General features: G+C 38.0%; 2 protein-coding genes across 2 annotated transcripts in view; one reads left to right on the forward strand and one right to left on the reverse strand.

The window, feature by feature from the left end:
• Window positions 1–47,806: 47,806 nt before the first annotated feature.
• LOC129721557 (tubulin beta-3 chain) lies at window positions 47,807–117,767 on the reverse strand. Its single transcript, XM_055674262.1, has 4 exons — window positions 117,207–117,767; window positions 50,747–50,855; window positions 49,782–50,026; window positions 47,807–49,721 (listed from the first exon to the last, which is right to left on the reverse strand). The coding sequence occupies exons 1-4, from the start codon at window positions 117,261–117,263 to the stop codon at window positions 48,768–48,770; spliced, it is 1,365 nt and encodes a 454-aa protein (XP_055530237.1). The 5' UTR covers window positions 117,264–117,767; the 3' UTR covers window positions 47,807–48,767.
• A 25,538-nt stretch (window positions 117,768–143,305) lies between these two features.
• Window positions 143,306–144,179, forward strand: part of LOC129720441 (uncharacterized) — a 5,073-nt gene continuing 4,199 nt past the window's right edge. Inside the window, exons 1-3 of the mRNA XM_055671926.1 lie at window positions 143,306–143,592; window positions 143,653–143,720; window positions 143,782–144,179. The exon at window positions 143,782–144,179 is cut by the window's right edge and continues 1,865 nt beyond it. Of these exons, the coding sequence (XP_055527901.1) occupies window positions 143,991–144,179 (189 nt within the window). The 5' untranslated portion in view covers window positions 143,306–143,592; window positions 143,653–143,720; window positions 143,782–143,990. The remainder of the gene's footprint in view (window positions 143,593–143,652; window positions 143,721–143,781) is intronic.

Genomic DNA, 144,179 nt, shown 5'->3' on the forward strand with positions numbered 1-144,179 from the left:
CCAGCTGTGCAGGCGATGTGGAGGTGCAGGCCATAAAGCAAAGGGAAACGGGACGCCAAACACTTTATGGGAGGCCCCAGGTGCCCAGCCGGTAAGCCGGCTGCGAAACCACGGGCGTAAGGGTGACGCAACTGAACCTGAACCATTGCTTCGCGGCTCAGCAGCTGCTACAACAAGCAGCCACTGAGTCGTTGTCGGACATCGCCGTCATATCGGATCCCTACCGCATCCCTCCCGGAAACGGTAACTAGGTTGCGGATAAGTCCAGTTTGGCGGCCATATGTACGACGAGCAAGTTCCCGGTTCAGGAGGTTGTCTCAACCTCAGAAGAAGGGTACGTAGTTGCTAAGGTAAACGGAGTGTTCTACTGCAGTTGCTATGCTCCGCCACGTTGGTCTACCGAAAGGTTCACCCAGATGGTCGACCTCCTATCCATGGAGCTAACGGGCCTAACGCCGTTGGTGGTGGCGGGCGACTTCAATGCTTGGGCTGTTGAGTGGGGAAGTCGCTTCACGAACCAATGGGGCCAGATCCTGTTGGGGGCTTTTGCAAAGCTCAACCTAGATCTGGCCAACGTTGGGAACAAAAGTACATTTAGCAGAAATGGTGCGGAGTCGATCATCGACGTGACGTTCTCCAGCCCAGGACTGATCAAGAACTGGAGGGTAGACGATGGCTACACTAATAGCGACCACCAGGCGGTCTGTTATAGTGTAGACAACAACGAGAGGCGGCAAGCGACGGGTAGAGCCAACACTCCGACCGTTCGCGGGTGGAAGACATCGCACTTTGATGCCGAGGTATTCGAAGAGGCAATGAGAAGGGAGCGCGAGGGGGGCAGTTGGCTCCGCCCGACTGCTGACCAACTAGTTGCTATGCTATCGCGGGCGTGCGAAGCCACCATGCCTAGGACTCGCCAACCTAGGAATGGAAAGCCACCGGTTTACTGGTGGACGGACGCGATAGCCGACCTTCGCAGTGCGTGCCTCCTTACAAGACGGAGGATGCAGCGTGCGCGAAACGAAGAAGAGAGGACAGAGCGCCGCGCAGCATTCAGTTCGGCAAGATCGATGCTAAAGAGTGCGATAAAGGCCAGCAAGAGGGCCTGCTTCGATAGGCTATGTGCGAGTGCCAATACAAATCCGTGGGGTGACGCCTACAGGATCGTAATGGCCAAGACTAAAGGCGCGCTGGCGCCTGCAGAGCGATCACCAGCGATGCTGGAGCGTATCATCGAGGGACTCTTTCCACGCCACGTGCCAAGTCCTTGGCCTCCGGCAGTCGAGTCTCACGTCCGACGTTCCAGTATCTCAGACATAGACCAGAGATGGTCGGCCAACCTGCCGAGCATCCAATCCGTGAGCGACGACAGCCGTGTCGAGGCAGGGGAGGAGGCAAGGGTTACGAATGAGGAACTCATCGTGATCGCCAAATCCCTAAAGGTGAGCAAGGCACCGGGACCGGATGGTATCCCTAACCTGGCGATCAGGCTGGCGATAAAAACGGCCCCCGGGCTGTTCAGGGCAGTCATGCAGAGGTGCCTGGATGACTGTCTCTTTCCGGACAGGTGGAAGCGGCAGAGACTGGTCTTATTGCCGAAGGCTGGGAAACCGCCAGGGGACCCATCGGCATATAGGCCTATCTGCCTGCTGGACACCGCGGGCAAGGTGCTTGAGAGGATCATCCTAAACAGACTGGTGAGGTACACGGAGGGTGTACACGGTCTGGCAAGTAACCAGTTCGGCTTCCGGAAGGGCAGGTCCATGCTGGACGCAATCTCTTCCGTCATCAAGACGGCGGAGGTAGCAATCCAGCGCAAGAGAAGGGGAATACGCTACTGCGCAATCGTCACGCTCGACGTGAAGAATGCGTTCAATAGTGCCAGTTGGGACTCCATAGCGCTCGCGCTCAGGAGCATCCATGTACCGGTGTCGCTGTACAAGATTCTGGAAAATTATTTCCAGAATCGAGTACTTGTTTACGACACGGAGGAGGGTCAGAAGTGCGTCCCAATTACCGCAGGAGTTCCGCAAGGTTCTATCCTGGGCCCGGTGTTGTGGAATGTCATGTATGACGGAGTGTTGAAACTCAAGTTCCCTGTAGGGGTTGTGATCGTCGGCTTTGCAGACGACATAACGCTGGAGGTTTACGGCGAGTCTATCGAGGAGGTCGAGTTGACGGCCGCGCACTGTATACGCAAGGTCGAGGACTGGATGCGCTCCAGGAAACTGGAGCTCGCGCATCATAAGACGGAGGTCACGGTTGTGAACAACCGTAAATCGGAGCAACAGGCGGTGGTCAGAGTCGGAGACTGCACCATCACCTCGAAGCGATCCCTGAAGCTCTCGGGGGTTATGGTGGACGACAAGCTCACGTTCGGGAGTCACGTCGACTATGCCTGTAAGAGGGCCTCATCGGCTATTGCAGCACTATCTCGTATGATGTCCAATAGCTCAGCGGTTTATGGCAGCAAGCGAAGACTTCTTGCCAGCGTGGTTTCGTCCATACTTAGGTATGGTGGGCCAGTATGATCCAGAGCGCTAGGTACTAACAGTTACCGTGGTAAACTGGAAAGTACCTACAGGCTCATGTGCCTGAGAGTTGCGAGTGCGTATCGTACGGTGTCATACGATGCAATCTGTGTCTTGTCCGGCATGATGCCTATCAGCATCGCCATCAAGGAGGACAGAGAGTTTTTCGACCAACGTGACACAAGGGGCATACGAGGTACCAGAAGGTCATTCTCGATGCTCCGCTGGCAGCGGGAATGGTCCAACTCCACAAAGGGCAGATGGACGCACCGACTCATACCGGAGATATCCAGCTGGGTCGGGAGACGACATGGTGAAGTGAACTTCCACCTGACACAAATCCTGTCAGGCCATGGTTGTTTCAGGCAATATCTGCACAGGTTCGGACACGCGGTGTCCCCCATGTGTCCCGAGTGCGTGGAGGAGGAGGAGACTGCTGAGCATGTCTTCTTCGTATGCCCCCGTTTCGCAAGAGCGAGGAGCAACATGATGGCTGTGAGCGGGCCTGGCACTACTCCGGACAATCTAGTCCGGAGGATGTGCGACGACCCGGACATCTGGAACGCGGTCTGTGCGGCCGCCTCTCAGATTGTTCTGGAGCTGCAACGTGTGTGGCGGGTCAACCACCAACACGCCAGTGGTAGCTAATTACCAGTCTCCAGGTAGTTAGCTAGGAGGTTATAAGAGTAAAGAGGGTGCATCACGCACAAAAGCCACTCCCCGACGTAATACTTAACCGTCGTTCCGGGAAGACCAGGGCTGGAGACTGGAGGGGTTTTAGTGGGTCGGGACAGGGATCAGTAGGTGTCTGGGCGAGTGTAACTACCCCAGCATCTCTCCCCTAGTCTCATCCCCACACCCTGAGTTCTCTTCTCAGGTGTCTGTTTGCAGATTTCCCCGCCACCTTTAAAAAAAAAATATATATTGACATCGTTGGAAGTAAAATATTTATTTTATTTTTATTTTATTTATAATACATGGCATAAGACAAAGTCTTTTCAATAACCATTGACGTTAACGATTATGCTTAAAAACAAAAAACAAAACTGGCGGCACAAATGCCTCTATAAACATTCCACTAAATCTCACTGAACATTTATTGATTAAAAAATGTCAAGCAGCCTTTCTTGAACATCGCAAATGAGTTAATCAGCTTCAATGCAGGAGGTAACATGTTCCAGTATACCACACTCCTCACGAAGAAAGTTTGTCCATATTTTGATGTAGAATGCACGGGAACCACCAAATTGTTTGTTCTACGACTATGCGATGACATTAGCTTAGCGAAGACGTAGTTTAGAGCTCGTTGTTTTAAAACCTTGTATAAGAACAAACATGATCTCATGGCATAAAAACATCGGAAAGGGCATCCCAAAAGCTCCTTCTGCAAATGACGCACTGAAGTTCTCCGATTTAGATTGAAAATGTATCTAGCGCAGTCATTCAAAGCTACCTCCAGTTTCCGAGTCATGGCAGCACTCATGTTGAGGTGTACAACATCGCAAAAAATAAAATGTGGAAATATCAAGGACTAAAATAGCTGCATCTTGGTCCATTCAGGTAGGCAAACAGATGTTAACCTCAGAGTCCGGAGACAGGCGAAAATTTTACCACATTGTACAGAGACTGCTTCATCCCATTCAAGGTTGTCTTGAAAGATAAGCCCAAGATTATTAGACTCACTGCTGAGTTCGATATGGTAACTTTCCACGGTAACTGCTGGAAGTGACGATATAGGCACACACCTTGGACCGAACAGCATTACTCTGGATTTTGCAGGATTTAATTTCAAAATGTTTTTCCTTGCCCAATGACCTACGCGTAGAAGGTCCCGATTGGTAAGTCTGATCAACTCTTCTACTGTGACGTTGGGATTGATGCAAATTAGTTGGACATCATCCGCGAGCATCTGAATACTGCAGTGCCTTAGAACGTTGGGTAAATCATTGATGTACATTGAAAAGAGCAAAGGACCAAGAACAGAACCCTGTAGAACTCCTGATGTTACAGCTAATTTACTCGAGTGAGCATTGCCGCAAAACACAGATTGAGTCCTTCCTGTGAGATAGGATCGAATGAGTTCTACGGCTGAACGTTGGAATTGAAAATAGGATGTCAGTTTCCTACACAAACACCTGTGCGAAATCGTGTCGAACGCTTTGGAAAAGTCCAGTAACAGTAAAATCGCATTCTGCTTTTTATCGACTACGACAGCAATATCATCATACACTCTCAATAGTGCGGTGCTAACTCCTTGCCCTTCTCTGAAGCCAGCTTGTCGGTCAGATAGTAAGTTGCTTTGTTTCAAGTAGGCACACATTTGTCCCTTTAAGAGTTTCTCGAATGCTTTCGATAATCCGCTCAACAGACTAATCGGTCTAAGGTTGTCTAAAGAGTTCACACTTTTTTTCTTTTGCAGTGGTATAATCTTGGCATCTTTCCAAGGAGTTGGAAAGACCGACGACGAAATAGCATTGTTGAACAGGAAGGAAATGTGATCGAGAACGAGTGAAGTTTTAATCTTTATAAATTTCATTGATATTCGATCGGAACCGGCAGCGTTTGATTTAACATCAAAAATAGCGTTGATAACTTCAAATGGCTGTACGTCATGAAATGCAAAATGGCCTTCTGATTCTTGTGCGTCCAAACGAACTTCCTCTTCTGAAGTGAAATTTTTTGCAGAGGCGGCGTTGATGTCATTAGGATCAAACCGGCAATTATCAGGTAGTTTCTGTTTCCCGATCCCCAGATTTTTCAGTTTTTTTCCAGAGTACGCTTGATGAATTACAAGTAGCAGTTAGTCTGTCCATGCTATGCTGCTTGCTACGTCGGACGAGGAGAGTAACTTTATTACGTAGCCTACAGAAAATAAATTTCTTGGCAATTTTCAATTCAACTGATGAAATTTTCCAATCTTTATATGCCAATTCCCTCTCGACAATCGCTTTACGTATTTCGTCGTTGAACCATGTGTTGTGTACTCTATGCCTTACCTGGCGCATCGGAATACATGAATCGTGGGCCGAAGAAATATGGCAATATTTTAAAATATTCAAGAAGGTACTCACCCCTGTTGTTGGTATCCGATTCGATGACTATATCCTGCTTCCCGTTCGACGTGGGGATTATGGCAACAACGTCACGTTGAATAAATTCTGTAATTATAGTGAATTTGATTACTATGCATAAAAGAATTGCAGTCCTAGAGTTGGACTTTGTGTTAGAGTTGATCAGCGGTTTTCAACCTGGGGTATGCGTACCCCTAGGGAAACTCGAAAACCTCCAAGAGGTACTCAACAAAAATCGGTAATGGCGGACGAAGCAATTTTTCTTTATAATACTTCATTTGTTTCACAATATTGCTCTCAAAACATGACTGTAGCAGTCAAACAAACCATAGTTTAATTTAAAACCTAAAGCAGACCTCCACAACATGATCTACAACTACTCTCTCCAACGCTGTGAAGTTGAACCAAGTCAGGGGGTACATTTGATTTGAAAAATATCGTCAAGGGGTACGCGGACTAAAAAAGTTTGGGAACCGCTGGAGTAGTTTAACCTACCTTTTGAATCCGTAAGACCAAGAACCCTTGTGTTGTTGACCCATGGTTCCTGAACCAAAGAAACGGTTAGTTGCTCTTGGGTGGATTTTCTGCAAAGTACGCTGGAGCCCCCCTTAGTGTAATGAAGATTCACTTGTATGCCGCTAAAGCTGCTCATTGCGTGTTGGATCCGCCTATGGTTGGATTGGAGAATCCAGTACCAGTCAGACGGTTGCCATCAGCAGAACTACTGCGTTGGGTTGCCTTTACTACGATACCGGCTAGCATTGTCAGCTGTAAGCCCTTAACTTCCATTGCTGAGTTGCATTAAGCAATAATGACGAAACTGGACGTTCCGTCTGTACCTTCCTGTTCTTTGCAAGATTGTGTTGAGTAGGTGGTGATGACTGAACTGATCGTTTTGCATGTACCTTCCTTCTCGTCGCAACAGAATTTTCCTTAAGTGTATTGTACGTCGATCTGCCTACCTGCGCAAGTGAGTCTTACGAAACACGAGTGGTTTAGTTAGAAAGAAGCGCTGCTCGGTGATTCGGTTGGCGGATTGCACAATGGTCCAGAAACCAAATTTAGGAGGAAATTTGGGTCTAGAGCTCTATATCAATGTTTTAGAGAAAAACTTTCTTCTACAAAGTTGTTACATATAATAATGCGCTTATTGAAAAATTATCAAAAATTAGGGTGACCAAAATTTTCGAAGCAATCAACTATCTAACTTTTTTATCTTTGAAGATAGAAGAAAAATTTGTTCTACAATGTTATAGCTTCAATAATTTTAAGTAACTTTGTAAAATAAAGTTTTTTTCCATCTTTGAAAACAACCGATTTATATTGAAAAAAACACATTTTGCGCTCTAACTTCATTATTTAAAGTTTCACCTTTAAACTGCCTTTGAACGACTTTTAAAGCTTTTTAAGAGAAGCAATTTGCAATTCTGATATCGCCAATATCTCTATTCTACTCAAAGTTATTGATGTTTTTCATCAAATAACATGCGTTTTTCATTTGTATGTCATTCATTTTGGGGCAAACAAAAAAAATATCTCTTGGTCTCATTTTGAAGGGCATACTTGACTCTATTAATGGAGGAACTTTTAGAGATATGTTATTTTTTAAATTTGAGTAAATTCAATTTAAAAACAAGACGAAAATTTCAATAATTTTATACATTATGCATATAAAAGCACCCAGATTTATGTTTTGGTATTTTTTCTTATAACTAGACGTAATTATCTTTAATTTGACCCAAAAAGATCGAAAATCGATCAACTGGTTCAAAAGTTATGAATTTTTTTAAAATTAAATACATCGAACACAGTCATTTTTTATGGTCACCCTATTTCGCAGTTGGTCACGCAAAGTGCTTCAATTGTGCTCAAAATCGCAGGGATGCATCTATGTTGAAAATAATCAAACCCGTATTGTTTCGTTGGGTTGTTAATGAGACCAGCTCCGAAATAGGGTGACCATAAAAAACGGCTATATTCGATGTATTTTATTTAAAAAAATTCATAACTTTTGAACCAGTTGATCGATTTTCGATCTTTTTGGGTCAAATTAAAGGTAGTTAGGTCTAGTTATAAGAAAAAATACAAAAACATAAATCTGGGTGCTTTTATATGCATAATGTATAAAATTATTGAAATTTTCGTCTTGTTTTTAAATTGAATTTACTCAAATTTAAAAAATAACATATCTCTAAAAGTTCCTCCATTTATAGAGTCAAGTATGCCCTTCAAAATGAGACCAAGAGATATTTTTTATGTTTGCCCCAAAATGAATGACATACAAATGAAAAACGCATGTTATTTGATGAAAAACATCAATAACTTTGAGTAGAATAGAGATATTGGCGATATCAGAATTGCAAATTGCTTCTCTTAAAAAGCTTTAAAAGTCGTTCAAAGGCAGTTTAAAGGTGAAACTTGAAATAAAGAAGTTAGAGCGCAAAATGTGTTTTTTCAATATAAATCGGTTGTTTTCAAAGATAGAAAAAAACTTTACTTTACAAAGTTACTTAAAATTATTGGAGCTATAACATTGTAGAACAAATTTTTCTTCTATCTTTAAAGATAAAAAAGTTAGATAGTTGATTGTTCCGAAAATTTTGGTCACCGTAATTTTTGATAATTTTTCAATAGGCGCATTATCATATGTAACAACTTTGTAGAAGAAAGTTTTTCTCTAAAACATTGCTATAGAGCTCTAGACCCAAATTTCCCCCTAAATTTGGTTTCTGGACCATTGTGGATTGTTCATCTCCAGAAAAAGTGCGATGGTTTTCCCAGCTACCTAGGTTCTTTACGCACCAATCCAGTACAAGAGATACCGTCGTTCTGATTCTGGATGAATCGCAATATCTTCTCTTTTAAAGTGTCTACGCTGTTAGAAAAATAACATGCGAACAGGATCACTTTCGGCAGGTTATCCGTGTTGCAAACACGCAGTTGTGCTCCTTCCCAGTGAATTAGGTCTGGGATGATCTTCTTCAGCCACGCAACCGGTTCGCTGTCGGCGCAGGCCAAGTAAAGGTAGCCGTGTTTGAAATGGTCTCCTGAACTTAGGCCTAGTCTAGTAGCTAGCCGTCAAGACGATGTTAATAGCCTCAACCATTTTTTGTAGGTAACTCCCACCAAGTGTCTCGGGACCAAGGGACCAAATTTTTTGTTCGCCGACCGGTCTGCGTTGATGTTTGGTGACGGGCCGTCATCCGATCGTTGTCGCTTAACAGTAGCTTGACCTTGTAGTTTCGGCTGGCCGGAGGATCGGAGGGCGAGCATTCTGGCTTCTTCCCTTGAGTGGCACTCTTTTAGGTATGCCGCATATTTGCGCTTTTGTGCGTTTGATCTCCTGATCAGGAAGTGTTCGTTCGACCACTTACTCGGTTTCATTTTGACTGTTTTTGATGAAATTGTTTGAATTGTTTATGTTGTCCATGTGAATCCCACGAGAAGCTAGGGCAATATAGGTTCGCTGCGTTAGAGCCCCGCTTAACGCAGTAAGGGCAGAGATACAGTGGAGGGTGCCCTGGTACTCCACTGGCTTCGTTTGCGGCTTGGACGATTTGCTTAAACTATTATCACAACGATTCCTTTGATGTCAAAGCAAAGCCTTGATGCTACATTCCGATACAGAACTCGACCATAGGGGAAGGGGTGATAAAATGGACACCCTAAGCCATTTCCCAATTTCCTCCACAGTTTAACACTACAACTATGAGTCGATAGCGCACATTAACTGAGTCACTAATGGTTGATACAAAAAAAAGAAGAAGTTCTCAAATATTGTATTTTTCGTAGTTTTAATGAGCATTTTCGAAAGCAGTTTTTTGGGGGTAAAATGAACACATGTGGGGAAAATGAACATATAGAGGTGGTAATATGAACACCTTGGGCGTGAAAATTAATTATCCTTTTACAGTAAAATAGTAAAATGTTGTTCCATAGCACGTGACACACTTATGCGTTTACCAACAGTTCAATTTTCACCGTTTGTCGTAGAATCAATAACAATATATGACCTTGTCCGCAAGAAACTGAGAAATGGCGGAAGCTTTTTCTACGGACATTCCGCATTCAACGGTACGTTCAGCCGCGGTCATCTGTTTATCGGTCCGAGTTTACATTTGCGTTTCTAGATTTTTCAATAGAAATTAACACAATTTTATCACCATCACCATGGGCTGTCCATTTTACCCGCACGTAAATATTATTGAAAATACCTAAATATATCGAGAAAATCATTTAAACAATTATCAACCTCTGATGATTTCTGCTGGTTAGTGGTATGAGTACAGATATTTGCAGAAAAATCGTTATGAATTACTGTTTTACACTAGAAAAAAACCTCATTTTTTGTAGGCAATAGCATCACCACCACGAATGTACACGTGTTTTTTGTTTTTGTTTATTATTTTGACTGTTTGACTGTTCCATGTCGCATACTTTGTCTCAAATAGCTTCTAGTGCCTCTAAGATAAGGTGCCAAAGAAGTTTGTACTATTTTTCAACGTAATAGACGAGATGTAAACGGGTGTCCATTTTACCGCCCCTGTTCATTTTACCCACAATTCCCCTATGTTTATTATACACAGACTTCGTAGCCAACTGTTTTTTTTTTCCTCTGTGAGGACCCATCACTGCGACCTGAGACATTTGTTCTATTGTGATATAGCCCAGGTGTTTTCTGTGCTCCGCACTTCATATTATTGGCAGTATCATTATTGAAGTGAATGATACGCTTTCCATTTATATCCGTGCTTGTGTGTGAGAGTTTACCCTTTCATTTCAAGCTTACTGCTCTACTATACCGAGCCTCTTTCTATCCTACCAATATCGCCAATTACAATTCCCTGAACTAAGGCTACACTTAACGTTCCTCTCTGACCAGGTTAATTCTGAGAGGGACTTATTATGTTAAGAGGAAGGAGTCTTATCGAAACCTCGTTCCCCGTGCCAATATCGCCAATTACAATTCCCTGTAGAGGATATATATTCCTGAGATCAGTTTTATTATAAGAAGGACTTATTTTGTCAGGAGGAAGGAGTCTTATCGAAACCTCATTCCTCCAACCAAGACCGCGACACTAACAGTTGCTCCCGAGCTGAGACTCGAACCTACGACGACTCTCTTGTTAGACCAGCATCGTACCTCTAAATCAACTGGAAGTTCCGATGTCCTTCGATGTCAATTTGATCATAAATACTTATATTTATTTTTTTTAAATACGCTGTTTTTGAAAAATTAATTTTCATAATAAACTTATTATTTAATGGAAAATAAGACCGAACATATTTGCATATACATAAAATTGTTGATTGGAAATAATAAACAACTCGACTCAATTCGAATCAAACTTGCAATTTATTAAAAATCAAGCGCAAAATTACTTACCTGATCGTTTAATCTAGCGCCATTGTTCTACGCTTCAGAACACGACCGTAAATTCGAAAACCCTTAAAATGGCGACCAAATGTTGACGACAGGCAAATGGGTCACGATTCTCGAATTCCGACCGACAGCGTCCGGGCCGGGGCTTTCAAACTCCCACCGCAGATCACGAAAATCGGGCGCTTATCCCACTCTCGCTTTCTATTGTTATGTCGATTATGTATTAGGTTTCTGCTTTTCGCGCCTGCGGTCACAAGTCAGCCCAAGATTAGTGTGCAATAATAAAAAGCGAAAACTTCTGTATCATTCTGCCGCATTTAGTGCGATTGCGGCGAAGAAACGATCTGGGAACCGCCGGCACCGGCACGTTTTCTCGTTCGTTTATAGCGTAAGCCAGTATGATTCAACTTGACAGAATTCGGCCAGACCCGCGAGGAACTGCCACCGCAAAGGCGAGAAAAGTCAACCCCCGAAAAAAACCTGCGGCCAGCGAACCGGTCGACCAGCGTGGGATGGATACTGATATTTATGGTTTTATTAAGCCAAAATAGAAAGAAGCGAATTAAAATGGAAATGCTTAACCCGGCCATGGCGAAGCAAGACGGCAACGCGCGGCGTCGTCGTCGTCGGTTGATGCTAGTTTTCCTGAATAGATTTTTAGCATAGAATGGAACTGCGCGAAAAAAAAATTACGATGAATGCTCGGTGCTGTGCTTTGGCTTGTCCGTTCGCTCCACTCGCGGTGGTCGGCCTGATTGCCTGATCAGAGCCGGTCGGCTAGGGAAGTTGCACAATTCGAGCGGTGGTCTGGCCTGGTATGCCGTCGGTTTTCAGAGCGGTTCGGAACGGTTGCACAATCCGATAGATGGCTTTCTGCGTTGGCCGCAGGGAATCTTCTGGCCCATTTGATACCGCGGCGTTGGTATTTGGAGAACAATCGACGCCAGAATCTTGATCTGCTATCGTAGTGCACGATCGCTTTGGCTCCCGATTCGGTTGAACGTTTGGTATTAATCGCTTTTATGCAATACTTACGAGTGGTTTTGGCATAAAACTTAAATTACTTATGGTCTTAACCTGGATTGCAACATCAAAACCATCTCGTGGAATCTATAATATCTTTAAAAATATAGCACTGCATTGCGCGTAAGTGATCAATTACTGAAATAGAACTCATAATTACCAGCTTCAAACATCGCTATTAGGTTCGAGTTGAGTTGTTCAATTTTCTCAGGCAAAAACTAATCTATGAACCATTTTCTAGATTAACAGCTTCTATTATTCATCGACAGCGGGCAATGTTAATTAAATTTACCAGATCGGCTACTGCCGAGTACGAAACGACCAAATGAGATGCGGCAAGAGAAAAAAAAACACAAAATATACAAAAGCAGCCAGCCAGAATTAAGCATTATTATGCTGAGTATGATTGTTGTACGATATGTCGAAGCATAGCCGCCAGAGTGAGGCAGTAGTTAGAGATGTTACATAACACGCACATCTACAGCCAGTATCGCTTTTGCATACTACCAGCACGGCACAGCCCACTAGTGGGTATACACGTGAGACTAAAGAAAATTGAATGAAAACCGAAACAAAAGCGCACTTTGCTCGCTAAAACTCGTCAGGAAAAACGGCAGCGCAGGCGCGCGGTGTTCGATCTCGTCACTAATGTTCGATGCAAAGTGCACACGGGGGCCCCTATGGGTCTCGGGAAAGCCGCCCAGCCTAATTGCGGCTTGATGGACCGCTAGCGCCACGTTGCGGTGTGGTTGTGATGAAGATTATGAGCAAAACAAAAAATATTAATTGTTACTGCTCTGTACGGAATGTGCTTAGGTGCGAATGGGGCGCAAAGAAAAGCAACCGAAACTAATTAGCATTTTGACCTAATTTTACTCTTTTTTTCGCTCTGCTTCTTCGCCGTCGCGTCGTTCAACGCTTGTTGGGCTGCACGGAGTCGCGGCCAGCCCAGCCACTCGCCACTCGTCTGACTGTCGTCTGCTTCTTCAGCTTGCTGTTATTATTCAATTTTTTCTCATAATGTAACTAATTTTGCTACTGACTGATTTTTAATCACTTTTGGCTCGAGCTTGAGCTGTTACGTATTGCTTGTTAATGAACTGAATTCGAGCCGAGTTCAAACCGAGATGCTGCTCGAACGAGAAACCGATTGACACAGATTCGAAGATACGGGGCGATAATTCGGGCTAATGCTTCAAGTTTGAGTGCATTTATCTCTTCGGCTGGCCGCTACAGTCTGGCGCTCTAAACTAAACAGGGTACTGATTTGAGATCTTGATCAATCAGGACAGTACTTAGCTCCTGAATTTAATGGTAGTTTAAATTTTAAAATACCATTTTTCAATTTATTTGCTATTTTCTTCTGTACGATTTTTGTTTTGTTTTATTTTCGCTGATTTTTTCTACTTCCGATTTTTTTATTTCTGATTACTTATACTGTTTTCAGTTTTCACCTGACTCCAGAAGTTTTCAGTTTTCACATTTCTGATTCCTGAATTTTTTTTCTCATTTTTGGTAATTCTATAATAATGTTGATTTCAGGCAATTTGTCCTGTGTCTTGTTTCACACAAAGTGAAGTTGTTTAAAATGTAATTAAAACACGCTCGAAACTGTATTTCTGACACAAAAGATCTCAAGTAACATAGAAAATAAAAAGCGAGTGACCCAGCGCCACTTATTCATCCATTTTATTGAGAGCCTCAGTCGTCCTCGTTTGTTTCTCTTCTACGCTCGGTATCTAATTTTTCACGGCATGTTTTAAACTCTATAAAGCACATTAAAATGCAGGCGCAAATATTACATAATATTTGTTTATATCTCAACGCTTTCGCTTTTTGTCTTGTGGTTAGTTCGGTATCTCGCGGCTAGGGTCGACGCACTAAGATCGGATCAATGTCAGATGTTTTTTTCACGAGAAAGCTATTGCCAAAGATACCAAGCAGCACTACCTTACTTCGCGCTACTGCCGTGCCCTCGCTTCTCGGCAACTCGATTTTCCTACCACTCTAGTCGACGAGACGGCAGCACGAGGCGAAAGTAGCGCATTCTCAGCATCTGTCGTGATTTATGAATTAATAATAGTGTAATGTCGGTCGTTACTATGCGACTGAAACCCGATGACACCGAATAGCGGTGACCGATGGATTTGAAATGCAGACACGAGATGCATAGGTTGTGCGTTGGCAAGTCAACTTTTACGCGCGAAAACAACGGAAGCGGGGACCGATCGTTATTGGTGTAGTTAACTTATACTGCTTACTATTCCATAGGGTATAGACAGGCAATGCCAATGCATATGATGTAGTAATTTTACTCGGGAAGCAAAAAAACTTTAATTAGTTTTTTTCGACTGAATCAGAAAAGAAAAAATCAATATGCAAATCTAAATCAAATTAATATCGATATAGTTACTACGCTCATAGGAGATACTCACTTTCGCAAGAACAACCAGTATTCAAATCAACTCGATGTGTCATGAAGTAGGTTTTTTTCTTTGTAATCAAATACTTTATCACGATCGGAGTATCTATCTCATTATCACGCATTTTGATTCGCAGTGTGTACTTAATTCTTGCCTGTTTGCTGTGAACTGGCGGCTAGTTAAACATTGTTCATGTTTATGCAAGAGCAGTAAACCGTTCACAGGTGACTGGAGATACGTTGCTTCGGAGAGACAGATGAACATAAAACCCTTTTTTAAATGAAACCTCTTGTTTTCTTGCACACACTTCGAAGGCATTATAGCGGCGGTGGCGGAGCAAACGATGACGAAGGGTTTTAGAAAGGTGTGAGAAATGTATTTCGTCACCGTCGGAGCAAATGTGGCGTTCGTAGGGCTGGCGTTTATGATTGAATGTTTTCAGGCAATGTGATGTGGTGTAGAATGCGATTTTGAGCGGTAGATGCTTTAATTGCAGTTTTTGAACGATTTCAATTAGTCCTACCAAGCATGAATAAATTATTAAAAACCAGTAAAATCTATAAAATCTGCAGCATTTGTTATTTCTGATCGTTAGATTATTAGGGGGGTTGACTAATGTCCACGGTCCATACAATTTTTTTTGAATTTATATGGGCAGTTGTCCATGGAGGGGGAGGGGGGGGGGGTCAAAATCGTTAAAAATCTGTCCACGTGGTATGTAGATGGCCCCACAGAAGCTATTTATTGATCCCGTCAACCTGCCTGACTACCGTTCGCATTGCATGCTCATTAGCATGGAAACATTAACAGCTCGTCGTCTCAAACTGCAACGAATGTTCGTGTTCGACATCATAGAAGGAAATATCGACTGTCCTGAACTATTACAACAAATTAACTTCAACGTGCCCCAGCGTGCTCTTCGTAGTTTTCCTGTCATTAATGTACCGTTTCACAGAACAAATTGCGGACATAATAGCCCTTACGACTCCTGTCTTAGGGCATTCAATGACGTCAGTAGTGTCCATGAGTTTGGAATGTCCAAAACAACTAGTGTTAAACTAGAATAAGAGATAACTTAAGACCATAGTCTGTACGATTTTATAACGAAGACCATGAGACAAATATAATATATATGCAAAGACGTCATATCAATCAAACAAACCTTTCTGTTTTTGACGTTGGACTACGTCTCTGTTTTCTATACTAGATTACACTTTGTGAAATTGAAAATGAAACTGGCAAATGTTGTGTCAGATTTCAAACGATTATAGCAAGCGAACGACTTAATGCATCTTAGTCATTTATGTGTCGGTGGATAGATAAAATGTGTAACAATTGTTTTATATAATGTTCAACATTGTTGCTTTACTGCTTAATGGTGGAAAAAGGTGAAAAGTTCCAAGGTCAAACTTTCAAACTTTTTCCTCGTTATTGGCTTGCTTCCCGAGCACAGATAACAATAACATGAACGAAATAAATTCTACTCCCTACATATTTTGACTCAACAGTGTTTTGGTTTGTTTGTCTTTCTCTAAGCTGTGTGGCCACGCAAAAATCTACTCTGAATTTGATACAAAAGACTGCGTGAATTTTCAGCTTCAGTTTATTTTGTTACACAATAGCGAGTGCAGTGCAGCTGTTAAAGGTACGCGACATTGAGAAACGAGAGCTGCATACGAGTCAACCTCCAGGCACTGCGGAGCATGGTTCCTTTATTTTGCATACGGCAGCAACAGTTATCATCGTACGCTGCAGGATATTTTGCTGGCACAGCTACTGGAGGGCACAGCGGAGAGCAAATTTTATTATGCGCGGCCAAGAAAAATAATCAAAGCTACCGTTGATGCGATCATCAGCGTTCTGTAGCACGAATTTCTATATGAAGATTATGGAATCGGTTCTTTTCAGAACTATAGATGCTTGAAGATAAGAGTTATGAGAATTTTCGCAACTACTACTAGTGTAAAATTTTCATGTATTCATGTTTTCATGCATCGTTAGTTTTACAATAACGACCATCAAAAATAAACGGTAGTGTTGCCTATGAACAGTTTAGCGCAGCATATAATATATACATTTAGTCCTACGTCACCATTTCATACAACCCCCAAGGCTGTATACCTTGTAGTATTTTCCTTTTCTTTTAAAATGGAATTGAACTTATTTGTTGGTACAACTCGGTTTCAAATATGACAACTTTTATTCTTTTCTTTCAAGTAAACGACACATTTGTGCGTGGCCCCAACAGCCTTCTTTTTATATGTTGGTTGGTGATATACCACATACACCTATGCAGAGCCGGATTTACGATTGTGGGGGCCCGGGGCCCAGTTTTAAGTTTTTTTTATCGTACGAGTACGAGATTTGGATCAGAGGTTTTCAAAGATGTCTGCAACTGCTCGAAAACCGCAAAGTTTTTCTTGACATCTGAAAAAAAAAACCTACCGCATTGCAATCCACACGGTAAAATTTGCACACAATTTGATAAAAATTGCGCAAATATAAGGCGACCCTGACAATAATCTACAGAAATTAGAAAAAAACTACGCACATCTGCAGGTCAATAAAATCTAAAAAATAGAGCAAAATCATTTCAAATCGCCTGGATATACGCGAAAATTTAATCGACCATTTTTGATTTGAATGAAACTTTGCACACGTATTTGGCTAAGCAAGCCGAGCATTTTTCACAGGTGGAGAGAATTTTTACACCCATGAGTTACATCCTAAAAGGGCGTATGCCTTTTGGCATAGGTTTTATTCGAAGCATTGTAGCCCAGAAACCGTTGGTTGTATAGAAAAACTGTCTGAGAATGAGTTGTAGCGAATCAAAAATGCATCATAAAAAAATATACACTGTACAAAAAAAAATTTTTTTTACCGAAAAAAATTATAAATAAACATTAAATTTCAATTTAAAAAAAAAGAGTTAAATTTTTTTTTATTCTTTTTTTTTAAAGAAACTTGACGTTAATACGCAACTTTTAAAAAAAAGTCCAGGATGGAGAAATGAAAAATAATTTTTTTTTGGTAGATTATTTTTTTTATGAAAATTCTAATTCAAACATTTTTTAAAATATTTTTATTCTGATGATTTAAAAAAATGCAGAGAGTCATTTTGAATCAAAAAGCTCTTGGTAGTAAACATTCGAAAGGCATTTGTTTTCGAGTTATTTCTATTTTAAGCTCGAAAAATTATAATAATTTAGGAAAATATACTTTTTTTTTTAATTTGTCCATGGTTCTCCAGCAAAAACCATACGTTCATTGGAATGCTTGATCAAAAATATGCAGTGGTGGGCACCATTCCGCTAATTCGCTAACTCGCTAATTAGCGACGCTAAAATCCAGTTAGCGATTTAGCGATTTCGCTAATTTTTGAGCTGGTTAGCAAAACTGTTAGTGTCGCTAAAATTTTGGCCTTCGAAACGCTAATCGCTAATTCGCTAAATTTTGTAGAGAAGCGACAGTAGAAATATTTAGAAAAACTGTGAATTGCTGATGACGAACGTAAATTGTTTCGAAAGATGAACATACTTTACTGCGAAAGTTACTTTTGTCAGTTTTTTTACCATAGAATGGAGTTCCAGTTATCGTACAAGCCACAGGAGCATTTTGAAGAACAAGCACAAGGTCTAGATTGAATTTTCGGCACACCAAGAACTTTGGTGAATTGCAATGCGCTTGAAATTATGACAACTTTGGTTCTACTTTTTCGATTCAGATACATTCAGAAAACGTTCCTAAGAGTATCTATTTTCAATGCAAGCTAAATATCTTTTGTTATTATTGTTTTTACAAAATCAAATATGAATACCGTTTCGTGAACCTCTTATTGTAAATAGCTTTAAAAAGTTTAAAACACGAGCAATTAATATAGCGATATGACTATATACATATTAAAAAGTTAGCGATTAGCGATTAGCGAAAGTTCCGCTAATGTGGGCTTAGCGTTTAGCGTTTAGCGATTATCAAACTAAATTTTCCGGTTAGCGGCTTAGCGATTAGCGTCGCTAAATTTTCGATTAGCGGTGCCCACCACTGAAAATATTTAATTCATTCTTTGAGAACAAAACGATTGGGCGAACGGTTCTCAAGAAAAGAGTTAAAAGTGATATAAATATATATAAGAATCAAATATTTATTTTCGAGTTTTATTATCATAGGAACATATTTTTTGATGACATAGATACTTCACAGAACTAGTTTCACCTTATATTTTATATACATCATAAGTAAATGATTCGTCATCTTTTGAAAACAGCTTCGTTTGTATCTTATTTTCTGAAATCGTAACAAAAGAGTAATACTTTTGTGTGGCAGCTATTATTATAGATTTTTTGAAAATATTGCTCCATTCTGTTACTCCTTGTTCATATTCTTCATATGATACCCAACTAAATGACATTTTTGATGAATTTTTATTACAATCATACAATTCTTTTGCGCTTGTAATGGGATGTTCATGTTCTTTAGCTAAACTTGCATTTCCTGCCATTCGTTTTAATATGCCACCAATTGCATCGCATGGGCCTTTAACATGAGAAGTCGCAGAAAAATGCCACTCTGTATCAACGTTATATTTTGTTTTGAACTTGCAAAGACTTGCAAAGTTTTTCCTATTTTTATATTGTGAGGCAGCTCCATCAGACATTAATATCGCTTTTCAACTCTATTGTTGTTTTCAAAAAACTCAATAATTTGGCAATGAACACCTGAACCGCAACAGTATCATGATGGAGTACTTCCGATAATATGATGAAGCTGATATTCTTAAGTGTTCCAGATTCTGAATAGTAAACAACGAAGGGATGAATGGTGGCTTGACTATCATTCCAATAACTACACGAATCACTAATTGAGCCGTTGCGAACCAGAGTGGTCTATGTGCCATCGAGCAAATTGTGCAGGAGAAGCAATTTTCGAAAAATCTCTGAATAAAATTCTGTTCAACGGATTCTTTCAAACAAAATGTTCAAATATAAAAGTTATGAAGTGGTTTAACATTGGGATACATAAAATTAACAGTTTCTGCGCGCAATCGGTGATATTATCTCACCAATGTACATAGACCACTCTGGCTCCATATATATATTCACTGGAATCCTCGAATCGTTTCGGAACAGAGTGGTCTATGTACACAAACCTGGTAAAAGACAAAGAAAATGACGGTAACTCGTATAAAATGGCAAATGTCACAGGTTATATGGTACATATAGCATGGCACATGTAAGATGTCACGTGTAACATTACATGTAACACAAAATGTTACATATTACATAATATTTTACATGTTACATCTTTCGTGTTACATTACGTGTAACATGTTACATATTACGTGTGACATGTACAGAACAAGTGATATGTAACTTATCACATGTAATATGCTACATGTTACGTGTTACATGATAGTATTACACCGATTTATGTGCATAGACCACTCTGTTCCGAAACAGAATGGTCATTCTGTTTCGGACGCAATTTCAACAAGGTATAAATCACCTTTAAAGTTTAATTTTTTGAAATATTTTCGCAACGGCTCAATTTATAAAGACGTATTAAAATGAGCTTGATAGTTCAATATTTTTAATTTTACAATAACGTTTTCGTTTAATTTGCGTAAACTTGATGAGCACCGATGATCAGGGAAGGGTTTACAGCATTTGGGCTTGGTGTATTCCATTTTCACTTAATTCATTCTCACAAAATGCAAACTGTTACTAACACTTCTAGAGAAGTGCAATTGTATTTATATACGAAAACAGATATTATAGGTAACCCAATAGTTATTGGTTGCGTACTTTACAAACAGTTATTATAAGTAAACAAGTAGGCAGTGTTGCACGACAAACATATTTTTTTATAAAACATTCGGCAAGGGGGAACGTGTAGGAAGGCTAAGGTTAAGCGCTTGAGTTATTTATCCAATCGTTTTGTTGTCAAAAAATGAATTGTATATTTTTGATCAAGCATTCCAATGAACCTGTGGTTCTTGCTGGAGAACCATGGACAAATTAAGAAAAACGTGTATTTTCCAACTATTTATAATTTTTCGAGCTTAAATTAAAAATAACTCGAAAACCGATGCCTTCAGAATGTTTACTACCAAAAGCTTTTTGATTCAAAATGACTCTCTGCATCTTTTAAAATCATCAGAATGCAAATATTTTGAAAAATGTTTAAATTAGAATTTTCATAAAAAAATTAATCTACCTTAAAAATATTATTTTTCATTTCTCCATCCTGGACTTTTTTGAAAAAGTTGCGTAATAACGTCAAGCTTCTTTAAAAAAAATGAAAAAAATCAACTCTTTTTTTTTAAATTGAAATTTAATGTTTATTTATAATTTTTTTTGGTCAAAAAATATTTTTTTGTACAGTGTATATTTTTTATGGTGCATTTTTAATTCCCTACAACTCATTCTCAGACAGTTTTTCTATACAACCAACGGTTTCTGGGCTACAATGCTTCGAATAAAACCTATGCCAAAAGGCGTACGCCCTTTTAGAATGTAACTCATGGGTGTAAAAAATCTCTCCACCTGTGAAAAATGCTCAGTTTGCTAAGCCAAATACGTGTGCAAAGTTTCATTCAAATCAAAAATGGTCGATATTTGACCATTGGTCATTTGGCGCGATCTTGCTCAATATGCATTTTGCAAAGAACATCTGGTATCCTTAATTCGGACAAGTAAGCAACAGCACCTCCGATGCACGCTGGTGCATTCGCATTGACGGTGTTGCTGATATTTGTTTGGTTTTTGCATGCGAAAAAGAAGGAAGAAAATATTTTTGCTTTTGTCATCACGCACATTTTGACAATTACATAAGAGAGTTCACGCAAATACGAACAGCCTAAATCTCTTCCAACGCGAATAACCCGAATTCGAAGGGAATCCAAGGTGAACTCTTATGGATGTAGTTGTGATATTGGCGATCGCGAAAAAATAATATTGAAGAAAAGTTTCAGATTGAAATGGTCTGTTCGAATTTGCTGTGAATCTTGCTGTGAATCGAACTTTTGATGGAATCTCTTTTCCGATAGAAACTTTTTCTCGATTTGTGGGGGCCCCAAAAATGAGGGGGCCCGGTGCCCCCTGGGTCTTTCCTTAAATTCGGCTCTGCACCTATGCATGGCCCGAATGGAATACTGTAGTCTGCTGATTGAAATTGATGGAAAATCAGGAAATTAAACAATTTTGTGCTCTGTTGAAATACACCACACATACTGCATTTTGGTCCGAAGGAGCAAAAAATGGAATATTATTCCTTAGCGCATTTTACCTCCATGCTAGCTTAAAGGTGTCTTCGGGACAATTGTTTGTGCGAATGACCCACATAATTTCGAAAGGTCTGAAGATAATCAAAGCTTTTCATGATAAAACTAACAAAACTAAAATTTTTGTATTGACAGATAGCGGATTATATGTATATATGGAATATATGGAACATATATGGAAGCTATCTGAAATATCGTTTTTCGTACTTAAATTTTGTTAGTGCAATTTACAAAAAAAATGGGGCAAGTTGTGAGGTCTTTGGCAACAACAACCATTGTTGCCAAAGACCTCACAACTTCAAGATTTTTCCTCCTAAATTTATAGCATTTTTTAGCTTTTTGTCTTTCTCCTAGAAAAGTATAGCAATCACTGAAAAAACTAAAGGTATGAAAGTGCCCCAGAGGGGCGAATGTCGTATATCACTCGACTTAGTTCGACGAGCTGAGAATTTTCTGTATGTATGTATATATGTGTGTATGTGTGTGTGTATGTGTGTGCGTGTGTGTGCGTGTGTGTTTGTGCAACTTTTTTTTCTCACTCGCTTTTCTCAGAGATGGTTGAACCGATCTGAAGGTGTAGTTACCCCGTAGGTTGCTATTAAATTTCATTGTAATCGGATTTTTGGTTTAGAGGTTATGTATCAAAATGTAAAAATCACGAAACATCAATATCTCAAAAACTGCACAACCGACTTCAACAAAACTGATATCAAATGAACGGACTATCTTCAGAAATAAATTTCACAAAGATTAGACATATGGTTCAAAAGTTATGTGAAGAAATGTTTTCCAGAGGTTGTTTAAGCTCACTCACTTTTCTCAGAGATGGCTGGATCGATTTCCACAAAATTAGTCTCAAATGAAAGGCCTTGATGTCCCATAGGTTGCAATTGAATTTCATTGTAATCGGTTAGTAACTTTGTTCGTTATTTATAATAATGTCAAATCACGTTATAAAATCAAAGCATATACCAAAGACTGCTCAAACTCACTTACTTTTCTCAGAAATGGCCAGACCGGTTTTTACGAAATTAGTTGCAATGAAAGGTCTAGTGGCCTCATAACACCCTATTGAACTTCATTATAATCGGATTTTTAGTTTAGGCACCGTGTATCAAAATGTGAAAATCACGAAATTTCATTATCTCAGAAACTTAACAACCAATTTAAACGAAACTGGTGCCAAATGAACGGCCTGTCTTGAAAATCATTAACTAATCATTGAACATGTGGTTGTATAAATGATGTATAAAAGATATTTATAAAAGAAGGAAATCATGTTGTGAAAAGAAACATATTCCAAAGATTGCTTGAGCTCACTCAATTTTTTCAGAATGGTTGGATTTTCACTAAATTATTCTCAAATAAAAGATCTATGTAGTTGCGCAATTAAATTCTATTTAACTTTAACTTTGTCCGTTATGTATCAAATTGTAAAAATCACAAAACTTAATTAGGTACCACAGAAACTACACAACCGATCGAACATAGTTGGATTCAATAGACCAAATAAACTTGTCTTTAAAACCGTCATAATGTTTAGGCATGTGGTTTAAAAGTTATGGAAAGAAAAGTTACTCGGAGACTGTTTCAAACTATAGCAACGATCAAAATATGTGGTCTCAACATTTTTCAAATTATAACCAGAGGTTATGTACTATAACCAGATTAGGCAGAATTTGGCCATTTTAGGAAGTATTCCGGCAACCAGTGAAGCAGTCAGGGAGACTGCGGGTTCAAGTCCCGTCTGGATGCGGTATATTTATCAAATCTGTATCATATTTTCAGTTCGTTAATTTTTCGCTTCCCCGGCTGCACACACAGTCTACCTTTAATGAATTTGAATGTTAACGGGTAAAAGCCGTTGTTAAAGATAGAAATCAATTCGAAAATATTTAGCCCTACTGAGCACCTTCCGTTGTTGTGTTGTACTCGCAAGCATGACTCAGACTGGCTTTGGTCTCGATCACACAGGTCTATAAGAGTTACCAATAATAGTTAGAATAAGTCGGCAGTGGATTTTTCGCGTGATGTATTTGAATCATATTTATTTCATGGTATTTGCATGTGTAAGTGTTAATGTATGCTCATATGTGTGTGAATGTTAGGTTTTGAATGTTCGTTATAGTTGTGCTGTTGGCTACCAGAAATTCGTTATTTAAAGTGGAAAATAAATCCAGCAGAAATTTTCAAGGTGTATTTTTTTTAAACGGGAGTGTTGTGTAATTCTATTTGAACAAAGATTAAGTTCCTATGAGAAAGGCTGGGTCTCACCACTAGGTGGTATAATTTGGGTTTTTCGATATCTTCGAGAACGTTTAAAGTAAAGGGGAGAGGCTGGCATCACGGCTAACTAATAATACGTGCCCCGAAAGCTATCTGTTTAAGTTATTAATTTATAAGTGAATTAAGTGGCCAAACTTGTTGAAAAGTGTCAAGTTGTGATCTGTGATGCTTTGTCTAAGTGAGAAAAGTGAAGGTTTTGTGAAAAACACAGTGTTCTTTGCGTGAAAATAGTATTTTTTCCTCGAATTGCAATTGAAAATTGTAAGGCCAGCTAAGTTGCGTGAGTGTGAGTGCCTACTTTGTGCGTCGCGCTAACTAGCGGTTCGTTATTAACATGCGAAAATGGAATGCATGGCGGTGTGAGCGAAGAGAACAATAATATCTGGCGAGAGAGCGAAGAGATTAGTGTTGCGCTGTGTTTGTCGGCGTTTGTTTCGCTGGCACAGGCATAACCAAAATAAAACAGATGAGTATAAGTTTTTGTATCAAACATTTTAAGAATGCATAGGCTCTGTGTGTAGTGGTTTTTAGCGGGTTTAGGACTTTGCCAGAAGTGTAAATATGTCATCTGTTGGGTGCACAAAGTGTGGTAGCTTTTCGGTTGCGGGTGGAGTTTTTTTTTATATTTACAAACCAGATTGTACGGTGCACTCTCACAGGTCAAAATTGGCAGTTTTACAATATAGTTTCAAAATTTTTGCATCGTCTACAATTGTGAGTCCTGGCAGGGCGGTGACATTTTATTCAGTTCTATGTTCTTGTTTTATGATTTTCCTAGCTTTTGGACAAATGTTGATATACATAAGTAACTTTTATTTAATTATGTTGAAATCGTTTTGGGCGTGAAAATAGTTCACGACAACTGAACTTTGATTGCAATTATTTTGGCATTTTAATAATAAACTTGGAACTCTGTTTTGTTTAATATGCTTATTTGCATTTTTTTAAGTTTTTGGGCTATGAATGCATGTAACTTTGTCAGTTTTTATATTCAGTAGGTGTCTTTTGTGCGAAACGTCGTGTCGCGTATGCGTCGGTAGGAGAAAATGAAGCGGTCGTCCATAATGCCCCGGTGAAACGCATCATCGGCCCGGGTGAGTTTTGTTTATCTAGGGGTTTCCGGAGTGCAGTGGGCACGCTATTGTTCACTTCGGGGAAGTCAGCTCAGTTTCGCGCACGTTATTTTGACAGCGCTCAGTGTAACTATCTTAATACAGCGATTTCGGAGCTCAATGACCATTACATCGTTCAATGCTCTGGTGTGCCTTGTGGGTTTTTTTACTCGCTCTAACGGTTCTTTGAGCTGGTACCAGTAGTTTGCGTTCGGCGTGCGGTGCGTTTTACGAAATTCATTCGTTTCGAGGTAAATTTTAATAGTTCACGGGATGAAACGCGAAGTTTGGTGTGATACAGACTGTAAACGATTGGTTGCCGATGATACCTAGAAACTTCGATTCTCCTATATGCCGATACAGCGATCGTGATGCGGTTCTATTTATATCGTCTTCTGATGGCCGGTTGCGCAGAGACCGAGAAATATCCATATCGGGCGCGAATTTGTGTAGAAAAGATCGCACCATCAACCTCGATGGATCCAGATCAATTCCTTTCCACTAACACTAATTCCTTCCTTTGATACTTGTGGATGATGCAGAGGATTCCTCGGTCTCTAGTAGCAACAAGTATTAAACTAACACTCCCGATATCCCTTCCTCTATTGATCTGCATTGGGCGTGGCCAGCTACGTTATTGACCAGTGAAAAGAAAAATCACCAGGAATTGTACACTGAAAATGGCTTGCTACTCCTAGGCACCATTTTGACGGTTCTTTGTGCAATTTCAGCTGATTCTGGTCAATCGCGGGCAACACACGGGCGATCAAATATGCTATGCTATGCTATGCTATGCTATGCTATGCTATGCTATCTTCGAGAACGTTTAAAGTAAAATAGGGCCAGTAAAGGTATGATGTAAATATTTTTACATAAATCTTAGCTTAAATAATACAAACTGTTATGGCCCTTATTTGTCTCAATTCACTCATTTCAGAGTACGGCGAGCATAAATTACAGTAGTTTTTCATATATTCATTCACGATTTTCCGAAGATTTTCATGATTTAGTTGATTACTTTATAGCATGATATGCTCTAAAACCTTTGAGAATGGACAAGAACACGTGACTTTATACTTTTCCTTAATTTCTAAAATTCTTATGCTTTAAAAACAGAAACCAAAACAAAAATTTATGAAGATCTCTAAAAAAAACTGTAAATCCTTTTAACTACACGCAAAACTTTTCCTTATTACCTTAGAAGCAATAGCGCAAAATTGCCTTTAAGGCAACAAACCTATTACTAAAAAGGCAATAAAATTCTTCCCCAGTCAAGTAACAACACATACTGTCATATATTTAGCACGTGTTACGGGAGTACGACCATCTAATAATGGTCGTGCAACCACATGCAACATTTTTTCTGTCATAAACTGCCCCCTTTCCATCACAAGTTAAAAAAAAATCACACACCGTCGCATATGTTGCACATGTTACAAGTTTCTTCAATCTCCAATTCATCCGGTGAGCGTGTATTAGTTCGCTCGTTGTATGCATACGGAGTAGAGGAAGAATATGACAAGAGCTGCCAAGCAGCATGTTCCCCGTCATAGAGTATGCAAACGTTGATGATTTCAAAGACTTGAAATGCGTCTTTAAATGACATCACGATCTGTAAACTGCGTTAGAGAAAAACAAAAACATTCGCTTTCTTGCAAGCTATCCAAAACACATACTCATTGGTTCATGGAAACTCATTTGCACCTGTTTGAAAATACAAAACTCGTGCCCATCCAGAACAATATTCGCAACTTCGGCAACTCTGTTCAGACAGTATAACATATTTTCATTTCATGAAACACTGGGGGATGAAACGAAAGTGTTTCTAATTAGACATTTGAGGTTGACGGGTGAGATTCTCATTATGTGAGGATGAAGGGAAGCAAAAATGAATCTGATCGTTGCATCAATACAAATGCAGCGAGTTAAGTCTTGCTAACACATGCACTGCGGTGCTTGGCTGTATGTTCTCCTGCAGAAACACATACAAGCGTGTGCCCGTCATAATTTTTGTTACTTTTCGGTTATAACTATTTGTGTATAATGCGCAGTCATAAGACACAATAAGTAATAAAAAATTGCCCTAAAGTAATAAAATGTTCCCCGTTTGCGTTGGGTGTACATTTTTGTTCCTGAGCTTGTAATGCACACATTTAAGCAATGAACTCGATCTAAAGCACGTTAATACACACTTAAATGTTTAGTTAACAACTGCCACAAATATGGTTAAGTTACAATATACTATAATTTTGCTAAAAATACATGAGTATTGGCTCAATCTCGCCCCTTCTATGGGGTGACCTTGTGCCAAAAACAAAAAATTGAGTTTAATATCCTGAAAATAATAAGTAATGTATCTACGAATAACACACATGACCGAACCAATTTGAAGGGTAGGGAAACATTTAAAATAACCAGTAAAGAACATGATTTACTGGCAGCCTCTTCACACAGTGGCGTCTCCAGGTTTCTCAGAGAGGGAAACCCTTTGTACGTGAAGCCTCAGAAGACCTTTCGTTTCCAATTAATATTTGTCTTTCTCCATTGTATATTCCATTGAAGATACCCATAACCTTCCTTCCTTTCTTTGAAAGTCATCAGTTGAGATGGGATTGGGTACCATGTCACATTCCATAATTAATATGAGTCATTGGCAAGGGCGCCCACATTATAGAATTATTAGGGGGGCAAAAGAGTTTCGAAAAAATCTGATTTATCTCATCCTCGAAAGATATTGCTTAAAAGTTCAGTTACAGTTCAGCTACAGTTCTCAGGCTTTTAGTCAATCAATCAATCAATCTCACCACTGTGGCTTAATGTCACCCCTGCAGACGGTACTCTGATGTTTTTTTTTAATTTTTGTTAGCAGGACGAAAGTTTTGACCTTATTTAGTTGCCATTCAATTAAATTTTAGTTTTTTGGTTTAGAGAATTTAGGACTTTAGTTTTCAAGGAATGAATTTTTTTCGAATAATATTTGAAAAACTACACCCAACGCAAACGAGGAACATTTTATTACTTTAGGGCATTTTTTTATTACTTATTGTGTCTTATGACTGCGCATTATACACAAATAGTAATAACCGAAAAGTAACAAAAATTATGACGGGCACACGCTTGTATGTGTTTCTGCAGGAGAACATACAGCCAAGCACCGCAGTGCATGTGTTAGCAAGACTTAACTCGCTGCATTTGTATTGATGCAACGATCAGATTCATTTTTGCTTCCCTTCATCCTCACATAATGAGAATCTCACCCGTCAACCTCAAATGTCTAATTAGAAACACTTTCGTTTCATCCCCCAGTGTTTCATGAAATGAAAATATGTTATACTGTCTGAACAGAGTTGCCGAAGTTGCGAATATTGTTCTGGATGGGCACGAGTTTTGTATTTTCAAACAGGTGCAAATGAGTTTCCATGAACCAATGAGTATGTGTTTTGGATAGCTTGCAAGAAAGCGAATGTTTTTGTTTTTCTCTAACGCAGTTTACAGATCGTGATGTCATTTAAAGACGCATTTCAAGTCTTTGAAATCATCAACGTTTGCATACTCTATGACGGGGAACATGCTGCTTGGCAGCTCTTGTCATATTCTTCCTCTACTCCGTATGCATACAACGAGCGAACTAATACACGCTCACCGGATGAATTGGAGATTGAAGAAACTTGTAACATGTGCAACATATGCGACGGTGTGTGATTTTTTTTTAACTTGTGATGGAAAGGGGGCAGTTTATGACAGAAAAAATGTTGCATGTGGTTGCACGACCATTATTAGATGGTCGTACTCCCGTAACACGTGCTAAATATATGACAGTATGTGTTGTTACTTGACTGGGGAAGAATTTTATTGCCTTTTTAGTAATAGGTTTGTTGCCTTAAAGGCAATTTTGCGCTATTGCTTCTAAGGTAATAAGGAAAAGTTTTGCGTGTAGTTGACCCGTAGTAGCCACTTTTAAAATGCAAGTTGGACCATTACTTGGACTCACTACAAATACTGGTATTTATTCTAAAATGATGATGCTCCTTCAAAAAATCTAGTTTGGAATCAAGATTCAACTATGACAATTCGACAATTCGATGCAGATGATCAACGCTAATTTGAAACTCAAATGTTAACCTTAACTATGAGAAACATCTTTCTTTCAGAGTATCATGAAAATTCTTGGATTAATCGTTACGGAACCACTGCACAGAATATTTTTTCCATTATTTAACCATTTTCGAAAAAAAAGTCTAATGATTTATTAATTTTCGTTTAAGCTTCATAATTTAAATAAGAGTTCAATTTTCAAATTGTATGATGTTACATTTCAAGTAAAACTAACAAAACAAACAAAAACAAATATGATTGAGAAAAACATAACAATTTGCAAAATAGTTGTCTACGATACTGAACTACTCCAGAAGTTATTCACTCGTGCAAAAGTTTGCCTCCGTACTTTATAATAGTCATGGCAAAGCCTAGAATAACTGGGTACTGACGTCTCCTAATCATTATTGGGCAGTTCGAATCACTCTGTGATACTCCGGTACAACCTCACACATTATCAATTTCGCGCATGTAAAGCCTGTCCCCCGCGTTCCCTTGTTCCTGGTTTTAAACCTGAAATGTGTGGTGTAAGCCTTGAATGTGTATAAGGTTCTCAACGGAAAATACACTAAGTTCTTTTTACGCAGATTTCGAAATTAACGCGTTTTTTTATGCGCATTTCGGATTCTAGGCAGATTTTTCAGAATAGTCGTTTTTGTCGCGGCTTTTTTACATGGCATTTCATTTTAAAATCGCTTATTTAGAATGCCTGAGGATCGTTCGTTTTACATTTTTCCTTGATGTTCAGCTCAGTTCGTAGGTGAAAATAACACTGCTGTTTATTTTTTTTTTTTTTAGTATTTAGCAGAAATGGTTAAGAACCTTTAGCAAATTAAGTTTTCTACGCGAATTGCAGAATTTTAGCGGGTTTTTACGTCGATTTTGGAATTTGTCGTGATCTTTTTCTTTAAACAAATCAATTGCTTGGTTTTTGTAGGAGAGTACCTTAGCATCATGTTTCAAAGTAATGACAAATAGTGTAACCTTATACTGTATCTGTGTTTAAAAAGCAATGACATAATATCTTATTATTTAATAACGTATTGACTGGTGATTAGGGTGTCCCAAAAAAATCGATGTTGAAAAAGTCAAGGTGCTCAGCCCTAAATTGAAAGATAATGTTATATATAAAATTTTTGTAGAACATTTCGACTTTTTAAAAAATTGTTTTCAGGTTGCCCAAACGTGATTTATGATAAAATGACTTTTTTAAGCTACGAACCCACTTTTTTGCACTTTTTTCAATTCTGTTCGATTCCTACATTTTTTCGTACATTTTTTTATTTTGTGGGGTTATTTTTGAATATTTTGCCTGGTTTGGTTCAGCATTGTATTCAGTTTTTTGACCCCCAGAGCCTATTAAACATCACAAATAAAATAAATTTTTCTAATAATTTTTAGATAAAACCCTTCAAAACACAAATAAAACCAATTTTTGAGCATGAACTGAAATTTTAATTGCGAAGCGGGATTTACCACGAGAATTGACATGAGAAAAGATACTTGATATCTTATCGGGGAGCTGCGATATTGGCATTTTTCTATGTGATGGAAAACTATGCATTTTAACAAACATGTTAAATAACTGTTTTATTTTGGTAGATTAAAAATAACAATGTTCAGGAAACAAATGCATTTTTGGATGGCTGATAACTTAGTAGAAGGTTTCAAAATTTGGAAAAATCTGCGAAAAAAGTTAGAACGAAAATTGTGATTATTTGTACCTTCTAATAAAAAACTCAATGTTGCTCGTAATATGTAAGAGATAGAAACATGATGTATTCGGTAAAGTTTCTTGTTTTAAGATAACCTGAAACTTTGCGACCTTGCGTCTATCTTATCTGATTAAAAAAAAATTTTTTATCTCACTTATTGGTGGATTGATCACCCTTCATTCTACATTAAAAGATGCATTTTTGAATATCCTGAAACTTCTCCGAACATACCTCATGGCTATAATCAACATTTGAATCACTATTTAGAAAATTATATGCACAAACGGCAAAATAAAACACTGTGCAAAGGAGATATTGATCTTAAGTGGCATTTTTTACAAAATGCAAAGTTTTCTATCACATGTAAAAACTCCAATATCTCAGCCCCCCGATAAGATATCAAAAATCTTTTTTCATGTAAATTTTCGTTTCGAATTCCGCTTTGCATTAAAAATTTCAGTTTTTGATTAAAAAAAAAATTATATGTATTTTGAAGGGTTTTTTCTGTAAATTATTAAGAAAATTCACTTTTTTGTGATGTTCAGAGGGCTCTGTAAGTCAAATAATTGAATGCGATGCTGAACCAAACCATGCAAAATATTCAAAAATTGGTTTTCGAGTTATTTCTAATTTAAGCTCGAAAAATCATAATTATTTAGGAAAATACACGTTTCTCTTAATTTGTCCATGGTTCTCCAGCAAAAACCATAGTTCATTGGAATGCTTCATCAAAAATATACAATTCATTCTTTGACAATAAAACGATTGGGCGAACGGTTCTCAAGAAAAGAGTTAAATGTTCTAAGTGATATAAATATATATAAGAATCAAATATTTATTTTCGAGTTTCATTATCTTAGGAACATATTTTTTTATGACATAGATACTTTACAGAACTAGTTTCACCTTATATTTTATATACATCATAAGTAAATGATTCGTCATCTTTTGAAAACAGCTTCGTTTGTATCATATTTTCTGAAGTCGGAACAAAAGAGTAATACTTTTGTCTGGCAGCTATTATTATAGATTTTTTGAAAATATTGCTCCATTCTGTTACTCCTTGTTCATATTCTTCATATGATACCCAACTAAATGACATTTTTGATGAATTTTTATTGCAATCATACAATTCTTTTGCGCTTGTAATGGGATGTTCATGTTCTTTAGCTAAACTTGCATTTCCTGCCATTCGTTTTAATATGCCACCAATTGCATCGCATGGGCCTTTACCATGAGAAGTCGCAAAAAATGCCACTCTGCATCGACGTTATATTTTGTTGCAAAGTTTTTTCTATTTTTATATTGTGAGGCAGCTCCATCAGAAATTAATATCGCTTTTTTCAACTCTATTGTTGTTTTCAAAAAACTCATTAATTTGGCAATGAACACCTGAACCACAACAGTATCATGATGGAGTACTTCCGATAATATGATGAAGCTGATATTCTTAAGTGTTCCAGATTCTGAAAAGTAAACAATGAAGGGATGAATGGTGGCTTGACTATCATTCCAATAACTACACGAATCACAAATTGATAAAGACGTATTAAAATGAGCTTGACCATTCAATATTTTTAATTTTGCAATAACGTTTTCGTTTAATTTGCGTAAGCTTGATGAGCACCGATGATCAGGAAAGGGTTTACAGCATTTGGGCTTGGTGTATTCCATTTTCACTTTATTCATCTTCACAAAATGCAAACTGTTACTAACACATCTGGAGTAGTGCAATCGTATTTATATACGAGAACAGATATTATAGGTGACCCAGTAGTTATTGGTCGCGTACTTTACAAACAGTTATTATTAGTAAACAAGTAGGTATTGTTGCACGACAAACATATTATTTTATAAAACATTTTTATAAAACATTCGAGCAAACTTATGATGTATATAAAATATAAGGTGAAACTAGTTCTGTAAAGTATCTATGTCATAAAAAAATATGTTCCTAAGATAATAAAACTCGAAAATAAATATTTGATTCTTATATATATTTATATCACTTAGAACATTTAACTCTTTTCTTGAGAACCGTTCGCCCAATCGTTTTGTTGTCAAAGAATGAATTGTATATTTTTGATCAAGCATTCCAATGAACGTATGGTTTTTGCTGGAGAACCATGGACAAATTAAAAAATACGTGTATTTTCCGAAATAATAATAATTTATTGAGCTTAAATTTTAAATAACTCGAAAACCGATGCCTTTAGAATGTTTACTACCAAGAGCTTTTTGATTCAAAATGACTCTCTGCATCTTTTGAGATCATCAGAATACAAATATTTTGAAAAATGTTTAAATTAGAATTTTTATAAAAAAATTAATCTACCATAACAAAATTATTTTTCATTTCTCCATCCTGGACTTTTTTTTAGAAGTTGCGTATTAACGTCAAGTTTCTTAAAAATAAATAAAAAAATTCAACTTTTTTTCATTAAATTGAAATTTAATGTTTATTTTTAATTTTTTTTGGTAAAAAAAATTTTTTTGTACAGTGTATGTTTTTTTATGGTGCATTTTTAATTCCCTACAACTCATTCTCAGACAGTTTTTCTATACAACCAACGGTTTCTGGGCTACAACGCTTCGAATAAAACCTGTGCCAACAGGCATACGCCCTTTTAGAATGTAACTCATGGGTGTGAAAAATCGCTCCATCTGTGGAAAATGCTCAGTTTGCTAAGCCAAATACGTGTGCAAAGTTTCATTCAAATCAAAAATGGTCGACCATCGGTGATTTGGCGCGATCTTGCTCTATATCAAATATTTGTTCGAAACTCTGTTTGCTTTTTTTGCAAATATATTTGCTGTGCTGTTAGACGATGCAAATTATTTTCAGAAAACAAATTTCGTAGAAATGTTGTTGGGTAATGGAAACTAGATTTGTTTTATATCTAGTTTCCTCTACCCAACAAGATTTCATCTGCCACTAGAAAATATAATTTCTTTGTTTTGGTTCATAAAGGCTACCGTTGCAATGAAATATATTTTGCTCCGAGTGACAATTGCCCAACGCAAATAAGGGGAAGTGTTTTTAGTTTGCCTTTCTGGTCATGCTTGCCAATTTACCATGGGAAATGACGAGAATCAGAAGGCTGTTTAAATGCGTGCTGGTGCGAGATTGGGTCAAACTTTCATGGCGAAACAAAAATGCTACGGTTAACTGATAAAGTTCCACTATTGAATCAAAATTTCTTACACAAGAACATTTAATTTTCACACCGTTTCGGAGTTTGTATCTCCACTGATTGAAAAGTAGCATTTGGTATGGGGATTTTATTTAAAAAACACGAAGAACTATACAATTGCACGTGACATTATCCGTATTATTGCTGGGAAAGAAAGAAACCTTTGACTTTGAGTTTAGTTAAACCATTTATTTCAAGTAGCATTTTTGAAAGCTCAGATCAATTTTCGATTTATTAACATCGATTATAGGTAAAATTTACCGTATTATTTGACCCTGCTATTATATTATCAAGTTTGCTGAAGAAATTGAATTATAATTATATGAAGTATGACTTGTAAGTTTGGTTAATATTTTTTAACGATTCGAAAAATCTTTACTTAAGTGAAATTATATCAGTTTCACGTGTACTGATAACTACAAGGACTACTCTCATCATGTAGAATCAAAACATGTGAGGTGAAGTGACGCATTCGAATCCATTTTCTGCAGTTTGCTCATACCAAATTTCTGTATGAACAAAGAAAAAATGCAAGCAAATATTCGCTCGGTTGGCGCCTTAGTAGCAAAGAACGACATTAGACGAATCAAATATTTGCCTAATTTTTTGTTCAGCAAATGCGATGGCGAATATTTTTCAACAAATAGTTTAGGCAAATACTTTGAGATTACACGAGCAAACAAATATTGACCGTCATTTTATGCAAATATTTGCTTCGTGTAATGTCCGCTTTAGTGAATATAGGTTCTAAATTTGATTAATATTTCACTCAGCCGGGATGAGATTGTGCCAGTGGGGGTGAGATTGAGCCATCCAACCCGCGACTTGTCAGCCATCTCTTCTGGGTCAAAAGACTAGTCTTTTTTGGTTAAATATTCGAAGAAACTTATTCAAGAAAGATTTGTCTTGTGATCGCCATAGGATGGCTGGCAAACAATGGGTTTGTATGGCATAATCTCACTCCCACTGGCACAATCTCACCCCGGTTTACGGTATATAATTTTCAAATTTATCTTCCATGTATTTATTCAATTCCATTTGGTTTATTCTGTACTCTTTTATGTGGAACAAGAGATTGCATTATAATATTCTTGAAAGTTAACTAAAACACACTTTAATGTATTTAAACACGATCCAGTGTAGTTTTTAGTTAAGAATATTACTGTTCGTTCCTGCACTATGGGTTTCAATGATAGTCGCCCTAAGAATTTGCATTTCACCCCAAGAAGGTATGACTTCTTCGATGAAGTTCCCTACGTTCATAAGTTCAGCTGACCATATCTCGTTAGGGGCCATCCACATACCACGTGGACAGATTTTTAACGATTTTGACCCCCCCCCCATCTCCCTCCGTGGACAACTGCCCATATAAATTCTAAAAAAATTGTATGGTATTACCCTACCCCCCCAAGGCTGTCCACGTGGTATGTGGATGGCCCCTTAGGCACAAAGACACCTTGTCCGAGGATACGAAGTCTTAGCGCTACATTAACACAGTAGGTGCTGCGAAGTTTCAAGTGTAGTTACCTTTCTTTTCCAGGGAATTAGATAATTTTCTGGTAAGATTTGCTGTTCATGCAATTTGCATGTTACAAGCAACAATTTTATTGTTTCAAAATCATTTTCATTTTATCACTATTAGGAATTTCATTCCTATTAGGCTTTCACTTGAAGGAATCTCACCAGTATCCAAAATTTATGTACACAAGCCTGAGAAAATTAAACATGTAAACGTCTTTAAAACTAAGAAGAGGAAACCGACCGGAAAATTCAAGCTTCTAAAGTTATAAAGTAGGATTGGCTCATCCTTACATAACGCAGATTACGAAACTTGATATGGTCGCAAAATTTCGGTGAACAGCATTTTTTATAGAGTGTTGAAAATAAAATATTATTACATTTGCGAAGACATCCTAACACAATTCAATAACTTAGAAAAATTGAACAAAAATTCGAATATTTCGCAAACTTTTGAAGCTACCCGGCCAAGGATCCAGCTCAACAAAGAGGTATAACTGATTGACTCGTAAATTCTGCCGAATCAGCTGATTCAAGCTGCAACCTAACGGTATCACAAACTGCACCACGGAGCGCAGTGGCAGTGGTAAGATTTTTTTCTGCGCTGCACTACCCCGCTCTAGTCTCTCCCACTCCCTGCCGCGCATTTCACGGTGTTTTTCCATTCGCCTGTTGAAATCGAAAGCTGCCAACCGTGCTGCGGGTATATTTATAGTACAGTGAACCGAGAAACATCGGCGCCGGTGGCACGGCCACAGCTGCCGTATGGCACTAGTGACACAGTGATCTGGTGGCCGAATGGCCTTGCCAAAGCAGGAACAGAAAGCGAAGCAGCAGCAAGCATGCAACCGTGCGACGACGACGACGACGACGGCGATAGACGACCATACTCGGAATGGTGTCTTGGCGACGAGGGTTTAGCTTGATTGAATGATGAGTTTTGATGGTAAAATTGGATTTTTCGGATGCAATTTCTATCGAGGGGATTTTATTGCGCATTTTTCGATACTCTTTCGATTGTTGCAAGTTAGATTGAAAAAAGCAAACCAGAGTAGGGCTTGTAATTTCGTCAATAATAACATCACTCATTATGGTATTTAAAAATGTAAACCCGCAGAACTCGTGTTATTAGATAATGTCTCACCTCACGTGTGGAACATGGAATAAAACCTCACCGATAATTAATCACCGTTACTCAATACGGTCACAATTTTCTCGCCCTCAGTTTCACCTGTTTACCTATCAACTCGCACGAACCTCTATGCATGCATTCAAATGCAACAAAACTGGAAAGGAAAACCGCCCCAATGCAAACAACCCACGCCAAAGACCTGCGCTCCAGCTGCCAAACAATTAATAGGCAAAAAATTGCCGCCGCACAGCTTTGCTGGGAAAGTATGCACCTAAAAGGCCTGATAACTAATTACATGCACGATTTTGGGAGTGCAAAAAGTTCGCCACTGCAAAACACTATCTGCAAAGAATCAATAGATACTCAAACGTTGTAGCAGGAGGTTTCATGGTCTTAAACAAAAACACTGCGCAGCATGTTGAATCAATTATGAAAAATTCGACGCTGTTTGATTTATCCGCAGGGTAATCAGATGACCCCAGCAGTGCCCTTTCCTACAACAGGCTCTCCGCGGTTCGCGCACAAAAATACCTTCACTGTTGAAAAATGTTTCAACCCGTTTACCACCTACATTAGCGTCCATTTGTCTCCGCACTATACGAATTCGAATTCCATCGCCAGTGGCCCTAGTTTTCCGTAAGATTAATGGAGCCTGCATTGCACTCTGGAACTCAACTTGCTTCGAGGGCTCGCGACGGCCCCTTTATGATGGCATGCAGTGCTAGGCTATTATTGCTACACACTAAAGCCTTTCGCCAACGAAAGAAATGTACAACTGGAAGGTGGAAGCACGCACAGAACTTCGACCGCTATGATGGCATAGCGTGGCAGGCAAGGCTTCTCGTTTGTGCCGCCATCGAAATCGCTCACCCTTTTTTTCGCTATATTTTTGCAAACACTTTACTCGGTCTTCGGCAGGTGCCTGCCGAAAAAGTGTGATGCCAGTCTAGCGACGAGCCTAAATTTGTTTGGATAATGCGTTTGTTTATTGATTTAGGATTCAAGGATCGGCTCTTTAAAATGGTTATACCGCCATAAAAATAACATTTATATATATTGAATTGTTGTGCTCCATTGAAACAATTCTATAATCAAAACAATTTTTACTCGCCCTGCTTATCAATTATATTAATATTAATATTAATATGTGTGCAAATTTTTTGTTCAAGGCGAGTTGTTTTTTAACAAATGAACTATAAGAGTCTCAGAATATACTGATAATACTGATAAATTATGAAATTGAATAATTTCTAATTGACAGACTTTAGACAGATTTACTATTGTCTAACTGTTTACACCCTTTTTGAGGTATTCTTGTTTCATCTTGGTATTTCAATTTATATATTTATAAATTTCTGATTCTGAACTCCTGAAAAAAATTTATCACCGACAACCTGTGGCAGAAAGTTCCAGAATCAATTAACAACGATACAGCCAATTAAAATGTTTATCTAACCGAGCATTTTCTGATCTAACACGCAACCACGCACGATTGAGGCTATTCGTTTTACCACTTAGACACGAAAAACCATTGCAGAAATGAGTGCCCATAAAATAAAAGCGTAGCTGAAATTGCTATGAACCGCAACAAATGACAATTCCTGCAAGCCGAACGAATTAAGTTAATCTGATCAAACACCACGAGCCGATTTCTGTGAGCAAATGTGCTTCCCTCCAAATTAGCGCTTGTGCTGTAAGCTTTTCTGCCAGCAGCATGTTGATGGGGAGATTTAAGCTGACGCCCGCCAATTGGCGTGGACAAATTTTATCCAAACACAAACACGTAATTTCGTTCAGTGCTGACAGTTAATGGCAAATTTCCAACGAATTGCGAAGGATTCTTAAATTCTGTTTCTACAAACAAAAAGCATAGCAGAACTGGCTGTTTAGAGTTTACTTTCGATGGCAGCGAGCGGATTTTCAAGCGCAGACAATTTTCTTTTCGTGGATTTGTTTCCACCCACAGAGGAAACCAGCAAAGCACAACAAAAGCCAAGATACCCTTTTAATCCAACTTAACTGGCGAGAGACAGAAAACGTACAACAACAGCGAGAAGAAGAAGAAGCATAGAAAACAACTTTTCGCTTGCGTCAGCCCAAACCATAAGCTGTGATTTAGTGCACACGATGCGGCCCCACCGAACCGAACTGAACCGTCCGGCCGCCCCAGGGTAATGTCGCAATTCGCCCACTTTTCGCTCCAGTGGAAATGAAATGAAAACAAAAGTGTTTTCCCTCCCGCCCCGTCAGACCGCGGACGGGGACGACCGGGCCGGCCTTTAGCGGATGGACTGAAAGCTCGCTCGTTCTAGAAGGGTGTGGAAGTTTTTCCCTCAAGTTTACAGTAGCTGGTCTGTCTTGGTTTGGTTCTTACGTTAATTTTGAGTCAAAATATGTGTTTTGTGATCATTTTAAAACTTTAAATATCTAGTTTCGGACAAGCCTAAGGTTCACCACTTTATTCACTGTTTCATCACAGCGGTTTAATAGGATGAAGTGAGACGGATACTAAATTCGCTATTGCAGAAGTTTTTTTTCTCATTGACAGGTGTAAATTTGATATCCACATGTGTGTTACGAGCTCATCAAACTTTTCAGATATAAATTTAAATTTGCATCGAAAAGCATGGGAATACAAAGTTTGATTTGGTAGTCACTGTTAGCATAAATTGGCTTTGACTCATTTTTGTGTATGTAAAAAAGCCGCTGCCATTTTGGAAAAAAATATATGACACATAAATCACATCATAGTTATCTGGGACATTGCCAAAAAACATGAGAATTCGAGTTGTTTTAGACAGTGTTTGAAATATATTTATTAAATGGCCAGCCTAACGGCACTCTATTCAATTTGAATATATTCAAATGCAATAGAGTCGGCTGTAATATACCAATTTATTTAACATCCAAAAAGAATACAATTGTGAGTGAATTAAAAGCAACAGGTTGATAAGGATTCTTCTGTGGATTTGTATAAACAGAAATCTGAACATTAAATCGAGGAAAATGGTTAAATTAATACGAGCCGACTACCAATAATCACGTTATTAAGATTAATTAAATATTTAGGACTAATTTATGATAAGAATCTTACTGTCAAGGAGCACATTGAGAATATCCAATCAAAGTGCAAAAAGTATGTAAAATGTTTATACTCTCTTATCAACGAAATTCTAGACTTTGTCTCAAGAATAAACTATTAATTTACGAACACTTTGTACACTTACACTTTGTCTCAAGAATAAGAGAAAATAATTTACAAACAAATATTTAGACCAGCAATGTTATATGCAGTCCCCTTCTAAGCAAGTTGTTGAGCAACCAAGGAGGAAATGCTTCAAAGGACTCAGAATTAAACTTTTGAAAATGATTTTGAAGCGTCTTCCCTGATTAAAAACGACTGAACTACATAATCTTATTAATGTGGAAACACTAGAAAATTTGTCGATCCAAATTATCAACCAATTCCGACAAAAATCAATCAATCCAATCCAATCAATGCAATCCTCAATTACAGCAATAAGCTCACTTCATAGCATGTGGTTACTTCGAATTGGTCTGAGAGTATACCAGCAAAGTGCATCAAATATACAAGATCTTTATATCCTCTAATTACCAAGAATTCACAACTTTGTCCAAAGAACAATTTTCTGATAAACAAACAAATTTTAGACCAGCAATGTTTTAACGATCCGGTCAAGTAGTTGTTTAACAAGAAAGAAAACACTTCGAGGGATTCGAAATGAAATCCTGAAAATGATTTTGAAGCATCATCCCTGGTTTGGTACACTTGAATTACAAAAACTTACCAGTGTTGAAACATTAGAAGCTATGTCAAATAAAATTATTACCAATATCCGACAAATATCGTTGCAAGCCTCAATTGCTACGATGAGCTCTTTTTAGTAATATGTTAGCAGTAAAGTTAGTTCAACTAGCTTAGCTTCTAAGTTATTGCTGAAGAGAGCAAAAAAGGATATAAGCGTACAATGTATGATTATTTCCTTCTTCTGACAAGTAGAATTGAATTTCTACGAATGATAAATCCTAGTTGCGAAAGCGAGAAATTCTAACAATTTCTTGCAGTGTTAAAATGTCACGATTTGTGATTGGCCATACAAACTGTTTATTTACTAATATTTATTATAAATACTCAAGCTACAAACAAACCCGCCCTTGAAGCTCATATAATGACCAGTAAGAAAAGTTTTAGGTTCAAGTTTAGATTTATTTTATTCTATTTTTCATTTAATTTGCTTGACAAGTAGATTTAAAATATTCCTATTATTATTTTCACTGCGAAAGCAATTAATATGTATTATCATGACAAACTTTAAAATATATGTAAGTGTTAATATGACACCGTTTGTGCCAGAACACACAATATAAAATCTGAATAAATATTAGTGAATAATTAAACCATTAGAAACATCCCACCCCTATGATTAAAATATCAAGCCAAGAATCCGAAACAAATCCACGCAGTAATCGCCTGATAGGTATGCAACAAGCATACACCGTGGCATAAACCAGTTCCTATGCGCTTGCAGCGCCCCACTATGTGAAACAAGCAACTTTAAATAGCAACCTCCACATTTTTAACATATTTCTCGCGAAAAATTAAATTTCCCCGCACAAAATAACATCATTGTTTATCTCATCCCCTACGCTACATGCATCTCATGGAACATTGAAACTCTAATAAAATTTATAAAAATTCATATTTTCTAACTAAAAGGGCAAGAAAAAAATTTGTAGGGGGAAGGGAGGCAGTTTTTGACACTTTTTCTATCTTCATTTTTAAGAGTTGTTTGTTTTTTAAAAAATCTTAATTCATCCTGGCTGTTACTTGAATATCGGAGTATCATATATGCGTGTTAGTAGTGTGCGTTGATGCGATTTTCATTGATTCATTTGAATTTTTAAAAATTGCTTTTTGTCCGAATGTGCCCCGTGTGTGGGGTAGTTTCGGACAGTCCTGGGGCACATTCGGACAGTGTTGAAAAACTTTTCTAGATTAATGAAAACTTTGTGTTTTTCAACTCTTTCTTCCATATAAGCAGAGACTGAAATCGGATGCTTCACCAATCGCGAAACTCATTCTTTTATTTCAAATTTAATTCATAAAATAAAAACCGGGCAAACTGGCTATGAGGGGAAAAGGATACAAGAACTATGCCATTTTCTCTGGAATATTTGATTGATTCAAAGTGCATTGGCATTTGTGATTGACAAACAAGCGCAAATTGGTCCACTTACGCTGCTTTGGAACCTTATTCAAGTGTTCCAGAACAGTGTGGAACAATTTTTCAATCGCCTTGGTATACGGTACGTCATTCCATAATTCATATGGGAACTTTCGATCAAATATTTCTCTAGGAATGTTTCTTCCACGTTCGTAAATACTTGTTGATCTGAGTTTTTAGACGAGAAGTTCTCTGATTTTTCCGTTTTTTAGTTTCTTTGATTTTTCAGACGACAGACCAAGGTACTTTTTTTATATCCGCAGGTATCAGAAGCGTGTCTCAAAGACATTGTTCCATTAGGAACTATTCCCAGCTCATCTTCGTTGATGCTTGCTCAATCGGTTTTCCTTTTTTAGTTCTGAACCATTTCAGGACTGAGAATCAGTCTAAATCGATATTTTTTAATAAACAACAATCAAACACAAATTTGGTAAGTGTCCGAATGTGACCCGTGAACGATGTCTGGATGTGCCCCACCACCATCCGAAGACAAATCTTAGTTTTATCTAATAAATAAGATATTTGTTTCCCCGTTGTTGTCACGTCATTACATACTAGTTATGAACTAAGCTGGTGTACTTGAATTTCTAAATCTCTCACAAAGAAATTAGTGAAATCCTTACAACTTCAAGCTCAAACGGTTGAAAACAAGAATGAAAAATGGCACTGTGTTGTTTTCGTAAGTAATAAAAAACCAAGAGCTGTCAAAATATATGGTAGCTGTTGTAGGAAGGGCTGTCAACTCACTTATATTTTTTGTTAGGTTGAAAATTGCACCATTCGTTTTTTTAAGCCCTGTCCGAAACTGCTCCCCTTTCCCCTACGCAAACAAATCCGGAGCTTTCCCATTATACATTGAGAGAAATGCTTCACATTTGCAATCCGACCGTCTCAAGAGCAGTGCTGATAAAAGTCATTTTCCCCAGCAAAATTCTTAGAAAATTGCAGCCAATCATTTTCAATTTTCACTTCCAATGATCGCAGCACTCTTTCAGATACACTAGATTTTCGTCCTAGTAACGTGCTGTTATACTCAGATGAAATAGATCGCGCGCATCGTTCACGGTTACGGAATAAAATTTGACGACAAATCCAACCAAATGATTTTCACTTCAAAGCAAAAAAGAAAAACAAACAGTCCACTCAACCAAAATGAACCTCACCGTAACACTTTTCCACTGACACTGACCGATGCCTTGACAATCTTCGTTAACTGATAAACTGATTTTGTTGCCTTGCTTCCATCGCATGAAATATAATGAGGGGTTTTGACAGTTCACTTCCATACAAAAAGCGGGAAGGGAGAACTCTTAAAGGATTGTAAAAAAATAAAATTTATGGATGCTTTTTTTCACCTTCACTCAAGAGTGTCAACAAATATCAACCCTGAGTCAAGAGTTCTAAAAATGTTCTAGGACAATTTCAGGTTGGATCATAAAAGTAGATTACACACGTACAAGGTTCAAAAGTTGATGAATGCAATCAGACAACTGCCAAAACCCGCTCCAGAAAGCTCCACACAAACCTGTAGACCAAAAGTAGTTGCTGTGAGATTGACGATGAAACATAGGTCAAAGCTGACTTCGAACAACTACCAGGTCAAGAGTTTTTCACTAGAAAGGATAAGTTTAAAATGGATGATCGTTTCGAGAAGGAGAAAGTGTCCACATCCGCTGCCAAGTAACTGATTCGGGGGGCTATCTATACCTGCGGCAAGCGAAGTCATGTTTTCGTCACAAGAGGAACCCTCAACATAGGGATACCATCCATCCTGATTTAGCAGGACATGTCCTGATTTTGAGACCCTTTTTTGACGTCCTGATTTATTTTTAATTCTCTAGCATTTGTCCTGATTTTCATAAGATTTTCAATTTTGTAGTGTGATAATAATATGCAAATTTTTTCAAAATCAATAACTTTTTTGATTCCAGAACACAACTGTCACTACGGACGATTTTGTTTTTGGTTGAATCTTAATGAAATGACGAGAGAAATTTTTACGGTATTGTAACCGTTAAACATTTGGCTTAACTGGGGACCCTACTCTGAAAAGTTGAAAATTATTTTTTTTCCAATGTTTAGAGTAAAGTGAAGTGTTCGGCTGTTTTGACTACTGATTAAGGTATTTTTGAAGATTTATTTTGCATGTTGTGGTTGCACATATAGTGAGTATTACGTTGTTGGCATCTGGGAACGTGAATGCTCTCTACCTAACTGGTGGTATTTTTTTCTCAGCGTGTACTGAACCGATTTGGCTGAATTTTTTTTATCATGTAATAATGGATTAATGGAATGGACCCTCCCAGCTGGTCTCGAGGTACGATGCTGGCCTAACAAGCCAGTTGTCGTGGGTTCGAGTCTCGGCTCGGGAGAGACTGTTAGTGTTAGTAGGATCGTAGCGCTGGCCCCGCAATTGTCCTGTACACTTAACAGTTGGCTGCGAAGTCTGTGTATAAAATACAGAAGGTCAAGTTCCGAATTCGAATGTAGCACCAAGGCTTTGCTTTTTAATGGATTATCTAATCTAATGGAATTGACAAAATGGCGGTCAAATTTGTACCGAAAAACAAGGTGTCCTGATTTCTAACTTCGATCAGATGGTAACCCTACATCAAATTCACAAGACTGAATGCCTCAAACAACGTCTTTTGCCACTTCTGAGACAGCACATAAGAAGCCCATCATTTTGGTAAGATCTAGCCACTTGTTACTATTCGAAAACTGTGTTAAAATTGTATTCAGTGAAGTAGGTCAAGTTTGTACCTGAAGACATGAATCTGCCAAACTGCAAGAAGCTTGAGCTTATCGAAACGTACTTGGCTTTGATGAAAAAGGAACTCAGAAAGACCAAGGAGAATGTTTGTCGAGCATTTATCAAGGAAACTTTGAAAAATTGATCCAATATATGCTAACAAGCTCATTAATGTATAAATCTCTGAATTTATTATTTATTACATGCGATAATTATGCGATGTTTGACACCATGATTTCTGTGGTGCAATAATTCCGTTTCCACCCCTTAGCAGCAATGCATCAATTACTCCAATTATATAATTATGGAGCGCGAAAAGTGCCATTGGAGTTTCATAATAGTGACACCGGCAAGTTTGTTTCTTTTATCGTCACTCCGGATTGTCATTTCCCTATAACCCGAGATGATTCTAGTTCTCTTGTTATTTCTTCACATAAACACTGCAAGCAAGCAAACAACACATATTATAACTAAACACACGCTAACAGAACACGCTATAGTGACCAAGTAAACAATGAAGATCAAATTTCTGCATTCTAGCTTTTATACGTGACTACTAAGAGTTATACCTACCTACGGTACATTGGAACATATAAGACATGCTGTTATTGGTTAATGGGTTAATGTTAATGGTAAATTGGTGCGCGCCAAATGTTCGGAAACACTAAGTAGGTATATCCATAAATTCTGCTGTGTTAATTTTAAAGAAGTACACTCATGAATTTTGTAGCCCGAAGTGACTCATAAATTTTGTGGTCTTGCAGATAGCGGCGTCATCATTACCAACGAAGTTGAAATATTTTTAAGTTACATTACCACCGCTGGTGGAGCTTACCGAAGTGCGAGTGAAGTTTTCTTAGAAGTTATTGTAACTCAGAGATAAGTTAAGGTTGAAATATGAAGAATTGCATACACACTGCCTTTCTGGACAACTTTGCTGAGGACCATAGCTATTTAGGAAGTCAGAATCAGGAGATAAGTTAAGGTTAAAATATTACGCATGTCATGATCACTAGCAGCACTGTTTTTGGAGCATTGTCCAAACGTTTCTTTCTGTTAGCACTTATTTTCTGTTTGTAGTGTCACTCATTGAGAAGTTAACTGTTACGTGACTTAGAGCTTGTATTCCTCCAGACCCACTACCTGGCCATTCAAAAATCGGTTTAGTTCTGACAGCTGCATGACGTCGAGACTAAAAACTACTAATAGGTAAAACAACAATTGTAGAACTCACAGAATGGGTTCATTTTCTTTTTATCCAGATTAGGTTACGATATTAAAACATTTGAGGGTGACAAACATTTATTATCCGCTTGTCGTTCCAAGCCGCAACACGGTTATGATTTTGACTTAGAACTATGTCTTGCAGAAAGTTCTACTACATGGGGGTGTAAAATAAAAATCTGAAAACGGAACAGAAGAAAATACGTACAATTTCAAATGCCTTTAAATCGGTTATTTTTTAACGGATTTCCTACGTTCTTGCAGCAACTGATTGAAAAATTATCTATGCACCCACCCAAACGCAAAAAACTTCAGTTTGATTATGTAGACTGTCGTACTATTAAAAACTGTGAAGCCTTGTTGAAACGCAGATTTAGAATTCTGATTGGCCACTTAATGCTTGCTCTTCATAACACGGTCGACTGAATATAATAACTAGTTAACCAGAAATAAACTTTTTATATAAGAGCCTACCTCTGCTCTTTTTACAAGTGAAGTGTGGGATGGAAGATCCCAACTTAGTAGCAGCTGGTAGCAGCTGCGGATACCAGCAGCAATAGCTGCAGCGGAAACCCGCAGTGATAAAGGTAGCATTCGGCTCAAAGAAATCATTGTACTAGCAGATGGTGGGACACATACGGCCACTTCATCCGGGGAAGCTGGATCCTACACGCAAAAGTTGGATGGTGCGAAACCAGTACAAAATTGTGCGTTTTTAGCGCAATTGTTGATGTAATTCGGAACCAGTACAATGATTGCGTGTTGGGCATAACGCAATTAATGCTCTAGCGTTTTTCCAATGTATTTGGCAGCTCCAAACTACTACACCTAAACAGTTTCAACTGGTATCAAGCAGCATTGCAAAGCGAGCAAGGGCAAAACCATTCTCCTCCTTTCTGCTTGTGGACGAGACATATGCTACGCTTTTCAAGTCTTTTGCACACACGCTTCCGAGATACTTTTTCTTCTTCATGCATTCCTCTGAATAGCAGCAAGCACGCACCGACAGTTTGAGTGAGACTAACAACACCATGGTATCAAGTATGTACAGCACGGGTGTCTCGCTCATTTCGTGAAGCAACGAAATATCGCCTTGCGCGTCGCAATCCGAACCGAAAGAGAAGCGAAAGAGCAACCTGCAAATTGTATGTGATGTGTCTAGTCTAGTCACTAATACACTCGACGTGAGAAATAAAGTGTCGGTATATGATACATATTCTGATTTCATTCTATGTCAATGTATTCGCAGTACAACTGTTGCGTTATGTGTTTCACACATTTATTGTGCGATTTCTGTGCAACATTTGTGCGAATCGGGGAGACACAATGATTGTACAAGACTTCAACTTTTGCGTGTAGCAATTAAAATCTGCCGGCCATCTAATATTTAGTGGGAGCCTCCTACTCAGAGTGCCTCATTCCCATTGTCGGTGTAGCATAGAGAGGCAATCAGCATCATATCCGATTTAGAATTGAACCACATAATACAACAGCAGCGGGTTGCAGCCGCGGATTAAATTAACGAGATCTCATCTCAAGTGACATCAAAACGTTAGAGTAAAAAGTCTTCGATCTTGAAAACTTATCTTATGAGGACAACCGAATGAAAGATTCAAATGTCGTTAAGTAGTTCAACCTTGCGGTCCTTGCTTTGCACATAGCCATTGTTATGTTTTGTATCGAACAAGAATTCACTTGAAAAAGAAGTGGTTCGTTACTACGAAGTTCCACTCTGGGAGAGATTGACGGCGTCACTAAAATCGTAACATTAGCCTTTAGAACTATGTGGATCAATGAATGCTTCATACAAAAACACACACGGTTTTACAAATAAATACAATTGTGGTTTTATTGTTCCGTTTCAAATATTAACATTACAATTGTGTGTATTTCGTTTAAGTCCAATTCTACCTCAAGGTGATTGTCGTTGTAAAATCAAATGACCATTCGACACAGAATCGACAAATTCCTGTAATTCATTTGCATATATCCAAAGTGATAAATATAGTACAGTGATATACTGGCGGTTAGTATTGAAGTTGGGTTCATATATTATTTAGAGTTAACTAATCAATCCTGCCCCGAAGTAAACCGATTCTTGGAGCAAATCAAATGAGTTTCAAAAATAATCTTTGGATAAATAGCCAGACGATCTGGAAATAAACGTTTAAGGAAGCAAATAAGTATTGAACAACTATTCCGATTGCTTTTGTATTGGATTGATTGGCAGCACTTTTGTCGGGTTTTTTTTTTTTCTTCTCAACTTTATATCTCTATCTATATCAAACGGCGTTCCAGTCATGCCCCTCTGCACGGTAGACTTACTGTTACCATAAAAAGCCATCGACTCTCGGTGACGTCCACTATTTCATTCCAGTAGAAATAGTGCCTGAATGTAGGCTACATGGTGCATTCGCTACACACTCCGTGTTTGTTGGGGAACAGGACTGCACTTCTCTCCTAAACTCAATATATTCGCGCACTCTCACGTTATCTAACTTATGAATCTACTTTGATTGATGCTTTTGTAATGCGTGATCTATTTATGGTGAAAAGTTGTCTGAATTGCCGGTATAAGTAAAGTTTGGTGCAATCGCTGCCAAGGGCAGCTCTAAATCTGGTCGATTAGTAGATATGCTGAGATCCGAGAGTAGATGAAGGATTAGATTTTTAAAGACTATTTCTTCGGCTTGTGTACTCATAAAACCTCATTACGTTTTATCTATCTAATAATAATAATAATAAATAGTAAAAATGCTTCACTGCCATCCAACATGGTAGATTTAAACGCATTCGCCCTCCATTTCGTCGGCACACTCCTCCTGCTCGAACTCGTCGTCGGCCGTCGCTTCCTGGTACTGCTGATACTCGGACACCAGATCGTTCATGTTGCTCTCCGCCTCGGTGAACTCCATCTCATCCATACCCTCGCCGGTGTACCAATGCAAGAAAGCCTTACGACGGAACATAGCGGAGAATTGCTCAGAGATACGCTTGAACAGCTCCTGGATGGCGGTTGTGTTTCCGATGAAGGTCGACGACATCTTCAAGCCCTTCGGCGGGATATCACAGACGGCGGTCTTCACGTTGTTCGGGATCCACTCTACGAAGTAGCTGCTGTTCTTGTTCTGCACAGCGAGCATCTGTTCGTCGACTTCCTTCATTGACATCCGACCACGGAAGACAGCAGCAACGGTCAGGTATCGACCGTGTCTTGGGTCGCAAGCTGCCATCATGTTCTTAGCATCGAACATCTGTTGGGTGAGTTCCGGAACTGTCAGAGCACGGTACTGCTGAGATCCACGAGAGGTTAGTGGAGCAAAGCCAGGCATGAAGAAATGCAAACGAGGGAACGGAACCATATTGACGGCGAGTTTTCGCAAATCCGCGTTCAACTGGCCGGGGAATCGCAGACAGGTAGTTACACCGGACATTGTCAGCGAAACTAAGTGGTTCAAATCGCCGTAGCTGGGATTTGGCACCTTCAATGTGCGGAAACAGATGTCGTACAATGCTTCATTGTCGATGCAGTAAGTTTCGTCGGTATTTTCCACCAGCTGGTGGATTGACAGGGTCGCGTTGTACGGTTCGACCACGGTGTCCGATACCTTCGGCGATGGCACCACCGAGTATGTGTTCATGATTCTATCTGGATATTCTTCACGAATCTTAGAAATCAACAGCGTTCCCATGCCAGATCCGGTACCACCTCCCAACGAATGCGTTAGTTGGAAACCCTAAAATTTAGAAAACAAAGATGAAGTTACGAAAGACACTGCAGATTTGATAATCCTTACCTGCAAGCAATCGCAGTTCTCGCACTCCTTACGCACCACATCTAGGACGGCATCGACCAGTTCGGCACCTTCGGTGTAGTGTCCCTTGGCCCAGTTGTTGCCAGCGCCGGACTGCCCGAACACAAAGTTATCCGGACGGAACAGCTTTCCGTAGGGTCCGGAGCGGACCGCCTCCATCGTTCCTGGTTCCAGATCGAGCAGAATCGCACGCGGCACGTACTTGCCACCCGACGAGCGGGAGACGGCTGTAAAGGGGACACAACATAATGTTGACACCATCAATTTTGATATTCATGATACACTAAGGTCGCTTTTTGCGCGGTTTTTATTACGCGGGTTTTTTACGCGGATTCCGGAATTTACGCGTTTTTTTTACGCGGATTCCGGAATTTACGCGGTTTTTTACGCGGATTCCGGAATTTACGCGTTTTTTTACGCGGATTCCGGAATTTACGCGTTTTTTTTTCGCGGATTCCGGAATTTACGCGGTTTTTTTTACGCGGCATGTATCCCCCGCGTAAAAAGAGACTTTAGTGTATGACTAATTTACACAAGTTGAACACAATGTTTCATGCAACATCAGAAATTTTCGTACAAGTAACGCGTAAAAACGCGTAAAAAGCGACCTTAGTGTACATAATTTGGTAATCTTCGCTTATATTTTAGTTAAAAATGGTTGCCATCTTTAGTAAAAAGTAAACGCAATAAAATCGACCCATTTCGAATTTCATATTAACTGATCAATTTTAAAACGAATTTGGAATCTTTATTGCACCAGTTTATTGCTTAATTAGGTTTTGTTCAAAATCAATTCTCCATTCATATCAAAGCAGTGCCCCAAGCGCAGTCACACAACGGAGGTCCATCTTACGATAAAATTACACAATAGCAGCCATTCACTGCTAAGGCTACTCTTTTCGCAACGCAAAGGGAATGGTAGCGTAGTATTCGATAGTAAAAATTACCTGAGGCTTCATTGTAATAAACGCTGACTCGTTCCAGTTGCAGATCTGATTCCCCGTGGTAAATGCCGGTAGCATCAATACCGTGTTCCTCCGAGATGATTTCCCAAAACTGAAATTAAAAAATAAAACGACATAAATTACTTTTCTATTCAACTGACTGCTGTAAGAAGAAGACTCATAAAAATCAGTATAAAGATTAAAATGCAATGCTATAAAGCAGTGATGGCATGAGCTCGTGCAAAGTTGAACTGAGTAACACTTTTCCAGATTTGAATCCAACTTGTATCTGCTTCCTCTCGATAGTTTGAGTTTTTTTGCACCGCACACTCTGATCGATTGAGTTTAAATGCGTGCAATGCATGCAGTGCACGATGTATCCAGCGATGCAGGCGATAATGTAACGCGATGAGTTTTGTTTTTAGATCGAATTTATGCTTTCAAAGGACAATGCAACAAACTGTTGCAGCAGACGCGGCGCGAATTTCATCGCAATTCGATTTTTATGCAATGGTTGTTATGCAGGATTCAAACTCAAATCCAACTCAAGTGTAGTGCACTGTTAGTAGGGCTTACGTGCAAACCGAAAATAAATGTGCGAGCAAGTTTTAAAACTCACTTGGATACGAGTACAAAGTCACACTGCCTACTCTGCTATAAAGTAACTAAATCTGGCAAATTATGATAAACCCGATAATTCGATAACTTTTCCAATCATTTTGCAAACAGCGAAAGTCGAGAAAACAAAAAGCGAACTGCACGACTAACGGCAATCAGCTGCAAAACAAAAATGTCTGCCAATTGGATGGATCGTGAGCAACGCAATGAAGCGCAAGGCTGCTCTAATCAAAATAGTATTATTTACTTTGGTGAACGGTCACGAAAATGAGCTAATAACTAGTCCAATCTCCGGCGTGATTACTTCTTTGCCTTACTTTTTTCGTCTAGTTTTTGTTCGATATCTAACGGAATCGAAATTGAAAGACTGCCCACTATCCGAACCATCATCGCATTGTACTCTATAGAGAGACCCGGGTGCAGGTCGTTCGCCTTTGCAAAAGCGAAACTCGATTGCACCCGATGCTGTGCTGACCGTAATTTTGACAGAAATCGAAAAAGTTCCGACAGACGACGATGACCACCGAATGATTGATACGTTTAATTATGCTAGTCGTCACTTTCGGGTCGTAATGTCCAACTTGCATCAACGCAAGCAACGGGCGTCGAAAGTGCAGCATGCAGTTTTGCTGTAAGCGGTTCGCATTATCCCGCCTAGAAGTAACCAACTCGAGCCGACCGTTATTTATAGAACTGTATAATTTATGTGACCATATTACAAGTCGCGCCAGGTTTGGTGTGATTTATCCTTGTTTCGAGAATGTTTTACCGCGTTGTTCGGTTGCTTCTGGATTAAGAAGAGTGCGCAGTTTCGCGTTCAAGAAGTCGCACTCATCGTCATCGCTACTACGCTTGACGGAGCGCACGACCGACGACGCATCGACGACGATGATGGATGGACGGACGGTGCAAAGGAAGTGCTACATTTAGAACCAGCAATATATTATTTCCCGTTTTCTGACCCAAGGTTCATTCTACGGTAGTGTTCGACATCGGAACGAAAACGTTTGGTCCGCGTTCCGGTCCGGTCCGGTCCGGTAAAAAATCGGAACTAGCTCGTTCCGGTCCGATTTGGGTCCGGTCCGATTGGCTTCGTTCCGGTTCCGGTCTGGAGTCCGGTCCGAAGTCCGGGAACAAAAGTTGCCAGTTTTTTCGAGAGCGTTATTTAAGTGAAAAAAATATTATAAAGACTTTTATGCATGTTGAAAAATGTTTGACAATACAAACTAAGTTTTGCAATTTGTTTTTCTATTTTTTTTTTTATTACATTTTTTTTCTAATTGTTTTCATTTGGAGTGTAGTAACAAAAAAGGCTGGTTCTACAATTTTCCTAGTTTTGGAACATTTATTTAAGCCAATATTTTAGTAAAAGTAGCTGCCGGATTCCTACTAAGTCTGTTTATGCGTGATGTGACGAGGACCCGTCCCGAAGAAAATTTGTTTTCGAGTGGAACACTCGATGCAGAAACACACAGGACGTCTCATGCTATTAACGACAGGTTCGGAAATCTTTCAGAATTGTCCTGCATGATGAAAAGAAAATAAACAACACCATAAATGAAACAAAAATTATGTATACTGTAACTCACTTTCCACCAATTTAGCCGATGGCATTCAATTAACAGGGTGGCCAGGAGATTTCCAGTTTCAAATTCCCGGTTAGAAATTGATGTTTTTTCCGGTTTTAAAACGCATGAATATATATAAGTTCAACAACGTTTATTTATTAACAAAATAATTTTGTGAGAGAATCTTGTTTTTGATATCATTATTTCATTTCAAAACTTGAAAAAGGGTTAACTTCCTTGGCCAACATGTTGCTGATGATTTTTCGACTTTTCATGGCTGAGATTTTCATTATTTCACTCAGCTAAAATCAGGATATAATTTAGAATCAATTTGTGCCTTATGTTTCAGAATATTTTCACATAAATTTTTAATTTGTTTTGAACCGTTTTTTGGAACAATTTCCTGTCATTTTAGACTTACGTAAATAATTTCAGGTTTAATTAAACTGTTCAACTAAAGCAATATTTGTAACTTTCTGCACTCTCTGGTGGAGATTCTCTGCGTTTTGTAGAACTGGTTTCTGCTTTTTCAAACCTTTAATATATATTTTTACAAATTTGGAATTTAATTCAAAGTTGTTTTGGCTGCTGTTGAACTTCGGAAACGACAAATCTTTGAAATCATTTTCTGTCATTTCAAGCCTTGTGAAAAATTCAAATTGGAATCTTTTCTGGAGTTTCTTCTCCAGATTTCTCGTCAGACTAAAATTTAGCAATTTTTTTAGCTAAATTCCCAATTCTGAGTTAATTTTCTCTTTTAAAACCTAATTTTAAATTGAATTGACTTCAAATTATTCTTATTGAATTGACTTCAAAATTTTTTTATTATTTTTTTCTTGTTTCCTGATAACTTTTTTTTTTTTTTTATTCTCGCTCATTTTCCGTCGGTCTAGTTCCGCCACTGTTGTGGCCAATCACCGACGCCCAGGGGGGCGACTCCACACCCAGGACCCTAACTCACGACCCGTTTATCAACGGACCGGCGCCAACGGCTTTACTTCCTCATGCGATGGAAGGCGTGATCCCAGAGATTTTTCGCCCCAGAAAATCTCCCGGTGTCGGCTAGGATTGAATCTAGACCAGTTGGGTTGGTTGTGAGTGGATCACGCCACCTCACAACCATCGACACCTATGTCGGCGGTGGGATTCGAACCCAGGCGTCGAGCGTGGTTGGCGGAGACGTTACCAACCTTCCTGATAACTTGTTCATAGTCATTTTTTTTAGTTGATGAGAGGAAACATTCTAGTTATTTTTCAGAGTTTTTAAAATAATTAGAACATATTTTTTGACCCCGAATTGAGCTAGTTTTTCGCCTTGCCTGAATCTGCAATGATAGCCGTTTCTGACAATTTTAAATTTCTTTAAGAATAAATATAAATATAAAGAATAATTTTTTGCATTTTCAACCTAATTATTACCCATTTCCTAGTGTTCACACACTTTAGTTTTGAAATTGATTTTAAATTGATACTATTAGTTTCTTTCAGGCTTCAATACAATTTTATTGCTACTTAGAAACATTGTTTGCCCTTTTGAGCTAAATAAGAAAATTGTTTTGTTTTTTTTTTGAATCCGCGTTCTAAATTTCAGAATTTTCAACAAAAATCTACTTGAAATTCTAAATTTAAATCAATTTAATATTATTGCTACTAAGAAACAATTTTTGCCTTTTTGAGCTAAATATGAAATTGGTTTGTGTTTGATTCCGCGATTCCGCGTTCTAGATTTCAGAAGTTTCCACAAAAATCTGTTTTAAAAAATTGAATTTATTACTTTTATAATATCATTGAATTCTTTTCATATTTATGGTGCATTTCTGGCTTTAAATTAAAATCTGATTGCTGACTTTTATCGAGAACTTTAGAAACTATATATCTTTTATCTTTTTCTAGTCTCTGTAAACATTTTCGCAAGCGGATTTAAGCTTAACCGATTACCGGTGGAGAAAAATCAGTTTTTACCTCAAACGATGAACTTTAAACTCTCATTACTAATCAACTATATGCATATTCAACATAAACTGTATTGCATATTAAGCATCAATCTATTCTCGTGTAAATTTTCAAGTATAATTGTTGAACTCAAATCAAAGTTTAATGTCAGGTAATGTCATATGGCATCATACGCCGGGAATGGGTTAGGTTACGATTTTTTTATTTTCGCTTATTTTCTGATGGTCTATTTCTGCCACTATCATGTCAATCACCGACACCCGGGGAGGCGACTTCAACTAGAATCTTAACTAACGATCCGTTGATTAACGGACCGGTTCCAATGGCTTCACTGTCCCATGCGATAGAAGAACCCAGAGATTTTACGCCACAGAAAATCTCCGGAGGATTAACGTCTCCGCCAACCACGCTCGACGCCTGGGTTCGAATCCCACCGCCGACATAGGTGTCGAGGGTTGTGAGGTGGCGTGATCCACTCACAACCAACCAAACTGGTCTAGATTCAATCCTAGCCGACACTGGGAGATTTTCTGAGGCGAAAAATCTCTGGGATCACGCCCCATCGCATGAGGAAGTAAACCCGTTGGCGCCGGTCCGTTGATCAACGGGTCGAAAGTTAGGGTCCTGGGTGGAGTCGCCTCCCTGGGCGTCGGTGATTGGCACAACAACAGGGGCGGAACTAGACCGACAGAGAATAAGCGAGAATAAAAAAAAATCTCCGGAGGAATTGAATCTAGATCAGTTTTGGTTAATTGTGAGTGAATAACGTCACCACACGGCACACAACCATCGACACCTATGGCGTTGGGATGCGAACCCAGATCCAGCGTTGTTGGTGGAGGCATTACTTGTTTCAGGTTTAAAATATTTTTTTTTTATCATTGTTTAGTTTTTGCCTATTTCAAGTTAACATATAAAATTTTATTGGAATCATTCTTGACTTCTCTGGCCTTCAAAATATTTTTTAGTAATTTGAAGTTTTCACCTTCCCTGGCCTTGTAGGCTTTTGTTGGCGATTTGTAACCCAAGATTCAAATCTTGTTCCTTTTTAAAAAATATTTTACATCAATTGTGAAGAATTCGGTACATAACTTTGAAACAAACTCAGCCATAAATGACATTAGACGTTGATCCTGTAAAGTGGTGGTTGTTTTGATGTTTGATCGCCACTTACTGTTGAAGCCCTAACCAGTGCGAATGAGAAGAGAGACAAATTAGAGAAAAACAATCGCAGTCAACTGTTAGTGTACAGAACAATTGCGGGGCTAACGCTAGGATCCTATTGACTCTAACGGTCATCTCTTTTTGCCAAGATTCTAAAGTATGACGACTGGCTTGTTATTCCAGCACCTTACCCCGAGACCAACTAAATGGTTCCTTGAGCCTTCCAGTGTTTGTGAGATGGCAGAAAATGTATAGTGCGTTGAACTAATACAACAGATCCCAAGCATGTGTAAATGAAAAACAATGTTAAAAATGGACATGATAAATTTCCCGGTTTCCCGGTTCAGTTTCGAATTCCCGACTTTTTCCCGGTTTTCAAGGTTTTCCCGGTTCGCTGACCACCTTGAATTAAGCACAAATTCAGAACAAGTTGTGCGAGTCTATCAGTTGTTCACTAGTTTCGAAGTGATAGCAGGAACAAAATTGAAATAGCAAAAAAAATGTGACAATTAATGTCTTTCTAATTTTATAAGAACCATGTGATCAATTAAAGCATACATTACAGGTTAAAAAGGCGAGCAAGGCCAAATGGGTTGACTTTTAATAAAAGCAGCGAAGAAAATCAAAAAGGATGAACTAGCTGCGTTCCATGACCTAAATTAAATAATTTTTTTTTTCACCGAAAATGTCCGTGGTCCGGAAAGCATTACCCGGTCCGTTCCGAAGTCCGGATGGCTTCGTTCCGGTCCGGTCTGGAAAAAAATCGGACTTTGAAGGTTCCGGTCCGATCGGACTTCGGACCGGACCGGACCGGACTTTTACCGGATCCTACCCGGTCCGATGTCGAACACTATTCTACGGATGCCTTATCTCGGCTCGCAGGGGAAACAAGTAAACTGATGACACATCCACTTTTACGCCTGTGGAAGCAAGGAAATCTTACAAGTCGCCTTGAGGGGTGTAATCGATTCCATGCAACGTTATTTCGACTACCGTGCTAAAGGATTACTAACTAACTTGAACATCAGAGTAATCAAGTTTCAGGATGTTGTTTTTTTGAAACTGTATAATTTATTTTGTTATTTAGTTGGTCTTAATTGTAGACTACTGGTTTCGTTTTAGTGCGCGCAAGATTCTTCCTAACCTCATTGATAGATGGAGCAGAAGCTAACAAGATGTCTTTCCTGCTTCTGGCAGTAGAGGCAGTCGCGTCCGGCGCTGTCTGCTACCAATAGGATGGCAATGCGCCATTACTTTCGCCGGTAATACCGGGTGCTTATTGGAGTGAAGGAGGATTATGGTTTTAAACCGCAAGAGTGATTTGTTGTGTTTTTTCTCCTCATTTTACAAATTACTCTGCGCACTCTTAAGCTAATATAGGAAACGTTTGGATTGAGTCTGTTAGACATGAACATTGCGGTCTCAAGCAACTAGCAATAATCGTGGGAACTAATCGAGGTGACAAATGGACACAAATTCATTTTATTTCCTATACCTAGATCAAAACTAACGTTGTTTTAGTTTTTACTGAGTTGTCAATATAGCAGCATAGCGAAGCTAACAGATTCACTATTTGTAAACTAGGATGAAACATAATAATTTTTACAATAATGTTATTGGAAATTAAGTCCTAAAGTTACACTCAGTTTTTATATATCATTTGAAAAGGCCGCGTTTTCTGAGCAAAACGTGATTTTCAAGGAATGTTTATCGTTTTCCTTTGATTTTTAAATAAAGAATAAAAAACTGCTCGAAATGTCTCCAATGACATTTCACCCATGTACTGTAAACTGTCATTTAAGGCATTTCTAGCAGTTTTTTATTCTTCATTTAAGAATCGAAAGACAATGATAAACATTTTGAAAATCACGTTATGATCAGGAAATTGAATCTTTCAGCTAAAATATAGAAATCAGAAAACCGTGTAAAACTTAAGGACCCTTGCCTTGCCAGAAACATTTTCTTTTTTATCAGCGGTGGTTTATTTTTAAAAATTATTCAATGTTTGCTGAACAAAATATGAAATGTATATTTTTCCATCACTGAGCAATTCCACAAAAAAAAAACGGGCAACCAATTTAAACGACCATTTTTGGATTTGGCTGAAACTTTGACTCATTTTTTGAAGTTATTTAAAAATGCCCTTTTGGGAAGGTATTGATGCTTACAAATATTTTTAGAGCCAAAAGGTTTTATTTGATCGGTATAACGTCCTCGGCAAAGTTATAGATAACAATTTTGTCTTTCAAAAAAACATATACATTCTAAAAATTATTGTTTTTTTTTTTTTGAACAAAAGTTAGAAGAAAGATTAAAAATAATTATCCTAAAAAGCTCATTTTTAAAAAATCTGATTTTTTTTTAAAAAAACTACGAAAGATTACCTAAACAATAAAACCGATCCGATCGATCATGGAGAAATTAAAAAAAAGGGTAATTTTCCTCAAACAATTATACTTATTTGAAAATGTCTGTTAACTTTTTAACCCAAAGACAATTTCTCATTTTGCAGCAGTGTTACCAGTTTTCTTCCCATTCAATCAATGACTCGTTAGCTTAGCGCAAATAGTGAAAATTAGCCGAAATTTTCATAGTCTGCAGAAGGGAAGAGCTAAGCTGATGGTGACACATGTCTAGGAAACTCGTTTCGACAAAGCTGCCACGATGACTGAAGGCGATCCATGTGTAGAGTCTTCCGTCCTACTGAAATTCTTCCTAACGGGTGACAATTAAAAACTTAGAATGTTTATAATGCTGTCAGAGAAGATAGATGTACTCAAAGCGAAACTGATTAATTTGTCATGATAATCATCTGGTTTATTTGTCAATCGAAGCGTTTCGTTATGCCGGAACAAGAGTGGTGTACGGCCACCAATCAATCAACTGTTTACAGTTTGCTTCCCTCCAGCTATTTTTGTACACCAAGCAACTCAAAATCCCAAAAAAAATTTCAATTGGGCGACACTTAGGCAGACTCGTTGGGTTGCGTATTTAGGGTACAAAATGATTCGAGTGGTTGTTCAGGAATATTTGTTATTTATAACAGAGACTTTTTATCGAGAAGGTCTTTTTGAAAAAAAAAAAGAATCCAAATTTTCTTCAAATATGCGTTCAAATACCCAACTAGATTAACTGCCAATCCACTAGGCTTGAGCCATGATTAAGACAAGAAGAACGAAGTCCTGTTTCGGTCATTACATTGACCGGTCCTCCACTACCCTTCTTGCGGAGCCTCAAAAAATCCGAAATTTTAGTTTTTCACCCGTTAGTATCGCTTCCGTTCTTGTAAGAACAACTTCTAGCTCAACAACGACAAAGCTATATTTTTTCAAAAAGTAAGCAAATTGTTGTTTCGTAAGGTGGTTTTTTTATCTCGTCTTCGTATTTGTTCATTCCATTATCACGGAATAATCAAACAATTTTTTTTTTCAATTTTGTATTACCAAAGAATAAAACAATATAAATGAAAATAGCAGTAAACTAACTAAAATAATGCGACATTCATAAATTACGTAACGCAACAAAAAAATCAACTTTTAGGGTGACCATTAAAACGGCTATATTCGATGTATTTTATTTAAAAAAAAATCATAACTTTTGAACCAGTTGATCGATTTTCGATCATTTAGGGTCAAATTGAAGGTAATTACGTCTAGTTATAAGGAAAAATACCGAAAAATAAATCTGGGTGCTTTCATATGCATAATGTATAAAATTATTGAAATTTTCGTCTTGTTTTTAAATTGAATTTACTCAAATTGAAAAAATAACATATTTCTAACAGTTCCTCCATTTATAGAGTCAAATATGCCCTTTAAAATGAGACCAAGAGATATTTTTTATGTTTGCCCCAAAAAGAATGACATACAAATGAAAAACGCATATTTTTTGATGAAAAATATTAATAACTTTGAGTAAAATTGAGATATTTACGATGTTAACATTGCAAATTGTTTCTCTTGAAAAGCTCTAAAAGTCGTTCAAAGACAGTTTTGAGATGAAACTTGAAATAAAAAAGTTGGAGCGTAAAATATGTTTTTTCAATATAAATCGGTTGTTTTCAAAGATAGGGAAAAACTTTTTTTACAAAGTTACTTAAAATTAATGGAGCTATAACATTGTAGAACAAATTTTTCTTTTATCTACAAAGATAAAAAAGTTGGATATTTGATTGCATCGAAAATGTTGGTCACCCTAATTTTTGATAATTTTTCAATGAGCGCTTCATCATATGTAACAACTTTGTAGAAGAAAGTTTTTCTCTAAAATGTTGCTATAGAGCTCTAGACCCAAATTTCCCCCTAAATTCGGTTTCTGGACCATTGTGCAATGCACAGTGTTTTATTTTGCCGTTTTCGTGCGATTAATTAAATAGCGTTTCAAATGTTGATTATACTAATAATGTATGTTCGGAGAAGTTTCAAGATATTCAAAAATACATCTTTAAATGTAGGAATATGAGTCCTCAATCCACCTAAAAGTGAGATAGAAAATTTATTTTTTTAACAGATTGAGATAGACGCATGGTTTCTTCGGCAAAATTTTAGGTGATCTCAAAACAATAAACTTTGTCGAAGACACCATGTTTCTATCTCTTATATGTTACGAGCAACAGAAAGTTTTCTATGAAGAGGTCCTGAAAATCACAATTTTCGTTATAACTTTTTTCTCAGATTTTTCCGAATTTTCAAACCTTCTACAAAGTTATCAGTCATCCCAATATGCATGTTTATGCTGAACATTGTTATTTTTTATCTCCCTAAATAAAAAAGTTATTTGATATATTTCAATATTTTTGGGGATATTTTCACCTCAATCATCTCAAAATTACGCAATTTTACGCACGTGGCAGTTCCATACGATGAAATAACTATCCTTAGACTTTCAATTAAAGGTACACACTTTGGTATGTAAAAGTATGTAAACAGCGTTTTCGCCTGTTTTTCGAAGCTATTCGGTGCCGATTTTTGTATTAAAAAATTTAAAAATAAAGCAGTTTTGAGTTTCGAAAGTGGCCTCAAACGATCCTGAGCTAAACATGCATGCATGCTTTGATAAGGTTACAAAAAATGGAGAAAATATTAGAAATAGATTAACTAAAAATTGAGTTTTTTCTTATAATCAGTTATATATTCAGTATTGTAAGCATATATTGACATTCCAAATCGCTACCCGTCAAATGAGCTGGCATTTGCGACGGGAATGAAGCTTCGGGAAGAGAGGCAAACGGATGCGGCTGAGATGATTAATGAAGCTACCCAAAGAACTCCTTGATTAACCAGAATTAGGGATTCCTGGAGTAGAGCAGAAAGTCACCTATACGGATGTGGAAGCTCTGCCACTCATGGTGGAAAGCGATTTGTCAGTCTCGCAGTACAACAATACCCAGTAAGGCGCAAAAAAAAACGAAATGCAAATATTTTTTCCCCTTACTATAGATTGCTAATTGCTAGAAAGAGTTGCTATCCAGCGGATGAATTTGTCGTTATATCGGAAACAGAGATTGAAATCAAACTGCAACATTTACTTGACTTAACAGCCGAGCGTATCATCGAGGTGAACGAAGGGAAATTAATCAATCTCACGGATGCAGAGTTTCTGTATAAGGAGATGACGGTGGAATATGGGATCTGCCGTCCATCCGGGAATCCGGAGTATAACCAAATCTTCGAGAATGATGATGGAACAAAAACCGAGGCGAGCATTTTCATGTCCTCACTTGTTCCAATTAGAGCTGCTTCGAAGCATCACGTTCTTTTCCAAAATCCACGTCCATCATCTACATTGAAACATTTTCGGAAGACGCGAAATTGATAAAAGCTACTATTTGCATCCACGCTTACAATACTGAATATATAACTGAATATAAGAAAAACCTCAATTTTTAGTTAATCTATTTCTAACATTTTCTCCATTTTTTGTAACCTCATCAAACATGCATGCATGTTTAGCTCAAGATCGGTCGGGGCCACTTTCGAAGCTCAAAACTGCTTTATTTTTAAATTTTTGTATACAAAAATCGGCAGCAAATAGCTTTGAAAAACAGGCGAAAAGGCTGCTTACATACTCTTACATACCAAAGTGTGTACCTTTAATTGATTTAATTGACCTTTAATTGATTTAATCGTGTGTACCTTTAATTGACCTTTAATTGATTTAATCGTATGAAACGGTCACGTGCGTAAAATTGCGTAATTTTGAGATGGTTGAGGTGAGAGTATCTCCAAAAATATCGAAATATGTCAAATAACTCTTTTATTTTAGGAGATAAAAAATAACAATAATCAGCATAAACATGCATATTGGGATGACTGATAACTTTGTAGAAGGTTTGAAAATTCGGAAAAATCTGAGAAAAAAGTTATAAAGAAAATTGTGATTTTCGGGACCTCTTCATAGAAAACTTTATGTTGCTCGTAAAATATAAGAGATAGAAACATGATGTGTTCGGCAAAGTTTATTGTTTTGAGATCACCTAAAATTTTGCCGAAGTTATCTCCGTTTCTCTTTATCGTCAGATCCATCTCGTGCGGATAAGGGGAATGCAGTGGTGATCATGGATAAACAAGATTACGATGCTCGCGTTTTGGATATGATCGCTGCTGGCCCGTACGAAGCGTACAAGTTCAAAAACGGGAAACCCGAAGATCCACTCAATACAATGACAGAAGAAGCTAACACTGTTCGGCAAAAGGTTGCGCGCCTGATGGGAGAGGATAAATTAGAACGTAAGTTTCATGTCCCCAACCCGAAAGTTGCGTCCTTGTATTGCCTGCCAAAAATCCATAAAAGTCCACTGGCGATGCGCCCTATATCGTCAAACATTTGCACACCGACAGAAAAAATGGCTGCATGGGTGGTGGACGAAATGAAAAATTACCCCGTAACACATGGTATGAGTGTTAAAAACTCCGTAGAACTGGTGGATTATCTTAAAGATGTAGAGATAAGAAGGGGTGAAGCTCTAGTTTCATTTGATGTCACTGCTCTATTCCCCAGCGTACCAGTGACTGATGCATTGAACAGCTTGCGCAGACACCTAGAACGGAAGAAAGCACCACCCAATCACATCGAAGCATACCTGCTGATTACCGAAACCTGTATGAACCAAAACTTCTTTTCGTTCAGGGGGAGGTTTTACAGGCAAGTATTTGGGCTCAGTATGGGCAACAAGTTATCCCCACTTTTGGCAGACCTTTTTATGAGTGACTTTGAGGTGGCACTATCGATCGAGAAATACTTCCCTCGAGTGTGGAAACGCTATGTGGACGATATTTTTGCAGTCGTGAAAGAACGCTACCTTATACAAACATTCGAGTTGTTGAACTCCCGTCATAGAACGATAAAGTTTACGGTAGAGAAAGAAACCAATGGGTCTCTGCCATTCTTGGATCTGACGATAAAGAGAAACGGAGATAACACACTGAAATTCTCAATATACCGAAAACCAACAGCCACAGACAGATACATAACATCCGACTCTAATCATTACGGCGCCCAGAAGCAAGCAGCATTCCATTCTATGGCACACCGCCTATACAACATACCGATGGACAGAGAAGATTTTGAAACCCAGAGAAACAGAATACATAAAGCTGCTGAGTTGAATGGGTATGACAAAGACTTCGTAAACAAAATTCTCCGAAAACACCAACGGAAAAAACACAGGCTAAATTGCACAACACTAAAACCGGAAAAAAAAAGAACAGCATAGAATTAGTCTTCCATTTTACCCAAAAATAACTAATCCCGTCCAATCCGTACTACAGAAACATGACTTCTATGCTGTTTACAAAAGTGAAAACACTTTGAAAGATCTGTTGTGTAATTCAAAAGACAAAGTACCCCCGGATGAAAAATCAGGTATCTACCAAATCCCCTGCAAAAACTGCTCGGCGGTTTACATTGGCCAAACACGACGAAAATTCAAAGTGCGACTGCGAGAGCATAAGAGTGCAGTTGATAACGATCGGGCTAATGAATCGAGTGTGGCAGCACACACTATATCCCAAAACCATGCCAGCGACTGGGAAAATGCAAAATTATTAAAAAATGTACGAAAAACATCGAACCTAAACGCATGGGAATCAATGTACATCACCGCCGCCGACAATCCATTAATGAATGAGGATGATCCCCCAATACTCTCTTCGCTCTTCCACCTGACGAAGCTGTAACAGGGGAGAAATTGTGATATCTAGAAAACAACAGCTACTATGCGCAACTAGTCGGACATCGTCCAGCTGATGGGCAAGATCGCTGCCCGAAACCGGTCGACTAAAAAGGTAAATTAAATTCCTTTTTTATGTTTTGTAAGAACAATACGTGTTGTGTCCTGTCTCTCGTCGCGTTCCGTGAGTGTTATCGGGGTTCTTAAGTTGGCACAAACCAATGAATATTGCGATGTACAGAAGCCAAAAGTCGAGGATGTTGTCATTCCGATAAAACCAATCATTTCAAACGATTTGTTTTTCGACTTTGATCATATCCTATGGCCAATTCGTCGTGCAGTTTCAGACTTTAAACACATCGCAAGGAATCAATGAATTTGGAACGTTCAAATAGTACAAAACCACATTTAAATTATGTTGAGACCACATATATCAATCAAAGCAGGTATAGTTTTAAATAGCCTTTGAATTTCTTTTCTTTCCATAACTTTTGAGCCACATATCAAATTGTTATGAAATTTGTTATTTGTAAGTTCGAGAGATGACTCGTTCGTATGACACTAGTAATGTTCAGATAAGTCATGTAATCTTTGACATAATAGACTTTCGTTGTTTCATTAACAATTTGATACATAACGGTGGCTTAGGTTTAATTATAATCAAATGAAATGGGAACGTATAGAGCAGCCAAACTTTGAAACGACGTGTTGAATCATAATTCATCAGTTAACCCTTAACTAGCCCGCTCATCTGTTAATAATATTGATCAAATCGGTTGTGTAGTTTCTGAGACAATGAAGTTTCGTGATTTTCACATTTTGGTACTTTACAGACGAAGTTACAGTCCGATTACAGTAAAATTCAATAGGTTGTTACGAGGCAGCTAGACTTATTAGTTGACACTAATTTTGTGGAAATCGGGTCAGCCATCTCTGAGAAAAGTGAGTGAGTTCAAGTAGTCTTCGGTATATGTTCTTTTTCATAGCTGGATTTCACATTTTTAAACATAACAGGCAAAGTAATAGTCTGATTGCAAAACAAATCAATAGGGTCTTATGGGGCAACTAGACCTTCTATTTGACACTGATTTTATGAATGGCCACAACAGTGGCGGAACTAGACCGACGGAAAATAAGCGAGAATAAAAAAAAACAGATTTTATGAAAATCGGTCCAGCCATCTCTGAGAAACATGAGTGAGATTAAGTAGTCTTCAAAACACGTTTCTTGCCAGAACTTTTGAACCACAAGATCAATCTCTATGAAATTCAAAACTTAAGGGTATTTTAGGTAGCCCGTTTATTTGAAACTAATTTTGTTCTAATCGATTTTGTAGTTTTCGAGCTAATGATGTTTCATGATTTTTACATTTTGATACATAACCTCTAAACTAAAAATCCGATTACAATAAAATTGAATAGGGTCTTAAGGGACACCAAGACCTTTCATTTGCAATTAATTTCATGAAAATCGGTCCAGCCATCCCTGAGAAAAGTAAGTGAGAATATAAATCTGCACATACACACACACACACACACACACACACACACACACACACACACACACACACACACACACATACATACACACACACACATACAGAAAATGCTCAGCTCGTCGAGCTGAGTCGAGTGATATATGCCATTCGGCCGTTTGGAGCACTTTTATACTTTCGGTTTTGCAAGTGATTGCTATACCTTTCTAGGAGAAAGGCAAAACACTCGTTTTTTGAGAGTCTCTCCAGAGATTTTTGTTACGTAACGCTGATCTTAATGATCCCCTATGTAACAAATCATAACGCTCGAGGATACCCCCCCTTCTTCCTATGAGCGTTACGTAATTCATGAATGCCACTCTGGAAGGTCGAAAAATAATGAATTTTCGTGATTTTTTTTCTCGGACCTTTTAAGTATAGGGAATACTCGGGTGTTTTGGCTATCGGTTGAGGTATATTCGAAGATGTATTTCTCATATCGTGAATGCGAATATAATGAGTATTACGCTGTTGGCAGCTGGAAACGTGAATGCTCTCTCTAAATTGGTACCTGAGTTTTTCTTAGCATGTACTGAACCGATTTGGTTGAATTTTTGTTTGAGCATGTGAAAATGGATTGTTTTACTTGTTACAGAGCCGTTTTAAAAATTCCTAAAATTGCCAGAATGACGGCCATTTTAGTAAAAAATTAATTTTTTACATGAAAAAATACTATTTGAAAAATCATAAAATATTGTAAAACTCAGATACCGTAAAACGGCTATGTAACAAATTAGATAATTCATTTTTCTTATTCTAAACATCCGAAGACAAATTAAAAAAATCATTATTTTTCAACTTTCCAAAGTAAGGTCCAGAGGTTCCAGAGGAAAGTTGACCACAAAAGATCAAAACAATGGTCGCAGTGGTCCAAATCATACAAAAAAACACAGGAGGGTTGTGTGCAAAGCCACGACCGCAAGGTTGAAGTAGAATACTTTTACAAGAAAGATTACCCGGCTGCTTGCGTGTCAGTCATTTCTAAATCGGATTTGTTTCGTATATACCGCTTGTTAAGCACCGTATCAACAAATCGTAATAAACATCATACTGCTGTGCATTTGCAGCAGCATCAAACCTCAGTTGCAGTTTAATAATAACCATTCATTATGCGCTTCCAAATACATTTAGTAGCCTTGTAAAAGGGCGATTGCTGCAATTGCAACTTTCATTCAACTATTGCATAAATGCTTCATGGTCAGATATACCCTGCTGCAACTACTACGCTATCCATAGCCATGCCATATTTAAAACTTAAATAGCATATTTTAAACTGCAAGGTATAGGATTATGTCGACCGTGCTTGGGAAGCAATCTTATAACGACCAATCAGAAGTCTAATTTTCCGTTTTGACAAGGCTTAACTATTTTCAATAGTACAATAGTTTGAATAATAAAATTACAATTATCTTTATTTTGGAAGAATCTTAGAAGATTTTCCAATCTATTTCTGCAAGAACGAAGGTAATCCATCGAATACTAACCGATTTATTAGCATTTGAAATTGGACAAAATTTTCACTTTTTTCGGTTTTAGATTTTCATTTCACATCCCTATGTAGCCGAACTTCCTGAGAGAAGTATTCTACTTCAAAAAAGGTCCTCTGGAACGTCTGGACGTCTCCCACTTGGACACTTTTTATAAAATGGCCCAGAGGTTCTGTATTACTTCCGGGGGATGCGTTCCAAATTTGTATGGGATTGCGACATAGAGTTGAAAATATAACGAAGAAAACCTATCTGAAATGTTTGAACTTTATTTGACTGTGATAATGGCCAAAATGCAATATTTGAAATTTTCAGAATTTATACCAGATTTTTTTTTTAAGGGAATTTGTTTATTCTTGGCCTCAGACGGAAAACGTGATTGAAAAGAGGTCGATATTTGGTACCGTTTTTGAGTAATGGAGAAAAACAATCCGCGTGTAAAAAACGCGTAAAAAAGACTTCAGCATATTTTGGGAAAAATTGAATACTTTGAAAGGTGACGTACCTGAATTACGTAACCATTTTTTGGAGAAATTCCGTACCGTTTTCTTCCCGCGTAGTCTCGTGCACCAAGTTTCATATAAACTTACACCCAGTAGCCCAGTTCTGAATGTAAAATACTGAATTCAAATTTAATCAAATGCTTTTATATTTTCATAAGAAAAGAATGTGATTTATCCCCCAAAAAAAACTATATATGTACTGTAATTTTTTATTGATTCCTCAGCATAAATTATTCAACAAATCATTATTTCAGGATTTTTAAAATATTTAAGATATTGCTAAATATGAAGCGCTATCGTAAATGGGACGAGAGGAAATTAAATTTTTTAACTACAATTTCGAAAAAAAATGTTCAAGAGGTTGTTTATAAGACACGACCGCAAGTTTAACGTAATGTTTCTTGTAACAAGTTTAGAAATTCATTTTTTTTATTGATTGTAAATAAGAAGAATTTTATTTTTGATTAACCCACATAAAGTCATAGAACAAAGATCAATTATGTCTTGAACTTATTTGTTATGTAAATGCAGCAAACGTAAAGAAGATATCTGATCAGAGTATATTGATTTGTTTACTTTTAGTCATAAACCTCAATTTTTTCAAATAATTTTTTAATTTTTTAATTTATTTTTTGTTCACTTTTTAATCATTTTTATTTTTTTGTGTTTTATTTTTCATTTATTTTTTTTTTAATTTTACGAGTCAATACTGGAACGTTCATTATTTATGCAGCGTAAAATAATTATTTTTGATACCCTCTCCTTATGTATAGATCCTTAAAATGTGTCGTATGGTTTGCAACGCTTAGTCAAATATGTACTGCTGTTCGATCCAGTTCGCAGTAAATCAACCTCTTTTAACAGTGATCGGATATAACACTGCTGCTATCCGCTGTTACCATCCACTGCTACTTAGTTAGGACCATCCAAGAGGTAATAGTCTGTCGACAGTGTAAGGGAAAGCGAAAATTAAACGACCAATCAGATCGACAGAAATCTGCGTTTCAACAAGGCTTGACTATTTTGAATAGTATATTGTTAGCATAATCAAGATATATGTGATTCCTTGCGCAACTTCACTAGCTCCGATCGATCACGGAGGAGCAACTACAGAATGTGCGGTCGTTCAAGCTCAAAGCTCAAGTAAAGTTCATTAAGCAGACAATGTGTGCAGCAGGGGCGAAAAATGAGGGAACTGGAAATATGATGCAGATTTGGAAAAGTATACCGCATCTCGACGGGATCAGGTTTCAAGACAATTTTCAAGGCTTTATTATATATTCTAGTGTCGTAGGGGAACAGATGATGCCGCAATCATTTACGGATCATTTTATTACGCTACTGTTGGGTGTTGCGTATTGCAGAAGGGAAAGAAAATTCAGTTCGCACTGAGACATAGAGATGAAGTCGAATTTACAATTATCTTTGTCAATGCATTCTAACATTTTGTATGAAGTGTAATCTACGAAGATGGAAAAATTTACTCATCAATTAAGTATTCAATTTGTCCTTGAAAGAACAATTTTTGTTCAATTTAATATTGGATATGATGCTAATCGCATCCCTTTGCCTGCCAGTGGGAATAAGATATTCTTTCGATAACACAGCGGGAAACTGTTTTCACACTACAAGTTTGACGGCCGACAGATTTAAATTACCCTGTTTGTGTGTTTCCAAAATACGGCAGTTTTTTGAAGGAGGAAGTACCGCCCAATATAATCAATGCTGATACGACCGCTACCGCACACAGGCAGTTAGAGAAAGTAGTGCTACTGACGCTGCTACCACTACAGCTGCTGATTGGTTTGAGCAGAAGAAGGCACTTGTATAGCCCAAAAAAAACAAATACCGTGAAACGGGGCGAATAGAAACAGTCTGCGATATATCTTGCAGTGTACAAAAAATACTATAATATGTAGAATGAATATAAAAGTTTTAAAACATGGGTCTTGCCTCCCTTTATTAAGGGTGTAACATCCATTTTGATAAAATAAGTAATTCATTGTTTTATTGAAAAAAATGTTGCATGTTTCTATTCACCCCGCAATGGGGCGAATAGAAACACTCGCCAATAAAATAAGTTTTCCTTGTTCTGATAGAAAATTTTAGTTATAATTTGAAGGAAACAGAACAATTGCATCATATTTATTGATATGAGAGGCAAGAAAACGATATAAAATATCAAAATAGTGGAAATGTTCGGTTTATTACTTCGTGTTTGTTATCTTATGAATGAATATGTTCTATTAGAGTCCTTTTTAAGAACAGAAGGACTCGGGGTTGGGTCAAGCATTTCCACCGGTCTGGCATCTTCCGGTGTTTCATCTAGGACACGACATCCGGGAACATTTTGTCTTGGTGGAACTGAAACCTTGATTCATATCTCTCGGGTCAGTCCATGTCGAGCATTATGCAGCAGATAAATCAGACTTTCATCACGTTTTTGGAAACTAGCCTGGTTTTCTACTGGATTGAAGTCTAAAGGTAACATCCGATTTATCACAGAGTAGTTGATTCTATATTTCGTAACCGCTTGACAAGGAAACAGTTTTTTGCGTAAAATCTCAACAGCAACAGGCGGAGCGAATAGGTTTTTGGACTTTTTTGTTGGTAAGTCGTGACCATGATGGGCTGAGAATGCACAAAACATGTTCCAAACATCATTTTACATATAAAACATTATAGCATTTCTCAAATCCACATGTTTTGGTACAAAAAATAGCCGCTACGGCGTTGTTTCTATCCGCCCCGTTAATCTGAGAACCGCGAGTTTTCCATGAAACATAGGTAACGTGGTGATGGATACCTTACGGCAATCTTCTAATTCACCGTAAAAACTTGAAATGCTTAACTACCGACCCAGTATATCACACGAACAAGTTCTAAGTGGAGCAGAATGGCTTCCACAGACAAAGTTTTTTGGTACTCGGGAACGTTCAGAATTTGAGCCCCCATTTTGCATTTTTTTAATCAACCTGCCAGTAGTGCTGCTAACCCAAAAATGGGTTTGCAGGACTTGTTTACTATTGAACTATCCAAGAAAATATTCTTTGCATGGTTTTCAAATATAATCGAAGACTTAAAATCGCATTTTTCAAGTTAGAAAGCTTTGTTTCTATTCGCCCCACTGCTTCTTTTCGCCCCGTTTCACGGTAGTGCTCTCATTTCTCGGTTAACTAGGTATAATATTCTGTCGATCGTGTGCAAGGTAAAGCAAGCATTAAGCGACTAATCAGAAGTCGAAATCGGCGTTTCAACGAAGCTTAACAATTTTCAATTTACAATAGTCAATTTACAATTCAACTCACAAAAGGCCCATTTTGACATACTCCCAAAAAATCGCATACGTAAGGCATCTCCCAATTTTTTTCCAGCATAGTTCTTAAATACAGTGAACTTATAATTTCTCACATTGTTTTCTCTAAATTGCAATAAAAATATGATTTTTTTTTCTAGGTAGAATGGACAAAATGTATGGCCTTTTTCATTCATGTTCGTCAAAAATTAAATTATAAAAATCAAAAAAACAGAAATGGGTAAGTAAAGTTGCATTTCAAATATTCAAAACCTATTTTTTGTGTGTTTCGCTCAACTCAGAGCTCCAACTCGCCGCAAAACCCCTTTTTCTTGAAGATCACTGAATTGTTTTTATGGGTAAATATGATAGAAGCATATTAAATAATCTTTAACTTTATCTGCCTTTTTGGTCAGATTAGTAATTTTTAAGATATTTTTGCTGCAAATTTTTATTCGATTGTTTTTGAGTAAAAACTAGGATTCTGATAGCTCAGGAGCAAGTTGCAGTCGCTTCCCAGCAATAATGCAAGACATCATTCAAAATAGAAGCAAACCACGTGGTTCGTTCTTCTGAACTTCGAATGAAGTTTCGATCTGTTCTCTAAATGTTCCTTAATCATTCAGTTTTATATATTTTTTTTTGACAATTATTGAGATGGAAAAAAAGTTTAATTGTTGGGCCATAACCTACGGCACCCGCGGTGCTCACAGTTAATGAATTAAGTTATCATGGATTTACAACTTAAAATAAAAAATCTAGCCGTTTTTAAAGCCTTATACAAAATAATTGGTTCCAGAAAAAGTTATAAAACATTGGGTCATTTTTTCCTAGAACAATTTTAATGTATTTTTTCGTAAGTTAGTATATGATCTTACTGTAAAAGTGATCTCATCAATTTGCGAAAAAATATAAAAATCTAAAAAAATTAAAACACACATCTATGTGCACAGCTTTTCAAACAAACAAACTCGAACATCTGGCACTGGTTTTGATTGGATGCCTTTCAAGAACGACACGCCACTTTAAAACGGTTTAGCTGAAGCGATAATAATTACAACTCTGTAATAATGAACAGTTATACTACCTCGATAACTACCGACCCGCATGGCTGTATAAAGAAAATCATTGTTTTTTGATATAGGGAGTCTGTCCAAAAATCAAAAACACAAATGCGTGAATGCCTTTCCAAATTCATCGTAGCGAACGTACGACGTTAAAACGAAAAACAGGCCAATGGTTCGTCGTTAAACGCACTCATCAACAACTGGAACTACGAATCAGCGTAACCGTGTGTGACATTACTGACTGTTAAAATACAGCCGTCTGTAAGAGGCCATCAAACATAATTTAAACCCATTCCCTAATTCCAGCCTTCCACATGCGTGCCGTTCGAATCGATGGTCGGCAAGTCGAACGTGGCTCACAGCTAGGTTATCCGGTGTTCGGTGGATACAGGAGACGCCAGCGGGGGTCATAATTAAAAATGTAGTTAGGAAAAAGTGCCACTGCTACTGCTACTGCTGCCACTTCTGAAGCATGGATGGCGCTCCGCATGATGCATTCGTACGACTTCCGCCCGTCATAATGCGATTGCCTTTGATGCCTCAAATTTCGGGTTAACACATGCCTGTTTTGGCTTTACCGGTTTCGTGATACGGCTTCTGGCATGTAAACATTTGGACCACAGACACACTTTACCTTTGATAACCTGTCCCCTCGTTTCGAGTTTCCAAGCTAGAGGGTCTTCGCAATTAAATTGATACGAGGCGGATGCGCAATTACGTAGGGTCTGGAGGTGAAACGAAAACGTACCTAAAAATAGAGCGAAGAAAATAAAACAATTACTCATTAGAAATCTATCAACGTCAGTGCATACAATGAAGTGATTTCTCTGACATAAGATATCGTCATCTGTTTCAGGATTTCCCTATCGCAGGGCAGGAAACAACACGAACGCATTCATCTCGTGTAGTGTGAGCCAATTTTAGCCTGCGATCTTTCGGTGATGAATGAATGCGCTGGCTTGTTACGAAAACTTCCGAAATGAAAAGTGATTTGAACGGGCGGAAAACAGTTAAGAAAAAAAAACCGAAACAAAGTAAAAGGTTCGTCGAACTCACGCCACCCCGAGCACGTTTCTGTGATGCCGAAGCAAACACTCAAACGCGAAGTGGAAGACAGGAGATCAAGTTACAAAATATAACGATTTTGATCGCTGCCGGCAGCGAATTCGAAAGAGTGAAGAAATTTCTCACATGCTCATAAGTATCACAATTAGACAAACTACGATCTGCTGGTGGTCCAATTTTGAAGGAAGTAATTTTCGAGACTTCAGTCTTCCTCACATTGGTTGAATTCGAATGGGCGTCGTCATGTGGAAATGGCTTTCAGGTAATTTGAAGCAGTTCGACGAGGAAACAGCCGGAAAGCGATTTCTTCTGAAGTACTAAGAAATTATGATAGTACAAAGTTTCAAAGCTCTGCGAATCGATCCGGATCCCGATCGTTTCCGTTTTCTCTGTTGGTTTTGATAGAGATGTCATTTTATGATGCTAGTTTTTCAATTAAAATCACAATTGTCTTTTCGAAAGTGGCTATTATAAAATGGCAACAATCATTCCACTTAATTGGAATCGTTTCCTCGGCAAAGTTGCAGTGCATTTTTTTACAGTTGTACTGAATCTTTCCATACTGGGACACAGTCGCTAATTACTATTATTGTTTCACTGCATAACAATTAAAAGAAGTTGACATTATGTTATGTTGTAAAACTTTAATAAACACCGTACTAATTTTAAAGAACATTTTTGTAATAAAATAATATGAAATTCACTAGTGTTAAGAAAAACTCTAAATAAATATGCTCTCAATTCAAATGATAAACCAATATTTTAAAATGGCATAAACCAAATGATTGTGCAAAGAGATTAACCAAAATTGAACCATCATATCGGAACGAAAGTATCCAGCATCGATAAGTGAGTTGGAAAATTATATTGTAAACATTTGCACCTTCATCCACCGGCAGTAAACATCTGTCAGGAGCCAAACTCTAGCAAAGTCAATCAAACTCGATCGAGTGAAGCTCAAAACAGTGAAATCAACCTCTTGGAAATCAGGTAACGGACACTACGCTCTAGCCGGTGTACTTTTCGGACCTCGCAAAATGTGCAAAATTTTCGTTCGCTCTCGAGAGCCTCCATCGCGTTGCTCAGTGTATAGCTGGGTAAACCATTAGTTTCGGCCAGTTCACTTCGATATATATTTTTATATAAAAGGAAAGTGGTAGCAGGGTAGAAGAAGGGAGTTGAAGTTGAAAAACCAACACCACCACTTCGGACGATTCCCGGTCCGGGTGCCCGGCGTACGGACTGACCGACCGGCCGTGATAAGGCGTGATCGGTTTGCTTATACACACGGCAAAGGAGAAAGACGAGTTAGCAAGCATGGCAAAATCGACGGCTGGAACTGGAACATTGACCGCGATTCTGCGAACTTGGACCGCCGGTTCACATTTCTCGTCATCCGTCAGGGTTCGTGAGCAATCGGTTTTGTACACTGAACGAACGAGCGAGCGACGCAACCGGCCGAGAAGGCGGCAATACCGCCGACAAGTCGCCCTTTACGCTTTGATTGGATTAATTCGCCGAGATCAACAGCAAATCGAAACTCCGGCTCCGAGGTGCCGCGCGAAATATGATAACAATAGTTGAGTGCGTTTTCACCCAGCCGGTAAAAAAATTTACGCGACAGAATGAGACAGAGGGGACTATTGTCCCATACGAACACGCTAGTGAGTTCAGCTTTAATTGTGCACGGAAAGTCTGACACTAAACCATTTGTCAGATTATCATGCGTTAAATTTTATGCTGGTGTATAGTTAAGGTAATAATTTTAAATTTCGAATAAAAAACCTTTCAAACTGTTTTGAGAAATCCAATTACATTGCTCTTATCGATATTATAGGTGGAGTTGGGCACAACTTCTACTGCTCGCCACTGAAGAACTTTCAAAAAAGCGGTTCACGGCCATCGTTGCACGGCCGTCATTTTGTAAAAAATTTAGCAATATTTTTTTTCTATTCTCCAAGAGTTGCTAAATCCAACGATATATTATTTACATATCTTACATCTCAAATGTTCTTTAGAAAATCATGAAAAAAGCCTTGTTTTTTTAGCATTTGGTGGATATTACCCCTTAATAATTTGATCGGATGCTGGCAATAAAAATCAGGTTTTACACGTAGAAATATGAAAAAGTCCTGTTTTATTTCAACTTGTAACACAACTTATTACTGATTGTCGAAATATAAAAATTAAAATAAAATACCAGATACGTAGGTTTAATTAAATAGGTTTTAATTAAATTTTTCACGATCCTGAATTTACTTAAGAAATTCGCAACATTAATAATAAAAAGCTCGTGAAGATCAATAAAGGTTCTAAATAAAAAAGACCTTACAACGAGCTCAGTACTGCGAAAAAATATTTCTAAAGGTTAAAACAAGATCCCAAATTAAAATTTCAACAAAAGGTTGGAAAAAGCTAGAAAAGCCTTGTAGGAAATGATTCTGAATTAGTCCCGGATGGCGAAAAAATCTAACAATTGCGAAAAATCATTACTACAAATAATAACGTTGTTGTAAAACCTGAATATCATAAAACTTGACCTCAAAACTTCTAATAATATGGGCCCTAATGGGATACACTCAGCAAAAATATCAAAAATTGTGCCGAAGAGTTATGCAACCCAGCACACAAAATTTGTCACTTTCACAGAGTAAATTCCTGGAATCATGGAAAGAATCAAATCAAAAATTAGAGAGGCCAACACTTTTTTATGAAATTTAAAGTGTAACTTTTTCATAAGTGAAAAAAAGTCAAACTTTTTTATCTTCGTAAATAGAGAAGCAAATTGACCTACATAGTGTAGCCCCGTTTATTTTAGGCAACTTTGTCTTCTTGCTATCTTCAAAAATAACTGGATAATATTTTTAAAAAACACCTCTTATACTCTAACTTTCTTATTTCAATTTTCACATAAAAACTGTTCAAAACGCAGCCTCCCATTGAAGATTAGTTCCACTGAATCTCATATTTTCTGCAATCAGTCTGGTATCCCACAGGGAATTAACTTAGCTCCATTGCATTTGTTTATTTGTTAATTTATCTCTACTCCAATCCATAATTCGACAGGCCAAAGATCTAGGAGTGGAACTGGATTCTAAGCTTACTTCCCGTTACTCTTGCATTATGTAGAATACTAACCGAAAAATTACACTGCAAACTAGTTTTACCCAAATCTCCCTGCAAAATGTCGTTAATTTTTACCCCTGCAATAATAAGTTATATACACTAGAAAATATTGCATTTTTCCGAGCATAATCATTAGAAAAAGAAGACGAACCAACAAGATGGAAAAAAAATTACCAACGTCACAAACAATAGAAATTGGAATGATGTCAAAGCCATAAACATAATAGGCGAGAACCTATTATAGCGATTTCTTCATTCTATTTACCAAATGATCGTTATTAAAGTTATCAGCCAGTAAATAGGGTAAAAAAAACCTATAGTGGACCCCTTAATTTTATTACCCTTTAGTGGACCACCCGTCAGATTAACTGAATTTTTCTTAACATGGATCGGAGTTTATGAATGTTTGTGATGTAGATTGGCTAGATAAGATGTTTCTAGATGGAAGTTTTCTGTAAATCCCTCGAGCTTTCGCATAAATTGAGTTAGTTTGACCGGTGGTCCACTAAAGGATGTGGTCCATCCAAGGTAAATTTACCCTAATCACTTTTATGATTTTTTTTTTATATTTCGCCGATAAACGTTTTAAAACACAACTTTCAGCACCCAAAAAATTGAAGTTTTGGGAAAAATGTTTTCGTGTGCTCGACTTTCATTGTATGGTAAATTAACCTATATGAGCCCCTTTTCCTAAAATGGACCACTCGCTAGAATAACTCAATTCATGCGAAAACTAGAGGGATTTTCAGAAAACTTCCATCGGGAAACATCTTAACCAGCCAATCTGCATTACCAACATTTATTTATTCCGACTTATTTTAAGACAACTTGAATTAATCTGACGGGTGGTCCAGTATAGGTTAAAAAAGGAAAGAGATCCACTATAAGTTTATTTATCCCAGCCATCCCAAACCTCTCCAGAAAAAAAGAGCTTGGAAGACATCGATTGTTCCATTATTCATCTCATTGAACCGACGTTCGTGAGAATTTACAAATTAAACATTAAATTTTCACATAAGTTTAAAAAAAAAAAACAAATTGCGCCCAGCAAGTAAGCATACCAAAATTTATTCCAAATTTTGTGAAACAAATCACTTTTCGCTACGCTCCCATGTAGGTAGGGTAAACTTATCTATAGTGGACCCCTTCGCTTCATCAACCTATATTGGACCACCCATCAGAATAACTCAATTTCTCTTAACATAAATCGGAATTTATAAATGTTTGTGAGGCAGATTGACTGAACAAGATGTTTCCCGATGAAAGTTTTCTGAAAATCCTTCAAAGTCTCGCATAAATTGAGTTAAGGGTGGGGGGTCCATCATAGGAATGGGGTCCATTATAGGTGACCTTACCCTAAATCATTGCTCAAGCATTCATCTCACGACATGCCTCAAAATTCACCATAGAATAGAACTACCTTTGATAGACCACTTCCTTGAGTGGACCTCTATAATGAAAGTTAATAAATTCTCTTAATATAACATTAGTTAACCTATTATTTTATTACCCTTTAGTGGACCACCCGTCAGATTAACTCTGGTTTTCTTAACAAAAATCAGAATTTATATATGTTTGTCATGCAGACTGGCTGGACAAAATGTTTCGTGATAGAAGTTTTTTGAAAATCTCTTACGAGTTTTCGCATAAATTGAGTTAATCTGGCGGGTGGTCCACTGTAAGTTAATTTACCCTAAATTGGAATTTTACAAATGCTTCTCGTAGGGTAAATTAACCTATAGTGGGCCCCTTTACTTTATTAATCGGTAGTGGACCAACCGTCAAATTAACTCAATTTCTATTAACATATATCGCAATTCATTGATGTTTGTGATGCAAACTGGCTGGCCAACATGTTTCCCGAATGAAATTTTCTGAAAATCCCTCTAATCTGGCGGATGGTCTATAGGGTAATTTACCCTAGTTCTAGTGAAGTTTGGCTAGATAAGATGTGCCCTGATGAAATTATTATTATTATTTATTTAAGACGCTTCACCACTGGCATGGCATTCACGTCTATGCCCTGATGGAAGTTTTTTGAAACCCCCTCGAGTTTTCGTGTAAACTTAGTTAATACGACCGGTAAACCACTAAAGGAAGTACGCAGTTCTACCCTACTGTTAATAATTTTCGTAGAGAAACGTAGCCGCACAACGTCACTGTAAGGTAAAACTTGGGTAAATTAACCTATAGTGGACCCCTCTCCTTTATTAACCTATAGTGAACCATCCATAAGCTAAATTCCATTTCTCTTAACTTTGATCGGAATTTATAACTGTTTGTGATGTAGATTAGCTGGATAAGATGTTGCCAGTTAGATTTTTTTCGAGTTCGAGTTCGATTCTTTTAACGAGTTTTTGCATAAACTGAGTTGATTTGACTGAAACACTTAGTCCATTCAAGGTAGTTTTACCTTACTTTGGATGGACCAATTCATTCAGTGGACCATATTGACGAAAAACTGTTTGTTCTCTTGATATAGATTGGAATTTGAGGTAAGTTAAGGTATAGTGGATCACTTTTCTATAGTAGAAACTCATCAGATTAACTCAATTTTTCTTATCATAAATCGGAATTTATAAATGATTCTCGTTATTCTACTGCAGATTGGCAGGATAAGATGTTTGTCGATAGAAGTTTTCTGGAAATCCCTCGAATTTTTGCATACATTCAGTTAATCTGGCGAGTAGTCCTTTACGTTTGTCGTGATTCTAATGATTAGCTGGATAAGATATTCCCTGATGAAAGTTTTCTGGAAATGTTTTTGTATAAATTGAGTCAAAATGACCGATGGTCCACTAAAGGACGTAATCCATCCAAGGCAGTTCTATCCTACTGTTAATAATTTTCGTGAAGAAACGGCGTAGTAAGGTAAAACTACTTTGGATGTGCCACTTCCTTCAATGGACCACCCTGACTAAAACAGTTCATTATGCTGATACAGCCCGGACTCGGAATTATCCGGAGAGACAATGATCCGAAATTTTAGACTCGATTATCCGGAACTTTATTTTTTTGTTGTTCGTTTTTACTTTTACCATCCCTTCTGGAATATTTGTTACCATTTATGTCACTTCCGGCATGTTTGGAACATGTTCGAATTAAAAAATAAAACAATGTTCAATTTTTTTTGGCTTCTCAAGATTTTACCCCTTTTTACCTCAAAAATAATTTCTGGTCGCCGGTAATCCAAATTCTAATATTTTTTCCATGATTCGATTATGCGGAAAACTCGATTATCAATTTTTGATGTTCCGAATAATCGAGTCCGACCTGTATAGGCTAAAATTACATTGGATGGACCACGTCATGTTATGTCACATGTAACATGTAACGTGTAACATTACGTGTAACATTACATGTAACACAACATGTTACATATTACATGATTTTTGACATGTTACATTACGTGTAACATGTTACAAATCACGTGTAGCATGTTACAGGGCAAGTGACAAGTTACATATCACATGGAATATGTTACATGGCACATCTTACATGATGGTATTACCTCGATTTATATACATAGATCACTCTATTCCGAAATAGAATGGCCATTCTGTTTCGGACGAAATTTCAACATGGTATAAATCAGCTTTAAAGTTCGATTTTTCGAAATTTTTCCAGTCTCCTAACTTCAGCTTCCTGCGTAGATGCGGTATATGTAAAAAACTCATTTTTGAAAAAAATGGTCTTTAAACCACTCTGTTTCGCAACGGCTCATATGCAAAAATGAGAAAAGTTCAATTCGTTTATCAATTATAGGTGGATTAATCACAAAATTGCAACTCCTATCAAATGGATAATAATTAATGGATCATCTTTTCTTAGGGCACTACGCCTCTGAAATCAAGTTTTCTGGGTCAGAAAAATTCTGATCACGTTTTTGCAGTTTCGTAAACACTGCACAGCGGTCAAATTGATTCAGTTCATTCGAAAACTCTAGGGATTTCCAGGAAAATTTCATCGGAGAATATCTTAGCCAACTAATCTGCATCAGAATTACGAGAAACATTCGTAAATTCCAATTTTATCAAGAGAATGAAAAGTTTTTCATCATGGTGGTCCACTGAAGGAAGTGGTCCATCCAAAGTAGTTCTAACCTAAATTGGAATTTCGTGATTAGCTGGATAAGATGTTTCCTAATGGAAACCACTAGAAGGCGTGGTCCAATGTAGTTTTACCCTTTATCAAGAAAATAAGCAGTTTTTCGTCAGGGTAGTCCACTGAAAGAAGTGGTCCATCCAAGGTAGTTCTACCCTACCCAATCTGTTCACGCAAAAAATAGCTTCATCGAATACCTCGCTCAAATAACACTTTCTGAGTGACAATCACAAGATATTTGAAGAACGGATTGCAAATAATGTTTCTATAAGATGAACAATCGTTATTACTGGAAACACTTAGGTAGAACATTTAAAAAAATATTGGTCCATTTGAAGGTAGCAAAACACTGTTTTCCTTATTTCGACAAGCTCAATGTCGAACAAATACACATGATCAGCAAGCTATTTAAAACCATTGAAATGCAAGGACGATTGAGCACACAAGAGTGGAAAAGGCCAAAATATTACCACATGGTCTATGACTCCTTATAGTTCACAGCAATTTATAGCACAATGCAATTGTTCACAACCCGTTACATACAAGAATTAGAAAGTTCATACAAGAGAACTGGTCCAAATTGAGAAATTGTTGTGGTCCAAATTTCACATTTTCAACATGATTTTTTTATATTCTCACATATTTCTACCATCTGAAGTCTTTTTTCAAGAATCTGATATGAGTACTTCAGAGATTACAGTATTCTTTGTGTAAGTGTTAGTGTAGTGTTGAACAATCAAAGTGCAGAGTGGTTCGCTATTGGACGAAAAACTTTGACCGGATATCGGACGAATCCCGTAGTAGTTGTGTGAACTAGTGCGACACAACTGTGTTTCGGTTTCGGGAAAATCACGTTTCTTTCATGGATTGGTAGACTGATTTAGTTGAAGAATTAAGGGTTTTATCTAGTTTTCAGAGCGGTTGGTAACGTCTCCGCCAACCACGCTCGACGCCTGGGTTCGAATCCCACCACCGACATAGGTGTCGATGGTTGTGAGGTGCCGTGATCCACTCACAACCAACCCAACTGGTCTAGATTCAATCCTAGCCGACACCGGGAGATTTTCTGAGGCGAAAAATCTCTGGGATCACGCCTTCCATCGCATGAGGAAGTAAAGCCGTTGGCGCCGGTCCGTTGATAAACGGGTCGTGAGTTAGGGTCCTGGGTGTGGAGTCGCTTCCCTGGGCGTCGGTGATTGGCCACAACAGTGGCGGAACTAGACCGACGGAAAATAAGCGAGAGTAAAAAAAAATCTAGTATTCAATTGAGCGCCAATGTTCCATGAAATGAATAATGGAACAGTTTCCGATTTTTCCATTTTTTTTGCGAGCGGAAAGTTGTATGTATAGGGCGGTGTAATAACACCCCACAAACTACTACTTTAATAAAACATAAAACATATGCTTGCAACAAAAACATTTCATCAACATTTTCGTCTTGCAAATTGAAAGATGCATACTGTGAATGAGATAAAACACAAATAATTGCAAAATAATGAGCTTAGCATAACTCTCGGCACACAACCCACCAAAACGCGAGTTTGGTCAATAACCCATGTTTATTTGTTGTGATAATTACCGGGTGTTTAAAACTCAAGATAAGATTCATATCAAGCATCAAGCTTAAAAAGGAATTTAGAGCACCTGCTCCACCCTAGACACGGCCAAAGGTATTATATACCGAAAAACATAACCATCTATTTCAAACAAAGAGCGATGAAAAACGGCAGCTTTCGGAAGGAAGCAAAGCAAAGGTAACCAGCAAACCTAAATTTATCCAATTATAATGCTTCCGACTGATGGGCAACACAAAACACACTATCAATTGCCGCGCTTGCTGCTTCCGAGTATTAATGGCGATCGAACAAGATAATGATGTACCGATTTTTTCGGAAGCGATTTGGGAGGGGCAGTGGCCGGCCGGCGGCCGGGACAATCACAGCCTTTCACGTTATACCTAGTCAAATTGGTTCAAAGTGGATTCAAACATAGCTCCCAGAGTTGGGCTCACATCTGTTTGACTCCCCGCTGCGGGGGATGATTTCCAGATTATACCAGTTACCAGGCCGCGTTGATAGTCGCTCGAGATTGGAACAATTTACGATGGGAAAATTGACGCCAATGAAGCGCAATCGATGGCGGTAACTTGATGCTGTTTTAATGAAAAACTCGTTTCTGTGGGTTGGTTGAGAGCGACAAATGGAACGGCCCATGCGGGTGATTCGATTGAAGGAGAGATTACGTTTTTATGAGTCTGGAAACTAATGCCATTTTTATGACGGTGGGTTTAAATTGCTATTGTTGATTTAATCACAGTTTGTTTAGTTGTCACAAAGACAACTCAATTTCTTTTTCAATAATAACTGTCTTCGACAAGCTCCCTGTTGTGCAGTTCCCACAACGGGTGCTGATTTATTTTCGCATTGCATTCTTCACTACCTCCTTTAATACTATGGCAAACGGGTGAAGTGACTTTGCGAAACTGAAACTTCATTTGTGCACTTTCCATGTTGATGAATCTATGAAAGCTCAATAATGAGAGCAAATGCTTAAAACCGCAATGAAAATAATAATGATAACGATTACAAGAAATTCAAAACAGTATTCTTGATGTTTCGCATTTTTTCAATTGATTGAGCATCCCTACCTCAAATAACTTCGCCATAAAGTACCTAATTAACTTGTGATGCGAGAAGTAGGATTACATCCAATCTAAAAGGCGTAAGTTTCAACGAAAAAGTGATTCTATTTCATGACAACACTCAGCCTCAAACTGCCAGAGTCGTTGAAACTTATATAGAAACGCTTGAACGATAAGTCTCACCTCTCCCGCCATATTCCGCAGATATTGCGCCGTCTGATTATCATTTGTTTCGTTCGATGCCACACGGTCTGGTTGATCAATAGTTGTACTCATATAAACTCATCGCAAAATGTCAAAAAATATGTGTCACTTTTATCATAACGGTAGTCGAGCTCTGATGGAACAAAGTTGTAGCTAGCGATTGGCAATATTTTATTTTATTTTTTTTTTTTTTTCAAAATAAACTTGCATTTTTATTTTTTAAAAATCGAGAATTTGGTTTCGCATTCACACAACTCCAATTCAAAGCCAAGTTCAAAGACAGTCTATCACAGCAAATGTCACCAATCGAAGCGAATCGGAATCATTTTGTTTTGACTCCCTTCGTGATTTGCAGAATTCGGAACCTGGCTGGTGTTGTACTAAGTAACGCGAACACCAAACGAGACTCACGCGCGTTATACTCCGAATGGGGAACAATAATTTTCACAGCCATGTTCGCTGGTAATGGAGCTCTAGTAAGCATGCAAACTTCGCACACCAAACCAACCGGGTATGGCATCGTAATCCAAATCAGTCAAGCCGAACCGGTCGGTTTTGTTCGCAAATTGTTCACCGTACAGGGTTCGGCCACGCAACTGATTTTTCTGTGTGGAGTATTTGTATTAAAAGTTGAATCGAATCGAAATACACGTTATGAGCAACTCTTACGTTGAACCTTGTAGTGTCGCAGTTTGACACTCTACTAGCTGAATTGCTCATTGTCTTCAAAAATCGCGAAATGGAATTTGGAACTAAGTGGCCTCTAACGGAAACCGGTACTGCGCTGGTTAGGTCAAAAGATTCCATCCTTCGCGCTTCGCAGCGTTGATTACTGACGAGGGTCTGTCAGTCAGGTGTATGAACTGCGCGGAACGAAGCTCTTTCACCTAACACTACTAACATTATCCCATGCACAGGAGGTTACCCTTTCTCTCTCACTTTTTTTTTTGGTCTCTTGAGCATTCGGAATGCATTTCCACACAAAACGATTCCACTCTCCAGCATAATTGTCCACTTTGATTCGCTGCTTTCCCATACATTTCGGTTAATCGATGCAATTTAATTGTGAGATTGATCAGTTTTGAACGTGGCAACACAACTTTGCAATGCAATTAGGTTCAAAACATGTGATTCACGTCAACGGATTCGCCATTGTGAAACCAATACGCGTGCGTCCAATTTGAGACTACTACAAACCGGCAATAAATGCCGGCTTTCCGGCTTTCGTTTTGGGGAAATTCGCAAATGCAGTGATTTTCTTGCTTCGCTACTAAAACGGCCGCAACTATTATTTTTTGTGTGGATCCGAGGTAACAGTTTTATTATTTTTTTTTTTTTTTTGCATCATTCGCATTGCACTTTCATCTCTCGTCTTGCCGGTCGATTTAGTGCGTTTTTCGATTCAAACGGTCAATTGACTTTCCACGTGAAGCCACGCTATAACGGCTGATTGCAATTGTTATTATAAGTAATTTGTTTCTTTACGGAAATAATTGCTGGGAAGCTGCATGATTGCTACCAGTTAGGCACCTGAGTGTGGTTACATTTCTGACACAGATTCAAGCAATTGTGAGTAAAAATGGACGGTGCTTCACAGAGCACTACTTAGAATGCAACTAATGTTGCTCGTGTCTGTTTATCTAAACAAACCGAAACTATGAAGTTTTGCCTGCACCGTCCCGATTCAAAAAACCGCCTGTTTTAACTCAGCTTTCGACATAAAATTTAGAACATTAACAGAACTGGCAGTAATTAGGGTGAAGGCGGCAACAGCACATTGTCAGTAAGAATATCGAACGACCGATTGCAACATTCAACAAGCTACGCACTTCCCCGGGCGCCGATGCTCGTTTCCTAACCAAATGAGTGTAAACGTGGAGCAAGACGCGAGATGCAGCATGCAATCTCGTACACGATACATGGCAGTTGCAGGGTGCGGTTATTTTTGGAAAATATCTCTTGTCGGCACCTATAGAGGAGAAAGCCACAATGGAAGCCTGGCAGATAATTTACTGAGCACATCTACTTCGATTTTAGTGTTTAGTAAAAATAAATTACTGGTTTATTCTATAAATTCGTCTCATTTCTGATTTTAATGTAGTTTTGAAAGACAAACGAGGTACGAGAGTTAACCGAAGCTTTAGCATTTAAAGCAGATGATTGGAAAAATGTTGCTAGTTATCAGGTAATATTTCAGAAAAAAATTATATACGTCATTCGTGTAACATAAAGAGCAAAATCTAAGAAATAATAATGTCACGTCAAAACTTGTTTAAAATGAATCTCTCAAATAATTTTAAAATTCATCATAATTTTAAAATTCATCATACATCATATCATATCAAACCAGTAAACTGCGCAACCTGGTATAAAGTTAAATCTTTCATCTAAAATGACATATATCGCGTGCTTCCCAACTACCGGAAACTAGATCTTCCCGGGAGCGATTTCGCCATACCTTCTTCTGTATAGTAGTCATTAATTATTGCTACGCTTGCGATTACTGCTCTGGGTGGGAAGGGAAAAACATTCATTTTGGTGGCTGTGTTTTTGTTTTCTCACCTATTTCTCGTAAAGGTCTGGATCTGAATGAGTCGCTTCAAGTGTGCTGAAACAGCTTATCTGGAGGAGGAAACAAAACCCACCGAAAGACAATCGTTTTGGCCCGAAGATGGAATCTCTAACAGTCAAGCGCACAAGAAATTCACACACCGGGCAGAGTGCGTGCGCAAAAGACTCCAACAGCGAGTCAAACGGTGAGAAAAGGAAGCTGTTGGACCCTCGAGAGGTCAGGCTAGCTAAATCAGTTGCGGAAGAAGCCATTTACTAGCTCTTCATTCCCAAACGGAGGCTTTAGAAGTCACGTCGCGTGTTTGTGGCTCGGGATCCGTCCGCTAGGGTTCTGATAAATATTTACATTCACGATAACGGCTCCAGTTCGATGTGGAGTCTTCGCTATTTGCGTCATAATTTAAGAACTTCGAAATCCCCCATCATGTGCGTATCGCCATTAAACATCCTCGGGGAGCAAGGTAGCAGAACATTAACAAACAAGCATCGTAAAACAGCTAATTTTCACTACCATGAATTCGTTAACAAGAATCATCCGTTGTTCTGAGACTGTTGCGCTTCGCCTAGTGTCACTCTGCTGCGGATCGCGTTTTAACGGTTATGAGCCGCGATTATGGATTGTGGGGCCGCCGTTCTATATATGATCTTACGGGAGCGTGCATGCACCATGTGCCCCTGACGTTTTTTTTTTTTTTTATTTACGAGTGTCGATATGAATGCAGTTCGAAATTTCTCATTTTTCCCGTTTCTCTCCGTCGCTCGGTAATAAAACTGAAAAGCTATTTGGATAATCAAAATTCATGGGAAATTTGATTGCTGACTAAAGGTTTAAGATTTCCCCCATTCATAGGACTTTCACAACTTTTGTCAAGCCCGTCGTGGCTTCGAGAAAGCTGGTCCGTTTCGGTCGTTAATGATTATGCAAGAATGTTATCTGTGAATTTTTCAGTGTATTCAGCATGTGAGAAAACCGTTCTACGAGGAACCGTATGTTATGGATTTTAGGTCTTGAGGCAAGATTTAGATGACCATAGACAGCGATATGAGTTAATGTTTGTAATTCGAACCGTTACTGATTAGAAAATTTCAATGCTAAATTATGCATGTAGGTATATATATTCTACTTAGATATGCCAAAAGTGCATTCTGAAACATACCAGCACGTTTCATTTTGATTTGTCGAAACGACTACACATTAGTTATCCATCAGTGAAATAAGCAATCACTATATGCTTAAATTGATTTTTTTAAGGGGGAGATTTGTTAGTAGCTTAAGTACTTATGATAAATATTAGTAAATAATAAGTATGTGTGTCCAATCACAAATAGTGACTTCTCAACACTGTTAAAATTTGTAATTTTATTTACAGTCGAATCCCTTCATAGCGACATCGCAAGGGACTGTCGTTATAGCGAAATGTCGCAATAATACGAAGAATGTTTGCATATGTAGAACAGAAGGTACCGTTGAGAATGTCGTTATAGATTTAGCAATGTCGTTATAGAGAGATTCGACTGTACTATTGTCGCAATAAAGAATGACAAGTATTAGTTTTGGTATGCCGTTATAGAGGAAGGTCTTGATAGCGAAATGTCGCAATAAAACGAAGAATTTTAGTATAAAACAGAAGGGACTGTTGAGAATGTCGCTATAGCGAGATTTGTCACTATAAAAAGTGTCATTATAGAGAGATTCGACTGTATAAGGATTTGTTTGCTTTCGCAATTAAAACTTATCATACGTAGGAATTTCAACCTACTTGTATGCTTAAATTGATAATTTGCAGTGTCAACAGCTTTTCTCAAGAAAAATTGATTTTGACGGTTCGAAATTACAAATCATAAAATTGATCTTTGCCCAATTTCGTTTTTTCTACTGCAGGTTTAAATGCTATGTCATAGTAATTATTAACGCATCTTTTGTAGAATTCAATCAAATTTTCCGGTACTAATATTATTGATATTACATCAACAAGGTTCGCAAAATGTTCTGCTAAGTTTTAAAAACATTACGCGTTTCCAAAATGTTTCAATAATGAAAAATCATTGCAAGATTTTTTGTAGAAAAAATTTTCCTATCAAGTGTATGTCGTCGTTTTTTATCATTGGAGCCAGAATTTTCAGTCGGTAAAAAGGTCACATTAGAAACGACTTATCATAAGCTGAGGCATTAATCAACAACTGCAAAACATCACGCTTGTCAATTTTCGATTAGTCCTTTTGTTTGTTTTGTTGTGTGAAATGTTGGAATTCAAGCCTAGTCTAAGTGTCATTTGTAAGAAGTTTTGATTTTCGCTTCTAATTTGAAACAATAGTTTTAACGCTACAAATTTGATGATTTTGACGTAAAAGACATAGAGCGTCCTGGAGCTATGGAAGAATTTGTGGACTCCGATCTGAAGGTGAAACCATAACAGGAGCTCTCTACTGATGACAAATGGTGCTTTTGAGCCAAGCGTTGAAGAAAAACGGCCATATTTCAAGAAAAGAAACAACGAAGTGATTCTTTTGCATGACTTCGTCAAAACACATCCTACCTCCTTCGCTGTGTTATAACGTTTGCAGTAAAAAAAATGGACAAAAATTGCTGATTTGGGTTTACCTTTAATTGCACTGACGAAACTACTCATGCATCGTCAATCTTAGTTACCCATGAGTTAGCAAAAAAAAAAAAAACATTGACAGCTCTATCAGTCAAACTCTAACTGTGATGGCGAAAAAAGTGAAGCTACTCCGTTCAGAAGTGTGCGCGTTCAAAGGACGGTACCCCACCGCGTCAAAAACGGACATCGTGCGGCACTTTGTGGACGCCGGGTATGCCCGTTCCAGCGTCTACAGCATCTTGACACTATCGGACAACGATCAGAGCATCGAAAGAAAGCCCGGTTCCGGACGGCCAACGACCCTGAGCGACAAGAAGTTTCAAAGGATGCTGAAGAGGAAGACCGAGGGAAAAGTGGCTAAATCGCTGGGTGCACTTGGCCGGGAGGTTGGAGCATGCGATAAAACATTGAAAAAGTATCTGTAAACATGGACATACATGCCAGGAAGCGGCAGTCCCGTCCACTATTCTTGAAGCTGCAGGCAATGACGCAGCGACAGCGGTTCAATAAGATGGTCAAGTCGATTTTCCCGGCAACTTGTAGTTGTGGTGATGGACGACGAGACCTATCTCACCCTGAATGGCAACGATTAGCAGCGCACTTCGTATTTTACTTGCCCTACGAAGGAAGTGAGCACCGAGGTGAAGTTTATTGCACAGACCAAATTCCCCAAGAAGGTGCGGCTGTGGCTGACAATCAGCGAGAAAGGGATGTCAAAGTTGCTCTTCTTTCGCTCCGGGTTGGCCGTGAACGGGGAAATTTACAGTACGAAGTGCCTTCCAGAAGTTGCGTCGTTCATCAAGAAACACCATGAGGGCGAAGATACGGTGTTCTGGCCAGATTCTGCGTCGGCCCACTACTCGAAGCGATCGAGCGGCTGAATATCGATGTGTTCCGAAGTCGGCGAATCCGCTCAACGTCCCCCAGCTACGTCCCATCGAGAGTTTCTGGGTAAACTTGAAGCGCAAGATCTATTCCAACAATTTTGTCGCGAAAACGGAGGAGGAATTAATAGAAAAAAAACGAAGAAAGAGCTTAAAAACATGCCTACACGCATGTTTTCGTCCACCATGGCGAATGTTCCCATTAACTACCGTAAGGCCGCTTTCAAGGGCGTAGAATTTTTTTGCAAATAAGATAATATAATTACCATTAACGGGAAATTTATCCAACTCATCTCATCTGCCTTAGTTTTTTTTTCATCATCATCTGAAAAAAGTTCATTTTTTACCGCAAACGTTACTGACACCGCTCTATCCGATTTTTTTTTTTGCTGCCGAGCCAGAACACAACTGCGTCCATTGATTAGGAGTACTGTTGTATGCCCCATATTTGATTTGGTATTAGTCAAATCTCCTGTCACAATTAAGGTGTAATGAATATTGATTGACATAGTACCCGATCTCAGTTAGGATCGACTCGTCTTTTGAAGTCTTATACCCGAACATCTCTTTTATTGAGATCAAGTAAAATCTGCACTTCTCTTGCACTCCGTTTGATAAATCTTTCGGGTTGCCTGGATGCATCCATGGCGTGCCAGGTTGCTTCTGCCATGGACATTTCCCCGATTATAAATTCAGTCTTTAGAGCAGATTCCGGGAGTCCACAGAATGGTTTCGGACCAATCAAATTTGATGCTGAACTTTCTCTTGCTTGGCTGTCGGCTCCTCCGTTTCCTTCAATGTCACAATAGCCGGGCACCCTGTATAGAGTTACGTTGTTTCTACTGGCCAAGTGTCTCATAGTAAGAATACATTCTCCTGCAAAGCTCGACTTACATGTAAAAGCTTCAAGGTCAAACGGTATAAAAGCCCCAAATGGCCAATTTCGAGCCGCCACTTCGAATTTTTCGAGATAATAGTTTGTGCGTTCCCTTTAAAAACGCTCTTCTATGTTTGCTTCACCTTCACACCTCCAAGATCAACAGAGATTTATAGATCTTTTAGCATCGCCATTTAACAAAATAGTTATCCAGGCCCCTTGCTTCAATTACAGAGCGCATTGAACAACAAGATACATTATCAAATGCTTCTTCATTATCGAGAAAAGCAACCGAAACTATTTCTTTGGCTTGGAGCGATGTCTCAATTTTACTAATAAGCGATTGCAGCGCGGTTTTTGTAAATTCACCGGATCGGTAAGCAAATTGATTTTTACTCATGGAAACTTCACCAAGCTTGTCGATTTGATAACGTTTTCCAATTTTTTCCCATAGCAAGAGCAAAGACTTATGGGTTTGAAGGCTTTGGAGGTTTTGTCTCTTTTTCCTACTTTTAAAATAAAACCAGCTTGAACCTGGCTTCTAGTATGTAACTCGTAGTAACACTGGTTAAAAACAGCATTTTATAAATTTAAATAGATGCAGGTCGAATTGCCTGCGATGCTTTTCATAACCAGTGTTATCATGAGCTGATCAGAAGAGTCAGTTTTTTTAAAGAACGAAATCTTTTGATCGCCCTCAAAAAAACTGACTCGTCGTAAACAGATTGCCTGCAACCTGATCAAAAGAGCCACTTCAGCAGAAGAACTAGTTCTTCTGAAAGTAATTCGCTGATTTCGTTCTTAAAAAGAACTGACTCTACTGATTAAGAAGATCAGTGAGCCAGTTTTTTCGCTCTTTCCGCTCCACATTTGCTATCCATTCGTGTGTGAACTCGGCGTTACCCAGCTCCTGTGCCTATGGGTAAATATGGCAAATTATTTTGCTTGCTCTCGCGGCTGGTAAATGGGTTATGCATAGCAGAGCAGACAACCGGTGTTGATTACAGACAGCCAGTGTTGATCGCTGAGAGTTCCATTGCAGTTAGTTCACCTTAGTGAGCGAAACGATTTGTAAGGTTGAAAAGAACTTAGAGCCCATTCTACCCTAGCAGCTGTGAAGATTTGGCAGGCTTTTCATCTGAGTCTTGTTTTTTGGCAGCTATAGATGTTGACCCTGGAAAATGAGTTCTCATCATTACCCTTAGAGTTTCAGAGGAATCAACTGTAAAACTGTCATCCACTTTTTCAAGATTGCCAGTACCAGTTGAATGATCTTTTCAAAAGAAAAATTATGCATCTGAATTATGACAAAAGATAGAGAAAAATTGTCAATAGATGACTTTTAGAGAATCGTATGAACTGTCATTTAAAAATGTTAAAAATATTTGAAAGCTGAATTTGAGAATTCACACTGAAAAGAATTTATTTTAAAAACAAAGTAATTTTGAATAAGTTATTATAAAAGATTTAGTTGCAAAACACTTCTCAAAACAATTGAAAATGGACACTTTTGAGAGAAAAAGGTTTTTCCAACAACCTTGTTTGTGGCCAATACTGTTCATGTTCAAAATGTTTCATAGCCATGGAAACAGCTTTTGCTAGACAAACTTGTTTTCCACAATAGTGCTCATTTTGATTCATTTAAAAGAGTTTTAGATTTCTAAGTTTTCTATCTAGAAAACTTAATTTAATGGAAATCTGTGATGACAATTTTTTAAATTTGGGTTTTTTTTGAAATTTTTTTCATTTGTTTTTAAAATATTTTTTTTAGGATCTCAAATTCACATTCCCCAACTATTATTTCAATGGAAGTTCAGACGATTTCCTAGAAGTCATCTCTTGAAAACTACTGTCTAACTCTTGTCATTACCATGCCGTTCATGAGATGGGAGAAGCAAAAAAAAGTAAAAAAGCTGACTCGAGAAAGTTTTTGTTAGAAACACTATTTTTCATGAAAGTGTCCGCTTTGATTTATTCAGAAGAATTTTGTGCAACTAAATTGTCTATCTAAAAAACTTGTTTTGAGAAAGTTTTTGATATGGCCGCTTGTTTTAAAATCACTTGTTTTTGAAAAAAAAAATTTCCGGTGTAGGATCTTGAATTTAATTTTTACAATATTATTCAATGAAAGTTCAGACAATTTCCTGAGAGTCATCTCCTGACAACTTTTCTCTATCTCTCGTCATAATTTAGAACTATCGATTTATGAAAAAGAGGTTAAAAAACTTCTGACCTCATCAAATGTAAATCCAGAAAAGTTTGCAAAAAAATAGAAAAAGCAAAGTTGCTTATGGTAGTAAGGCCTACACACCCACAAAGTTCCATTTGATTCTTTTTTTTTCACCCTGGTGCCAGTTCCTTAGTCGAGTTGGCGCGCAGTGCTCTCATAGCTTTTCTCAATGATTATGATAGATGTTAGAAATTGAAAACATTCATCTCAAAAATAAAAAAAATATACCTTCATGAAAATCTGATATTTTATATGAAATTCCCTGAAATGCAGAAGAAATGCTTTGTATCATAACTTTTGCATGATCACTTTAATTTATAGTACATTTTAATAGTTTTCCATTCCATTCAATTTGATGATAAAAATTTAAAATCGATTAAGCGACTCAAAAGTTAATAAATAATTATAAATTTCCCTTATTTTGTTTTTACACTGCGAAGCAGAAAAACATCAACAACGCATACAGCGTAACAATATACGACATACTTTCCCTACATTAAGGGGTTATATACCTTTTTTGTTTTCAATAAACCGAAAAAAAAATTTATTGCATTATCTTCAAATACAACATCTTCTGGACATTTTTACAAATTTTCATAAAGATCTGAGCAATGGGGAGAAAGTTAGAGCGATTTGTAGTGCGCCTCGCCACGGCCGCATAAGCTTAACTTGAAACTTTACACGCGATTATCTCGGAAAAAAAATTTCGAAAAATGACTTTGCCGTGATCCTGATTGCGGGAAAACTACAGAACTGATTTCCTTCATTTTTTTTTTTTAATTTTCGTTATTAAATTCGCCTTGAACGATCGAAACATACAGTTACATTTTACCGCAAAAAAAAGCAATTTTTAGCGCTCAAAACGTGCATTTTTTGGGAAAAACCTTCCCGTTTGCACCGAAAACAAAATACTCATAAAAGCGATCGTTCAAGGGCACGGCACACTTGTAAACTAATGAAATAATGTGAGTTTTTTTTATTTAAGTTGATCCGCTGAGTCTTTATCAGGATCACCGCAAGCCTCTGCTTTATGCTGTACTGATCTGGTCAAGTTGCTATTCAACAAGGAAGAAAACGCTCCAAAGGATTCAGAATAAAATTCTGAAAATGATTTTGAAGCGTCCTCCTTGGTTTGGTACACTCGAATTACGTAGACTTACTGGTGTTGAACCATTAGAAGCTATGTCAAATAAAATTATTAACAATTATCGACAAAAATCGTCGCAATCATCAATTGCTACGATAAGCAATTAAGTCAGTTGTAAGTTTACTTCCCCTTTTTTGACAAGTAGGTTTAAATCCCTACGAACGATAAGTCCTAATTGCGAAAGCAAACAAATCCTAACAATTGAAATTGCAAATTTCCAACAGTGTTAAGAAGTCACCATTTGTGATTGGACACACATACTCATTACTTACTAATATTTACATAAATACTTAAGCTACTAACAAATCCCCCCCCCCCTAAAAAAACCGCAAGCCTCTGCAAAAAAAGCGTTTCGGGGAAACGGCCATTACTCCAGTAAAAATTGGCATATCTCAAAATCGAACGTATTTTTTGTTGTCCATAAACTGTACTTTTAGAAAAATACCACTTTGATGCAATAAAAATGGTGCTATGCACTTAAAAATAGATTTAAACTTCCCTCAATTTGACAAGTTTCTGACCGTTTACATAAACTCGAAAGTTTAACACTTTCTTCAAAGCCCTTACAAAGCCCTTCAATATTAGACAACTCTCATCATATTCACCAAGCTTTGATTGCTAACGTCTTGTTAACCTTTTCATAAAATTCTGACTGTTGGTGCTATAATTATCATTTTACATTTATTTTTAACAATCTCAGTTCGGTAACTTTTCATGACTTAAAAAAATTGAATATTATTGCTTTGCATCGACTATGAACTAGTTTGCATTCCCAAAAATATTATTATTAACGTTCAACTTTTAGTTGATTGGAGATTAAGTTACTTACAAAAAATATTTCAAATATTCTTTTTCATTCTTAATATCTTTCATTCAACATTCGTGCATAGTAATTCACGTGAGTTTAATACAATTCCTCTCTGATATTACAAAACTAAACAAAGTGCAGGACATGGCGCGCAATGATTGCCAAGAAAAATGGCAAAATCCACTGAGGAAAATATTTTTAAAAAACATCTGCAATGTTCATAATAGAAGAACTGTCCAGGAGGTTGCATTATACAAATTGAACCAGAGAAAGCCTGTAATTAAGCGATTAGTCGGTATATCAATTGGGATTAGTGCGTGTAGCAACTTTCCGTACACCGATTACAAGTCTCAGCAATGATTTCATCCACCAGATAAAACATATGATTCAGTTTCCCCAGCTCTTTCCAGCTGCGAGTTTCAAGAGAGCCACTCAACGAGAACGCTATATGATTATCAGACTGGTGCTCCCCATATTTCAGATACGACCCTTATTTTAATCATAGCTTATCACGCTGGAAAGTAGCTGCCCGCATGTGCATGTGTTCGAGAAAATGAGTAATATAATAACCAAACTAATGCCAACTCAAGATCAACTGGTAAACATTCGTTTAATGGCAATTTTTTTTTCAACGCCTTTTCTTCATTCATTGACCTTTTCGCTTGTTTTTGTCGTTCGAACCGACAGCGACAAGTTTGGTGAATTCCCAAAGGTCTCATAACAGATGAAACTACTGGCATTGTGTGTCTATGTTACGTGTTGTCAGCTACTATTAAACTGTGTATAAGCTGTGACCTGATAGGAAATGATTTATTATTTCGAATGATGTGAATAGAAATATAGTCAGAACTCGGAATTATTACCAATTCTTACGGTAGCCGCGGTCCCCGCGGAGGGGCCACGAGGGAAGAATAGTTGCACGCAAGCGGTAAACTTTGGCGGTCCCGCGTTATTGATTCTGAAGAACGACACTCTAATTGACGATGATTGTCTCACCATGGGTGCGATGCGCCAGCAACAGAAGACACGAACTTAGAACAAAAAAGAACATTTCGAAGGAAATGCCACTTCCTTCGCGGTGGCGGCGATTTTCTACGGCATACGTAATTCTGCAGAGGAATGCTACGAAAAGACGCGGGTAGTAACTTGCTTGCCTTGTCCGTTTAGAGAACGGTCGAAGGTGACAGAATAGGTCACCGATTGACTTAACTTTCTGAATCGATCGTGACACATAATGCTGTTATGAGGAGTAGGTTAGCGGATTCAATTTGTTTGGCTGCTATAACTCAAAAAAACAGCTTTTCGGCGCTACCTTTTCAACATTTCCAGGAACGAGTTGTTCAACGAATTTTTCAAAACATAAGAACGGCAAACCGCGTGTGCACACGGCACTTTGTCAACGTTCTAGGAAAGTTTCAAGAACTCGTAGCAGCAATCCCAAAGGATCTAAAAATACCTCCGAACTGCAGCAGCACTCACTGTCTAGCAAATGCGTGCCATGTCAATTTTCACGTTTTCTGTCAATGTTTTTCCTTCGCACCGTGTCGTCGGTGAGTTTCTTCCCGTTAGTGCCAGAACTTTCATTTCAAACGAACTGACAACTTATCAGCCGAAACGCATCTCGATTCAGTCTGATCCCGATGCAACTCGCTCTACTCAGAAAACTCGTACGTTGCAGTTTGCAATGCTAATTATAGACATCACCACACACACTCTGCTGCGACCAGCGACAATTCCAATGAGTGTTTCTCCTTTTTTAATATTCCTGAAGAGTGATAAACCCTGTACGCTGACACCAGAAAGTGCGAAAGATTGGACCATTCAAATGATTACTTTACCAGAAGGCAGTGAAAATAAACTGGAGCCACGCAAACGTTCATCGGCCGCTGACTCATACCCCTCATCTTGTCCATTCCTGTTGCCTTTGAGCAAGATTAAAGTGAACTTAATTGTTTCGAACTGCACGAATTGCTCAATAAGTCCAATCAGACGGTCGAGGAACTTTGGAACGGTTATGACCGTCGGTATGATAAGAACAATTATTTAAGCCATAGACGAATTCACTTCGAATTGAATTAGACTGCTTAATTAATTACTCACTTAAAGTTGGTCAACCAAAACGAAGACACTGAGCATAGCTTGATCTGTGTCGCTGTTGGACCGAAAATAGTTTTCCTCCTAAAATGTTGCTAAACTAAATGCGTCGCACTCGTACGTACCTATAGAGCAGAAAAGTAGAGAAAAAATCATTAGAACAGTGTCTCTTGGTAGGAATCCTCGCGAGAGGATACAACTGATGCATGAAATTAAGAATCGCTATTCAGACAGAGCTACTAGCTAGTAACTATCTATTGCGGCGTGATACGTGTTGAACTTAACGGTTACACATAGATGCTATTCGCAGCAACTGGGTGACGAGTAGAGTTGGAAGCCGGGCGCCAGTCAGACGTGCTAAGCGTTAATCATTATCGTTTCCTGAGCGTGAAAATTACGCTCAGTCAGCCCGACAGCTGACCGACTAGCGACATTTATTATTCATGATCCTTATTACGATTGTTACCCTTGCCCCCCAACTAATGATGAATCAACAGCTGAAACCAAGTATAGTCTGCAGTGGTGGGCACCGCTAACCGCTCAATTGCAACATGGTGCAACATACAACAGCGAGCAAAAGAAATCGCTTAACGTTCCCAGGCGCGAAACGGTATGAGTGGAAGAAAATTAAAGAACGTGGTGAAACTGAACAAAAAGGCGGAGCGTATTTCATATCACCCTTCGGCTGTAAAAGAGTGTTTTTGGTAAAATAAGTTACATTATTTAGGCGAAAGGTGAGCCGGACGGACGGTCCAACATCAATTGCAGCAGCAGCGGGATGCGCCAGTATCAGCTGGCTTTCCGAATTTGCTTTCGGCTCAAAAAAATCATTTGCCTGGTTAGTCACATGTCTCAGCAGCATCGCGGTTCTTTTCTGTGTGTGTCGTAAGAAAGCCTTTATCACCCACTGGCAAAGCAGCACAAAGGCTGCGATTGGCATATCGGATTTTGAACAGCAAACAAAAAAATCAGATTCTGCTCAATGTTTTTTTTTTTTTTAACAAAACGTGATTTAAAAAAAACGAGCATTTAAGTTTTTTTCCATATTAGGCTTTTGGTTAGAAAATTTAATTCCCTATAACTCGTCAGAACAAACCAAAATAGGCACTTTGAAAAAAATTCGGGGGCAAAACATGAAGTGTTATAGTTATCTGAATTGTCTATCTGAAAACCTAATATGATAAACTGAAATGATTTTTTTCAATCTTTTGTTTTTGTTTTAAATATTTTTTTCCAGTGCAGTATCTCAAATCTGTTTTTTTTCTTTTCAATTTTTTCTTTGTTTTTTTTTAATGATTTTTCGACGTGGGACTACGTCTTTGTTTACTATACTGGGATCAGGCTTCGAAATGGTCACGGTAGAACCACTTTTCACTGCGATAATCGTCTTTTTCTTCCTCTGACGCTACCAAGGCTCGCTGTCTGAATACACTCTTAAACAAACATGTCAAATGAGCATCGCCATCACGACGTTATTTTCCTCAAACGTGATTTGACATTTTTTCTAGAAATGAGAATTACGCACGTTGAGTGCGTGTATTCTGGAAATTATTTATACCATTGATCTTGTAATAATATTTCTCAACATAAATTAACGAAGTAGACAGAAACAGGCCGAAATAACATCGCTAAACGATTGACAGTATGCATCTCTTTGGTACGCGAGTGTCGTTTGACTATCTTTTTCTTTCTGTGAGCTGAGCGGCGATGGTTTGGTTGTTTTACATTTACGAGCAAAAGCCGATTGTGACGCACGCTAAGGAAGCGAGATCAAATGAAAATGGTGACCGTTTACAAGCCTGACTGGGATGCATTCTGTAGAATAGGAATCACAACTGGCAAATGTTACGTCAGATTTCAAACGATAATTACAGCCTAACCACATGATGGATAACAATAACCAATATATTGTTATATAGATAAAATGTGTAACAATTTTATAATACATAAAATTGATAAAAAGTTACAAGGAAATTCACGCGAACAATTGACCAATCACACGCGAGCATTCCTTGCACAGACGATGTGAATGGACACCAACCATTCCCTGTGATATTATCTGTATCAATATAAAAAAAAATGGACAGAGTTCCCCCGTCCCAACAGGTTAAGTTTGCTTCCATGAGCTTAGACTAATTTGAAGTCTCGAAGGTAAAGATCTTTCGGAAAATTTTGAAACAAGCCTTTTACTTGAACAATTTCTAAACCTGCTGTCAAAGCATAATAAAAATTGATGTCTTGAAAGAAAACATGCTGGTAAAAGGAACAATACCGTACAGTATAATATACATATTATGTGGAGCAGAGCGCCGCTGGTCTCTCGTCTTCTATCATTGTAGTGGTACACGACTTCTATTTCCGTGAAATCAAAGGAACCTTAAAAAAACATAAACTACTCAACAATAATTGAGCATGTTTGCAACGGTCATAAGATTTTTTTTTTGCATTTTATCTTCAATATTCACTAAATGATCGTGATCAAAAGAGTAGATTTCTGAAAATACAAATTTATATGAGCTTAAAAGCCAGCGAATGCTTCTGAATATTTTGTCGATTCACTAGGATCTATTCAGAATCTTTTGTCACATTTCAACATTGTTAGATGATCTATTTTTGTTTTCAACTTAACAAATAATATTCTTACGTATATTACCTGTCTTCGTTATACAGTGAATGCAATTGTTGGCAAATGAAAAAAACTTGTAAAACAAAAAACAGAAATTAATCATTTCGAACTTTAACTGCCTAGTAATTGTTGATTGCTATGATTTTTCGCTGGAACTTGTTGATAATTCTGTTCAACTTATCTTCTTATATTTCTCTATGAGTGAACCTATGTAACGGCTTCGAAATTATTTTCATAATGAGATTTATATAATAAATTTAATTTGATCAGAGTTTAATAAGACAAAATCATGTATTATGATAACGTAAATATTGTTGGATCTGGTTTATGAGGAAATAGAGTTAATTCTGATTCAGACGCATTGCGACAAAATTCTTGGTGCTTCTTCAATAAAAACGAAACGCTTGTGCCTTGTTAAAGAAATGTTCGCACAAAAAAAACACTACACAATATCGTTAAGTGTAATCGAAGTATTTTCGAGTATTGTGTGTAATTTATGGGGAGTCTGCATATAAATACTAAATCACAGAACGAACGAACTGTTGCTGTCTGCAGATTTGGTACCATTTGTAACTAAAAATCCTTCTAATTACAGAGTTTAGTCCCACGTCACCATTCCATACAACCCTAGGGCTGTATACCTTGTAGTATTTCAGTGCAGGATCTCAAATTTGTTTTTTTTTTGTTATTTTTTCATAAAATTTCAGGAATTTTCCTAAAAGCCATCCCTTCATAATATTTCTCCATCTCATATTTCATCTCATTCAAATATATCGATCTCATTCAAATATATCGATTTGTTCAAAAACATAGCGTTTTTCAAATGTTTATCTAGATAAATTTTTGAAAAACTTTTGAAAAATTAAGTTTAAATAGAGTAAAACCCACTGAGTCACAAAGTTCATTGGATTCTATGACGATGCTGCTAACATCAGGTCGAGTTGGCGCAAAACCCGTCACTTGCATACTATAACATGTCAATATTTATACAACCTCCGAATGAGAAATCTATTTTCTGAAATTAAAAACAATGCAGAAAAACATATGCAAAAAGTGACATCAATAATCGCCTGCTGGGCTAGCACAACCTATATGGCGAAACCATTGGTAGAACAATATCGAAAAAAAAAACAAACTTAAAACTAAAATAATGTTTATAAATAAGGTAAGCCCACATTACCTTGAGGAAATTAATAAATCAATAAAATCCAGTTCCTCTAACAATTTGCAAACATCTGACAAGGAATTTTCCTAATCATCAAAAATTGTTGACAGTCATAATTAAAAACATTTTATTGATGTTTATTATAACACAAGAAGTGTACCGCCAAAACAGGTGTGCAGTTTATAGCAAACTATACATGCGCTTGCGGAATGCTCCTTGTTCCGACGCCATTTTGAACAGAAATGGCCGTGCTTGAACAAAATAAAAAATACTGGCATAAAGAGGAGAGGAAGAGCTTACATATACATTCACTCATTTCTCTCTGAGTCTCAAAAAAATCCAAATTTTTAGTTGTCACTCGTTAATCAAATATAGGGTTACATAGTTTTTCAGATGAGTTCAAACAAAGCTCTTTTATTTTATATACTAACCATACTTTCAGGAACTTATTTATTTAGTTTTTGCTCTTTATTATATCTTATAACAAACGCTCCATGCGGAAAAGTCCTATCCGATTTTTTTGCTCTGATCTAACTTGCTGGACCTATATTTTGAAATCGGCACTTGGGGTAACACTTTCTGAAATAGATTAGCCTAAGAAATCGTATGTTTTCAAACTTTAGTATTTTCGAAAATCTTTCACTTTTGAGCCGTTCGACCGATTTTAAAGCATAAAGCATTGCATTAACTATTTTTTCTTTTCCACACAAACGCTGGTCATGGTGGACATTGAAGATTGAAAAAATCTATCTCCAAAACAAAGGGTTAGGGAAGGAAGGACAAAGCGTCTTTCCATCTCCAACAACTGTTACGGAGAGAAAGGTACTTTGTCACCGTGGTGTAAGTGACGGGTTTTTATGCTCTTATAACCCTTCCCTGTATGCTTAACTCTACTTTTCTTCTTTACCGAGCATCGGCAGTTACTCCTGCTAGTTATCGGCAATTATAATTCCCTGAAGAGGTGTGTTCATTCAACTGTTCGTCGGGTTTGACATTTTTTTGGAACTGAGAATGAACCCACGCTGATCATACCAAGATTCAAACCCATGGCCATTCGCTTGTCAAAACAGACTCTGTAACCTTAAGACTTCGAGCTCCCCTGTTATTCAACGTACGGTTCAATTTTGACGTAGAACTACGTCTCTCAGTTTGGCTACATGAGGATGTAAAATGAAAATCATAAAATCTTTTTCCGTTTTTAAAGATATGTCCAATTTCAAATGCTAATAAATCGGTTAGTTTTCAATAAATTTCCTTCGTTCTTGCAGCAATCGAATTGGAAATTTTCTAAGAATCCGCTCAAATGCAGAAAATTGCAATATGATTGTTCGATCTTTGTACTATTGAAAATTGTCGAACCGTGTGAAAACGCAACATTCGACCTCTGATTGGTCGCTTAATGCTTACTTTCCCAAGCACGGTCGACAGAATTATATACCTAGTAAATCGTAAAATGTAGTAAAATGTACTACTTTGCCTATGAAAGAGCGTGTTCTGCCTAAACTAATCATATTAGTTCTGGACAACGACTACGACAGTTCTTACTTAGCAGTAGCAGCAGTGGTAGCGAATAGCAGCAACATTGGTAGCGGGTAGGGGCAGCGATAGTGGCTCTGCCACTGGCAGAGCTAGGTGGTGCAGCAGCACTTCCTCTAGCAAAAAACTGCCTTTGTACGGTAGCGGACGCATCAGCGCAGAGTTGCAATCAGCTTCATATATGATATTAAATTGAAGTAGTCCTTTTGAGGACTAAATAAATACTTAATTTACGAGTTAATATCTTCGGGTGCCAGAAGCAGTAGTGATGGTGACAGAGATAAGGAGCCACGTGGACAGATTTTTAACGATTCCCCTCCGTGAACAACTGCTCATATAAATTCTAAAAATTTTGTATGGACCGTGGACATTACACCGAACAGTAGCCCAGTACGGGTTCACTAGGGTGCCATGGAAATCAACTTTAGCCGCGTTGAGGCACGATTGAATTGAAATATGACATAAATACTTCTTTCGAGAATACGACACTGTTGAGCCCTACCGCTAAACGAAGCTCGAACACACTATTCATCCATCCAAAATCACTCTTCATCTGAACAAAATGTAATGTTCATAAACATTCCAAATGTTTTTGTACCACATAAATAATAAATTTCAATAAAATTGTATTCTCCGAGGTTCTCCACATAGATTTTTTATCCCACATTGAGCCACAGTTTGATAAAACGAACAGTGAAAAACTCGGTTGTGGAAAGTCGGGAAGAATTTTCTTCACTTTTTTCTTGATAAGAGCAATACCAGCCTGTACAGTTAAAATTGCGTTGGAGAAAAATCTGAATAAAGTCTGGCCCATAATGGGTTAAAGATCAAGTGTTACATAGAATAATTCAACTTAGTCTCTGAAAATAAAAACAATCTTTGAAATTCAAAATTCTTGTACTCAACAATACTTTTTTGTAATCAACGGTGCTGGTATAAATAAAATATGGAATTTACAAACCATTTAACAGAGTGATGATTATTAGCTAATGAAAAATGTTATTAAATGTTTCTATATCGAAATGAAAACACCACATGTGAAAGCAATAACTTCTCCTAGTTATCTTGGTAAAAATGTATACGTATCTGCTCTGCTTGCACGAATTAATTCTTGTCAAGGTGACTAACAAAATAAACCAAGATATAAATCAACCATGTATTGATTTCGCTACAATTATTGAAAGCATCCGATCAATCTTGATTTTTTTTTTCGATGGCCTCATCGCTCTCTGTGGGCGATGTAAAATGTGCGCTTAGCAATCGGTATTTCTGATGACCACATTTCATAGGTAAATAGTACGCACCCAATATCAATTTACACATAAATCATTCTGCACCAGTCGGTTTGTAGTTAGAAAGGCTACAATTACAGCCCGTTAAGTACAGCTCTGCAAAAATACAAATTTTTATTTTCATCAAACATTTTAACTAGTGCGGAAGCCAAGGTTTTAGGGCTTTCCATTCGGTTCAATACTTTTCACACTTTCACTCCCCGGCCCCTAAAATTGTATGTACCTAACTATTTCACTTTCGCGCAAAAAAACCAGCACACCATACCACAGCTGCAAAAAAAAACTATTGCAAATCTCAATTGCTTCTTTTCACGTCCGCACAATCTGCACCTGAGCAGGCATTCCCTGGCTTGGCTACCGGCCAAGATGCTCGTCGGCGGTTGCAGAGGTGATGAACTCTGCAACCCGAGCGCGCTTCATACCGGACGGCAGCTATTGCGAGCTTCAATGGCGAAGGTTTCTTTATTAGGAAGACACGGAATCGTGAAATAAAACTACGGCGAATTTAAATTGCAAACCTGTGCATGGTTTGAACATCTGTCTTGTGAGTGCCGATGAAGGATGAAAGTAATCCCTCTTGGATGATCGATCGAACCGTCCATTGACAGGTCACGACTTAGGGCAGGAAGAAAGTGCTCGAATCCGGTCGAACGAGCGGTCGGTCATCTTTGATGTGTGGTGATAGTTCGTTATTATGAGAAATAATCTGCCCATTTGATGAAGATTAAGAGCTTCATTGCTGTGACAAATTTCGCTGGGTGTTTAATTCCTAGTAGAACGAATCACGAACCTAGCCACACAACTGTTCGGCGAGCTCTCCGTGGAGCTGAACGAGCCAGAAACCAATTTGAGCTTCTTCCTGGAAACAGCATGGTCGGACGCATCTGCTGTCGGTTGGAAAAGTCATTAAACTTGGTGGTCGGCAACGCAGTAATGAGCCGGTAGATCATGATCAGTCAGCTGCTGCTAGAGCTGCCCGCTCGTTGCTGCTGGCGAATAGCGGATATTTTATGAAGCCTGAAATTAAATCTAGCGCGGTTTGTTGGTCTGCCGTCTCGAGACAAATCGGGCATGGATTATTGTTCTTTAGCAAGTTTCGGCACGGAAATTGTACCAAAGGAGTATCGTGTACGCGGAGCAGGCAACAACGCCGGGAAGCGGTTCTCCTATGTCGAACCTCACAGGGGTAGGGGAAACGCTTGAATCAAATCAACAGAGAGATTTAACTATGATATGAATAGCACGGCATGCGATAAAAACGAAAAAAAAACTGAAGACAATCAGTACACATTTTGTTTGATTTGCTTATACAGGTTTGGATTTAATTCGAAATGTACTAGAACTACTCACAAAATAAGTTAGCTTTCTCATTGCTCTCAATTACATTTGCTCATATCTCTCAATTACATTTGCTCTGAAAAGTAATATTTTGCTTCGGAACGAAACGGAACGGTTTTGTGCTCAACGCTGCACAACCTAATCAACACGACAGCGCCTCCACACGTGATATAATAATTTGATTAGCAAATAGCGTTCTTTTTTGGAGGACAATAATAACCCAATTGCCTTTCCACTCGGGTCGGCATCGTGCAATCACGGTGTTTGTCAGCTAATAACCTATATCACTCGGTTTTGCCCAACCGTGCAAAAAATGGCCATATGTGCACCATACATGCGACTACAGAGGCTCAGAGTTGACTTGTTAGTGTCTTTCTGCCAGTCGGTCCACAATAATGGAGCAATTTTCAGCAATGAAACGACCACATGAATCCGCTGCTAATGGCCCATTGTATGCCACAGCCTAGGTGCATCAACACTCCAGCAATTTATTGTTCTTTAGAAGAGCAGCTCTACACTTTCCAGCTAAGATAAGAAGAACAGCTTCCTCGTGTATGACCTGCTTTTGTGGCACTCTTTTTTATCAATCTTATGAAAAAACTACAACACGAATGCACTTGATAGTCGCTCCGCTTTAGTGCATCTTTCTCCACCACTAGAGACATCCGGGTTCCTACGGTCAGCATGTTTATCTCCGATTTGCATTCTTCGCTGGTATGTCATATACCAGCGCCCCACTCAAGAAAAGTAGAATTTTTTCTTCTCATGGTCACTTTATATCTCCAATCGGAAAATGCAGAGTTGCATACAAAGCGAAATGGGAACACATGATTGCTCCGAGGGATTCATTGTGTGGTCCAGGCCAAGTGACGTTCTCTTCGCAAAACAGAAACACATTCATCAACAGTTTTCGAAGCTATACAATTTGCCTTCGGATGACATCAAATGGGCACGCTAGTCCTAACATTCCCAACTCAACAGGGTGTGTCGGTTTTACGTTCGTCCGAACGAGAATTAGGGCTTGGCACCTAGCGATAATAGCGCGGAATAAAAACCAAGCAGCTGAAGTAATTTCTTTCCAAACGAACTTTGTCAGACCAAGTCATACTCATAAAATTTTTCATTTGCCGACTTCCTGCAATGAAAGGTTTTGTGAATTTGACATGCCGAACAAATTGCGACAGAATTGAAAATTATAAAGCTATCATAGCCATAACAGCAGAATTATGACCTCTAATTTATACGTTGTTGCATTATTAGTCAGTGAATGCTTTGGCAGTGCAAAAAAAAACCTGGAAAAAGTCATATTGTTTCCAACGAGCGAAAAACAAATAAAGATCTAAAGGTTTCAAAACTTTCCAACCTTCGATATTTGATGGGAAAGATGAACTTTGAAACATCATTTAGTTTAGTTTTAGTCTTCTTTGCTGGAAAGGAATTTATTGAACGCTCAATGATTCGGATGTTATAATTATTGCCAATTTTTCTTTTTTTTTATCAGAGATGGCTGACCTGATTCCTTAGATCAGTATAAGAAAATCTATCTGCTCTAAGGTTTTGAAATTTCGCAGAACAATCTAAAAATAACAAAGCCAGTTTGATTTCAGATTCTGTGAACAATTTGAACAAAAATATAGGTGACACTATTAAGAATATCTCTCAAACGCTATCAAAATAATCAAAATTGAATGCTTTTGTCAAAACTAATTCTACCCTAACTATATGAAAATGCATTTAAAATCTCTAAAAAAATCTTTTTTTTTCGTAGAAAAACCAAACCAATGACTCATTGTCAAATATTTATAAGTATTTTCAAAGGGTAGACAAATTTTTAAAACCCAAAAGTGATTTTCTCATGCTGGCTTTATATAAAGCATTTAGCTCAAAAACCTTTAGTTGTACAGACAAACTGTCTAAGACTAAATTGTATGAAACGAATGCTGCATTGCACACTTGGCCAGATATGCAACCGGTTTCCGATTTTCTACAGAGTTTCTTGGTATAGCTAGGGCTTCAATTTGAATGCATGAATTAGGCTGCAATTTGGCCACGAAGATGGCGTAGCAATGCTAACTTCTTCACTTACATGCTAGAGGTTTGCAGTTTTCGACAAAGTTGTAGATTATAAAATTTCAAGAAACTGTGTAGAATACACAAAATTTTAATCTGTTCCAGTTTCTAGAGCTACGAGTTTTTGTAAAATTTGTCTGAATTTCACCTTTTCTTGCGATAATCTAAGGAGTTCACTCGAAACAATCCGTAGAAATTTTCCTTCGATAAACTAGGAAAATCCCGTCTTTCCCTGCTCAGCACGGAAGTTTCAAATCGAGTACTTAAATAAAACTTTGACACAAAATTTGAAAAAAATGCACAATTTTGTGAATTGTTATCTCATTGATTGGGAACTGTTCCATTATTCATCTCAGTCCGTATATTCATCTAGAACAATATGAACACACAATTGAAAACAGGAAGAAACGCATATTTTCTAATTAAACCAATCTACTAATCCATGGAATGGATTCTTCTCAGTACACTTTAGATTTCTCATAAAATAGAATCCTCAAAAGCTCACTTGAAGCTCTAAATTTGATATAATAGTCGGGCATTTGGACTCGATAACTCATTTATTCCATTAATCCACCTCAGAAAACAAAATCCGCGCATTGTTCTACACGGCTACAACGAAACTCGTTCAGCAGCCAATTCAAATTTTTTCAACACTAGTGAGCCAGTTTTTGTTATAATCCCTAAACAAAATCACTCACTTCACTAAGAATACTTTAATCTTTGAAATGTTCACCTTAAATTACCTAAAACAAGCTTGAATTAGCAGAAATATATGAGATGAATTTTCACAATTCCTAAATTTCAACTGTATTTATTTTCATCTGTTTTCACTGCGTTGAAAAAAATCAAAAGTTGCCAAATAAGTTTCTTTTAATATGAAAAAATCATACTGAAAATGTTGAATTATTTCGACATAATTGACACAAATCGACAGCACTGCAGTGGTTACCTAGGTTACCAATTTTGCAGCGGATATCTAGGTAACCTACTACGACGGGCTGCGGCAACGTTTATTCATGATAATGTGATTCATTCATGATCAACAGTATGATTAATTTAGGGGCGTCGTGAGATGAATAATTGAGCAGTGATTCAAGTTTTAGGATGGATATAGAGGCGTTGTAAAAAATGGTATGTTTTACAAAATTCAGGATAAATCTAGCTAAGTTTACTAAATATACAATGCTGGGCGATTCCATAAGAGCACGTGAGCGTATTTTGTTTATTTGTTCAATGATTTCGTGCAATTTTGGTGTTTAATCCGTGCATTCTTCGTGAATATCGGCCCAATGAGATGAATAATGGAACAAATACACTATTAGCGAAAAATGTTGTTTTTTAAATTGTTTATAAAAAAAATCTTTATTGTCCGGAATTTTGAAAAATTCAAGATTTAAAGTTTAAAAGCTAACCCAAAAAGATTCTGGGCGTTTGTAAACGAAAAACGTAAGAAGAATAGTTTTCCGTCAATTTTGTTATAAGGGACAGACTTAGCGGTCACTCCTGGTAAAATATGCAGATTGCCACTAAAATATGCCACTTTTCAAGTGTCTTAAAATTATGAAGCTAAAAATCACATCTCGTGCGACCAACATGGATTTTATGCTGGAAGATCAACAGTTACTAACCTCACGGAATTTAGGTCATTTTGCTTAAGAAATATGGAATATGGGGCCCAAATAGACACCATATACACTGATTTGAAAGCGGCGTCCGATCGAGTTGATCATAATTTGCTTCTTTCAAAGATTGAGTGGATGGGAGCTGCACCTAGTCTCGTTAGCTGGGTTAAATCATACTTGATAGATCGCCGATTGTCTGTGAAAATTGGAGTCGCTCAGTCTAACTATTTTACAAATCTCTCTGGTGTTCCACAGGGCAGCAACCTTGGCCCACTGCTTTTCTGATACTTTCGCGAGGGTGTCGACTTCTGTATGCAGATGATTTGAAAATTTATCTAACCGTTAAATCGATCGAGCTTCAAATAATTGATGACATTTTCACTGAATGGTGTGGAATTAAAGAGCTGATCATCAATAAGAACAAATGTTCTGTAATCTCATTCTTTCGTAGAAATAATATGATTAGCTGGAACTACAACATTGGAGGCGAACAGGTGGAGAGAGTGTCTGTGATCAAAGACCTTGGAGTGCATCTTGATCCTTTAGGGCGCACTATTCCGCTGTGATAGCAATAGCTAATCGAAACCTAGGGTTTATAATCAGGATCTCCAAAGAATTTGCAGATCCTCACTGTCTTCGTGCGCTTTACTACTTGCTGGTATCTGACCTGTGTTGAAGTATGCTGCTATGGTATGGAGTCCGTATACTGATGTCTGGACATCAAGGATTGAAGCAGTTCAATCACGTTTTGTACGTTATGCACTTAGGTTTCTTCCATGGAGCAATCCCAATGAAAAAATCGTTGCCGTCTTCTGGGAATGGAATGGAAAGAAGGCGTAAACTGGAAAGAGTATTATTCATACGAAAACTTCTAACTGGCAGTTTAGATTCAGTTCGTATTCTACCGGTGTTAATGTTGATGTTCCACCGTGTAATCCAAGAAGTTTTGATTCCATCAGGTTAGATTTTAGACGTACCGAATATAATCAGAATGAATCTTTACGTGTAATGTGTTCTTTTTTTAACAATGGGTACACCTTATTTCACTTTTCTCTGAGTACAAATAGTTTTAGACAACGATTGTTGCGCACAAATACGTTTGTTTAGTTTGAATTCTATTCATGTAGACCCCGATGTCAGATGAATGTTATTAATAAATAATAAATAAATAAAAATAAATAAATGCTCCTGTTTTTTGGGATATTTTAAAACTAAATTTTGAAAATTTCAGATGCTCTTGAAAATAAGCTTTTTTTGGGGATTATTTGTGTTTCTCCAGCAACAAACATAGATTTATCGAAATTGACGATCAATACAATACAATTTAGTCTTGGACAGCAAAGAGATTGGATGAATAATTTAGAAGTTATTATCGTTCTTTGAGAAAATCAACCGATGAAAATTAATCTCCGTGAACGTGAATATAAGCATATTTTTTGAACTGTTTATTCCTTTTCAAAATAAATTTGTGAGCAATTATTCGTTGAACTAAAATTTAGAGTTTATTTAGATTTTCTTTTGTAGAAAAAAAATTTTTTTCCTCCTCATGAATAGAATTTTTACGAGGCAGTATCTGTTACCTTCAGCTCCATTCTCGGACAGTTTTTCTGTATAAATAAAGGTTTGTGAGCCCCAATAATTTGAAGAAGCCTATGCAAAAGTACATACAAAGCAAAGCAAAGCCTTGGTGCTACATTCCGATTCGAAACTCGACCTTCTGTTTATTATACACAGACTTCGCAGCCAACTGTTAAGTGTACAGGACAATTGCGGGGCCTGCGCTACGATCCTACTAACACTAACAGTCTCTCCCGAGCCGAGACTCAAACAAACGACAACTGGCTTGTTAGGCCAGCATTGTACCTCGAGACCAACTGGGAGGCAAAAGTACATACGACCTATCATAAAATCACTCTTGAGCTTTTAAAAATTTTCCACCCGCAAAAGACACTCACTTTGCTCAGTCAGACACAAATGCAAAGTTCCATTCGAATAAAAAATGGTCGAGCAAACTTTTATGTATTTTTAAATCATTCGATGTGGTCTTGTTCATAAATCAAAACAAAAATGCAGGACCTCTCTTGTAAACTCTTTGAAATTTATTATTGAAATAATGTTCGTTCAACAACTACGGCGAGAATTGCTTTCCATAACAAATAGATCCATCAAAAAGTTCAACATACCAATCAATACGCGCGCAGCTCATTCAGAGAATTAAAGCCCTGTTGTTCGATTTTTTTTTTTTTTGATTCCACAGGATATTTCACATGGAATTTCAAATTTTGAAGAAGAAATTTCTTTTATTTTCGAGATTATTTCCTTAGTTATGTGATTGATTTGGGCCAACTAATCGTCATTCGCTGGAAGTCCGGCAGCTGAAGCACATCGAGAGTTAAAACAGTGCTAAACTGAAGGAAGGCCAAAAACCATCGAAGATGCTGATTGAGGTATTGCACTCATCTCCAAGCGATTGCATGCTTTGGAAATGATTTGAAAACAAGGGTTTGTTATGCTTTGAAGCCAAGGGACGACGATTTTTCGCTTGTGATGGGTGATAAAAAAATGAATTCATTACATCCCCCCCTTAGGAAAGATTATTATACAGACTACTCTGTCATGCTTCTACAACGTTGGTTTGGCCAAACAAACATTCAGTGAATGTTATGTTGTTTATAACAAGGTTTATTTGAAACAAGGTTCATTTGAAAATTATAAAAAAAAAATATCAAAAATTAGGGTGACCCAAATTTTTGTTGAAATCAAGCCTTCATAATGTTTGAAGATAGAAAAAAATGTTCTACAATGTTATACAGGTCGGACTCGATTAACCGGAGTTTTGAAAAATATTTCGCTACGGATTCTCGAATCCTCCGGATAATCGAGCCATTTTTAATTTTTTAATTTTTAATGTATCTCATTTAGAACAGTGAGTTTTCTATTATAGTATGTTGTAAAAACCAAATAAAATAAATCAAAACTACCATTTGAAAGACAGCTTTTGCTTCGAGATATTAAAGGAAATATTTTTCAGGAAATGTAATAGATTTGATTTGATTTAGGTATTTGGTATTTATTTGTTTTATTATCTTGAATATTAGGAAGAAGAATTGAGGTACTACATATACAGACCCTGTTCGATTTTGACAACACTCATGATTTTTTCTCTATTTCTTAAGTGACCTATAACGACCTAGACGCTTGATATGACCACTAATGGACTACTTTGCGGATTTTAAACCGTTATTAATTTCGCTTGATGAGTTTTAGCTCAATATCCAGGAGTATCCGGAACACCACCAAAACAGGCCAGCTTGTGGTTCTAAGTACTTCATTGATCATGGCCATTATATTACAGAAATATGTTCCGGCCATAAATTCGAAACCGGTTGACCAATAGTGGTTGTCCTCATCGGCAACTAAAAACCATAATACCTCGCTTTTGGAGGCTGTTCAGTAAGAATTGGTTGAAGGAACGACGAGAAAACTGCTAAAAACGAACTACCTAAACAGAACGGAGCATGGTTGTTACAATTTTGAGCAACCCCGAAACTCCCAATGAGCCGGAAGACAAAAGTACATTATAGAAATACAGAAGAAAAAAAATACTCCGGATAATCGTGCCATTTTCTCCGGAAAATCGAGCCCCGGATAATCGGGCCCCCGAATAATCGAGTCTCCGGATAATCGAGTCCGATCTGTAGCAATATTAATTCGAAGCAATTTTGTCGGAAGAACTTTTTTCTATCTTTGAAAATAACCAGTAGGGTGCCAATCACTTATCTGGAAAAAAGTAACCAGAAAATTAAAAAAAACCCTACGCAAAATGTTCACCTACCCAAAAAAATCCCTCGATCGAACTTAAAACGGGATGACGCAAAGCGATTGAAATTTGACCTCGAGAAAGTCGAAAAATCATCAAAATCATGAAGTATTTCTTCAGATGATGCCAGATTCATGCATTTTTGAGCTATCTGGGGCAAAAAAAAAATTCTTGAAAACCGACATTTCATGCACTCTAGGGCGCCAATCATCGTATGGAAAAAAAGTGACCAGAAAATTTAAAAAAAAAACCTACACAAAATGTTCACCTGCTCGAAAAAACACCCTATGCAAAATTTCAGCTCAATCGGACTTGAAATGGGGTGCGCAAAGCGATTGAAGTTTGGCTTTTTTGAAAACCGAAAAATCAAAATATTTTTTTGATGCCAAATGACTTAAAAACGCATGAAACGTCGAGAATTGGTGTCAACTGAAAAAAAGTTTTTTTTTTTGCAAAAATTTACTCTCTGGGACTTTTCAATTGTGGAAGGCGGAGTTCAAAATGTTTAGAATTTATCTTTTGAAATTGATCACTAGTCTCTCGAAATAGCTTGTATAATGATATACACTATAACTAGCATCGAATACATTATGTTTCATTAGGGTGGTTCATTTATTCGACATAGAGTGGTTCATAATATTGTGTAAAAATGAGTATAAAATGAAAAAAATCACTTTTCACTGAATACCAATAAAAAAATTCCTGAAAATATAATATTCGTTATATCATTGTCGTTAGGGTGGCAATGTTGAATTGGAAAAATTATAAGTAAAATGGCAAAATATTACAAAACAAATTTACAAAATGTATCAAACTACTCTGTGCAAAAAAAAAATATCTCAATCAAAATTAAGATTGTATCCGTGGAAAATGTTGAATACTTTCATGTCATATGCAAAATCACACACTGGAGGTACATGGAATTTCAATATTTGAAAAATGTTTTCGATTCCAAGTGTCTTAAACTTTTAAATGAAACGGTGGAAACTGATGGAATATGTTATATTACTTTGTTTGAAAAATCTACTCTCTAAGACACTTGCACTCGTCTTTCGAATGTTGTACCTTGTACCAGACAATTTATTCGTTTTATTTACCACAATAATGTCCTTTGCCAACACTTGATTGAACACACAGTGCTCTTGCTTATATAATCGGACAAAAGACTGTATCGATGTTATTCAGTGATAATGAGAGTATAGGGATCTCAATCAGATACGCAACACAATTGACTCGTTGTTTCTGGGTTTGCGTCGTTTTGACAGTTCGACCATAAATTTTCTGTCAAGTTTACATCATCAGAACGTGAACGTGCCCATTGGCTGAAACTTTACATAGACGTTTTCATAGGTAAAATATGCCATTTTGTGCTATTGGTTTAATCTATAGAAACACAACTTTTGAAAAGCTATTGGAAAATGCTATTTCGGATAGATATTGATGATTGCAAAAATTTTTAGAGCCAACACGGTTCGTTTGAGCGGTGTGACATGTTCGGCAAAGTTGTAGATAATTGTTTTGTTTTTGAAAAAAAAATATACACTCTAAAAACAAATTACTAATTTAAAATGAATAAAAGAAAAATATAAATTATTTATCGAAAACAGCTCATTTAAAAACTGATTTTTTTATAAAAACTACGAAAGTTTACCTGAACAACGAACCCGGTTATGGAGAAATCAGAAAAAAAAGTTATATTTTTTAAATTAATTTTTTTTTTCACAGGGTACATTTTTTTGGATGAACGAAGTTATTATTTACAACTTTGCCAGATATACTATGCCAATCAAATAAACCGTTTTGACTGTAGAAATATTCTTGATTCCTCATAGAGTGCTCTATTGGAAATTAAAAATATGTCTACAGTCGAAATGGCATAGTGTCTTCGGCAAAGTTGTAGATAATATTTTGTCCTTCCAAAAAAAATATGCCTTAAAAAAAATAATTGGAAATATTTTATTTTTTTCAAAAAAAAATTTTTTTTTTTTTTAAAATGACAACTTATTTTCTTGATTTCTATATGATCGAACTGGTTTCATTGTTTTGGTAATCTTTCGTAGGTTTTATTAAAAAAATCAAGTTTTTAAAAAAAATGAGCCCTTTTGAATAATTAATTTTTAATCTTTCTTCTAACTTTTGAATGAATGATTTTTTGAGTGTAATTTTTTTAGAAAGACGGAACTATTATCTACAACTTTGTCGAAGACGTTACACCAATCAAACGAACCGAAGTGTTTTTTTTATTTTATACTCATTTTTCACAATATTATGAACCACCCTATGCCGAATAAATGAACCACCCTAATGAAACATAATGTAATCGATGCTAGTTATAATGTATATCATTATACAAGCTATTTCGAGAGACTAGTGATCAATTTCAAAAGATAAATTCTAAACATTTTGAACTCCGCCTTCCACAATTGAAAAAACCCAGTCCCAGAGAGTAAATTTTTGCAAAAAAAATTTTTTCAGATGACACCAATTCTCGACGTTTCATGCGTTTCTAAGTCATTTGGCATCAAAAAAAAATTTTCGAAAACCGAAATTTCACGTACCACCCCCCCACCCCCCTTGGGTGATTTTTCGGTTTTCAAAAAAGCCAAACTTCAATCGCTTTGCGCCACCCCATTTTAAGTCCGATTGAGCTGAAATTTTTCATAGGGTGTTTTTTCGAGCAGGTGAACATTTTGTATAGAGTTTTTTTTTTGAAATTCGAGATGAGCATTTTGGCTGGCACCCTAATGCACTCCTTTAGGTTAACTTTTGGATTTTTAAAGGCCAAAATTGAATCGCTATTAAGTCAGATTGAGCTGAAATTTCGCACAGGGTGTTTTTTCGGGCCAGTGGAAATGTTTTATAGGGTTTCTCAAAATGACCATTTTGGTTGGCACCCTAATAACCAGTTTAGATTTAAAAAAAACCTTTTTTCTTTAATTTTTTTATTTCATTTTTTGCATCAAAACTGCCCCTTTGAACGGCTTTTAGAGCTTTCTAAGACAAACAGTTTTCACGAACGACATTGTAAATATATCAATTCCACCCAAAATAATTGATATTTTTTATCAAAAAACATGCCTTTTTCATTTGCTTTTCATTCTTTTTGAAGCAGACATGAAAAATATCTCTTAGTCTCTATTTCAAGGGCATATTTTACTTTTAATATGGGGAAATTTTTAAAAACATATAATTTTGGTATTATTCAATATTTGAGTAAATTCAATTTAAAGACATTACAAAAATTATAATAATTTTTATGATTTTTTTGCATTTGAAAGCACAAAGATTTGATTTCTCTGGTTCTTTTCTTTCTAAAACTAGAAACAATTAGGTACTTTTAATTTGATTCAAAAAGACCGAATCTCAGCAACTGGTTTCGAAGTTATGAATTTTTGAAAATAAAATATATCAAAAAAACTCGTTTTTATGGTCACCCTATTTCGGGGCTGGTTGCCCTAACGACCCTGCAAAAATATACGGGTTTGATTATTTTCTACGATGATCAATCCCTGCAATTTTGAGCACAATGAAGCACTTTGAGACCAGGTCTGAAATAGGGTGATCATAAAAAACTAAAAAAAAATTAAAATATATTATAGCCAAAATCTTATTACTCACGAACCAGTTGCTCGATTTTAGATCTTTCTAAATCGAATTAAAGGTAATTGTTTCTCGTTTTAAGAAAAAATACCAAGAACCAAATCTTTGTGATTTTTAATGCAAAAAATTTTAAATTATTATAATTTTTGTCATAATTTTAAATTAAATTCACTCAAACACAAAACAAAATTCTTCATATATAGAGTCAAATTAAGACTAAAAGATATTTCATATACATACTAGCAAACAAATGAAAAAGGCTTATTTTTTATAAAAAACATCAATAACTTTACGTCGAATCGAGATATTCCCAATATTATCATTGCAAATTGTTTGTCTTAAAAAGCCCTAAAACTGGTTCAAAGGCAGATTTGATGTGAAAATTGAAATTAAAAGCTAGAGCAAGAAAATTTTATTCAATTTAAATCATTACAAAGATAAAAAAAAATATTTTTTCTACAGAATTACTTCAAATTAACGGTGCTACAACATTGTAGAACAATTTTTTCAGCAAAAATTAAGGTCACACTAATTTTTGATATTATTGGTTTCTTAACCGAAACGATATCAACTTCAACTGATGTAATGAACGAAAGTACTGCGCCAAAATGGTCAAAATACGATAAGAGGCACGAGCAAATGATTCTACCACATGACAACGCTCGGCCTCATACTGCCAAAATCGTTAAAACTTTCAAAAAACGCTGAAATGGGAAGTCCTACCTCATTCACCATATCCTACAAATATTCCGCCGACCGGTTATTACTTGTTCCGTTCGATGACACATGCTCATGACCTCAAAAGGCAAACACAAGCGGTGGGCAAAACAATGAACGATTTATGGATAACTATTTTGTCAAAATAGGAAAACAGTGAGAACTTACTTGTCCAAATAATCATTAATTTTAGTGATACAATAACATGTGATAGATACTTCAAAACCAAGAACGAGCCATTTGGATTGAACCGAATTTTTCTTTTAACCACAAAATAACATGAAGCGTCAGTTCATTATTCCTTGACTCCAAACTAGATTAAACAAATATTTCCCCCTAAATCTCACGTATCACAAGCGAAACATTTTCGTTTATCATATCACCATCACTGCGACCAAAATGCAGGGCATTCACCCTACTCGGCCGATGTTCAATCAGCGCAATCAGCTACCGTAAGAGCTTTGTGCGCCCGATCCCGCATGAACTATCGATAAATATTACGATCTGTGTACGTATCAGCTAGCGAGAAGCAAAGTGCTTTCATTCACTTCCGCTACCATGTTTTCGAACAGCTCCCGTTATCAAAGTTAGTAGATTTTTTCCATTTTCTCGTGCCACTTGTACAGTGTTATCACAAATCGCGTTGCAGCTGGCTGCAGACCTTTGCGGGCATGCGTTACGCTCTATTAGGCCTTATCGCAGCAAGAAAAAAAGAAAACATTCACTCTCTTTTGTTTCGACAGTCGAACAATCTCGGACGATGTGGTCATAGCCAAGATTTCCAGAGAAATTAGCAATCGCTGGTACTGTGATTCACTTTGTTTCAATAATTCCACCCCATTGAGTCATTTGAATCTCCTGCTAACATTTACACACAGATTACACTGATAAGGATTACTAATGCCGATAACGGGTATGGTCATGACCAATTCGAGCGCATCCGCAAGGACAAACAATTGCTTACCTTAGCACCAATCTGGTTTCCGCACTGGCCGGCCTGCAGATGAACGATTTCTCTCATTTTGAGTGGTGATCAAAATTCGGCAACTTTTCAAACCAAATCGAAACTCTCCTTAGAAGACTCGTGTCAACACGCGCACTGCACTTTACTGACTGACGATTTGAATCACTAGGATGTCAACTCTTGGCTACTGTTCCCAGTTAGGCACTAGAATTCCCTCCGACTGCGTGGTAGAGAAAATTTTGACAGCACAACTTTCTTCACAGAAGAAAACTCGAGAAACAATCCGTTCGATTCGGCGCTCGGCACTCGTGTGACCAACTTGACTACTTAGCAGCTTAGTTTTGCTTTCTCTCTTTCCCCCGGGGGTCCGTCTATCCGACTGACGACGAGGCGAACCAGTGGTGAAGCAAGACGGTGAAAAGATGACCACGTATATACCGATGGAAAATAGATGCAATCAGCAGCCAATTTTCCCGTAGCACACAAAATGTTGTAACAAACTTTACGAGCAACAAGGCGCAACCGTTCACAGCAACGTGCAAGCAGCAACTGATTCCAATTTCAAATTCAAATGAAATTTTATCATACTGCAACCATGAACGTGGCTTAGAACATAGAGCAATGCCAAGATGAACAGCAAGAAGTGGTGAAATGAAAATGTGTATATACTAGACGAATAACAGTACGACAACAGAAAGCAGGAGCAAGCACTCTCTCGCACTCTCGGCCAGCGTTGAAGTTCATTTGCATTGCCGGCCGGCACAATGTTGCTACTGATCATCACACATACCACCCATCGGAGTTACTCCCGCTTCCCGACACTCAGCTGAGCCGCCTCATGCAGTGAGAGAGCGTGCGTTGCGTTACGTTGCATATGCTGGGGGCCTGGCTCAGACTCAAACAGACAGCATCGCAATTCACGTGATTCCTCGGGACGATCATGATCGGCAACGCACGTCTAGCCCGTTTTACTCCACACTGTGCGATAATATACAGCCAGAATCATATTGGAGGTTGACTTGACGCTCAACGTTGTCCATGTTACTTTATTTGCGGATTTTTTGTGTTAAAATTATCATGTTTTCGATACCAAATTTCGATATCGGAATGTCTGAAGTTAGCAGCATTTTTAGAAATTGTGTCTGAAGGATAATTTGTGAAACCGAAATTTGTGTTATTTTATTCTAAATGTCAACTGTTTTTGAAATAGTTTTTGGCCATTTCTGAGTGCTTGTCATGATGTTTAGTTACAATATATATTTTATGACATATACGCGCCATACTTGATTTCTTTTTTGATTTCAGAACCGCCCGCCCTATGTAACGATAAGTATCGTTTAATATGCTTCCCCTTTTTAAAATTACATAACACTTAACACCCTCCCGCACCTCAAATTTTCAATTTTGAGCAAATATCACAGTAACGTTTTCACTCAGAAGACTTTAACTAAAAAAAAATACAAAATTCTATCAACACAAAATACAAATAACATATTTTGATACGATTTTGTATTTCTCCATATGAAAAAAGTGAATCTGAATAAGTTTCAATAACAAATTCTGAAATAAAGTCGTTCTGACACAAATCTAACAAAATTTTCGTCTCTATTAAATCCTGTTATTTCTAGCAATAGTTGTTATTATAATGTTTTATATACTATCTTAATTCGTTAGAAATCTGATACTTTAGTAACAAAGTTTGATATGGGTTTAATACTAGTGGAATCATTTCTGTTATAATTTCTGTTATTTTAACACCTAACGGGACCAAATTTAAAACACAATCTGACAGATTTTCCCATAACAACTAACAGCTTCTGCTACTTTTTTTTTTTTTTTTTGAACGGGTTACTATCTCAACTACCCCTCTCTATAAAATGTGACAAAAATAACACAAACTTAAATTTTAGAACCACGTTATTCTATAATGTTCAATATTGTGTCTCTGATGAATGAGTTTATCAAAGATTAAAAACATTTTTAAGGATAGATTGGTTAGTTAATTTAAAATATTCAAAAGTTTGAAATAACACTGCGGAGAATTTTTAAATCGATACAATTATAGAGTGTATTTCAAATCTCATGTGCAAGGAGGGGTCAATTTATACTCTGTAAACTTCATTGTGTGAAAACAGAAAAATCATGAAAAACTAATAACGTCAAAGTCGGATTTCAAAAAAATTTAAAAACTTCTCAAGTATTGTGGACGTAATTCAAAAATATTTTTGATAGTTCCGAGCTATCGTAATTTTTTGTTAAAAAAGGGTTTTTAAAGTTGATGCCACACCGCTGATGCGTAATGTCAACGGTTCATACCTTTTTTTTTAGAATTTGGGGAAACTGCTCCATTATTCATCTCATTAAGCCGATATTCACGAAGAATGCACGGATTAAACACCACATTTTCACGAAATCATTGAACAAATAAACAAAATACACTCACGTGCTCTTATGGAATCATTTAGCATTGTATATTTAGTAAACTTAGCTAGATTTATCCTAAATTTTGTAAAACAAACCATTTTTCACAACGCTTCCATATCCATCTCAAAATTGGGCAGTGGCCCAATTATTCATCTCACGACGCCCCTATATTCATCATACTGTTACTCATGAATGAATCACATTATCATGAATGAACGTAGCCGCAGCCCGTCGTAGTAGGTTACCTAGATATCCGCTGCAGTTGTTTACGTGCAAAATTAGTAACCTAGGTAACCACTACAGTGCTGTAGATTTATGTCAATTATGTCGGAATAATTCAACATTTTCAGTATGATTTTTTCGTATTAACAGAAACTGATTTGCCAACTTTTGATTTTCTTCAACGCAGTGAAAACAGATGAAAATACATACAGTTGGAATTTAGGAATTGTAGAATTTCATCTCATATATTCTGCTAATTCAAGCTTGTTTTTTGGAAATTCGAGGTGAACATTTCAAAGATTGAAGTATTCTTAGTGTAGTGAGTGTTTTTGTTTAGTGATTAAAATAAAAAGTGGTCCACTAGTGATGGAAAAAACTCTGGTTGGCTGCTGAACGAGTTCCGTTGTAGCCGTATAGAACAATGCGCGGATTTTGTTTTCTGAGGTAGGTGATTGAATTAAATGAGTTTTCGAGTGCAGATGCCCGGCTATAATATCAAATTTAGAGCTTTTAAGTGAGTTTTTGATGATTCTACTTTATGAGAAATCTAAAGTGAACTAAGAAGAATCCTTTCCATGGATTAACAGATTGAGATGAATATATGGGCTAAGATGAATAATGGAGCAGTTCCCCTATATGGGCAGTTGTCCACGGAGGAGGGGGGGGGTCAAAATTGCTAAAAGTCTGTCCACGTGGAATGTGGATGGCCCCTTAGTTGGGAATTAGAAAAATATAGCAGTGAAAAAAGAAGCCAGAGAAGTAAGTGTAAAATTAGGGTAAAAACAAATTTTAGTCCTCCTTGAAAGTGCCTATCTACATTTTTTTCTCCAAACGTCACTGCGACCAAAGACATTTGATCTATTTTGATATTGCCTAAATATTTTCTGTACTCCGAATTTCATATTAGGTTTTACCCTTCCGCTTCAACTGCTTACTGCTCTACTACACCGAGCCTTTTTCCATCCTACCATTATCGCTAGATTGCAAACGACTGGGGAGATTTCATTTAAAGGGTTATATCTACCAAAAAAAAATTTCCGCCATTTATTTTTATTGGCCTAAAGCATGCTAAAACTATCCAAGAATCAAAATCTACATCGCCCAAGTACTGATCTAAACTCAAAGTTCGTTTAAATCAATTTTTACCGAACAACTTTTATATTCCAAAAACACATTTTTCGTTTAATTTGACGATGCTCGTTTTTCTTTTTATTTCGAGGCTTTGTAAACTAGCAGAAGTTACCTACAATCGTTATCGTGTTTCAAATTTGAAGTATAGAGGTCTCTGCATCAAAATTCGACCGTTATAGCGTCTCTACAGAAGTGTTTACTCACAATTTCCCTTTGTTTAGTCGATCAGCTGTTCTCGTTGTGTACATTCTTGTTTGAGTTTTTCTATACTTTTTAACTGTGATTTATATTCAAAAGTACTTAAATATGAGAGACAAGTTTGAGTTTTGCGTGGGATCGGGCGCCAACTGTGTCAAAGTCGCTAAGCATCGCATGTCCGACATCGCGAAAGAGGCTAGGCGTAGCCATACATCAGATGACAAAAAGGAAGAAGTGGAAAATAAAACCCAGGAAGGACAATTTTACGGCGCAGGGATAGCTGACTGAAGGTGAAAAAAATTATGGGGCTTTGTTAATGCGATTCTAAAGATTTATAGCATTTTGAAACTTTAAACGCGTATTTCTCAAAACCATGTTTTCAAAATCGGCAAGCAGTAGAACTGAAAAAGTTTACATCCGATTGACTTGAAATTTTAACTGTAGCTTCTTCATTAGATGATCTAGTGAAGTACACACGATTTTAGCGATTGATTAACAACAACTAAAGTTATAAACAATCAAAGTCGATATTTTTTGTCGAAACAGAACTCTTTTTTTCCAAACCGTTGCCATTTTGCGAAGAAAAATTCTAAAAATATAGTCATGTGTACTTCACTAGCGACACTTATGTAGATAATGAAAAAAAATTTGTTTTGGTTATAGGTGGAGTTGAGCACGACTTCTACTGCTCGCCGCGGAACAACTTTTAAAAAAAGCGGTTCACGGCAATCGCTGCACAGCCGCCATTTTGTAGCAAAAATAGCAACAAAATTTACATCTCAAATGTCCTGTAAAAAAAATGAAAAAAGCCTTGCTTTTTTGAGCATTTGGTAGATATAACCCCTTAACCTTAAGACCAGGTTTATTCTAAGAGAGACTTACTATTTAAACTGGGAGGAGTCTTATCCATACCTTGTTCATCCAGCTAATAACGTGCCATTACAATTCCTTGAAGGAATATATCATGCGTTACTCAGGCCACTTTTATTTTAAATAGGGTCTTATTTTTTGGGATGAAAGAAAAAAAAAGTAGAGTTCAGTTTGGGATTAGTAAATGGCTGCCAGCGCTGAAAAATCTCAGCGCTTTTGCGACAGTGCTTTTTTGTACCATTTCGCTTTCATGCAATCTTCATTCTCTCTTCCTCCGTTTTTTTTTTCAGTATTCGTAAAAAATGAAACTCAAGTCATCCGTCGGGCGCAGTGAAAGCGTGTTCGTTTGATATTCACTTGTTCAAATCTTCTGAAAATTTATCATTCTGAGTTTCATTATGAGAACTGTAACGTTGTATACTCGCTTTGTGTACTGTACATTACGCGACTGGTGATGAGTAAGAAAATTGCTGCAACAAAAAAAAATTTAGTGTTTTATTATGATAACGATAGCAAGCGCCACGTTGATAACGTCATTTTCATTTTACCAAAGGAACGGTGAATATCATTTGTTTGGCTTTTCAGAAGATTTTCTTCCGTGACGGGAACGATGCGCGTTAAATATTCCATCGGAGTGTGACAGCTCGTTTCAAGGATGAGATTCTAGTATGTTTGAAAGGGCGCAGCGTTCAATGGAAGTAAAAAAATTAAAAAGCTTGGCTGTAATTTTCACAGAATTCTGGTAGTGAAAATGATTTTTATCAGCCCTGGTACCAGCAGTACAATCCGTATTAGTTGACATAAAATAAACTCCAGTGTGGTCCGTATTATACTGCCCAGCAACTAACTGTAATACAAGCAGCCAAGGGAAGATCGGAGAACCAGTGGGAACTTTGTCGTATGCTGATGTATTGAAGTGACTTTCCCTCTCTGAAACAGTGACTGATCCCGAGCGGACGGCTGAATTATGAAATGCTGTCTCACATCAGCCACACCTAAGGCAGCAGCCTCTTCGCGAAACTAGGTATCGCAGCCCTAGTAAGGCAGTATGCCGACAGTACTCTACTACGAACAATCCAGAAAGTGTATTATTATTAGGATATCAAAACACGAAAAACGATATTCTTTCTAATTCTTGAAAAAGTTTTATATTAAATCGAAACGTCGGAAATAGAAAATAAATTTTCGTTTTGATAAGCAGACGACTTGAAAGCTGAAATATGTTCAAACAAAGATAGGAGGTTTAAGAAGTATTTGCGAAAGGTTGGAGTCTTTAATAAGGGTCTATAGTCGAATATCTAGAACCAGAAAGGGGGACGAAATCATGTCCAATTTTAGTCCGCTTATCACTCAGTTACTTTTCAACGGTTTTACTTCGTTATTGCAGCAATTGAATGGAAAATTAGCTGCGTATCCGCCCAAATGCAAAAAATTGTTACTCAAATATGTAAATTATTGTACTATTTAAAATTTCCAAGCCCTGTTGAAACGCCGTTCTCGACTGTTAAGAGCTTAGCTGCATGTATGCATGCCATTCATTATTGCTTTCCTAACACGGTCTGTATGAAAGCCTGCTTCGGCTTAAACTAATCATTTTACTAGCGGATGGTGCAACGGATGGTCGTATTTCAGCAGCAATTTCTAATCTACGTGACCGATTTTTCTTTACTGGATTTGCGCTAGCATTCCAGCTTGCAATCCCACTGCCAAAATTTGTGAAGTACTTGGACCGTGACTCTGCACTCAACCCTTTCAATATTTTTTACGTTGTAGATTCCAACTCTGTAATCCAGTTGTTCCCAACATTTTTGACTTTGCAGCACCTTTTGCTTAGCCCAGTGAGCCCCACGGCCCTTTCCACGAAGCCTAAAGAGCCCACTATTTACATGATGGCATTGAAAAAAAATCAAGTTATGTTTCTATGGAAACCCATGTTGAATAAGTGAAGAAGCTGCATATAGTTGATGAAATTGGGGAACCCCTCGTTAACTTAAATTCAACACTTTTTTGGATTCTTCGATTTTCATCAAAACTTCACTCACCAAAATTGCTCTGGCTCTTGAATTCCTCAATAGTGTTACTCTAACTTACATACCATTGGAAAGGAAAAAAAGAGGGCCTTCTTTTGCAAATATCGAAGTGTCAGATGTTAGATCTGTTTCTTTCAAAAAAATTGATTTTTGAATAGATGCCCACCCACTCCTCAAATTTGGTAATTTCATTCGAAAGATCATGCTTTTTACATAAAATATGTCAAAATCGAGAGATGTATATTGTCTAAAACAAGAGCTGTTTCAAAATTACCATAACATGTTCGATTCGACCGTTTGGTTATTTCGTTAAATGTAATTTCACTTGCTGTAACACCCATCATTACAAAAGGGATAAAAAGAAATTCAATCGGAAATCGTCAGGCGATAGTGACGCTGTTAACTTTCGTTTTCACTTCAAAATCATTTGTTTCATTTTGAAAAAGAAGCAGGCGATAGTGCGTGTAGCCAGTTAGGCTTTAAAAAAACATAACTTGAATCGATTTCAATACCATCACGTAAATAAAGGGCCGGTCTCAGCGGGAATTGCTCAGGTTCGGATTGAGCTTGAAGCAATCACTCACTTTCTTTGGCTTCACGTGTTCGATTGTATTCGCTTTTCTTCTGCTGCCAGCTCGCCGCTGAATTGTCTATGTCTCCTTGAACGATTTTACCACAGGTTCAAAAAATACCTGAAAACCTTCTTTTATTGAAACTGACAAAAGTCCTGGGAAGTCACTGTCAATCGTCAAATAGAAGCTGGGAGATAGTTGCAAAGCGCTTAGGATGCCATAGAAAAACGAGATCGTGGAATAAAATGTTTGCTCAGGTCGGCCAACAGTGTGTCCAAACTTCGATGATGGGTATTTTAAGAAATATGCGAACATTATTTACAACTGCAACGGAATATTTTTGCAATGTTTTAGAGAGTACGATAAATAGTTTTTAGATTGACATCTTAACATTTTTCGGACATAAAATCACTCCATGATAACTGAGTCATGCTTTAAAAATCATTTCATGAACTATAGAGAAATATGGTGTCAATAAAGAATTTAAAGTATAAATATTTCGTTCGACAGTTTCTCGTCTCAGCTGTTTGTGCACAAAATGTTTATCTTTATCCATTCGAAGTCTGTGTGGTTTCGCAAAAAAAAAAAAACAGAATAAAGCTGATTCACAACCAAAGTGAACAAAACTTCTTCCAGCAATAAACAAATCACAAAAACTCGAAAAAAGCATGTAAAGAGAACTGAGCTGTAATTATACTTTTACATAGATTTCTGTTGCTTCTACTTCTTTTGGTCACGCTCCACCGATATCAGCGCAGGCCGGTTCCAACAGTTTGCTATTTTCAGCGCCAGTTCTCCGATTCTGCTGCGCACTGTAGAATCTATTAGTTTGCCTGCTCGCTATTCGTAAACGAATCGGCATAGTTCACTTGAACCTATGAAATTTCAGACCAACTTTACAAGAAATGACTTCGGCCGCAGCTGCCGTATCTGAGAGGTCGTGGAATCTCTTTTTGCGAAGATACCAATCATTTTTCGCTATAATCAACAACTACGAAATGTATGTACTGTACCTACGAGCGATGTTTCAAACGGTCAGCAACGGAACGAGAAGCGAACTTCTTTCTATTGCTTGTGCACCTGCCTAAATCATCACATAGGCGGTTCATCCCTTTTTTGGTTGGCCACGTGCATCAGCGGTCTTTCCCGCGGTGTGGTGCGTGCTTCGCCAAATGAAGTGCCTCACGCGGAGCCGGCCGATGAGTCAGAGAAGAAGTGCCGGCCGGCATGCGCTGTGATTCCTTCATCGTCTAGTCTTCAAGCGCGTCGTCGTACATGCCTTGACTGCCGTTCCGTGCCATACCGCGAATGTAACATTCCACCATGCGCGTTCGCTGATACATACGGCCGTTTTCTATATGGTACCCCATTTACACTCCAAGCTACATAAGAGCCGAACCGAAAAAAGCAGCAACAAAAAACACTTTCCACCGTGGTGCATCCAATCTAAATTTATGATTCAGAAGGAAAACCGTTCGCTACCGTTCTCTTTTCGGTGTTGCTACGTCTGTCGCTTGAATTAAGAAATATTTTTTTTCTCGCACCTTCAAACATAAAACCGGCCAGGAGGTGTGATGGGATATACGCGCTACGCTCACTTGCGGGAAATGCAACGCAACGCTGACTGCACGCGAGGTGACTTCAACTTTCAAACGGCTGATGACATTCTCCACCTTTTGTTACCGCCGCCGTCGTCCGTCTCGTGGCGGCCGGTGGCGGTGTGGGCAGCTTATGGTTCGCCTCATATAGGCTGTCAGTACGCGTGGGGTTTTATTTTTGGAGGAGTTACTGGCCTCCCGAAGGAAAAACTGGACCGCCATGGCAACCGGATACTCTTTTGAAAGTTGAGTTGTATTATATGAGCTCTCCAGAGGTTATCTATCATTGTCTAAAGCTAAAAAGTAAACGGAATATTGTTCTAAAAGTTTTTTAGATTTATTCCTCTAGAATGGCAGTGCCCAAAACCAGTCTTTATCTGCTAAATAAAGGAAATAGTAAATAGTAGACACTTCCAAACCTGCTACAAATACAGTTAATTTTTCAAAAAATTGGGTAGCATAAAGTATAACTTTCAACTCAGCGTAACAATCCAGACGATATCTTATTTATTTACAATGTACAGGAATTAAAAAATAAAAAGTAACAGAAACAGTTTATTCACCCCATAACATACATAACGCTGCTTTGATAAATAATAAACTTTCTCAGTCCTGCCACTATCAGGTTATCCCATCGTCAAACAGTTGATATCGGTCTACCATCTTGAGCAATGACTGCTCAAAAGGTAGACAAGCATTGTCATTTTGAAAAAGGTATGATAGACATGTTCACTAATTATGTCATCTTTTTTTCAATTTCACAACGAAAATTTTCAAATTACACTATAACGTGCAGTGTTTGTGTACACTTAGAAACATGAAAAAAGAATTATTTGCGAACTACTTCGGATTTTAGTTCTCTGGTATTTCAGCATGCAATCTTTTTGTAATAGTGAAACAGAAGTTTGTCAAGTGTCCTACGCAAATCCGGATTTAAGAAGGCGTACGGGGAGGCCATGGCCTTCGTCCCATCATTTTGAGAGCCCCCCCAAAAGTTCACTTCTCATGGATCATGACTAAATACGAAAAATTTAAAATTCGTAAACTTTCGTGACACTTTAAAATAAATTCAATTTCAATAAAACTAACACAATCCTTTTATAACATTCCTCTTATCTTATATTTTAGTATGGCATATTGTTTCATTGAAATTTTAACAACTGAAAAATAAAGCACCCACAAGGTATATGGTTTCTAATCCCCTGCAATCCCAAATCCGTCCCTGGTCCTACGTTTCGGCTGAATGATTTAGCCTTCATCCCTCACCCTGCGATCTTATAAATACATACCACTTTTGATCATTGCAGGTCAAACTAGATTATTCTGAAAAACAAGATATAATTCCCTAATCATATTTTTCATAAGGTTTCTGTGTCTTAAAAATATGAGAATATTAGTAATTTGAAACTTATAACTAACAGAAATATGTAAAGTGAGGTAACTCAAAATTCTCTAAATCTGAACAAAAATTAATTTAAAACACAGTTCAGAAAGATGGGTAGAATGGGCAAAATCAGTTTCTGTTTTTCATTTGAACCGCATATAAGTTTGTTTTCATTCAACATTACTATTCGGAACTCGACCTCCTATTTCTTATACACAGACTTCGCAGCCAACTGTTTAGTGTAGAGGACAATTGCGGGGCTAGCGCTACGATCCTACTGACACTAACAGTGCCTCCCGAGCCGAGACACGAACCCACGACAACTGGCTTGTTGGACCAGCATCGTACTTCGAGACCAACTGGGAGGGGCCCAATTTATTCTACTCGGCTTAATAATCAATGACTTTCAACATGAGCTAGTTTTCTTCTGGAACCTGTTTTTGGTCATTCTGCTTGGATGTCTTTTCTATCGTGGCGCGGAGTCCATATACTTCCAAACGTTGCCGCTATTTTGGATGTAAGTGAGTGAGAATAAACTGGGGCATGAATGGATTTCTGAAAAGGGACATCATTCAAGGCTTTCAGGAAAATAATGGTCTTTATAAGCCTCAAGTTTTAAACTGAAACATACTTTTTAATGAAAATTTTTGTGAGAGACTGGATCACTGCGACTATTATTTGATTTATTGTGGTAAATATACGAATGATGGATGTGATGATGGTGAAGAGAATTCCCAAAAAGGCATCCTAAATAACAATTCAACACGCAAAAGTTCAAGCTTTAATCATCCAATGTGTCCTTTCAATTCGCACAGTATTTGCTCTGACTTCGCACAACCAATGCGTGATACGCATAACGCAAAAGTTGTACAAGGAATACATTGACAGAGATCAAAATCAGAATATGTATCATATACACAAAAATCGTAATGTCTCGGTAAACTTCGGCTTCGGGCGAACGATCAGTTTCGAGGCGCTCGAAAAACCGTTCTATACTTTCGCGAGCCGGTGTGTAACAACAGCTCGTGCATCCCTAAAAATCGTCAGCAACCGAAACAGCCAATAGCGAGCCTTGTTGCCGCGGAAGTTATTGACGCTGGTGCCAGTAACGAAGAACCGAATGCATGTGAATGAAACCAGAGTCATAATTAAATACAAAATGTTTTGGACTAATCTCATGTTTTTGTTTATTGTTAATGATTGAATGATGTTTTCAAATGACCTGATTCATGAAAGTGAATCGATCAGACAATATTTTCTTCAAAGGAGACAGTACCCAACTTATCAGTGTTGATTGCTGGTTGCACTATTTTAACGATGCCAACCTTCTGAACATCGGCTGATGCTTTATAAGTGTAGTGGTTTGGAGCTGCGCAATACATTCAAAATACACTAGAGCATCAAATGCGTTATGCCCAACGCAGATGCGTTGTACTGGTTCCAAAAATCGATTTGTTTTCAACCAAAAAATCAGCTGATATACAATTTCGTAAAAATATTGCACTTATGAATCCTAGTTCATTAGTGTTACCTGTTTTAACAAACTTTGTTTTAGTGGAAATCCAGATGAAATAAAACTAAAAATCGGCTTAGGCTAAGGACATACTGAGGCGTCAAATGAAGCGAAGCGTTGAGCGTTTGAGAAGCGGAATAAACAGAAGCGTTGGGTGAAGCTTCCTATGACATACTGGAGCGAGCGTCGCAAATGCGTTGTGTTGTCATATTCCTAGATTCCAGTAGCGGTTTTGTTTGAAGGAAATATGAATTCGTCCAATGAAGATATTTTTGCTTCTTCAAGCACGGTAAATTACGTTTTTAGTAAACATAGAGATTTTTTTATGAAATAAAATAATATTACTGAAGTGAGTTGCGCTACAGACGTAGTAAAAAATATAAGAAATTATTCTAAATTTTAAACCCGTTGACCTCGAGCAAAGTTCAACTTGTTTATAATATCTGTTAGGATTTGAATAACCCATGTGAGCACAGCTATTTACCCAGCGGCTTGCATTTTCGCGACCAAAGAAGTTCAGCAGATTCGTGGCCATACGAATCAAAACTCAACAATATCAATCAATGTTATCAGTGCTTTTTTTCCAACAACCTGAAAATTTTTCCCGATAGTATTTTCTATCCTACTTTTTTTCTTTTTCAAGATTTAAGACCAAAATAAAGCAAATATTAAGTACCTGGCGATATCAGGTTTAGTCTGAACATGGATTTACTGCACTAACATTTTCTAAACATTTTAACATTTTCTAAACGAAAATGTATTTTATTTGCTTTTTTCAATTACCAAACCGAAACAAAGCAAATATAAAGCACCTGGCAATAAAAGATTTAGTCTGAATATGGTATTACCGCGTACATATACGCGCGTCAAACACTACTCGTTCTGTTTCGCCACCTCTACCGACGCGTCTTTGCCGCTCCAGTATGACCGGTTTGAGCGTTTCATATAGACGTTCGAAGAAGTAGCTCTGACGCTTTTGCGACGCTTTTTGCTTCGCTTTTTTGACGGCTCAGTATGTCATTAGCCTTACAACTTGAATAAAAGCTCGGGGCAGGAGGAAATTTTTCGTTACTACCAGCGTGTTGATTATTTGCAACCAAAATTAAACTTGTATTAGTAAAATCGACCACTAATACTAGCGTAGATAGAAAGGTCTATGCGCTAATTTCGCTCATAAATGATCTGGTTACGCACACTCCAACTTTTGCGTGAGCTTTGTATATGGAAGATTTTCCAATTCTAGAGTTTCGCTGTGTGCCTAATTTTCTATATGTTTTTGCGAACAAAAAAGGATGGTTCACCGAAATATTCTCTGTATACGGTATCGACCGATCCGGATTTTGGAGAAGACTCGGCCCCCCACATTTTGAGGGCGTCCACAAAACTGAAAAAAATGTACTATTTTCAAGCAAAAAACGGATCTTAACTACAAAGCTTTGATTCTCTATTAAAAAACTCGTTTGTTTAGCAGTTTCAGAGTCCAGAGAATATATCAATTTTAATTTGATTTTAAAAAACAATATCCGAAATGTATAATTAAACACTAAAATTGCATTACGTATTTATTAAGGTGAAATATTATTGAAACCACAAACAGCCGATTTCGAACCTCCACTTCGAATTTTTAGAAGCACCAAGACTCGGAAATAGATAGTGCGTTCCCTGTGAAAACGCTATTTACAACGTGCCCACACATCATTTGTTCATCGATTTTAAATCGGCATACGACACAATCGATCGAGACCAGCTATAGCGAAATATGCACGACTACGGATTTCCGGACAAACTAACGCGGTTGGTCAAAGCGACGATGGATCGAGTGATGGTGTAATTCGAGTATCGGGGCACTCTCGAGCCCCTTCAAAACCCGAAGAGGTTCCAGGCAAGGTGATGGTCTCGCTTGCCTACTGTTTAACAATGCCCTGGAAGGTGTCATTAGAAGAGCGGGGATCAACACCAGTGGCACGATATTCCAACAGTCGGTTCAACTGTTCGGTTTCGTCGGCGATATCGACATTGTGACTCGGACCTTTGTGAAGATAGCGGATCGGACTAAAGGCCGAAGCCAAACGGATTGTTCTGGTCATCAATGCATCGAAGACAAAATACATGAATGAAAGACAGTGCTAACCTCCCGCCTCGAGTTCAAGTTGGTGGTGATGAAATCGAGGTGGTCGATGAGTTTGTGTATCTGGGCTCACTGGTAACTGCCGACAACGATACCAGCAGAGAAATTCAACGGCGCATTATGGCAGGAACTCGTGCATACTTTGGTCTCCGGAGGACGCTCCAATCGAGTAGAATTCGCCGCCGCACCAAGTAAACCATCTACAAGGCGCTGATAAGGCCGCTAGTCCCCTACGAGCATGAGACATGGACTATGCTTGTTGAGGGCCAACGCGATCTTGCGGTCTTCGAGCGGAAGGTGTTGCGTACCATCTTCGGTGAACTGCAGATCAAGAATGGAGTGTGGAGAAGGCAAATGAACCACGAACTGCAGGAGCTGCTTAGGGAGCCATCTATCGTCCACACCGCTAAGATAGGCAGGTTGCGGTGGGCAGGGCATGTTGTAAGGATGTCGGATGGCAGCCCGGTAAAGATGGTTCTTAAAACCAATCCGTCAGGGCCGTGACGGAGAGGTGCACAGCGAGCAAGGTGGATCAGCTGGGAGACGACCTGCGGACCCTACGGAGACTGCAGAGCTGGCGAACAGCAGCCATGGACTTCCTTACGTACAGCATTAACGTACTAGTCGATTTTGTCATATCCAAAACGTGACGAACCAAGCTGAGACACATGGCAAACAAAACGCTCAGTCACGTTGGTGTTCTTGGGACAAATCGCGCCAAATGACCGATGGTCGAATATCGACCATTTTTGATTTGAATGAAACTTTGCACACGCATTTGGCTTAGCAAACTGAGCATTTTTCACAGATGAAGTGATTTTTTACCCCCATGGGTTGCATTCTAAAAGGGCGTATGTCTTTTGGCATAGGTTTTATTCGAAGCATTGTAGTCCAGAAACCGTTGGTTGTATAGAAAAACTGTCTAAGAATGAGTTGTAGGGAATTATAAAATTATAGGGCATGATAAAAAAATTATACACTGTACAAAAAAACATTTTTTGACCAAAAAAAATTAAAAATAAACATTAAATTTCAATTTAAAAAAAAGAGTTGATTTTTTTTTTAAATAAACTTGACGTTAAAACTCAACTTTTGAAAAAAAGTCCAGGATGGAGAAACGAAAAATATTTTTTTATGGTAGATTGATTTTTTTATAAAAATTCTAATTCAAACATTTTTCAACAAAATTTTATTCTGATGATTTTAAAAGATGCAGAGAGTCGTTTTAAATCAAAAAGCTCTTGGTAGTTAACATTCTAAAGGCATTGGTTTTCGAGTTATTTCTAATTTAAGCTCGAAAAATTATTAAAATTTAGGAAAATACACGTTTTTCTTAATTTGTCCGTGGTTCGCGTTCGGTAATTTTTGCGTTTTTCCATGTCATTTGAAATGATTTTGTTCTCTTATTTTGGCGTCATATATTTTAAGTTGTGTGATAATATCTGATTTTGTGCCAAATAATTGTCCTTCAACTTTTCTCATTATATTCAAAGAAAACAACGGCTGAAGAGCACCAAAAGTTAAAAAAAGGTTACAGAAATGCTGTTCCGCATCGAGAGTTGAAAAAAGGTTACAGAAATGCTGCTCTAATTAAAACAACGTACCGTGACTAATTCCGTCGCGTTCCGACGGTGATTTCAATGTTAACGATTGCCCGTGGAAAAAAGGCCAAAACCTTCCGGAGACGCTAAACTGGAGGAATTATTTGATGAGAACCCATGGAACAACTTGCTTCCGTATTAGGAGTTACCCACCAGCGATTTCATAAGAATAATTCCAAATTAGGAAACTTGTGTTCCTCATGATTTGAAGCCAAAGGATCATCACTTTTTCGTTTGATCCAGTAGCAAAAAGGTAGGGGTTTTTTTTTCAACCCATCGTGATGATTGATGAAAAGTTGGCTCTCTACAGGAACCCAAAGAAAAGAAAGTCATGGGTGCTGCCCAGTCATCCTACAACGTTGACTCGGATACACGCAGCGAAGCTCAGTGTTATTTATTATAAACTGTCGATAAACCGAATCAAACTACCACTGGGGAACGATATCGCCTTCAAGTGATGCGATTAAGCAGAGTACTGCGCGCCACAATATGAACAGAAACATTGAAAAGTAATTATACTGCATGGCAACGCTCGGCCTCATGCTGCCAAAGTCGTTAAAACTTACATTTCTATGTGATTCAAATGGGATATCCTAACTCAACCGTTATATTCCCAGATATTACGCCATCCGATTCTTACTTGTTCCGTTCAATGATACGTGGTCTGGTTGATCAGAAGTTCTGCTCATATAAAGACATCGAAAAATGACTAGATTCGTGGATAGCCTCTAAAGACGAACACTTTTATAGTATTGGGTATTCGAGCTTTGTCGGAAAAATAGCAAAAATTTGTAGCTAGCGATAAGCAAAACTTTGAATTATTTATAGGCACCTTATTATTTTATCGAAATAAAGTTGCAGAAAGAAATTTATGTTTTTCTCTTATTCATCTAAATGAAACACCGAGAAAATTTTATTTATCTAAATGAAACACCGAGAAAACATACCTATTTTCTGTACTATCAAAGCAGGCCATGCTATTCACACAAATTGGCAGTGTTTTAATGAAATTTCCTGTTAAAAAATAGATTTTTAGGATCAATGCGCGGAAAAACGTGCTGCCCGGAATTACCCGCAGAGACGGTAATATTTTCTATGCTTTCGGCGATGAAATATCGGTAGAATTAAGGAAATTGGCAGAAGCAGATAAAATGAGCTTCTATTGTTATCGGCGATGAAATATCGGTAGAATAAAGGAAATTGGCAGAAGTAGATAAAATGAGCTTTTTACAAAATGCTAGAAAGCATTTTAAATCATATATGTATTAATATATTTCGTCTTTTTTTAACTAGCTTTTGGGGCGACTCAGTTGACATCTGAGAGATTGAGGGTTTCTATGAGTTTTTCCTCTAGAAACAGAAATCGAACGTTCAAAGCATTGCTCAATCAGCCCGTATAGGGTGTTCTGGAGAATGCTCGGCAAGTGTGACACAATCTGGAAGAACAAATCAAATTTTCATAAGAGATGTATGACAAAAGCATGATAAATGCTTAGCGCATCAATAAAAAAAGACATACAGCAATTTTGAACGTCCAAACTCCACATTAATCGAAATTACGAATACGTGCTGATGAGGCAGATTTTCACGCAAGAATTATTTGAGCAATTCTCGCTGAAACCGTCCCACTGGTGACATGGGGTCTTTAAAAAAGAATGTTTTTTGTGTCTAAATTATTGAATGTAGGGAAAAATGAGAAAACCACTTAGGTTAGTTCATATTAATGGACCCCTCGAGCACAAATCGGTTAAACGGTGTTTACAAAAAATGATTTTTGAGCAATTCTTGATCTTTTTATTGACCCATTTCTCTTGAATTTGTCATTGAACCCCCTGTAACCAACACATCGTTTCAAAGAAGAATGATAGAGCTTTCATTTTAAGTAGAAAAATGTTGGCCGCCATCTTGGATTTCATCAGAAAAACTTTTTTTTGAGCAAGTTCGCAACCACCGATTTTAAATTTGACATCACCATTGGAAAACTGAGAAAAAATACTTTAAGATACATTCAAAAAATTAAGTGAGCATTGAGTTTACCTTGCCATTCTGGTCACTTTTCAAAATCGAGCCTCAAACAGTTCAACGCATGACGCGCGGCCAATATCAAATAAACGCAATATGCTGAGCCTGTGGTGTGTGTCTGTGTGTAGTTTATATTAGGGGCCATACATATTCCACGTGGACAGATTTTCAAGGATTTTGTCCCCTCCCCCTTCGTGGACAACAGTTCATATAAATTTAAAAAAAATGTATGGACCGTGAACATTACGCAGACCCCCCTCCCCAAAGTTGTCCACGTGGAATGTGGATGACAACTCACTCAGTTGTTTGATTGCCGATGCCTATGTGATATAGGTCTGTTCACAAATTACGTAAAGCAAAAATCGTATCTTTGATCCTTTTCACTCCATTCACATTGTTTATTTCTCCACTCCCTCTCTCCTCCTTGAGTGTAACGTAATTTGTGATCAAGCTCTCCGATGATTTTTTTGCTGGAACAAAGTTTGGTCCCCTGTACGGAGAACAGTTTTCGCGTGTTTAACAATTAAACAAATTAATGTTAGATGTTGTTTTTGCTACTGTTATATACTGTTGTTTTCATTCAATAAACTACTATTTACGAACTTAGGTATTGTATACCAATGTATGGTAGGAATTAAGTGTATCCCGAGTAATCTGGAGAAGATATGCTTTTCCCGTATGCCAGCGTAAGTTAAGTAAAAGTAGAATCATCACTTTTTTGATCCCCCTTTTGATTGCGTTGATTTGATATTGGCCGCGCGTCATGCGTTGAACTGTTCGGAGCTCGATTTCGAAAAGTGATCTCAATGGCAAGGTAAACTCAATGCTCACGTTAGTTTTCGAATGTATCTCAAAGCATTTTTTCTCAGCTTTCCAATGGTGATGCCAAATTTAGAATCGGTGGTTGTGAACTTACTCAAAAACACGTTTTTCTTTTTGCTCAAACATCAATTTTTGTAAAAACTGTTTAACCGGTTTGTACCCGAGGGGTCCATCAATATGAACTATCCTAAGTGGTTTTCTTATTTTTTCACTATTTTCAATCATTTAGACACAAAAATATCCTTTTTCGAAGACCTCATGTCACCAGTGAGACGGTTTCAGCAAGAATTGCACATTTCAAAGTTACAATAACACCAGAAGGAGTTTATATTTCAGTAGAACAATTTGTGGCTTAATTTATGCGCTCTGAAAATTACCAAGCTTGTGATATCTACAGTCGTTTGTTTACAACTCAGATAAAACCAAGATGGTCGACATACAATGTAGCAAGTATCACAGCATGCAAAAATGATCAATGGCAGGAGGTACACTGGATTTTTCAAAAGGCAATAATTGTAATTGAAAATCCACGTCAAAAGAAAAGTTGTAAGAACTTTAATTTATTTCAAAATAAAAAATGAAACTGAAGGGAGACACTCAGCAAAATCATAATACATAAGCAACTCCTATCCCTACCTCCACGTGGTACCGACTGGGATACGAGCAACCAAGGAAAGATCGGTGAACCTGTGGGAACTTGGTCGTATGCTTGGTCTCTCCTAGGAGGGCAGCTTGTCCGAGCATCTGTTCCCCATGTTAGGGGCGGCTCAAACAGCGTCTGATCCGGACGGCTGAATTATGTAATGCGGCGTCTTGCCAGCCACACCCCAGACGGCAGCCCCGTCGCGAGACTAGGCATCCGCAGCCCCAGTAAGGCAGCATACCGAAACATTAAAATACTACGAACAATCAAGAATTGAATACGGACCGGAGCAATTGGCAACGACCTAGGCGACGAAATAAGGACTACGACTGGAAGCTCGGTACATGGAACTGTAGATCGCTGAACGCCCCGGATGGCGACCAGATTCTGCTGGATCAGCTAGAACCCCGCCACTTCGACATCGTTGCGCTCCTGGAGCTTTACCGGAAAGGAGAGAAGGTACGGAAGATTTTTGGCCGCAGTACTATTAGAGCGGCGGCACAACCAATGAGCTGGGTACCGGCTTTATAGTGCTGGACAGGATGCAGAGTCGTGTGATTAAGTGGCAGGCGATCAGCGACAGATTGTGTTTGTTGAGAATAAAAGGCCGGTTCTACAACTACACTATCCTCAATGTGCACTGCCCTCACGAAGGAAGACCCGATGTAGAGAAAGAAGAGTTCTACGCACAGCTGAAGAAACTCTACGATAGCTGCTCGCGTAGAGACATCAAGATCGTCATCGGGGACATGAACGCGCAGATCGGTAGGGAAGAAATGTACAAGCCGGTGATCGACCCGTATAGCCTGCACACCGTGACGAACGACAACGGACAGCGATGCGTCAACTTCGCAGTTTCCCGAGGACTGGCAGTCCGAAGTACCTTCTTTCCCCGTAAGAACATCCACAAAACCACCTGGAGATCACCTGACCAACGTACAACAAATCAAATTAACCATGTTCTCATCGACGGCCGGTTCTTCTCAGACATTACAAACGTACGTACCTATCGCGGTGCAGATATTGGCTCGGACCACTACCTAGTTGCGGTATCACTGCGCTCAAAACTGTCGACCGTATACCACGCGCGACACCACCGAACCCCGCGGCTCAACATTAAGCAGCTCCGAAACTCCCAGGCTGCAGAGGAATACGCGCAACAGCTTGAAGCGGTGGGGCTGGGCGCATTGCCTCTCGGAGACGGCTGGTGCAGCATTCGCACAGCTATCAGGGAGACCGCAACGGCGACACTAGGAGTGGAAGCACCGAGTGGCAGAAACGACTGGTATGACGGGGAGTGCGAGGCAGCGGTGATCGAGAAGAACAGGACCTGGGCGATATACCTGGGCAGGTCAACGAGAAAGAACAGGGCCAATTACAAATGGGCACGGAACGACATGACCACGATTCTCAGACGAAAGAAGCGCCAGCAAGAGGATCGTGAACATGAGGAGCTGGAGCAGCTGTACCGTGCCAGTGAAACGCGGAAGTTCTATGAGAAGAAAAACCAGTCCCGCAGAGGCTATGTGCCGCAAGCCGACATATGCAACGATGCGGATGAGAACCTTCTCACGGATGCCAGCGAGGTGGTCGACAGGTGGAAGGAGTACTCTGATGGACACCTGAATGGCGAAACAGTAAACAGAAGCGGAGCAGGAACTGACCTAGGAGCACCAGCAGCGGATGACCGAGTACCAGCCCCCGATATTCATCAAGTTCTTTGTGAGATCGGGAAGCTGAAAAACAACAAAGCCGCAGGCAAAGACGGACTGCCGAGCGAGCTCTTGAAACATGGAAGAGAGGCGCTGGCTAGAGCGCTGCACTGGGTTATTTCCAGGATTTGGGAGAAGAAAAAACTGTCAGACGAGTGGATGGAGGGAGTCGTTTGTCCCATCTACAAGAAAGGCGACAAGCTGGAGTGCCGCAACTACCGCGGTATCCCGCTTATCAATGCCGCCTATAAAATACTCTCACAGGTCCTGTTCCGTCGTCTATCAGCTTTAATCAGGAGGTTCGTGGGTCAGTACCAAGCGGGTTTCATGGGAGCCCGTGCCACCACGGACCAGATCTTCTCAATCCGACAGATCTTACAAAAATGTCGGGAGTACAACGTGCCCACACATGACATCTTCATTGACTTCACGGCGGCCTATGACACAGTCGATCGAGAACAGCTATGGCAGATCATGCACGACAACGGATTTCCGGATAAACTGACTCGAATGATCAGAGCCACCATGGCGTAAGTGATGTGCTACGTGCGTGTTTCGGGGATACTCTCGAGTCCCTTTGAATGGCGCAGAGGGTTGAGACAAGGTGATGGACTTTCCTGTTTGCTGTTTAACATCGCCCTTAAGGGTGTGACCCGGAGGGCGGGCATCGACACGAGAGGCACGATTTTCACAAGGTCTGTTCAGCTTCTGGGACTCGCGGATGACTTCGACACGTAACTTTGCGACGGCGGAGGAAACTTACGCCCGACTGAAAGCCGAAGCTGGACGGATCGGACTGCGGATAAATGCGTCGAAAACAAAATACATGCGAGCTCCAAGGTGAACAACATCAGCCTCCCAACTCAAGTCTCTGTAGACGGTGATGAGCTTGAGGTGGTCGATGAGTTCGTGTATTTGGGGTCACTGGTGACAGCCGACAATAACACCAGCAAAATGATCCAGAGACGCATCCAGGCAGGAAATCGTGCCTACGTTTCACTTCGGAAGACACTTCGATCAAATCGAGTGCGACGACGCACGAAGTTGACGCTGTTCAAAACCCTGATAAGACCGGTAGTCCTCTACGGGATCGAGACAACTACGCTTCTCGCGGAGGATTTCAACGCTCTTGGAGTTTTCGAACGGAAGGTGCTGCGGACTATCTACGGTGGAGTACAGACGGACGACGGAGAATGGCGACGGCGCATGAACCATGAACTGCACGCGCTGCTTGGAAAGAATCCCATTGCACACCTGGCGAAAGTCAATAGGTTGCGGTGGGCCGGTCACGTCGTAAGGATGCCGGACGACAACCCTGTGAAATCACTTCTCTTCTGCAACCCAACCGGCACCAGAAATAGAGGGGCGCAGCGTGCACGATGGCTCGACCAGATCGAAGGAGACTTGCGGGTGATGAGACGCCTGGGGAACTGGCGAAACACAGCCCAAAACCGAGCAACATGGCGAAAAATTCTTGATACAGCACGAGCCACCACGGCTCTCGTCTGATTGGTAAGGTAAGGTAAGTAAATTAGCTTGTTCGTTGCACCTTTTGTATCTAATGCGAGGTCATAAGACACAAAAAGTAACAAAATGTTGCTCAAAAGTAACAAGATCTTTCCCGTTTGTGTTGGGTGTACATAGAGCAAAATTTAGATCAGTGTATATTGGTTTGTTTACTTTTAACCCTAAGCGTCTACTCGTTTGTTCTTTTTTTGCCTTTCTCCTAGAAAGGTATAGCAATCACTTGCAAAACCGAAAGTATAAAAGTGCTCCAAAGGGCCGAATGGCATATATCACTCGACTCAGCTCGACGAGCTGAGCATTTTCTGTATGTGTGTGTAAGTGTGTGTGTATGTGCAGATTTTTATTCTCACTGACTTTTCTCAGAGATGGCTGGACCGATTTTCATGAAATTAATTGCAAATGCAAGGTCTTGTTGCCCCATAAGACCCTATTGAATTTTATTGTAATCGGATTTTTAGTTTAGAGGTTGTGTTTAAAAATGTGAAAATCATGAAACATCAATATCTCAGAAACTACACAACCGATTTGAATAAGGCTAGGAAATAGGCTACCTAGAAAACCCTTAAGTTGTGAATTTCATAAAGATTGAACTTGTGGTTCAAAAGTTATGAAAAGAAACGTGTTCTGAAGACTGTTTAATCTCACTCATGTTTCTCAGAGATGGCTGTACCGATTTTCATAAAATCAGTGTCAAATGGAAGGTCCAATTGCCCCATAAGACCCTATTGATTTGTTTTGCAATCGGACTATTACTTTGCCTGTTATGTTTAAAAATGTGAAATCCAGCTATGCAAAGGAACATATTCCGAAGACTACTTGGACACACTCACTTTTCTCAGAGATGGCCGACCCGATTTCCACAAAATTAGTGTCAAATGAATGGTCTAGCTGCCTCAGAAGACCCTATCGAATTTTGCTGTAATCGAACTGTAACTTCATTTGTAATGTGCCGACTTGTGAAAATCACGAAACTTCATTATCTCAGAACTACACAACCGATTTGATTATTATTATCAGATGAGCGGGCTAGTTAAGGGTTAACTGATGAATTATGATTGAACACGTTGTTTCAAAGTTTGGCTGCCCTACACGTTCCCATTTCATTTGATTATAAACGAACTTAAGCAACCGTTATGTATTAAATTATTAATAAAACAACGAAAGTCTGTTATCTCAAAGATTACATGACTTATTTGAACATAACTAGTGTCATACGAACGAGTCATCTCTCAAACTTACAAATAACAAACTTCATAACAATTTGATATGTGGCTCAAAAGTTATGGAAAGAAGAGAAATTTAAAGACTATTTAAAACTATACCTGCTTTGATCGATATATGTGGCCTCAACATAATTTAAATGTGGTGTCGTACTATTTGAACGTTCCAAGTTCATTGATTCTTTGCGGTTTGTTTGAAGTCTGCAAATGCACGACGAATCGGCCATAGGATATGATCAAAGTCAAATAACAAATCGTTTGAAATGATTGGTTTTATCGAAATGACAACATCCTCGTCTTTTGACTTCTGTACATCGCCTTAATTCTGAATATATTCATATTGGGTGGTATTCTGTCATTATCAGCAGACTTTCTGGCATCAATCTGACACCGAAAATACCCATATTGGGAGGTGTTTTTGGTTGTTTTCCAGAAACTAAAAGTTGTTGTCTTCAAATTCAAAATAGTGTCTAGGGTCAATGTTTGGTTTCTATGCATCATCACGTTAACGGAAATATCCAGATTGAGTATTATTCGGTCATTTCCGACTGTTGCCTATAAGTTGCCATTTAGCAATTCAAAATGGTGCCTGAGGTCAATTGTCCTTGCATCATTCTGGTTCCAGAGATACTCATATTGGATAGTATTTGTTTATTTTAGGCTGTTTTTCACAAACCGGTAGTCGCCATCTTGGATTTCAAAATGGTATTTAGGATACTAGTTAAAGAAAAACTCATATTGGGTGATATTTGGTCACTTTGGACTGTTTTTCAGAAGCCGAAAGTCGTCATTTTGGACTTTAAAATTGCCTGTGAAATCAATTTCTGTCATCTGGGCGTAATTCTGGTTCCAAAAACATTCATATTGAATGGTATTTGGTCATTTCCGGCTGTCTGCCAGACACAGGAAGTCACCATCTTAAAGTTCAAGATTGTGTCTGTGATAAATTTTTAGCTTCTGTGCATCTTTCTGGTTCCAGAAATACTAATATTTAATGGGAATCGTCCATTTCAGGCTATTTTCCAGAAACCGGAAGTTGCCAACTTACAATTCAAAATGTTGTCTGAAGTCGATTTGTGGCTCCAGTGCATCATTACGGTTCCGGAAATACCCATATTGGGTATTTGGTATTTGGCCATTTGCCGCTTTTTCCGACACCGGAAGTCGTTATTTTGGATTTCATAATGGCGTTTGGAGACGATTTCTGGATTTTGAACGGCATACTGGTTAAAGAAAAACTCATATTGGGTGGTATTTGGTCATTTTCTGCTGTTTTCAGAAACCGGAAGTCGCCATCTTAGAATTTAAAATGCTATCTGTGGTCGATTTTAGCTCCTGTGTATTATTCTAGATCCGGATATTATTATATTGGGTGGAAATCGGCCATTTTCGGCTGTTTTCCAGAAACCGGAAGTTGCCATCTTACAATCCAAAATGTTGTCTGAGGTCGATTATGGAACATATTTGTTTCCACTAAAAACATTCACCTGCCAATATGGTTCCATTGAGTTGATTAGTTCGCGAGATGTGCAGAAATTTGTGAAGAAACATGTACTTCCAGAAGAGGGAGGGGCGTCAAACCATTATAGACATATTTGTTACCTCAACAACCTCAAAAACAACCACATACCAAATTTGGTTGTATTTTCTTGATTGGTTCTTGAGCTGTGCGAAATTTGTGTTTCATTTTCATTGGATCCCTCCCTTATAGAAGAGGGAGTCGGGTTTCAAACCATTATGTACATATTTGTTACCACTAAAAACATTTACCTGCCAAATTTTGTTTCATTTGGTTGATTAGTTCTCGAGATGTACACAAATTTGTGTTTCATCCAAATATTATGGACATATTAGTTACCCCTTAAAACAGCCACATGCCAAATTCGGTTTCATTTGCTTGGTTTGTTCTTGAGTTGTGCAGAAATTTTTGTTTCATTTGTATGGGACCCCTCCCTTCCAGAAGGGGGAGGGGTCTCAAACTATCATAGGAACCTTTATCGGCACCAAAAACCCCCACATACAAATTTTCACGTCGATCGGTTCGGTAGTTTTCGGGCCTATCATATGGATCAGACAGACTTTTTTTTTATTCTCGCTTATTTTCCGTCGGTCTAGTTCCGCCACTGTTGTGGCCAATCACCGACGCCCAGGGAGGCGACTCCACACCCAGGACCCTAACTCACGACCCGTTTATTAGCGGACCGGCGCCAACGGCTTTATTTCCTCATGCGATGGAAGGCGTGATCCCAGAGATTTTTCGCCTCAGAAAATCTCCCGGTGTCGGCTAGGATTGAATCTAGACCAGCTGGGTTGGTTGTGAGTGGATCACGCCACCTCACAACCATCGACACCTATGTCGGTGGTGGGATTCGAACCCAGGCGTCGAGCGTGGTTGGCGGAGACGTTACCAACCACACTAGGCCCCTGCTCACAGACAGTGTGCGCACCTACGAGCAATGAAAACAATCCTTGCGAAGAATCATACCCCGAGCCGATGGACTTTGATAACAAACGTCAACGGGATGGTGAGTGAGTGAGTAGGTAGACAAATAGAAGGTATAGAATGAGAAATGATCGGTGAGGGTTAATAAATGTAAACAATAATAAAGCAGATTAGAATAGGTTGGATAGAAATAAAAAAGGTAACCTGGAAAGAGCTAAAACGTGGTGCATTTCGAAGAATAAGTGGTTTTTTTGATATATAATTTATAGTTTATGGTGGTGCAGGGAATTAATTTGGATCTAATAGAAATCCCATCGGTTTTTCAAGTGAGTTTTAAATTATTTGTGCGGTGAAAATTATCAAACTCAATAATATAATCACCGTAGGAATACCGTAGGCACCCACAGCTAACCTGAAAAAAGGTGTGAAATATATGTACCACTCGGAATAGAAAGTAAGTGAAGTTAAGAGTTGCTGGATAAGTTTAATTAAAAAACGATGTTCAATATTCGTAGGAGAATTGGAATCCTCAACCGTGCATTTAACCTGTAAGAAAAAGGATTAGTAGGGGGACAAACCGTAAATGTGAGTAACAATGTGAAACCCTGAAAATGAGATAAAATTATTAATAAAGATAACTTTAGTTTTAAGCTGCTACAAACAAAAAGTACTGCTTTAAAAATTGGTGATTGCGACTGGTCTGAACATTTCTTAAAAATTTACGATGCTTCGACCAATCCCTAACCCCGATCCGGAACAGTCAGAAATGAAATGTGAGGTCTGCCAAAGGCAGGATGTGGATGAATCGGAGACATTATTTTGCGATCATTGCCAGCGATCGTTTCATATTGGTTGCTCTGGCGTCTCAGGAGAAGTAAGCGACGTTTCTTGGTGTTGTCCTGAGTGCGCAAAC

Source organism: Wyeomyia smithii, chromosome 2 (genome assembly GCF_029784165.1).
Source record: "Wyeomyia smithii strain HCP4-BCI-WySm-NY-G18 chromosome 2, ASM2978416v1, whole genome shotgun sequence".
Classification (NCBI taxonomy): domain Eukaryota; kingdom Metazoa; phylum Arthropoda; class Insecta; order Diptera; family Culicidae; genus Wyeomyia; species Wyeomyia smithii.

Excerpts from the sequence above, each read along its gene's own strand:
- LOC129721557 (XM_055674262.1), bottom strand. The coding sequence starts at position 117,263 with ATGAGAGAAATCGTTCATCTGCAGGCCGGCCAGTGCGGAAACCAGATT. Across the intron at positions 50,027-50,746 it reads TTATTACAATGAAGCCTCAG|CCGTCTCCCGCTCGTCGGGT; the intron begins GTAATTTTTACT and ends TCCCCTTTACAG. Across the intron at positions 49,722-49,781 it reads AGAACTGCGATTGCTTGCAG|GGTTTCCAACTAACGCATTC; the intron begins GTAAGGATTATC and ends TCTAAATTTTAG.